Source organism: Carassius auratus, chromosome 25 (genome assembly GCF_003368295.1).
Source record: "Carassius auratus strain Wakin chromosome 25, ASM336829v1, whole genome shotgun sequence".
NCBI classification, from domain to species: domain Eukaryota; kingdom Metazoa; phylum Chordata; class Actinopteri; order Cypriniformes; family Cyprinidae; genus Carassius; species Carassius auratus.
In genome coordinates this window covers 21,613,176-21,752,681 of record NC_039267.1, presented here as the reverse complement: position 1 = coordinate 21,752,681, position 139,506 = coordinate 21,613,176, and the positions used below count along the sequence as shown (strand labels likewise).

The following is a 139,506-nucleotide window of genomic DNA, read 5'->3' as shown; positions in this document are numbered from 1 at the left end:
CGCCTAAACTGTTTGCATCTTTGGTTGCTAACAGTGCTACTGATACATTCTGCTCCACTCTTTACATCTTGTTTAGACACTGTTTGCCCCTTATCTTCCAGGCCAGCCCGTAACACCCCTTCTGCCCCTTGGTTATCTGATGTTCTACGCGAACACCGTTCTAAGCTTAGAGCTTCTGAAAGGGTGTGGCGCAAGTCCGAAAATACTACTGACCTTATTGTGTATCAGTCACTCCTCTGCTAAAATGACATACTACAATAACAAAATTAACAATTCATCTAACTCTCGCATGCTTTTTAAAACATTTTCCTCACTTCTTTGTCCTCCTCCTCACCCTCCTGCTTCATCTCTAATAGCTGACGACTTTGCAACGTTTTTCATTAATAAAATTAAACACATTAGTGCACAATTTTCCACACCACAATCAGTCAAGCTCATATTACCAGCAAACTTACACTCATTTACATCCTTCTCTTCACTCTCTGAGGCAGAAGTCTCAAAACTCATCCTTTCTAATCACCCTACAACTTGCCCGCTTGATCCTATTCCATCTAATCTCCTTCAAGCCATTTCTCCTGAAGTTGTACCTGCACTCACTCACATCATCAACACTTCCCTCCACACTGGTGTTTTTCCCTCATCATTTAGACAGGCACGTATAACTCCACTACTTAAGAAACCCAACCTCAACCCATCTCTTTTAGAGAACTACAAGACCAGTTTCCCTTCTTCCTTTTATTGCAAAAACACTTGAACGAGCTATGTTCAAACAAGTCTCTACATTTCTCAAACACAACAATCTCCTTGACAGCAACCAATCTGGCTTCAGAAGTGGACATTCAACTGAGACGGCCTTGCTCTCAGTTGTTGAAACTCTAAGACTGGCAAGAGCAGAATCCAAATCTTCAGTACTTATCCTGCTTGATCTGTCCGCTGCTTTTGACACGGTTAATCACCAGATCCTCCTATCAATCCTGCTGGCAAATAGCATCTCAGGAACCACACTTCAATGGTTTGAGTCTTACCTATCAGATAGGTCCTTCAAAGTATCTTGGAGAGGTGAGGTGTCCAAGTCTCAACATCTAACTACTGGGGTGCCTCAGGGCTCAGTTCTTGGACCACTTCTCTTCTCTGTCTACATGGCATCATTAGGTTCTGTCATTCAGAAACATAACTTTTCATACCACTGCTATGCTGATGACACTCAACTCTATCTCTCATTCCATCCTGATGATCCGACGGTAGCTATTCGCATCTCAGCTTGTCTAACAGACATTTCTTCCTGGATGATGGACCATCACCTTCAACTCAACCTTGCCAAGACAGAATTGCTTGTGATTCCAGCAAACCCATCTTTCCATCACAATTTCACCATCAAGTTAGGCACATCAACCATAACTCCTTCAAAAACAGCTAGAAGCCTTGGAGTTATGATTGATGATCAGTTGACTTTCTCAGACCACATTGCTAAAGCTGTCAGATCCTGTAGATTTGCTTTTTTCCACATCAAGAAGATCAAGCCCTTTCTTTCGGAACATGCTGCACAACTCCTTGTTCAAGCTCTTGTTCTGTCCAGGCTGGACTATTGCAATGCTCTCTTGGCAGGTCTTCCAGCCATTTCTATCAAACCTTTACAATTAATTCAGAACGCGGCAGCAAGATTAATTTTTAATGAGCCAAAAAGAATACATGTCACACCTCTGTTTATCAATTTGCACTGGCTTCCAATAGCTGCTCGCATAAAATTCAAGGCATTGATGTTTGCCTACAAAACTACCACTGGCTCTGCACCCATTTACCTAAATTTGTTACTTCAAACTTATGTGCCCTCTAGAAGCTTGCGTTCTGCAAGTGAATGTGGCTTGATTGTGCCATCCCAAAGAAGCACAAAGTCACTTTTACAGACTTTTAAATTAAATATTCCCTTCTGGTGGAATGAACTCCCCAACTCAATCCGAGCAGCTGAGTCCTTAGCCATCTTCAAGAATCGGCTTGAAACCCATCTCTTCCATCTTTGTTTGACCCTCTAACTTTAATACTCACTATTCTAATTCTATTCTTTAAAAAAATCTAACTACCTTTCTAATCTTTTTGTATTCTATTTTCTTTTAATTTATTATGCATTTGTATATGCATGTGTGTGTGTGTGTGTAAAGACCTCTAACTAGCTTGCTCTATTCTTTTATTTTTTATTATTTATTCTATCTGTTTTCTTTTTATTTATTATATTATTTAAAATCCCATGCTACATGTACTGTGTTAACCTAACTGAGACTTGTTATAGCACTTATATATCATTGCTCTTTTTTTCGTTTTTGATTGCTTCCACTGTCTTCATCTGTAAGTCGCTTTGGATAAAAGCATCTGCTAAATGGATAAATGTAAATGTAATGTAAATGTATAGGCTCTAACATACATGTTGTTGGTACATTCTTCTTCTTCTATAGTAGAGAATGACTGGAACTGTTCCTCAGCGGGTCTATAGTGCACTGTCTAATCCGATACTTTAGCTGACGGATGAATGGTTACAATTTTATCTCTAGTAACGAATTTAGAAGTAAAGTTCATAAAGTCATTACTGCTGTGATGTTGGAAAATGTCAACACTTGTTGAGGCTTTATTTTTTGTTAATTTAGCCACTGTATTGAATAAATACCTGGGGTTTTGTTTGTTTTCTTCTGAAAGAGAAGAAAAGTAATCGGATCTAGCAGTTTTGAATGCTTTTCTGTAGGATATATTACTTTCCTGGAAAACAATATGAAATACCTCTAGTTTTGGATATGCTAAGGAATTCGGATACATTAGGAAGATAACTTAAAAAGCAGTCTTTTGTGGTAGAAGTGATGGTTCTACGATACTTGTACACTCAAAAAAATGATTTTTCAGTTTTGTTCACTTTACCTGAACAATTCATGTTGAATTAATGCCATTTTGGCTATTTTTCAGTTCAACATGATTGTGTCATGTTAAACTGATTAAAACTGTCACTCGTTGGTTTAACATAAAGTTTTCATTTTGAAAGAACATGTTTCAATCAAGTACCTCAAAATAAGTTTTACACTTCCCATCATGATTTGCACATTGTGGTGAAGTGTGGAGCTTGTGGTTGGGTTGAGGACCTGCCAAGTTAGCTAAAATTATAAAAATAGGGAAGTTGCGGCCCAATGGTTAGAGAGTCGGACTGGCAATCGAAAAGTTGTGAGTTCAAGTCTCGGGCCGGACGGAATTGTGGGTGGGGGGGAGTGCATGTACAGCTCTCTCTCCACCTTCAATACCACGACTTAGGTGCCCTTGAGCAAGGCTTCGAACCCCCAACTGCTCCCCGGGCGCCGCAGCATAAATGGCTGCCCACTGCTCCAGGTGTGTGCTCACAGTGTGTGTGTGTGTGTGTTCACTGCTCTGTGTGTGTGCATTTCGGATGGGTTAAATGCAGAGCACAAATTCTGAGTATGGGTCACCATACTTGGCTGAATGTCATTTCACATAATGTTGGCAATTTTATCTAGTAGGCAGGACAAAAATGTATATTGTTGACATGGCTTTGTTAGATATATGAGACATGACACAATTAAATGTAGTTAACAGGGCATTATTTTTTAGAGTTGGCATGGCAAAATTAGACCTAGTTAACCTGAAAAGATTTTCTCTATTAGGGATGGCAAAACTTTATCTAGTAGGAATAACACATATTTTTTTAGAAGTCTTGACTAAATGAATTCAAGTTCATACAACAAGATTACAACAAATCATATCAAACAAATTAGATCTTGTTGGAACAATGTAATTCAATTTCGTGGAAAACCTTTCCTTAATTTAATTACATTCGTTCAACAATATTTTTTTTTAAGTTTAACAAGAAGTAGAATTTACAATTTTGGCTATGTGAAGTTTGCACAAAACTAAATAATGATCTGAGATATCATCACTTGGCTGCATTATTTCAACACTATCAACATCAATTCCATGTGACAGTATTAAATCTAGAGTATGATTTCGACAATGAGTAGGTCCTGAAACGTGTTGTCTAACCCCAATAGAGTTCAGAATGTCTATAAATGCTGATCCCAATGCATCTTTTTTCATTATCAGCATGGATATTAAAATCACCAACTATTAAAAATTTATCTGCAGCCAGAACTAACTCGGATGTAAAATCACCAAACTCTTTAATAAAGTCTGTATGGTGGCCTGGTGGCCTGTATACAGTAGCCATTACAAACATAACAGGGGATTTATCATTAACATTTGTTTCTCTGGATAATGTTATATGTAGCAACATTACTTCAAACGAGTTATACTTGAAGCCTGCCCTTTGAGAAATCCTTAAAACGTTGTTATTGTCAAGTTCTGTGTGTTTGATGACGGACCACAGCTTTGCCCAAACTTGAAAACGGCTTTATCTCCGATGAACGCAAAGGACAACTCAAAACTGTTCACTTTCTTTTCTTTTATTTTCTTAAAGATGGTTTGATAGATTGGGTTGGAACAGAATAGGTTGATAACCTTTAAGATACACAAACCAAAACCATAAATTAATTACAAATAAATCACAAATAAATCTCAATACCACTTTCTCAAAGTAATAATAAATAGATGTTACTGAATCCTCAAACCAAACCAGACAAAGTAATTTAGATTAACCTAGGATCTCTAATAGTTAATTATTAAAATAGCAATCCCATAATTAAACTTATATAATTTAAACAATACACATGCTTAAAGTAACGTTACTTCTGCCAAGTTCTACATTCACATAATAAAGTCTTCGCTATTTAATTTAAATTGCACATTACAACCAAGCAAAAATCATATAGTCTGAACTCCACACATTCAAACACAATCACATTCTGTCCTACCAGTTGCGTCTTTGGATGATCAAGAGCTGTGGTTAGGGTATCTTTTTCCAGGAACGGGTGAGAGGGCCAACTGAGCTCTTACCAAACATTTCAATGCCATGCACAAATTGAAGCAACTCCTCCCCCTTTGCCTTTTAGACATGGCTCGTGTTTATTACAGTAATCTTGGGGGGTGGACTCATTTAAAATAATGTAATCATCAGGTTTTAGCCAGATTTCTGTCAAACAGAGCACATCTTTATTATGATCAGTGATCATATTATTTACAAAAAGGGTTTTCGTAGAAATGGATATTCAATAAGCCAAGCTTTATCATTGGTTTATCCATATTGCATTTGTTTTTTATTTGTTGAACCTCAATTAAATTGATAACCTTAACTTGGTTTGGACGTTTTTTGTATTTTCTAATTCGGGGAACAGACATAGTCTCTATAGTGTGATATCTAGGTGAAAGAATCTCTATGTACTGAGAATTAACTGACCTCTGTGACGGGAGGCAGCTAGCAGACGCTCGGTTTAGCCAGTCTGTCTGATTCCTGACCTGGGCCCCAGTTAGTCAAGTATAAACGTTAAGACTATTTGCCATATTTCTAGAGAGAAGAGTGGTGCCACCCCAGGAGGGATGAAGACCATCTCTTTTAAACAGGTCAGGTCTGCCCCAAAAGCTCGTCCAATTGTCTATGAAACCTATGTTATTCTGTGGGCACCACTTAGACATCCAGGCATTGAGTGATGACAATCTGCTATGCATCAAATTCAGAAAAAACAGAGGTGTTAATTATAGGACCTAAAAACTCTGCTTGTAATAACCTAGAACACTGTCTAAGACTTGATGGTTGCTCTGTCAATTCTTCGTTATCAGTTAGGAACCTAGGTGTGCTATTTGATGCCAATCTTTCCTTAGAAAGCCACGTTTCTAGCATTTGTAAAACTGCATTTTTCCATCTCAAAAATATATCTAAATTACGGCCTATGCTCTCAATGTCAAATGCAGAAATGTTAATCCATGCATTTATGACTTCAAGGTTAGATTATTGTAATGCTTTATTGGGTGGTTGTTCTGCACGTTTAGTAAACAAACTACAGCTAGTCCAAAATGCAGCAGCAAGAGTTCTTACTAGAACCAGGAAGTATGACCATATTAGCCCTATCAAACATCGTATAGATTTAAAAATATTGCTTATTACTTATAAAGCCCTGAATGATGGTAAATGGTAAATGGACTGCATTTATATAGCGCTTTCAACAGACCACATGGCCATCCAAAGCGCTTTACAATTTGCCTCACATTCACACCGACTGCGGTGTCAGCCATGCAAGGCGCCATCCAGCTCGTCGGGAGCAGCTGGGGTTAGGTGTCTTGCTCAAGGACACCTCGACACTTGGTCAGGTGGAGCCGGGGATTGAACCACCAACCTTCCGGTTTGTAGACAACCTACGTGAACCACTGAGCCACAGCCGCCCCACTACCTCCTTTTACATTATACTCCTCTATGTCTGCTACGTTCTCAAAACTCAGGCAATTTGATAATACCTAGAATATCAAAATCAACTGCGGGTGGCAGATCCTTTTCCTATTTGGCGCCTAAACTCTTGAATAAACTACCTAACATTGTTCGGGAGGCAGACACACTCTTGCAGTTTAAATCTAGATTAAAGACCCATCTCTTTAACCTGGCATTAACCTCCATTCTGTCACCGATGGAGTTTTGGTTCCTTGCCGCTGTCGCCTCTGGCATGCTTAGTTGGGGACACTTCATCTACAGCGATATCATTGACTTGATTGCAAATAAATGCACAGAAACTATTTAAACTGAAAAGAGATGACATAACTGAATTCAATGATGAACTGCCTTTAACTATCATTTTGCATTATTGAGACACTGTTTTCCAAATGAATGTTGTTCAGTGCTTTGACGCAATGTATTTTGTTTAAAGCGCTATATAAAGGTGATAGATTGATTGATGCATCTCATCACCACGGTAAGCAGGGAGGGACCAGAGCATATTACAGTGTCTGACATCGTGCTTGCAAGTTCACAGACCTCTTTAATGTTATTTTTAGTGATCTCCGACTGGCGAAGTCGAACATCATTAGTGCCAGCATGAATAACAATCTTACTGTATTTACGTTTAGCATTTGCCAGCACTTTTAAATTTGCCAAGATGTCAGGCGCTCTGGCTCCCGGTAAACATTTGACTATGGTGACTGGTGTCTCTATATTCACGTTCTGTACAATAGAATCCCCAATAACTAGAGCACTTTCATCAGGTTTCTCAGTGGGTGCATCACTGAGTGGGGAGAACCTGTTTAATGTTTTGATCGGAACAGAAGAGCGGTGTTTTGACCCACGACTACGCTGCCTCACCGTCACCCAGTTGCCCTGCTGCAGGGGCTCTGCTGGAACCAGACAATGTACAGGAATCCCTGAGCTAGACGCATCCAAAGCCGTATCTAGTAGTGGTGGGAGAAAAGCTCGATGCATCGATGCATCGCGATTCGTTATCTAACGATCCAGAATCGATTCTCAAAAATTCAGAATCGATTCTGTGTTCAATTCAAATGCGAGAGCTGTCAAGACTCATGTGACCAAACAAAAAAGACGGTGATGGACGACCGTTCATATGCTGGTGAATTAGCTTCGTTTAAGATAAAATGGACAAACTACGACCTGCACCATCTCATTTAAAATTGGATGTGTGGCAACATTTTGGATTTTCTGAAGACACCGAAGGTGTCGTTGATAAAAGCCATACTGTGTGTTCCACTCAGAGCTGGAGAAACAGCATTCTCTTCCAATCACGAACACTCCCGGTTACATTCAAAGGACCCTGGATCAAGTAGCAAAGCTTCCACCGAATTCTGAAAAGGCAAAACGAATTACCCAATCAGTGGCGGGTTTTATTGCCAAAGATCTGCGCCCGTACTCCGTTGTGGAAAACCAAGGATTTCGCACGACGTTACAGGTACTTGAGCCACGATACACTTTGCCCCTGCCTCGTTATTTTAGTGAGACGGCTGTCCCCGCACTCTACAGTGAGTGTAAAGATCACATCTTAGAATCCCTAATTCTCCCTGTCATACAAATTGAGAACTGTTTATTCTTAATGATTGTTCATTGCAATTGTATGGCTTACCATTCATTCAGAGTTTGTTAATCCTGAAAATAACTGTTAATAAATTAAAAGTATTGAAAAATAAATATTGATAATCATTTTTAATTTGGCAATACTGTCAAACAGATATTCTAACTATATACAAAAAGCATAGTAACTCCAATTTTGGTTAAAATAAAAAGTTTAGAGTATTTTTTGCACAGCAGGATAATTAATTAAGAATCGTTTTGGGAATCGGATCGTTCCTCCCAGAATCGGAATCGGATCGAATCGTTAAGTGCCTTAAGATTCCCACCTCTAGTATCTAGAGCCCCTAACATTCTTACTCTCCTCAATTAAAGTTTGGATGCGTGTATCTAATTCTGAAATCTTCTCTGTCAGCCTAACTATTCCCTGCTTTTTTCACAATCCCTCATCAGCGACAGAGATAGATAAACTGTACATGTGGCAAGAGGTGCAAATAACGATAGCAGGAGAAGCCATTACTCACCATGCTTGATGAAATAGTCTTACTGCAGTTGTTTGATGAACTTGTGAAAAACTGGAGAAAGAGAGAGGAGAGGAGAAAAGAAAACGCTAATGACAAGCTAACGCTTTGCAGGTGTACTGCACTCAGGGAGGAGTTCGGAGACTCGGGCACTGGGAGCGTCCACATCCTGTGCAATGGTGTTGAGCTGGATGGGAAGCTGACCCAACAAAACTCCCTGCTTTATGAGAGCCGGGCGAGGTGGATCAGATCCCGCTGAATCCATAATTGGTCAGACTGTTCTGTCAGGAGAAACGGGGCTGGATTCAGTCGCGGCTTACACTGAGCTTTATTGAAAGCAGATGAGACAAGGCAGATGAGTATCGTTCCACATTTTTAGCTTGTTCGACAGCCGAGACCGGAGGAATGGGAGCTGGAATCTTCTAGGAGTACTGCATTCGTGAGAACAAAAGGCAGAGCAAAACAGCAAAATCAATACACAATACCTATATAAAACACTATTTATTTACACGATTAATACTGAAAGAACTGCTATTACTGCACATTCACTATATAAAATGAAATCAACGGAGGAAAAAGTTGCGTGCGAGCGGCCGTCGTCAGATTTGGAAGTCGCTCAAGAAGTCAAATTCAGTGAGGCGTGGTGGTTTATGGGATGAGTAGTTCCTGCGCTTGAAATGAAAATATGTACACAGTCTTGTACCTTTGACTTTTTTTGGATATTCTCTTAATTTTTTCACTCTAAATTTTATGTTATATGCTTATGAGTTCAGCCGTAGCTGGTTATCCTCGCACATGCTCTAAAACTCTTTAGATACAGATTTTTCCGAAAGTCAATGGGAGAAATGAATTGGAAATTTACTTCCGGCACCAATGCTCTCTCGGGCTGTGGGTGGGACTGTGATGCTCTATTAAGGTTAACAACGGAGAAACAAGGAGGGCAGGAAAATTCAAATCAAACAGGCAGACGCGGTGAGCTGTCAAACCATCCAAACATACACACACAAACACATTCACAACCCCACAAGCCCCGACAACCTGCATTAAGTTTTTTTTCACTTATACCATGTACAGCTGACAGTCCGCTCACTGACTTTTTGATGCACATTACATATAAAACTTGATCTAGTGAGCTCTATCAGTCCAGCTGTTGATACAGTGAGCGCTTTTGAGGAAGAAAAAATTAACTGGATTTTCCAAAGTTTGCCAGGTTCGTTTAACTTTGAAAGAAAATCAGTTTAGTTTAAAACAAGTTACCCAAAAGCCAGATTTTATATTCAAATTTTATGCTGCCATTATCTCTGTGGAGTAAGTACTATTTACATATTATATGAGGAGCAGATGTTGAACAGATTGAGATTCTGATCACAGAGTCATTGTCCAGTTCCCTTTCGATACTTCACTCATACTACGAGCCCCTCTGCATGACGATGACGGCCATGGTGAGTGCATTTTCACCCTCTCCAATGAGAGAGCTTTCCCCTGATCTCTTTTCATGTCCAGAGCAGCGTCCCTCGGCTAAAGCAGGCGACCTCGTCTCTTCCGGCAGATCGGAGGATGAGCCACTTGATGACTCCTTGACTCACGGTGTCTGAAACGGAAGACTGGAAGATTTCACTGCAGCAGAGAAGTCGTCCAGGCCATGTGACACAATGTCCCCTCGGACGAGTGGATGCTCCATCCCCAGACAGTTCTCAAAATCTGGTAGATTTTCAGGAAGGCAGAGGTCGACCTCTTCGCCTCAGAAAGCAACTCTCATTGCCCAAGCTATTTTTCGAAGGACATAGATGCGCTGGCCCACAACTGGCCCACAACTTGGGCCTCTATGCTCAGAAATGGTCAGTCTTTGTTGACTGGTGCTCAGCATGAAACGAAGACCCTGTTGAATGTGACGTATCTCCGATACTGTCATTTCTCCAGGAGCATCTGGACAAGGGTCTTACACCTACCACGCTCAAGGTGTATCTAGCAGCCATCGCAGCATTTCATGCTCCTACCGCTGGCCAATTTGTGGGTCTAAACAGCCTCATTGTGCGAGGTTCTAGGTGGTTAAAGCCCCCGTGTCCTCTAACCATTCCCACTTGGGACCTCCACACGGTCTTTGGAGCACTCAAAAAACCCATCTTTGAGGCGCTGCCGTCAGCTGACCTTCAGCCCCTAACGCTCAAAACCGTTCTGCTACTTGCTCTAGCATCGGTCAAGCGTGTTGGTTACCTGCAGGCCGTCTCGGTAAGCCCTGCTTGCCTTGAGTCCCTAAAGTGCTCTTGACGCCATTCCGAGCACAGGTAATTTCCCTCTCGGCTCTGCCTCCTTTGTCAGGTGAGCGAGAGCAGGATTTACTCTGCCCAGTGAGGGCTTTGAGGATATACATTGAGCAGTCACAGCCATTCAGGCAATCTGACCAGCTTTTTCTCTGCTTTGGGGGCCGCACCAAGACACAAACAGGCATCTAAGATTGGCTTGATTTGAGAAAGGGGTAAAGATTTTAGTTGATTAAAAAAACACTGGGTGGATTTTTATTATTTAAGGGGGGTTTTGTACACACTGCCAACACACATTTCAGTTTAAACAACTTGTAAAAGTGCATGTAGCAACATATGAACCATTTAAATCTAGACTGGGCTTGCTTGTTTGTTTTTAAATGTAAAAACTTATTTTACAAATGAAAAAGTCCTTTCACAACAAATAACTATGAAAAGAATATGCCTCCAGCTGAAGGAAATGTAAATTCACATCTGTACAGTAGAGGGTGCAGCTCAAACAAATCACATGAAGAATATTACGCAGGAGAAGAAAATTCAACACCATTCAGCAATAACAAAAATGTAACAAATGTGTCATCTTTGCTTGTGCATCTTTGTTACATAAGTCAAGTCACCTTTATTTATATATCGCTTTAAACAAAATACACTGCGTCAAAGCATCTGAACAACATTTATCAGGAAAACAGTGTGTCAATAATGCAAAATGACAGTTAAAGGCAGTTCATCATTGAATTCAGTGATGTTATCTCTGTTCAGTTGAAATAGTGTCTGTGCATTCATCTGCAATCAAGTGAACAATATCGCTATAGATGAAGTGACCCCAACTAAGCAAGCCAGAGGCGACAGCGGCAAGGAACTAAAACGCCATCGGTGACAGAATGGAGAAAAAACCTTGGGAGAAACCAGGCTCAGTTGGGGGGCCAGTTCTCCTCTGACCAGATGAAACCAGCAGTTCAATTCCAGGCTGCAGCAAATTCAGATTTTGCAGAAGAATCATCTGTTTCCTGTGGTCTTGTCCTGGTGGTCATCTGAGACAAGGTCTTTATAGGGGATCTGTATCTGGGGCTCTAGTTGTCCTGGTCTCCACTGTCTTTCAGGGCTGTAGAGGTCCTTTCTAGGGGCTGATCCACCATCTGGTCTGGATACGTACTGGATCCGGGTGACTGCAGTGACCCTCTGATCTGGACACAGACTGGATCTGGTGGCTACGGTGACCTCGGAATAAGAGAGAAACTGACAAATATTAGCATAGATGCCATTCTTCTAATGATGTAGCAAGTACATCGGGTGTTATGGGAAGTGTTCCCGGGTTCCTGTTTACCTAATTAATGCAGCCTAAAAATCCTTTAACGGATTTGGATATTAAAAGCATATTAGTGCGTTATGTGTAAACCAGGTTAAAGAGATGGGTCTTTAATCTAGATTTAAACTGCAAGAGTGTGTCTGCCTCCCGAACAATGATAGGTAGGTTATTCCAGAGTTTAGGCGCCAAATAGGAAAAGATCTGCCGCCCACAGTTGATTTTGATATTCTAGGTATTATCAAATTGAGTTTTGAGAACGCAGCGGACATGAAGGATTATAATGTAACAGGAGCTCATTCAGATGCTAAACCATTCAGGGCTTTATACGTAATAAGCAATTTTTTTTTATCTTTACAATGTTTGATAGAGAGATAAGGACAGGAGAGATGTCAGTCAAGTCATTGGAAACAAAGTAACTAGTGTTACTTGTTTGAAAAAGTAACTCAGATATTTCCTTCTAAATAAAACAGTAAAACAGTAAAAAAAGTAATCTGATTATATAACTCGGGTTACTTGTAATGCATTACCCCCAACACTGGTCAGTGGTGTTGATATTTCGCCTCACTTACAAAGGCAATATAGTTTTCAGGATTCTGTTCCTGTTCTGTGTAGTGTTTTGCCCCTGTTTCTGTCCCTGTTTTTCTATATTTGGTCATGTCCTTGTGTAGTTTGTATATGATTCCTGACTTGTATTTAACTTCCTGTTTGTTCAGTCTTCCTTTGTTGGTTTTATTAATTGAATGTTGTGTCCTGTCTTTCCAAGGATTAAAGACTAAAGATTACATAATATGTACTCCACGTCTCTTCGTTCCTTGCTCCTCCCCGGCACAGATTGTGAAAGAAAAATCAATCAAATACAGTTACCATTGTGTATTCTCTCCATTTTTGTCATCTGGCAGCCCCTTTGCTCGCCCCCAGCCCACCATCTATGCTGTGTGAGCTCTGCAGGACTGCTATCCTCCAGTGTTGCTATGGGTGGAGTTTCCCTTGACTCCATTTCAAGCTTCCAGTTTATAAGCCATGAACTCCGCCTCTGCCCGTTGACCCATCGGCTCCACCATGGCTCCTAGCTCCCTCCTCTCCTACGTGTCCCTGCAGTCCACTAGCTCCACCAGGCTTGCTCATCCCTCTGGCTCTGCCTTGGTCTGGCATTGACCATCCTGCACTTCGGGACTCCACTCCTTTGGTTTCGCCTCGTCTCTCCAGCTCTGTCAGGCTTCTTCCTCCCCACGGCTCCACCTCAGTCCTCGGTCACTCTGGCTGCACTGTGGTCTCCCAAATCCACGTCTTTGCGGCGGCCGTCAGCGCCACCTGCTCCACCTAGGACCTCGAGATTCTCATCTGCTCTCTCCATCTTTTTCTCGGGCTCCTCCAACACCTGCTCCGCCACCATTAGTCAGTCCCCCAGAGTCTGAGGCCATTCCTCCTCCATGGCACCTCCCTCCGTTGGTTCCACCGTGGGTCAACATCATGGCTGTGGCCTGGGTACAGCTGGACTCCTCCTGCTCCAAGCCCCTCCTGTTTCCTCCCTGGACTCTGTCTCCCCGCCCCCTCCCGGGTATCCATCCACCTTAGCGGGGCGCGAAATGTCATGATTCTGGACTCTCATGTTTTGCCTCTTTCTGTTCCTGTTTTTCCTTATTTGGTTATGTCCTCTGTAGCAATGTACAAACTTCATGATCGACGGGAATAAGGAGGCGGGAACCGACGGACAATGAAAAAATTTTTAATGACAAAATAAACACAAAACAGCGCAACTCGCTCCTGTTCCCATGGCTCTCGGCCCCACCCCACTCGTCACATACCCCCATCGCCCCTCGCAGGCCGGGGGGTACTCCCAAGACTGCGCTCTACCCTCCCCCCTGTGACTGCTCACAGTGACCTGGGGGTAGGACAGACGAGGCGAGAGAAAAGGAGATGGAAGGAGGAGCAACAGAGACGAGAGAGGGGAGAGAGGAGAAAAAAAAATTCTGGTTCCCAGACGCACTGCCGCTTGGCCCTCCACCAGCTGGGTGATCTCCTCTGCGGTGCCTGGCGATGACACTGGACGGCACTCGGCAGATGGCACGACACTCCGGCAGGTGTCCCCCCCTTCCCTGCTCCTCCCCATTCAGACAGATGGCAGCAGGCTCTGGCACCCTGGTGAATGGCGCCGACTCCTCCACTCCCTCACGGACGGCAGCAGCCCCTCCATATCACGGGCGGCCAGCAGTGAGCTCGCCCATCCCCGGCAACTGACCCCAGCCCACCGCCTTGAGCGTCCATGTCGGCACACATGGCGGGATCTTCAGCAGCGCGTCCCTCCTTCTCCCAGGTTTCGGCACCACTGTAATGATAAAAACTCCATAACTATGGGAAGAATGAGGCGGGAACCGGCGAACAATCAAAATGAAACTTTAATGCTCAAAATAAACATAAAACAGCGCATCAGCCCCTCACGGATGACTGACACGCACAAATAAAACGCAAACACAAACTAAAGCCCAGGCCTGGGTTTTATATCCCTCCATCTCCTCTGTGGGACTTGAGACCGGTGGGTCGAGCAGGTGTCGCTCATCTCCAATCACTCCACCGGCCTCGCTCCTGTTCCCATGTCTCTCGGCCCCGCCCCACTCGTAACATCCTCGTTTAGTTTGATTATGATTCCTGATACCTATGTTTAGTAATTATCCTTGTTTAAGTTCCTGTTTGTTCAGTTTTCCTTTGTCGGTTCTACTTGTTGGATCTAATTCCCCTGTCCAAGGAATTTTATGTACTCCACGTCTCCTAGTTCGGCACTCCTCCCAGTACAGATTGTAACAATAGTGGGTAGCATTTGTCACAATTACTATAGACAACAGTTTCCTTCATTTTTTAAAATGAACGGGAAGTGTTTGACAAAACTTCCCCTATAGTGACCATAAGTGGCCTACATTATTGTAAACAACGATCTGAGTTGTCTTCTTTGTCTTCCTCGCACACAAGAGGAGTTCAGTCATCCAGTGGACAGTCTTGCCTTGACTGTGGATGAAGTTATTATGTTCAGTGGATACTCGTCAAGGCTGAAATGGAGAAATACATGAAGAACAAAGAGCTTTATAACAATCTGAAGAAAGGCAAGATATGAATATCCGTATGGGTCACATGCTCAGTCCAACAAGCCAAAGAAAACAGTGTAAATTTCTGTTTTGTTCATCTTTGTTTTGTAGATATGCTGCTGTTGTCGGGTGAAGTTTCCACTGTTTTCATGGTCTTCCACATGCCTCCTGTTCATTTTCAGAAATATTTCCTGCAGTGAGGAATATTAGCATTGATAGTGATGATCAGATGAGCAAATCGAACAATGTGTTTTTTCCTCTTTTATGTCTGTCTGTAGCTTTTGTAGTGCAAAGGTACTAAATGTTTATTTCATTTAAACTCATGCATAACTTAGCAGTCGATTGTAGTAAGTTTTTTCACACTATAGAACACTGACACTTATCAATGTTCAATATTTGGCTTCATAAAGATACTACTTTACAGCCTCAGCCAGTCAAATATTGCGAGGTAGTTCTCACTACAAAATAGTTTTTAAAATCAACATTTACATTAGTTTATGACCATGAACATAGGTTCAATATATGCTAAATTAATAACATGATATCGTCTTTTCTGTTGAACTACAGTGAGAAAGACACAAACTCCAGAAACAATGCAGTTGTACTATTGCTATACTAAACTGGTATACTTAAAGTCTGCTAAACTAAACAACTAGGTTTGTGCTTAATGCATTTTAATTATGAAGAAATAGTGCCGAATCGCTGAACTTAAGATATACTGAAGTATATTTGATTGTGCTAAAGTGGAACTATAGCAAGTAAACATAAATATCTTGCAAGTAAAGACCTATATTATTCAAAGATCACACAAACAACATCAATAGTGGCATTAAAACACGTTAGGTTTAATATTAAGAAAGAAATGTGCATTGTGCACAAGCAGTACACCAAACAAAGTTTAGTTATAATTTTTATATTAGTCTCAAGAGTGAAGATTACAGATTCAGATTAGGAATACTTCATCTCCAAAACATTTAACAATAGTTTTAAATTACAAAAACACTGGACAATTAAATCTAGCTTCAATGCAGCTGTAAAAACAGAACAAATAACATTTACATTGTCAGTCAGTAACTCATTCACATATCATGACTTATCACACAGCTTTTCCATGTTGGCATCTGCATTTTGCTTCTAGCAAGTAACAGATGGATTTACTCCAAAGTACAGTAGAGCTGGACCGGAATCACAGCCTCACAGACGTCAGTATCAGATGATATGAGAAAACCTACTGTATCACCTCCAAAAGTAAATCCGTTTATTTATTTTGCTATGCATTAATTATATGGTTGGCTGCATTCTTCTATTATTACCCATCTGCTCTCCTACCATCTGAGGACCAGTGCTTAGGGCTTCTTTTTCTAAATAATTTTTATGACACTGCCATTTCAGCAGTAAAAGTAATGTCACAAACTCCAGAAATTATTCTGCTTTATTTTGTCCCTTTAACAGATGAAAATACCATACAAAAAGATGGCACACGTTCCGGTGTACACTGTGGGATTTCACAGCAGTGTGAAGAGTCACAAGAGTGAAGTCTTGTGATTAAATATATGCTGTGTGTCTACAGCCACATTCCACACCAACCTGGCCAGAAATTAGCTTTGGAACTACATTTGTTACAACGTCAAAACTTTGAATTTACCAATAATATTCTTCCAACATCAAAATAAATAAATAAATAAACAGAAGTTGCATCTGACATTATGCTTATTTACACAGAGGTGACATATACATTTACAAGACATTTGCATAATGTACATTGTACTCAAATTGATCTTGTTTCTTTTTTTTGATTAACTTTGCACTGTTATTAAACTGAACTGAATCTTTATAGAGAGGCTTTACAGTAGAATAGTTTTTTTCAATAACTGATGACATTCACACTGTTAATGAACTAAATTAAATCAGCACTGAACTAAATTGAGCTGAATAGAGCCACTGTTGTCTGTTGAGCTGCACAGCTGAAAATGAATTAATTTCATAGTTGAGGAATTTTTCAGCGCAGTTATTTTCTGTAACTGATGAAAATAACCATAATTTTTACCCTTCCGGACAAATTTGGGCTGTGAAACAACATTCACAGCTTTAGCTTTTAGATGCTGGCAAATGAAAAAATATAATTTATTCAAATTATATGTGTGTGTGTGTTTAAAGACATATGGATAAATCAATATCCATAATAAAATTTAAACCAGTAAACCTAGCATTTACAAATTTGGGCTGTGAAACAACATTAACAGCTTTAGCTTTTAGATGCTGTCAAATGAGCAAGGTATAAGCAAGGTGACACATGGCTGTGCATTAAACGTTGGGTGGCTCTTGGCTTAAAATCATTAAAGGCACAGCCAGCCATGCATGCATTATCCCTTACAGTCAACTGGAGTGCTGGATTTTACAAAAGTTAAATGACTTTAGAAAATGCTAAAAGTTTGTTTGTTTGTCTGTAGGACTTTGTGCTCTCTCTCCAGACACTCTGTGCAGGAAGAGTTTCCCCACCCCAGGCTGCAACCTGAGAGATGTGTGCTTGGATTGCACAAAGTTTGTGGCCGTTCCGGTATAAATAAATATAAGATTTTGCTAATTAAATATGTATCTATCTATCTATCTGTCTGTCTGTCCGTCCATCCGTCCGTCCGTCCGTCCGTCGGTCTATCTATCTATCTATCTATCTATCTATCTATCTATCTATCTATCTATCTATCTATCTATCTATCTATCTATCTATCTATCTATCTATCTATCTATCTATCTATCTATCTATCTATCTATCTATCTAATGTTTTCGTTTTTATTGAAAACTAGTGTGTTATCATTCAGTGTGGTGTCCTTTTACAAAAGACATTATATTTGTATCTAATTAATTAACAATGAATGGTGGGGAATAACAATAAAAAAAAAAATATTCTCAGCAAAAGGAAAATGCACAAAATAAATAAAGTCCGTTGCAGTGATTTCACCAGGGTAAAGTTAACTGTAGTGAAATCACAGCACAGGGTGTCTTGTTGGCCTTTTTTCTGTGGGAGGGAAGAAAAATAATTTTAATCCACCGCCCATCTCATGAATAATTAAGTACATACAAGAAGGGTGTTTTTAATTGTATAGTTTTTATTTATTTATTTTTTTATTTTTTAATCGTGCAGTGATCACAGATTCAAGCCGCTTCAGAAATACACCGATGATTTAACTTTTTAACTTTAACTTTAACTTCTTCAACAGACACACAATCGGTTCCTGTTCCTTCCTCGGGGAACTGCGCGTGTGAGTGGGTGTGTCGAGCGAGGGTAAACTTTATGATGAGTTAAAGTTTGATCATGGCCGTGTGGACCCGCGCGGAGAAACAGGGTCATCTGGACCTGCTGCTGAGCGACCGCTGGGTCCGGGTCACCGCGGAGCTCACGCGGGACACACTCACCCTGACGGCGGAGGGCGAACCGGGCGGGCCCGCGGGACACTCCGAGCACGGCTCTCAGATAAGGAACGGCGTGTCTAATGGCAACGAACAGAACCGAGATGTTTATCAGAGCCGCGGGCAACACGACAGTCCGGGTCGGGTCAACGGGTCCGACTCAGAGTCCAGCGGTTATTGTGACCCGGCGGGGCCGGAGGGGGTTCGGAGGGTTCGGATAGTCAAGCAGGAGTCCGGCGGACTGGGGATCAGTATTAAAGGGGGACGGGAGAACCGTATGCCCATCCTCATATCGAAGATCTTCCCCGGTTTAGCTGCGGACCAGAGTCGAGCCCTGCGGGTCGGCGACGCGATCATTTCCGTCAACGGCAGCGACCTCCGCGATGCCACGCACGACGCGGCGGTGCAGGCGCTGAAGAAGGCCGGGAAGGAGGTGACGCTGGAGGGTAAGCCGATCACTCGAGCCGCGGGGATTGTTCAGGCCCGCACGGAGCGCTGAACTTATCACTTAAGTTACACTAAACAGCGTTTTTATTATGGATATTGACACAACGTTCATAACTTTTAGTCTGGCACTACGAAGAGACTGAATATGTTTTCTAATGTGCTTTAATTATTGTTTCGTTAAGACTGCATTCATGTTAGTAAACAGAAGTTCATCCACTGTATTAATACTGTAACGGTTTTGATAATAATAATAATAATAATAATAATAATAATACTAATAAAGTACAATATTTTCTTTACTCAAAACAATCACAAAGAGAGTCTTGATCTGGTACTTGCGCTTACAGCACCATCTCTTCTAGATTTTGACCAGACATTAAATTAGGCATTCAAGATATTAAATGTTTGCAGCATGAATTTAAAAACTAACAAACAACAAAACAAAAAGCACTACTCCTATAAGTGTTTTGAGAGGGAAAACAGTAGGTAGTAGGCTGTATGTCATTTTATTATTAGGCTAAATTGGCCACATTTTATTTGGCTAAAATACTGGTAAATACAGCAAAATGCTTACAAACATTACAAACACAGGCTATTTTAGATCCATTCTTTCCACAACAAATCCTCTAAAGTAGTATTTAGGCTTAATATAAATGTCAAACCAAAACAAATTAATTTAAAAGTGAAACCGAAGCCTACTCTGATCTAATCTGTGGTCATTGAATGGTTTTCCTGAGTCATCACTTCTGAACTTTTTTTGACTGATTGAGTGATTACACGAAACATGATAAATTTCACTGTTATATGACAGCTGTTTCATTCAAACTTTTTTCTGATGTTCATTGATGTTTATTCTCTTTTGCAACTAGTAATAAAGATTGAGCTGATCAGTTCATGTGCTGCTTGAGCTGAGGAGGCTACAGTGATCAGGCCACATTAAATATCACAATCCATCTTTGAAACTATTAGATGGGAGGCGCTGGAAATTATACTATTATTCAGGACAAAATACTTACAGGCCCCATTATATACTGATAGTGTCTGCTGACGGCGGCCCGTGTTGTCAGTGGTGGTGTTCTGCAGCACTGCATCATGATCAGAGATCTGCAGGCTGACAGTCAGATATGTGGAGCAGTGTCCCATGGGATGGGCTCTGCTCAAACATACATTATCCTCTGTGGCACCGGCCTAATTAAAACGAGAGCTGAAGCTGTTTGATGGTCCTGGTGGATCTAATGAGATCATTAAATGGCTCAGAAATAATCCCATGATGTGGCACAATAACAGTACAGCAAATTCTAGACCTGCTCAGAGATGTGCATTATAAACCAGTCAGTTCAGCTTCTGGTGAATGATTATTATCAGATGCATTTTAGATGAGTGTAGCTTCTCAAGGTGTTGTGAGCAGCAGCAATGAGTGATTAAATCAGCCGTGAACGGTGAAGCTGAGATAAGAACAGGATGCTTCTACAGACCACTATTCTTCTGAGAGTGAAATAGAAAGCAATTCGTCCAGCCATAATAATTATCAGCTTGCAGAACAGACATAACATTTATGAGAAGTTCAGTTTCCATGAAGTAAGCTGATGTAAGGTGCCATGCTTTGTGTGTGTGTGTGTGTGTGTATATATATATATATGTATGTATGTATGTATTCCATTCCAAATTCTAATGTAGTCTTATTAAAAATAGTTTAGAACATCCGTATGCTATTTGTCTATAAAGATATAGCCTTATTAGTTAATAAATGACACTAACATTAGGATACTTTTATCCTTACCCTGGAGTTGTTTCACTCTCTTACTATGAAAATATTGAAGTTAATAAATAAACAAGTTAGCTTGATAATATTGTGTATCAGATATCTGACAGGCTGATGTCAGGATGGTGTGACTATGGAGTTTATCACCCAACACCAGTCAGCAGGCTCCAGAGTGATGATGCTCTGTGGTTGTTCTACATTGTCTCCTGTTCGCTTGCATTATATGAGCTCACATGTGTTCAGCTGAAGAAAAAGCAAGAACTCCAACATTCATAAATGTTAGTATTGTAATTTTACTGTTGTTCTGTAAAATTAATGATGCTAGTAATTACAACAGCTTTATTAAAGAGCCAGTAAGATGAAAATTCTAAGCTTCCTATCACTGTTTATAAGTCATGTACATTAGGTTTAAATCAATCCAAGGTTAAAAAACATTGTAATTTTGTCAAAATATCATTTTAAAATTATCTCAATTCTCAGAGATACCCAAACGGTTCGCGCGAAGCTGTTCAAAAGATTCAGTTTCCTTAAACCCCACTTTTCGGTAGCATACTGTGTTCTGATTGGTCAACTGACATAGTCAGGTTTGATTGGTTGTTCCGCACACACCTCCACGGTAAACTATGCGTTAGCATCTGTTTGGGGTGAATTATGTCTTATTCCTCTCATTGCGAAGCAAACAGTAAAATAAACAACTTGAACAGTCTCGCTGCTTTTTCTTCTGTGTGGGTGTATTCAAGCCGCGCGCTTCAGTTTGAATCTGAAAAGCGCGTTCAGCGCGGGGGCGTGGTCACATAAGATATAACGAAGGGAGACATGAAAAAAAGACATCACGTTGTTTTCATATGGATTACTTTAACACAGAATATCTGTTTTCGGCAGCACTTGTTTAGTTTTAAAGTAGACATGTCAAGCTTTCTATAGATATCTCTCTCATGTCTCTTCGTTTATTCACAGAGTTACACTTCATTTTAATGATGTGTTTGTAAATGAAGATCAGCGCAGACAGGCTGCAGACAGCACACATACTGATAAGACGCTCGGGAGAAAACAAACACATAACTTCATAATCATACTTCGCGTTGTGATTCGGAGATGCTCGTTAGTCTAAATAAAGTTTGTAATGAACCCTCTTTTATGGCCAAACACTTTGAAAATCCCGCCTTGTACTCACTGAGATTAGAAAAGCAGTCATCAGTGAAATGTTATGAACACAACAGAAGGGATTTGTTGTACTGCTCTGGTATTGTGGTAAAAATGAATTTTAGCCATTGGTTCTTCTGATTTTCATTCTTTGGCAGTGAAAATAAAACAAACTTGCCTTTAAAATTAAAAACACACTGACTCCTCGACATGATGCTATCACACCAACCAGAGCGTCTGTGTGGGGGGGGTGGGGCAGGTCAGAGTTCCGTTTCTCCCAAGACGGTAGGTGGAGATTATTATGCAAAGTGTTCCTAGTGACGTACATAGAGATGGGCAAAAGATTTGAAATCTATAACTGTCACGATCATTACATGAACTTTTGTAGAGGGCACTCCAATCAGTACAATTCCACACTCACCACCAGATGTCACTCGGACTCTAGCACCTCTTATCTGTTGCACCACACCCTAACTACATTTCCCATGAGTCTCTGCATCACAATCACCCTGCCACACCTGCACATCATTCCTCAGTCAATCTCCTTGCCACACCTGCACCTCATTTACACGCACATATAAGCAGCACACTCACTCTTACTCTCTGCGAAGTCTTGATTTGCTGTGTAAGACCGTATTCGGCCTTCGGTCCAGTGTTTTATTTTGTTCGGCTTCAGCCAAGAGTTTTCACTTCAGTGCATCCCTAGTATCCCTCTTGAATGCAGTTATTTATTTTTGTCTTGTTGGCACCCAAGCAATCACAATTTACATTCATCTGTCCAAACTGAATTCCTCAGCCAAGCCAAGTGTGTTTCTACTCAAGCATGTTATCAGTAAGGAACAGTGTGCCGTTGTTGTTTGTAAGTATGAGGACACACTTGGCTAAATGTTTCAGATGTTCATGACAGTATAAAGGAAACATCTAAATATGGTTTAAGAATTCAAATGTTTTATTTAGGTCCTAGACTTCAAACTGGTTTTGGATCTTCGTGTTCAGTGTTAAGCGGTCCATTGCCTGCAAGCACACACAGTCCTGCGAAACATCATCAAAACATTAGACTGGACCTAAAGCTCAGAGTCTTAGCCTCTTTTGGCCAAACACACACACTGATCCTCATGTGTAATGTTTTGTATTTTTATGTTTCTGATATTGAATACTCAGTTAGGCTGTATGTGTTGTGTGCAGTGAAGTACATCAGGGAGGTGTCTCCGCTCTTTAAGAAGTCCACTGTGAGCGCCGATCTGCCTTGGGATGGGTGTCTTCAGTCCCCAAACCTCAGCAGCAGCGACGAGTCGGCCAAGAGCAGTGTAAGTCGTGACAGGAAGGTCATCCCGCTCAAAATGAGCTTCATCAGCCGAAACCTCACCATGCCTGACCTGGAAAACAGGTGCGTGTGTGTTTGTGTGTGAGATCTCAGAAGTAGCCAGAAACTGTATTTTGCTAATGAGGTTGACTATCTTTCTGCTTTGAAGACAAAAGCAACATTTGGATTTGTATCTCATAGAAACATGTCAAGCTCCCTAAAATCAACACTTGCTGTGAATTATTAATTTAGCATATATTAACTAACATAATGAAATCATGATATTACATGAATGACAGTAGTGATGTCAATCGTATCCAAAATAAAACAATTTTTTTTCCATAATATATGTATGTGTATTATGTATATTTATTATCTAATTATAAATACACTCTTTCATGTATATATGTTTGTAAATATTTACATTTACATTAAATTTAGCTGATGCTTTTATCCAAAGCGACTTACAATTGCTATCTATGTCAGAGGCCGCACACCTCTGGAGCAACTAAGGGTTAAGTGTCTCGCTCAGGAACACATTGGTGTCTCACAGTGGATTCGAACTGTCGTGGCTTAATGGTTAGAGGGTTGCACTCCCAATCGAAGGGTTGTGAGTTCTAGTCTAGGGCCGGACGGAATTGTGGGTGGGGGGAGTGCATGAACCGCTCTCTCTCCACCTTCAATACCATGACTTAGGTGCCCTTGAGCAAGGCATCGAACCCCCAACTGCTCCCCGGGCGCCGAAGCATAAATGGCTGCCCACTGCTCCAAGTGTGTGTTCACTGTGTGTGTTTGTGTGTGGGTGTGTGTTCACTGCTCTGTGTGTGTATATTTTGGATGGTTTAAATGCAGAGCACAAATTCTGAGTATGGGTCACCATACTTGGCTGAATGTCACTTCACTTTCACTTTCACCCAGGTCTCTCACACCAAAGGCATGTGTCTTATCCACTGCGCTAACATCACCCAAATATTTACATGCATGCATTTACATTAATATAATTTAAGAATCTGAATCAGAAAGAGCTTTATTGCATTTGTTTTAGTGACATAAGCTTCCAGTACACAGAGACAACAACACAGAAAAAAAAGAGATTTACAAATTGGCAAATAAATAAGTGTATAAACAATTGTGCTATAAATGATAATGGAATAGGATTGATTGAGATGCAGGAATGTTCTAGGATGGAGGGTTAACAAATAAATATAAGTATATTGCATGTTTATAAGCATAAGTAGGGAACATTTAACTGTTCATGAGGTAGATTGCCTGGGGGAAGAAACTGTTCTTGCGCCTTGCTGTTCTGGTGTTTGCGGCTCTGAGGCGCCGACCAGATGGCAAAAGTTCAAGGATGGGGTGACTTGGATGTGAGGGATCCAGAGTGATTTTCTGAGCCCTTTTCCTCACTCTGGATGTATACAGTTCTTGAAGGGTGGGCAGAGGAGCACCAATAATCCTTTCGGCAGTCCGAACAGTTCTCTGTAGTCTTCTGATGTCTGATTTTGTTGCTGAACCAAACCAGACATTTATTGAAGTACACAGTGCAGACTCAATGAAGGCTGAGTAGAACTGTTTCAGCAGCTCCTGTGGCAGGTTAAACTTCCTGTTTACCAGTTTTTCAAACGACTTCATGACGATAGACGTTAGAGCCACAGGTCTGTATTCGTTAAGTTCTGTTATCTTGGGTTTCTTTGGGATGGGGATTATGGTGGAGTGTTTGAAGCAGGAAGGCACTTCACACAACTCCAGGGATCTGTTGAAGATCTGTGAAAGGATGGGGGCCAGCTGGTCAGCACAGATTTTCAGACAGGCTGGTGTAACACCATCTGGGCCTGGTGCTTTTCTTCTTTTGTTCTTATTGAAGACCTGGCGCACATCATCTTCACAGATTTGAAGAGCAGGAGGTGTGGAGAGGGGGATTGCAGAATGTGTTAATGGTTGTTTAGGGAGATGGTCAGAATGGGTGTTGGGGGTTTCAAATCTGCAATAATCAATCAATCAATGACCTTTATTTATGCACTGCTTTAAACAAAATACATTGCGTCAAAGCACTGAACAACATTCATTTGGAAACATTGTGTCAATAATGCAAAATGATAGTTAAAGGCAGTTCATCATTGAATTCAGTGATGTCATCATCTCTGTTCAGTTGAAATAGTGTCTGTGCATTTATTTGCAATCAAGTAAACGATATCGCTGTAGATGAAGTGACCCCAACTAAGCAAGCCAGAGGCGACAGCGGCAAGGAACCGAAACTCCATCGGTGACCTAATGGAGAAAAAAACCTTGGGAGAAACCAGGCTCAGTTGGGGGGCCAGTTCTCCTCTGACCAGATGAAACCAGTAGTTCAATTCCAGGCTGCAGCAAAGTCAGATTGTGCAGAAGAATCATCTGTTTCCTGTGGTCTTGTCCTGGTGGTCCTCTGAGACAAGGTCTTTACAGGGGATCTGTATCTGGGGCTCTAGTTGTCCTGGTCTCCGCTGTCTTTCAGGGCAGTAGAGGTCCTTTCTAGGTGCTGATCCACCATCTGGTCTGGATACGTACTGGATCCGGGCGACTGCAGTGACCCTCTGATCTGGATACAGACTGGATCTGGTGGCTACGGTGACCTCTGAATAAGAGAGAAACAGACAAATATTAGCGTAGATGCCATTCTTCTAATGATGTAGCAAGTACATCGGGTGTTATGGGAAGTGTTCCCGGTTCCGGTTTACCTAATTAATGCAGCCTAAAAATCCTTTAACGGATTTGGATATTAAAAGCATATTAGTATGTTATGTGTAAGCCAGGTTAAAGAGATGGGTCTTTAACTAGATTTAAACTGCAAGAGTGTGTCTGCCTCCCGAACAATGTTAGGTAGGTTATTCCAGAGTTTAGGCGCCAAATAGGAAAAGGATCTGCCACCCGCAGTTGATTTTGATATTCTAGGTATTATCAAATTGCCTGAGTTTTGAGAATGTAGCGGACGTAGAGGATTATGATGTAAAAGGAGCTCATTCAAATACTGAGGTGCTAAACCATTCAGGGCTTTAGAAGTAATACGCAATATTTTAAAATCTATATGATAAAATAACACTCATTCAGGTCGTTAGCAAGTCGTTGATTAGCCTCAGTGCAAGGGGATGGTGTCTTGTAGTTCGTGATGGCTCTCAGACCTCTCCACACTGAAGTTGAGTCGTTGGAAGTAAACTGGTTTTCCAACTTTTTAGTGTAGGTCTTTTTAGCCGCTCTAATCTCTTTGTTCAGTGTGTTCCTGGCCTGATTGTACAAGACCCTGTCACCATTTCTGTAGGCATCCTCTTTGGCCTGACGAAGATGTCTGAGTTTTACTGTAAACCATGGCTTATCATTGTTGAATGTTAAATAAGTCCTTGTAGGAATGCATATATCCTCACAGAAACTAATATAGGATGTTACAGTCTCTGTGAGTTCATCCAGATCGGTGGCAGCAGCTTCAAAAACACTCCAATCAGTGAGGTCAAAACAAGATTGTAAATCCTGCTCTGCTTCATTAGTACATCTTTTTACTGTCCTTACTACAGGTTTAGCTGATTTTAGTTTCTGTCTGTAGGACGGTATAAGATGAACCAGACAGTGATCAGAACGTCCCAAAGCTGCTCGTGGAACAGAGTGAAATGCATCCTTTATTGTGGTGTAACAGTGATCCAATATATTACTGTCTCTGGTGGGACATGTAACATGCTGTCTGTATTTTGGCAGTACACGGGAGAGATTGGCTTTATTAAAATCCCCAAGAATGATTAAAGCAGAGTCCGGGTGTTGTTGTTCTGTGTCTGTGATCTGATCAGCGAGTTTCTGTAAAGCTGAGCTCACATGCGCTTGCGGAGGGATGTAAACACTGACCAGAATGAACGAGTGAAACTCCCACGGCGAATAGAACGGCTTGCAGTTGACAAACTGCATTTTTAGATCAGGACAGCACATCTTCTTTAACACAGTTATATCTGTACACCAGCGTTCATTGATGTAAAAGCATGTCCCGCCACCGTGCGATTTCCCTGTTGATTCTGATTCGCGATCTGCTCTAAACAGCTGAAAGTCCGGCAGAAGGAGCGCGCTGTCTGGTATGGTGTCATTCAGCCAGGTTTTGGTGAAACACAGAGCAGCAGAGTGAGAGAAATCCTTATTTGTCCGAGAGAGCAGAAGGAGTTCGTCTGTTTTGTTGGGTAGAGAGCGGAGATTTGCCAGATGGATGCTAGGCCGCGCAATCCGCGCTTCCTGAGTCTGACGAGCGCTCCCGCTCGCTTCCCCCGTCTGTGCGTCCTCAAGCGTTTGATCAGCTCCTCCGATAACAATGTTCAGTAAAACGTCTGTATAATAAAAAACCAGAAAAATATCCTGTGGTGTGTTCTGCCGAATGTTCAGCAGTTCATCCCTGGTGAAACTGATCGTGTTTGTTAAACAAAAAACAGGAAAAACTAACAAAAACAGTACAAACACTGGAGAGCCAAGCATTGAAGCAGCCATGTGCGGCGCCATCTTGATAAAAAGGTTTATATATAAATTACATTTTATATATAAACCTAACATTTTTCTTAAAAATATACATGAATGTTTGTATTTATATATACATAATAAATATACACAGTATACCCATATATTATGTAAACAAAAACTTTTATTTTGGATGCGATTTATCGTTTGACGGCACTAAATGAAAGTACCTGCCAATTAAAAAAGAACTTGGACATAAATGAACAGAAATGCTTTACTTTATGCAATTACTTAAAAAGTAGTGCTAGTATTCTGTTTTAAATTAAAGAAGTAACATGTACCTTTCGCAAATTACTTTGAAGAAATACTGATTATGTGGCGTGCTACTTGTAAGATTTAAGTGCAGCGCTGGGATGGGGATGTTTTCATGGATGTTGTGTTTGTTTCAGGCTGCTGGAGCTTCACTCTCCGGACGGACAGCACACTGTGGTGCTGCGGTGTAAAGACGGGGCCTCCGCTCACTCCTGGTTCACAGCCATTCACACAAATATTGCTGCCCTATTGCCACAGATGATGGACCATATCAACTCTTTCTTGAGCAACCCCAGCGGCAACACACACTGCACAGTCAAACACATCGGCTGGTTGGCAGAGCTGGTATCTCTCTCTCTCTCACACACACACACACACACAGACACAGTGATATTTGCACTCTGAGGTCAATCATGACATGTAGTTCTCAAAACATGCATGAAGTAAAAGTGTCATTTTATAAAACAAGTGCCTTTTTGTGACCCTTATTAACACCTGCAGAATAACTGATGTAAACTGTTAAAGGGGTAATATGATGCTTTTTTTTTTTAAAGATCATTATTTGGTGTAACAGTATATGTTGACATGCTCTAATGTTAAAAAAAAACTTTTTCAAATACTGTACATTATTTTAGGCCCTCTATACCTTGCCTCTCTCAAACGTGTCGTTTTCTACAAAGTCCCTCCTGACTCCTGTCCGCTCTGATTGGCCGACTGACCCAGTGCATTGTGATTGGCCAAACACTGCAAGCACTCGTCAGAAATGTAACGCCCCTTTCCATTATTGCGAGCTTCATCTTTCATAATAAATGTAAAGACAAATAATAATGTCCTTAGTTTTACCATCAGTTCAAGACTGAAAGAGGTACTGAGTCGTGTGACAGACACAGTGATGAAGCTCATATGTGTTTGCAGAACATAAGACACGGACGGTTAAGAAAGCTCATTCAATCTTAAACTATCTTAAAGATTGCTAAATGCATCTACTTTCAGAAGGTCAAATGAAGGGCTTTAGCTTTCTTCTAGATAGACACACATCTCCCTGACATGACTGCTTCAACACTTTCTGTGTTACTGAAACCACAACTTCTTTCTTTGTGTGAACATTAGGGCGGCATTACGGAAATATTTCCACGTAGTGACATATAGATGTGGGGGCGTGTTTGAATGAGCTGTTTTGGCGTGGCAGAGTGTTAACTTTGATTAAGATTTTCTCTATCTTTGGATTTGAGACTTTAGTCTTTGCAACTTCACAGATCTTCTGCATTCACCAAGAGCTTGAAACACTCCAGAGAGAAAGGAAAAATTGAAATCACATAAAAAATAAATCAAAACTATATTATAGGCTAATTCAAAGTAAATCATACCAGCATTCAGTCTCTTTATATATTCTTATACTTTCTATTAAATATTCTTTATATTATAAAAGAAATACATGAAATATATTCTGTATATAAACACACATAAAATGCAGTGAAATGCAATATTGTCACTTAACACTAGGGTTGAAAGTGTTGATTTCCCAACTTAAATCAATCTTCATTGTAATGAACTGATAGGAATCAGTCTTTTATTCTATGCTGTGTTTTGTTGATGTGTGAATAAAACTTCAAGTCTTATCTGTAAAGCTTTGCACTTTATGTAAACAAAGTCTCAGCTTTCAGATTTTTTAGTAAATTTTATAATGAAATTTAAATAAATGAAAAAAAAAAAAAAAAAAAACTTTAGTTTGCAGTGTTTCGATAAATGTATGTGCTACAATTATATTTTTTACCTGTTAGTGATGTCTTAATTATTATATTATTCTCACTGTTATATAATGTTAACCTTTTCTATTATTATCCATTCATTTCAATATCTCCCGATACGATAATGTCACAATATGAAGTCCACAATATGTTTATTGCATATTTTAAAAAAAGAGACAAAAGAAGAATTTTTTGCACATTTTAAAGTTAAATTATTTGATGTATTGCACTTTTATAAAGAACTCCAATAATATCCCAATGATGGTAATAGCCATATATTGTAAAATAGTTGCAATGCAAAATAAATGAAAAGGAGTATTTCATAGGTGTTTGATATTTGCTTTACACTACAGTAGGCAAATAGCAATACTTCTTTAATGTCTTTAATGTTTTCAACTGTTAATCATTTTGAAACGTGAAGCAAGACTTTCAAAATCACTCGAATTAAGATCATAATAAAAACATTTTAAAGCACAGCCATCACAGAATCAGACTTTAGCACCGCCTTTTACTTTGAAAACGCTCTGAAGTAAAAAAAAATAAACCATAAGATATAGTTTAAAAGCTATAATACCTTTTTTGAAATCAAATCTTTGCATAGCTATGACCGGAAACACTGGCATCAAACAAAACAATGGGGAAAAAATAAAACAATTGATCTTAAAAAAATAAATAAAGCATGCACATAAACACAAATTGAAATATAAAACAGTTATAGAATAAGTATGTGTCCTATTCTGTGTCCTAAACTCCTGAAACAAAAGTGTCTCATATTTTAAAGCAGTCAATGTTATTTATGAAAGAAACTAATTAAATCTGTGTATGTGTGAAAATATTCAGATGTAACCTTCTTTGTAATTAACATTTTCATGAGCAACTGCAATTTAATTATACATTTTTCTCAGTAACTGTAAAAGATTACAATTGCATTTATTTTAGTTACATGTGACTACCGGTAGTTACTTCATACACTGTTCGCATAGAGCTGTTTTATAATATAGATAGTTTACAGCATTAGTTGAGAGATATTTGTCCTTTGGCATTGTAAGTGTATCGTCTGGCTGCGGTGTCTGTGTGCAGCTGGAGCTGGACGGTGGGCGGCATCAGTACAGACGAGTGGTCATGGCGCTCACAGAGAAAGACCTCCTGCTGTTCCAGTCAGTGCCCTGGACACATGAGAGCTGGACCTCTCCTCTCCTGACGCACCCGCTGCTCGCTACACGGTCAGTCCTTACTCTAGCAAAGCCTCATGTGCTGTCAGAGTCACAGCTGGATGAACTCTGTGTTGGTCTCTGTCTGCAGGCTGGTCCACTCGGGCAGCGTCCGCAGCTCTCCGGCTCTGGGTGGAGATCTGGTGTTCGCCACACGAACAGGCACCGGCCGAGGCATCGAGTCTCATGTGTTTCGTGTGGAGACACACTGGGATCTGTCCACATGGACACGTGTGCTGGTGCAGGGCGGACACCTGGCTGCTGAGCTCATCAAAGAGGTTTCCATAGGTGTGTGTGAATATATGAAGAAAATAATCTACCCTTCGCATTAATACACCTGTCTTAAAAACATTGGCAGACGTGGCCGTAAAGTCAATCTATAGTCCTGTGTGCTTGAGTAGTTTTAAAGTCCTATCTTTTTTCTAAATGCATTTATCTTATTGTGAACAATACATGTTTTTCATGTTTATACCTCGTATTTTTTTTATTTATTTTTTATCTCTGGTCACACATGCAGGACTTCTGCAATAATTTAGTCTGCTTAAATCCGACCCTGCAAGCTTTCAATGAAATACAGAATATATATATATATATATATATATATATATATATATATATATATATATATATATATATATATATATATATATATATATATATATATATATATATATATAATATAAATATAAATGAACGCAAGCTACTCCGAGATGCTATTTCTTAACTTAAAATAGATTTAAAGGAAAATTCTAGGTTCAGTATATGTTAAGCATTTTTATTATATATTTGTGATGCAACCAAGAAAAATATTCTACAGCTTTCCACAGAAATAGTTAATAATTTTTCTTTTTTATGTTAAAAAGCATTTTTTATGCATCGTAGCTACTGTGGAAATAGCTAGACTTTTTATTTTTTCTTTAAAAAAAAGGAGGGACAAGGCAAAATAAATGTTTGTGGCAATCAACATTATGCTCACAAATACTAGTCAAGGCAACGAGTGCACGAGTTCAAGTTGAACTTGTTGAACCTGGAATATTCCTTTAATTACTACTGTGGGTAAACTGTCAAGTCAAGTAACCTTTATTTATATATCGCTTTAAACAAAATACATTGCGTCAAAGCAACTGAACAACATTCATTATGAAAAAAAACAGTGTGTCAATAATGCAAAATGATAGTTAAAGGCAGTTCATCATTGAATTCAGTGATGTCATCTCTGTTCAGTTTAAATAGTGTATGTCCATTTAATTGCAATCAAGTCAACGATATCGCTGTAGATGAAGTGACCCCAACTAAGCAAGCCAGAGGCGACAGCGGCAAGGAACCGAAACTCCATCGCTGACCGAATGGAGAAAAAAACCTTGGGAGAAAGCAGGTTCAGTTGGGGTGCCAGTGCTCCTCTGACCAGACGAAACCAGTAGTTCAATTCCAGGCTGCAGCAAAGACAGATTGTGCAGAAGAATCATCTTTTTCCTGTGGTCTTGTCCTGGTGGTCCTCTGAGACAAGGTCTTTACGGGGGATCTGTATCTGGGGCTTTAGTTGTCCTGGTCTCCGCTGTCTTTCAGGGCAGTAGAGGTCCTTTCCAGGTGCTGATCTACCATCTGGTCTGGATACGTACTGGATCCGGGTGACTGCAGTGACCCTCTGAACTGGTTACAGACTGGATCTGGTTGCTATGGTGACCTCGGAATAAGAGAGAAACAGACTAATATTAGCGTAGATGCCATTCTTCTAATGATGTAGCAAGTACATCGGGTGTTATGGGAAGTGTTCCCGGTTCCGGTTTACCTAATTAATGCAGCCTAAAAATCCTTTAACGGATTTGGATATTAAAAGCATATTAGTATGTTATGTGTAAGCCAGGTTAAAGAGATGGGTCTTTAATCTAGATTTAAACTGCAAGAGTGTGTCTGCCTCCCGAACAATGTTAGGTAGGTTATTCCAGAGTTTAGGCGCCAAATAGGAAAAGTATCTGCCGCCTGCAGTTGATTTTGATATTCTAGGTATTATCAAATTGCCTGAGTTTTAAGAACGTAGCGGACGTAGAGGATTATAATGTAAAAGGAGCTCATTCAAATACTGAGGTGCCAAACCATTCAGGGCTTTAGAAGTAATACGCAAAATTTTAAAATCTGTACAATGTTTGATAGGGAGCCAGTGCAGTGTGGACAGGACCAGGCAAATATGGTTATACTTCCTGGTTCTAGTAAGAACTCTTGCTGCTGCATTTTGGACTAGCTGTAGTTTGTTTACTAAGCGTGCAGAACAACCACCCAATGAAGCATTACAATAATCTTAACCTTGAGGTCATAAATGCATGGATTAACATTTCTGCATTTGACATTGAGAGCATAGGCCGTAATTTAGATATATTTTTGAGATGGAAAAATGCAGTTTTACAAATGCTAGAAATGTGGCTTTCTAAGGAAAGATTGTGATCAAATAGCACACCTAGGTTCCTAACTGATGACGAAGAATTGACAGAGCAACCATGAAGTCTTGTTTTTTCAGAATTTAGCAGTAAGAAATTATTCGTCATTCAGTTTTTTATATTGACTATGCATTTCATTAGTTTTTCAAATTGGTGTGTTTCACCAGGCTGCGAAGAAATATAGAGCTGAGTATCATCAGCATAATAGTGAAAGCTAACACCATGTTTCCTGATGATATCTCCCAAGGGTAACATATAAGCGTGAAGAGTAGCGGCCCTAGTACTGAGCCTTGAGGTACTCCATACTGCACTTGTGTTCGATATGATACATCTTCATTCACCTCTACGAACTGATGGCGATCATATAAGCACAATTTAAACCATGCTAATGCACTTCCATTAATGCCAACAAAGTGTTCTAGTCTATGCAAAAGAATGTGGTGGTCAATTGTGTCAAACGCAGCACTAAAATCCCATAACTAAAGAACTAATAGAGAGATACAACCACGATCAGATGATAAGAGCAGGTCATTTGTAACTAAAGAGAGCAGTCTCAGTACTAAATGATACGGTCTAAATCCTGACTGGAAATCCTCACATATACCATTTTTCTCTAAGAAGGAATATAATTGGATATAATATTGGACAGAAAAGGGAGATTCGAGATTTGTCTACAATTATCTAGTTCTTTGGGGTCAAGTTGTGGTTTTTTGATGAGAGGCTTAATAACAGCCAGTTTGAAGGTTTTATGGACATATCCTAATGACAATGAGGACTTAATAAAAGTCAGAAGAGGATCTATGACTTCTGGAAGCACCTCTTTTAGGAGCTTAGATGGTATAGGGTCTAACATACATGTTGCTGGTACATTCTTCCTCTCCTATAGTAGAGAATGGGTGGAACTGTTCCTCAGGGGGTCTAAAGAGCACTGTCTGATGCAATACTGTAGTTGACAGCTGAATGGTTAAAATTTTATCTCTAATAGTGTCCATTTTAGAAGTAGTTCATAAAGTCATAACTGCTGTGATGTTGGGAAATGTCAACACTTGTTGATGCTTTATTTTTCGTTAATTTAGCCACTGTATTGAATAAATATCTGGTGTTATGTTTGTTTTCTTCTAAAAGAGAAGAAAAGTAATCAGATCTAGCAGTTTTTAATTCTTTTCTGTAGGATAGGTTACTTTCCCGCCAAGCAATAGGAAATACCTGTAGTTTTGTTTTCCTCCAGCTGCGCTCCATTTTTCGGGCTGCTCTCTTTAGTGTGCGCGTATGCTCATTATACCATGGTGTCATACTGGTTTCCTTAACCTTCCTTAAGCGTAAAGACAACTGTATTTAAAGTGCTAGAAAAGAGAGAGTCCATAGTTTTTGTTACATCAAGTTATTCTGAGGTTTTGGATATGCTAAGGATTTGGATACATCAGGAAGATAACTTAAAAAAAAAACAGTCTTTTGTGGAAGTTATGGTTCTTCCATACTTTTAACAAGAAGTAGAATTTAAAATTTTGGCTATATGAAGTTTGCACAAAACCAAATAGTGATCTGAGATATTATCACTTGGCTGCGTAATTTCAACACTATCAATATCAATTCCATGTGACAGTATTAAATCTAGAGTATGATTTTGACAATGAGTAGGTCCTGAAACATGTTGTCTAACCCCAATACAGTCCCTCCAGAAAAACGTGATTATGTGATCACCTGATTTAATGCATAATCAGCCAAAGGCCGCACATTTATGCGGGGATTGCATTTTTTCAAATACGCCACTCTTTTGCAGCATAAATTGCCGATTTCAGAAAGCAAAATATGCGGGGCTAGCCTGATTTCATAATCCCTGTATTTTCATTGCAAAAACTCACATATATATTAGCAGAAAGTTGAAAAATGTTGTTTACTTCACACAAGTAAAAAGCGCCATTTTCCCCCTATTGCCATGGGAACCTTATGAAGTGACGTAATTACGTGACATGAACATCATCTGCAAACCCCGCGGTGAAACTTGAAGCGCGCAAATCATTCTTATTTGTCAACCAAAATATGCGCAAAAGAACGCGCGAAGCAGTTTCCCGATTTGTTACATGACAGTGGAGCCAAATTATATTACGAGGACTTGCGAAAACTGCGGTTTGATGAAATAGAGGAAAAAAGGTGATTCCCCCAACACCCCCTTCTCACTAGGCTACTAACACTGTTGTAGTTTCATTCAGAAGTTGATGCAACTTTACAGTTGTAAGATTGCACTTTTTTGTTACAGAACAGTACCAAAAACTTCTGTAATTATATTAGTAGTATGTAAAATAATTTACATTGCAGTAAGAGATTGCAACTTAAATATTCTGTGATTTAGTATGCTCGCTTATCATAGGAAGTAATAAGAAATTAGTCTTAACATTAAGATAGTAGCCTAGTGAGAAAAAGGTGTTGGGAATCAAATTTTTTTCTCTTTTTCATCAAACCGCAGTTTTTCACATAAAATTGCAAAAATATCCCGCATATTCCATCGCATTTTTAAAGAAAACGTGCGCAAAATCAAGGATTTTTCCCTGCAACAATCACAAAACAAAATCTGCATTTTTCTGGAGGGACTGCCAATAGAGTTCAGAATGTCTATAAATGCTAATAGCAATGCATCTTTTCATTTTCAACATGGATATTAAAGTCACCAACAATTAAAACTTTATCTGCAGCCAGAACTAACTCATATGTAAAATCACCAAACTCTTTAATAAAGTCTGTATGGTGCCCTGGTGGCCTGTATACAGTAGCCAGTAAAAACATAACAGGGGATTTATCATTAACATTTGTTTCTATGGATAATGTTATATGAAGCGCCATTACTTCAAACGAGTTATACTTGAAGCCTGCCCTCTGAGAAATCCTGAAAACGTTGTTATAAATTGAGGCAACACCTCCCCCTTTGCCTTTTAGATGAGGCTCGTGTTTATAACAGTAATCTTGGGGGGTGGACTCATTTAAAATAATGTAATCATAAGGTTTTAGCAAGGTTTCTGTCAAACAGAGCACATCTAGATTATGATCAGTGATCATATTATTTACAAAAAGGGTTTTCGTAGAAAGGGATCTGATATTCAATAAGCCAAGCTTTATCATTTGTTTATCCGTATTGCATCTGTTTTTTATTTGTTGAACCTCAATTAAATTGTTCATCTTAACTTTGTTTGGACATTTTTGAATTTTCTAGTTCGGGGGACAGACATAGCCTCTATAGTGTGATATATAGGTGAAAGAGTCTCTATGTGCTGAGAATTAACTGACCTCTGTGACGGGAGGCAGCTAGCAGACGCTCGATTTAGCCAGTCTGTCTGCTTCCTGACCTGGGCCCCAGTTAGTCAAGTATAATCACTAAGACTATTTGCCATATTTCTAGAGAGAAGAGCGGTGCCACCCCAGGAGGGATGAAGACCATCTCTTCTCAACAGGTCAGGTCTGCCCCAAAAGCTCGTCCAATTGTCTATGAAACCTATGTTATTCTGTGGGCACCACTTAGACATCCAGCCACTGAGTGATGACAATCTGCTATTCATCTCATCACCACGGTAAGCAGGGATGGGACCAGAGCATATTACAGTCTGACATCGTGCTTGCAAGTTCACACACCTCTTTAATGTTATTTCTACTGATCTCCGACTGGCGAAGTCGAACATCATTAGCGCCGGCATGAATAACAATCTTACTGTATTTACGTTTAGCATTAGCCAGTACTTTTAAATTTGCCAAGATGTCAGGCGCTCTGGCTCCGAGTAAACATTTGACTATGGTGGCTGGTGTCTCTATATTCACGTTCCGTACAATAGAATCACCAATAACTAGAGCAATTTCATCAGGTTTCTCAGTGGGTGCATAACTGAGTGGGGAGAACCTGTTTAATATTTTGATCGGAACAGAAGAGCGGTGTTTTGACCCATGACTACGCTGCCTCGCAATGTCAGCCCTCGTACACAAATGAACATGTACAAAACCTATAAGTGGTGATGATTAAATCTTAGTAATGTAACATAATATTTTGCAATGTTTCTTAATAGTTGATGGTAACTAAAGACTGAAAAGCACCATATCAAGCTAACTGCAATAAAATGAGTCTGTTTTATTAAAGGTACCATAGAATGCATTGATACAATATTTTTAATTGTTTTCTGATGTTCCCAGAGTGTGTATGTGAAGTTTTATCTCTAAATACCCCACAGATATTTATGCAAATTTCACCAGGGGTATCCTACTGAAACCGTGTGAAAGAATGTGATTTTTACCAGGGGATCTCCCTCAAACCTTGATTGGGCTAGTTTTGAGTAGTGATTGGGCGGGTTTTGTTGTGAAAATCTGGTAACTCTGGTGGAGCTTCAAGAGCTCACTCTTGTGGGCAACTGGTATTAGTGTTTAACTAGTGGTGACCGTGTTACTGACTTCACATCGCTTCCAAGAGCAATTTTTAACTACCGCACTCCTATTCACAATCACGGTAGCATGCGAATGCAGCATTAGTGAAAACAGGCAGAAACAATGGTAGCTTTAGCAACATTAGCCTTACAGAGAGCCAGGAGGCTCTTTTGGAAGACAAAATAGGATGCGTGATGCTTACTTTGCCTGTAGTCAGGATGTTTGCGCTCAAAGCGTTGGTTTCGATCCCTCTTTCAGAAGCAGTCTTTGCACACTCCAGCACTGAACTGACCCTCGTTTATGAAATTTAAAATGGTAGCACAAATTAATAGGACTTTTTTTTTTTTTTTTGAGACATTTCCTTCAAAAATGAAAGTTAACCACCGTATCCTCAGTGGCCTATTAATGGCCAGTGGTCTATCCAGCAGCTACAGCAAGAGAACAGTAATGATGGACCACTGCTTCTCACTTAGGGCTGTGTATATGCTAATAGAGCAGAGAGCATCACAAATGGGCGGGACTTTCACCGACTATGTCTTCTGAAACCGCTTGTGTGGAGAAACGGTTTATGATTTTTTTTGGTGACACAATAAGTGAGTGGATTTTTACCATTATAGGCTGGTTGTTTTCACACACTGCGGCCACTCCTTATAAAAGTCCATTTTATGGCACCTTTAAATCTCGCTGCTGTGTAATTTGTCAATTTCTGTAAAGGGTTAGTTCATCCAAAAATGAAAATGATGTCATTTAATTGCTCAACCTCATCTCGTTCCAAACCTGTAAGACCTATGTTCATCTTCAGACACAAATTAAGTTATTTCTGATGAAATCTGAGAGCTCTTTGACCCATAGACAGCAGAGATCCTTACATGAACAACGTACCGAAACATAACGAGGAGATCGTTAAAATAATTAATGTGACATTAGTGGTTCAGCCGTAATTTTACGAGAATACTTTTTGTGCACAAAGAAAACTAAAATAACAATTTTATTCAAAAAATAAAAAAGGTTGTCTCCTCCGTGTCACCCTATATCATATTGAACCACTGATGTCACATGGATTATTTTAAGGATCTCCTTGATCTGTTTCTGTGTGTTGATCGTGTAAGGATCCTTGCTCTCTATGGAGTGTCAGAGAGCTCTCATGTCAATTAATGACTGAATTTTCATTTTTGGGTGAACTAACCCTTTAAGATAAGATAAACATCAGCTAGAATGCTTTGTAACATTACACTTTATTCCAGTTCTTGTAAGATTAATATCCATTTAACGCGTTCTCATCCCAAGGCCTCATATACTGACACTTTTGATATTACGTCAACATCCTATGCACATGGCACCCCTCTAGCGTCAATATTAGACGCAGATTATGGGTTAAGGTTGGGGTTAGACCGCTAGGGGCCTTGTGGCCCATATTTATCTATGTCTAATATTGACGCTATAGGGTGCCATGTGCGTAGGATGTTGACGAAATGTTAAAAATGTCAGTATATGACGCCTTGGGATGAGAATGGCCTGTATCCATTACATTTGTAAAGCTTACCATAGGTGCGACTGTGGGGAAAAAAAAGCTGGACTGAAAAATTGATTTTCCCCTGTGTGGAGTGTAACAATAGCTGGCAGTAGGAAATGTTGGAAATATTGAGTGCTTTCCTTCCTGAGTTCCAGCCAGCAAAGAAAACATAAGATGAGTTGAATTCAGCTTCTGTTGGTTGACGTCTGTGTGTCTGCGCTCCTCAGGCTGTGTGTTGAACAGACAGGATGTGCGTCTGATCCTGCACTATGACAGAGGGTTCACTGTGAAGCGGGAATCTGCCGAATCCGTGCTCTTCCACTTCCCATACGAGCGGCTCAAGATGTCTGCAGACGATGGAGTCAGGAACCTCTACCTGGACTTTGGTGCTCCAGAGGGAGAGATGGTATGAGACACGTGATGATGGGATGACCTAAACATACAGTTCTGCAGGCCTCAATGAATGGAAATCTGTTGGTCCTGATGTTATAACACTTTCACTCATTAACGCCTCCATAATTCTGTTATTTTATCATTTTATCATTATTTTATTATCGGTTTATAGCTTCTTTTTTTTTTTGTCCGTGTAGTCTCTAAAAATGTATGTAATCTAGAGTGACTAGAAATGTTATGTAATCACTGGTCAAAATTTGTAGGATCCACCTTTTTCCTACGCCTTATGACACTTATGGGAGTAATTTCCATTTACACTGTAAATGCCCTAGTGAAAAACGAATATACTTCTATTTGAAATACATTTATTTCATGCTACATTTACTACAAATACATTTTCATATGTATGTACTTAATAAAATGCCCTGCAATTGTACTTTTAGTATACTGAACTGTTATTTTTCAAGTCTGCTTTAATAGTGCGGAAGTATTGCTGAAGTCCAATTAAAGACCCATTTCTTAAATAGAAGATTTAGGCTACCCATTTCAACCTGTTTTTAATTTTTAATTGCCATAAGCAGAACACTTGAAACATTTTCTTAAACTCACAACAAACAATTCATCTTACTCAGGAGGATCTTAAGTTACAATGGAGTATATACATAAGAAATTCATTATTCATATTCAGTAAATATTGTATTCTGTAAAATATACGTGTTCACTTTTGAATGACGTGACAAACTTACGCATTTTTATTTATTTTCAGTTCCACCGTTACAAAAACAGAGCTATAAACACAATAAATGCACATGGAACATACTGACATCTTCAACATTCGGCTTAATAAAAATATTATAATAGATCAGCGTGTTCACCTCGGTTAGAAACCCATCTTTTATTATTTTTCTTTTTTATATCTATAACAAATAATGACTTAAACATAATATTCTTAACAATGAGCTAAAATAGAATTAATAATTATAATGCTCCCGGTCTTTAGTTACGAAAACGGACAACGAAGCACAAATTACAACGAAGGACACAAGACAAATACAGACACAAAACAATCGTATAAATCATATTGACTGCTTCCAAGAAAAAGATTAAGATTTACAATATTAGCTAGCATATCCTACTTTTTTATTTAGCTCTACATAAATACATGTTGACATTCTTAGCCTAATGAATAGTTAAAATCCAACTGATAATTCACATTTCTCCAGATCAGTTACAAAAACGGAGCTTAATTACAAGTAATTCACATAAAGCACATTGACAGCCTCTATAGGAAATAGACATGGAGATTATGGACACACACTGAGCTAGAAGTTGGTTAATAGTGCATATCTGGGTAAGCGCCTATGGGTAAAAGTATGTATTATTAAAGTAAAATAACCTATAAACAGCACGTTCTATATTTGTGTGTGAATGAAAAGACATTATAGGAGCAGTTTTTGTTGTTTACCATTTAAACTCGAATCCCCGTTTAAACAAACTTTCAAGACTTCAAAACATCCAAGTTTATAACGGACCAACCTCTAAAAACTAATGTATAGTTGTCTTTGTAAAGAAACCTGTAGTTCTCTTTCAGTACTTCACTCGTACTGCGTCGAAGACGCATATGGGAAAAACTCCTTTTTTCTCCTGAACTGAAGCCTTATTCAATCAACAGCCATTGGATCGTGCAGTGTTATTAAGACAAACCAATGACTTGGCAGCGGTGCTGCACGAACCTATGGCAGCGAAGTCCGCCAAAGCCTGCCGAAATGGGCGGAGAATCTGGCTATATATTGCCCGCTTCGCCACAGGAATTCAGATTTCTTCTCCTCCACGACGACGTCACATCGCTTCGCTGATCTCCGCTGAACTGCTCACTGTTGACACGCCTCTCACTGGAACGTGACTGCCGGTCCCCGCTGCAGATTCATCGCTTCCCTGCAGCCATCCGGCGAGAGCGAGAGATTTAAAAGAGCCTTTCTACGGCGTTGTTGCAAATGCCGTCTCGTCCTTGCAGCTCGTGCAGAGCCCCTCTGCACGCTGATGATGGGCACAGCGAGTGTGTCTTGTACTTGGGGAAACCCCACGGTGACACAGCACTCGCGGGGAATTTATGTTCTCATTGCGAGAACATGAATATCGCCTCTGCGCTCGCGAATCGCTTTCTTTTCAGAGAGCGATCTCGCTCCTCGTGCCCTCCCGTTTTCTTCCTCCCGCAAGCCGGCGAGGAAGAAAAGGCGGGGCAGAGGATTAAAGCAGCAGGATGAGAACAAGCTCACGCCGGCTCAGCCCCCGCATGCCTCGTTTTCTCCGCCCAGAGGGGATTCCCCAGTCCTCTTTGTACAGCCAGACCAGTGTCCCTCAGCTGCCACGAGTGATCTGGTTTTGTTTGGAGGGACTGAGGAGGAACTGCTAGAACTGTCTCGCCACGGCCGGACCACCCCCCAAACTGCCCTGTGTGTTCTACCGTCCATCTCCAGATGTCGACGAAGTTGTTCTTGCTGCAAACAATGGGCCCTTTTCAGTGCCCAGACAGCAAAACGCTGTTATAGTGCAAAAAATAAAAAACACACTCCTTCACAAAAAGAGCAGTTTTCATCACATAACACTCACAGCGGACAAAGACTCGAGTTAATACAACCTCTGTCCATCCGGGCCTCACAATGGCAAGCCATTCCCGGGGTATCAGATTGGGTCATGGGAATAATAAAACACGACTATTCCCTTCAGTTCTCACGACGACCACCACCCTTTCGTGGGATGGTCACCACTTCGGTGCACAACGAGAACGCTCACGTTCTTCGTGCTGAAGTGGAAAATCTGCTGGTGAAGGGAGCTATAGAAATCGTTCCCCCAGCACGCCGCGACTCAGGGTTTTACAGCCGTTACTTCCTAGTTCCCTAAAAGGATGGCGGGCTGTGCCCCATCCTCGATTTAAGACATCTGAACCGTGCCCTCATGAGACGGCACTTCAGAATGATCACGTTGAAACAAATCCTCTCACAAATACGCTCAGGGGATGGGTTCTTTTCGCTGGATCTGAAAGACGCTTACTTTCACATCCAGATAAGCCCCCCCGTCACAGGCCGTTCTTGAGATTTGCCTTAGAGGGCGTGGCTTACCAATACAAGGTCCTCCTCTTTGGGCTGTCTCTGGCGCCTCGCACGTTTACAAAGTGCATGGATGCGGCTCTCTCCCCTCTCAGGCAGAAGGGAATCAGCATTCTCAATTACCTCAACGACTGGCTAGTTCTAGCTCAGTCAGAGGGGGAGGCATTGGGTTACAGAACTGTGCTCCCCAGCCATCTGGAATGCCTGGGGCTCAGGGTGAATTTTGCCAAGAGCTCGCTGTCCCCCAGCCAAGGGATATCGTTTCTGGGAACAGTGTTAGACTCAGTGACTATGAGGGCAACAATGGTGAAGGAGCGCGCTGTGGCTCTACAGCGACTTGCGGCCTCTTTCAAAATAGGTGCTTCATATGGCAGCAGCTTCGCCGGTGCTGGAGCTCGGGCTGCTATGTATGCGCCCCCTCCAATATTGGCTGAAACCGCGTGTTCTACCTCATGCATGGTGTCACGGACGCCTGAATATCAAGGTGAGTCAGGACTGTATTTCGGCCCTGACCCCTTAGAGGAACATGCAATGGTTGGAACGGGGTGCTCCACTTGGTATAGTTTGCAGAAGGAAAGTGATCTCCACAGATGCGTCCAACAAGGGTTTCACAGGCTGGAGCTCCGTCTACACGATGCCTCTATGCCACCAAATGGTCTGTGTTCTCCACATGGTGCTCAGACCATGGTGAAAACCCGACCTCCTGTGACGTATCAGTGATATTGTCATTTTTGAAAGAGCTCTTGGAGAAGGGACGATCCCCCTCCACGCTCAAGGTCTACGTAGCAACTATAGCGGCATCACACGCCCTTATAGCAGGCCAGTCGGTGGGCAGAAACGACTTAGTCGTCCAATTTATGAGAGGTGCCAGAAGGCTTCATCCACCTTGCCCTCCCACCGTCCCTTCATAGGACCTGCCCACGGTACTGAGAGCCCTAAAGGGGGCCCCCTTTGAACCGCTACAGTCTATAGGCCTTCAGGCCCTGTCGCTAAAAACTGCTCTGCTGTTGGCACTAGCGTCTGTTAAGCATGTGGGCGATTTGCATGCAAGCCCTAATTGCTTAGAATTCGGGCCTAACGACTCGAGGGTCGTCCTGAAACCAAGGCATGGCTATGTGCCAAAGGTGCTCTCCACACCTTTTAGAGCACAAGTGGTCACTCTCTCTGCATTACAAAACACAGAGGATGAGCCAGGGCTGAATCTGCTCTGCCCAGTGAGGGCTCTAAAAGTCTACATAGAGCGTTCTGCGCCAATAAGGCGATCAGAGCAGCTCTTCATATGCTTTAGAAACCGCACCAAAGGGTTACTGGTCTCAAAGCAAAGGCTTTCAAGGTGGAGTGGTGTGACTATGGCAGAAATTTGTGCGGCGGCTGGTTGGAACTCGCCGTCCACCTTTGCTAGATTTTATAATCTAGACGTCCCGGCGCTTCATGCTAGGGTACTTCCTGTGTGAAGGTCACCTTTTTTGTTCCTCATTTGCATGCTCTTGGCCATTCTTTGCCCAAGACTCAAACTCTACTCGTATGCACTCGGGATGAACACGGGATGATCAGGCTAGGCCAGACGTAACCTCATTGAGCTTATTCTGCTCCTAGTTGCTATTGTCATATCTTGGTTTCGCAGATCAGGTATGATTGCATTGGTCGTCCTCCCTTCTTAGCATGGCGTGATTGAACTGGGTTCCCATATGCGTCTTCGATTCAGTACGAGTGAAGTATTGAAAGGGAACGTACTCTGTTACTAACGTAACCTCGGTTCCCTGAAAAACGGGAACGAGTACTGCGTTCCTTGCCATGCTAAAAAGGCTGCACAACTCAGTCGTCGCTTCATTCGAAGTAACCTGAATTCCTGTGGCGAAGCGGGCAATATATAGCCAGATTCTCCGCCCATTTCGGCGGGCTTTGGCGGGCTTCGCTGCCATAGGTTCGTGCAGCACCGCTGCCAAGCCATTGGTTTGTTTTAATAACACTGCACGATCCAATGGCTGTCCAGTTTCAATGGGTGATTGAATAAGGCTTCAGTTCATGAGAAAAAAGGAGTTTTTCCCCATATGCGTCTTCGACGCAGTACTCGTTCCCGTATGTCAGGGAACCGAGGTTATGTTAGTAACCTAGTTCGTTTAGGTGGGCAAACGCTCCCAGTGTGAATACTGTGGTGCAGCTGCAGTGAAGCTGTAGTTACGCTCACACACCCCTCACACTCCCAGTGTGAAACCCGCTGTATAGTTATATGTGTCCACATTTTATAACAATTACATTTTTCAGCATCCGTGCGAAAGCAAATTTGGAGAGAGATGTGAGGATTTGGGGAGAGAAATAAAAGATTCTTAGTGCGTTCCCAGCAATTATTCATGGTTTATATCGTAAATTCAATTGGGTGAGCAGAGACCACAAATGCACAGTATGTTGTTTTTTTTTTTTTTTTTTCATTTACTTACATCAGAATACAAAGGACACATGAAAATAATGCAGCGGACTGAAAAGAGCTATTCTATAGATATAGATCATGTCACATTAATATACAAAACATGACTTCTGATAATCTTTTTTAAATTAATGGTTGCAGTCTTTTTGAGTGGAACTTGCCCAAAATCAGAAGTGCCTCCCATAATGTAAAACCCAAAAGGCTCTTTGGTAAAAAGGTGAATAGTTTTGATAATAATGAGTTTTTGTTGGGTCTCTCTTGCAGGTGTTTGAGCTCCACTCGGGGCCGAAGCCTGTGGTCTTTGTGCTCCACTCGTTTCTCTCAGCCAAACTGGCTCGTCTGGGACTGCTCACCTAGAATCAGCAGGAAACCATCGAGGTTCATCTATTTCTTTGATTTATTGACGGCTAGTATTTTACTCAAGCAGTGTTTTCATAGTTTACTTCTCTTCTAGCCAAGACATTAGTTGTGTGATTGTGTGGCTTTCTAAAGCACAAAACTCTCCCAGTTTCCTCTGATCAGGAACACCAGATGTGCCTTCTCATCTAGAGCCAACAAGCTTTTACACTCATTTTCAGGCTTAAGGTCACCGTAAAGCTTTGCAGAGTAACCAAAATGAACTTATTATTCTTGAATTATCTGTGTTGTTTGTTATTCACCTAACTCGCCTGTATTTATGTTTATATATGTATCGCATGGCGAAGACTGTTACATCTGTGTGTTATAATCTGAATTAATATGTCATTTGAATGCATATATATATATATATATATATATGGAGAAAATGAAGCTTTAAATACATTCCCTCACGACTGACCAAAATAACCTCCTTAAAGTTAAAACTCTAGAAGGTGTTGAATAGCTTTGATTCAGTTTAACTAATATTTTGAAAGAGATATAAAGTATAGGAATGTTTTATTAGTTTATCTGTTCTCTACATGTCATAAGAAATACTTCTTCATTATTAATGACCAAACCTGCTCCAGGCCTTGATTTATTTATTTATTCTTTCCCCTTCTGTAGTACATTAATGCTCGTTAGATGAGTGTTTAATCCTCATTACAGGCTTCCCTCTGCCAGAAAAACCTGGAAATATCAGCAGATTTGAAAATGTGAAGGAAATTAATGAAACCTTTCTATTATTAAATAGATCATGGGGAAACGTCTATAGACAATATATATTTTCTAACTCTGTTTAGCTCTGAAGAACTTTGCTTTTGTGAGTACAATCTTTATAAAATGGCTTTTAATAATCCTAATCCAGTTATCAGACAAGACTGGAGAAGTCAGAGATTTATCACGTTTTAAGCACTGATAAATGGTTTGTCATGGTGTGTATGTTTTATGTTTATCAATATAATATCAGTATATATTCTTTATTAATATTTTATCTTTTTATATAATGCATGTAATGCAAACTTGAGTTTGAGCACATGATCTCCTGTATTATTAACCTCTTCAGTCACAGGTGCTGTAGTCTAGGAGCTTTTCAGTACTGAAGACATTCCCTCATAGAGTTATTAGAACAAGCTTAAAGGGATACTCCACCCCAAAATTAAAATGTTGTCATTAATCACTGACCTCCATGTCGTTCCAAACCAGTAAAAGCTTTGTTCGTCTTCAGAACACAACTGAAGATATTTTGGATGAAAACCGGGAGGTGTGTGACTGTCCCATAGACTGAAGTGTAGAAGTTATACTGTCAAGGTCCAGAAAAATATCAAAAACATCGTCAGAACAGTCCATCTGCCATCAGGAGTTCAACTGTAATGTTATGAAGCGACAAGAAGAAAACAAAAAATAACAACTTTATTTAACGATTCCTTTGTTAATCTCCTCTGTGTCTCTCCACATGACTCAAACTGCCCACGCTCTTCTGTGTCAGCCGTGCTCATGGATGAGGTGAAACACTGATGGCAGATTATTCTGATGATATAGTTCTGGACCTCGACCATGTTATTTACTTGGCAGTCCATGGGACAGTCACAAGCCTCCCGGTTGTCATCCAAAATATCTTTAGTTGTGTTCTGAAGACGAACAAAGCTTTTACGGGTTTGGAACAACATGGGGGTAAATGATTAATGATAACATTTTCATTTTGGGGTGGAGTATCCCTTTATCAGAAGCAATATTTTTATAATATGTCTTTATTTTAGTTTGATGCTCACTCCACAAGTGAAACGCAAAAAAACTAATGTATCTGCACAAGGACCACACGTACAACCTCTTTGATGCTTTAAGTGCTCTTAAACTTTTATAGTCTATTGTACATACTAATAACATAAATATTTCAAATCAGAGGAAAACATGTTTTTACTCGTATGGAAGCGTTCCTTGTTTCTTCTGAAGTGTCCATTTAAATGACCGGTGTGTGCTTTCGGCAGTATTTGTTGGTTGTTCTTTGAGAGTTTGGTGATCAGTCATAGTTTTGGATATTATATCCATTTATGTTGTGACATCAGAGCGCTTCTTGAGGACCCACTGCATTATGCATTATGTCTTAACTATGAAACTGTGTCAGTGCTGTCAGACGATTAATCGAGATTAATCACATCCAAAATAAACATTTGTGTTTACATATTACATGTGTGTGTGTGTGTGTGTGTGTACTGTGTATATTTGTAATGTGTATATATAAATAGATACACATGCATGTGTATACATTTCAGGAAAGTGTTATGTTTATATCTTATATTTATATATAAATACATGTAAATATTTTCTAAATATATGCTGTATGTGTGGGTATTTATATTTATATATACATAATATACACAACACACACATATGTCAACACTATTAAACACTTGGCCATGTTTACAGATTGCACAGGTGAGATGTTCGGAGCCTTCAGACTCTGAATGTACTTTATAAACCTCTAGATGCATGCCTCGGTTTCATTATTTGTTCAGCATTTCTAGTTAATAGTTTGTTTGTTTTTTCTTTATTTTAAACAAGAAAATGTTTGAACCAAAGTTCACTTGTGGCAGCTTGCAGCACACAATCAAATGCAAAAAAAAAAATAAAAAAAAAATGCTTGTTTGATTGTACCTGTATTATAACTCTTCAAAGCCTGTAACCTGAAGCTATGCATTGTTGTTTTTATTTTTTTTTTTATGTAAATGTCATATATAAATAAAAACACGTAAACGAGTGTTACTATGGAACTAATGCCTTGAGCTTATGTTTCCGGAGGACAGTATGGGAATGAGGGTGACAACTTCCGTTTCTGGTTCACTCATCTGTCACATTACATCAACCTCCCTTAAATTATTTATTTTGTTGTTCTCGTTATTTAACAGGCAATTTGAGTTTATTATAAAAACTATTAATAGAGCACTGCAGTGAAACTGCTCGAGCGTGAGATGAAATGACAACGTCAACACTGCAGGTGAGTTTACATTAGCTTTAGCGCATTATCCTTATTTAACCATGTTATAACTAGACACTAACTAAACAAATTAACTGTAATGACTCATCGTTCAGAATTCACACTCGTCAAATGCGTTTGTTTATCATTATAAACCTGATAGAAATCGGTAGAGAGGTCTGTCTTTGACAAGCATCCATGTAAACAAACCTCACTTCAGTTTCATGTTCATTTGAGAGAAGATATCAGGACTAAACGACAATTTCTCAGAGACGTCAGTCGAAATGTGTTAAGTATGTCGTGTCATTTTTAAAAAGGCTGCTGTGGATTTATTTGTTACTTTCAGGCCTGTTTATCTGGCAGGCTACAATTTCATGACAGTGAATCAAATGTACACACAGTTGCTGAATAAAAATAAGTTAAATTATATTTATTTGGAATTTACTCAGAAAATGAAATAATATATATCAGTAGCTAAGCTTTTGGCAGGAGTCTGACAGACCGTGACTAAGTTTAATAATAATTTGAATATACAAAGATAATACAATTTAAGTTGAGCCAAATATTTTGGACCTGACACACATTGAGCAGTGTTTACTGAGTAATTCATTCTTTTCTCCAGGGGGTTAAAAATATATTTTTTGACCTGTTTTATTAAACATAAGACCTTCAGCCCCCATTAAACATTTTTTATGATTATTATTATTGTTGTTGTTGTTTTCAAGATGCATTTATTTCCAAGGCAGTAAGTGAAATTCTTAAATCAGTATTTAATTTATAGCATTAAGGATACATGTTCCCGAATGGCAGATGAGCCTGTCTGTGTAGCTACAGAAAAAAAAAAAAAAAAAATTAAATTGCACCATTTTTTTTTTCTGGCATCCAAAGAGGAACATCTGATAAACAAATAATATTTAAACTAGCAATTGATCTTGTTTCCCTGAATCAAAACACCTTTTCATCCTTAAAATGAATACCCTTACATGGGCTTTAGCATCTTTTTGAACTCTAAAAATGTAAGATTTGTACATTTTTGTTCAATGTACATCTCTAATTTCAATAAAATGTGTACTCTACAGGTGTTTCTCAATAAATTCATGTAGAGGAAAAGTTCATTTATTTCAGTAATTCAACTAAAAATTGTGAAACTCGTGTATTAAATAAATTCAGTGCACACAGACTGAAGTAGTAAAAGTTTTGATTCTTTTAATTGTGATGATTTTGGCTCACATTTAACAAAAACCCATCGATTCACTATCTCAACAAATCAGAATATGGTCACACACCAATCAGCTAATTAACTCATAACACCTGCAAAGGTTTCCTGAGCGTTCAAAATGGTCTCTCAGTTTGGTTCAGTAGGCTACACAATCATGGGGAAGACTGATCTGACAGTTGTCCTGAAGACAATCATTGACACCTTCACAAGGAGGGTAAGCCACAAACATTCATTGACAAAGAAGCTGGCTGTTCACAGAGTGCTGTATCCAAGCATGTTAACAGAAAGTTGAGTGGAAGGAAAAAGTGTGGAAGAAAAAGATACACAACCAATCAAGAGAATTGCAGTCTTATGAGGATTGTCAAGCAAAATCAATTCAAGAAATTGAGTGAACTTCACAAGGAATGGACTGAGGCTTGGGTCAAGACATCAAGAGCCACAACACACAGACGTGTCAAGAGATTTACTGAACCACAGACAACGTCACGCTGAATTGAGGCAGTAATTAAAGCAAAAAGAGCCCCTACTAAGTATTGAGTACATGTACAGTAAATAAACATACTCTCCAGAAGGCCAACAATTCACTAAATGTTTTTTTATTTTTTTTTTATTGGTTTATTGGTAATATTCTAATTAGTTGAGATAGTGAATTGGTGGGTTTTTGTTAAATGTGAGCCAAAATCATCACAATTAAAAGTACCAAAGACTTGAACTACTTCAGTCTGTGTGCATTGGATTTATTTAATACACGAGTTTCACAGTTTGAGTTGAGTTACAGACATGAACTCTTCCTCGACATCCTAATTTATTGAGATACACCTGTAGACCATTGTGTTTTTGGAAAAGATCAACACCGATACCATATGGTTTTCAACCAGTTTATATTTAATGACTTATGCCTCTTTACATATCACAACTATTCAGGGCATTCAATAACCAAAAAGATAATATAACAATATATTCAAAAAATGATTGTTTGTTTGTGGGCTGTAGACACAACAATTTTATTTTAATAAACTTACAATATTTCTTTACAGAATGAAGCTGCAACCTTTCCAGAGGTCTTTTTAGATCTTGACTTTTGCTTGAAATATTAGCTGGACAATGTCATTTTGAACACTCTTCATGGAAAATTTGACACATAAAAAAAAATTAAACAATAATAATAGATTTTCTAAATAATATTGATCCACAGACCTCTATGTTGAGTTGACATGGAATGAGCACTTATTAAACCCTATAGTAGTCTGTCAGTTCATAGAGTAACTGTCATGTTCAGAAAGCGATTGAGCTGGTCACTAAAGCCACAGAGGAGGACAAGGCCAAGAACTACGAGGAGGCGCTGAGACTCTACCAGCACGCTGTGGAGTACTTCCTGCACGCCATCAAATGTGAGTGGACTTCCTCTACTGCAAATGAGCTCAAAATGAACCCTGTTTACTTTCTGAAATTCTTATTCCACATCATTGGACAAAAAGTTTGTCTTTTGAATTTTTCAGTTTTTTTTTTCTATTTTTCTTTTTGTTTGGCTGATGTCACCGAGGCCTTGCAGTGTTAAATAGCAAATAATGAGAGATTTGAAAAAAAAAGAGATTTGTTTTTCAGAAGAACTGGCTTTGCATTGAAATCCACTGCAGACTTTATCCAAAAGTCATGAACTATGTGTTTATGGGGATTTATTTGTTTTATGAAAGTTTTTCACCTTTACTTATTTATATAGCGCTTTTAAAAATACTGATTGTGTCAAAGTAGCTTTACAGTATTACATGCAAGTCGTGTAGATGTAAAAAATAAATATTATGACAGATTTGAAGACACACCTTTGATCCTTTGGTTTCTCAGATGAAGCGCACAGTGACAAGGCGAAGGAAAGCATCCGTGGGAAGTGTGTGCAGTATCTGGACAGAGCCGAGAAACTCAAGGACTACTTGAAGAACAAGGACAAACAGGGCAAGAAACCAGTGAAGGAAGCACAGAGCAATGACAAGTACTCTATCAGCTCGTGTCTGTTCTGCTGTGGGGTGTTGATGAATCAAGAGATAAACTGTGTGTGTGTGTGTGTGTGCGTGTGTGCAGGAGTGACAGTGACAGTGAGGGAGAAAATCCTGAAAAAAAGAAGCTCCAGGAGCATCTGATGGGTGAGTCTGTGTCTTCAGTGCTTCACTGTGTTAAAGCGAGGGAATACCCAGCTGCCGTCGGTCGTGCTGAGGAGGTGTTGGTTGCTGATTTCAGGGGCGATTGTGATGGAGAAGCCCAATGTGAGGTGGAGTGATGTGGCCGGACTGGAGGGGGCAAAAGAAGCCCTGAAAGAGGCGGTCATTCTGCCCATCAAATTCCCTCACCTGTTCACAGGTCAGTCTGAGTGCCATTATCACCGTTCATACTCCGTCATCTCACACTTACTAGAGATTAATGTTAGTCAGATATGATTCGTTTTGCTGTCCCCTAGCTTGTGTTATCTGCCAAATATTAATTATATTAGTCATTAGAATCATATTTTTATATATATATATATATATATATATATATATATATATATATATATATATATATATATATATATATATAAGATATTCAGCAACATCCCTAGTTAATCCCTAGTGTTCAAAAGATTGGGGTCAGTAAGTTTTTTTTTTTTTACTTGAAAGAAATTAAAGTTAATTAAGTGGCAGTATTAAAAAAATGTATATACATGCATACATATACACAGATACATAAATAAACACTGTATTTAAGTAAATAAATAAATGCTTTTTTTATTCTATTCATTGACAAATCCTGATGTGATATAATATAATAATTATTACATATATATTAAAATTATTTCTGAAGGATCATGTGACACTGAGTAATGATCCTGAAAATTCAGCTTCGATCACAGCATAAATTGCTTTTAAAGAAGTTATTAAATTACATGAAATTGCTATTTTTAACTCCGTTTGTGATCAAATAAATGTCTTTGTGAGGATAAGACACTTCTTTCCTGTCAGAAACAGAACAAATCTCCTTGACCCCGAGCTTTTGAATGGAAGTGCACGTTCTTATACCAAATGATGACAGAGAGATTTGTAGTAATCTGTTATTTATTAAAAGAATATGTACAAATATCGCCCTTGATGTCCACATGTTTAGCTCTTTATTTTAGTGATATACACTTTGAGAGACTGCAGTGTGTGTTTGTGCTGTGATGCAGGCAAGCGGACTCCATGGAGGGGCATCCTTCTGTTCGGGCCCCCCGGCACAGGAAAGTCTTATCTGGCCAAAGCTGTGGCCACCGAGGCCAATAACTCCACCTTCTTCTCCGTGTCGTCCTCAGACCTGGTGTCGAAGTGGCTGGGCGAGAGTGAGAAGTGAGTGTGTGCTCACTGTGTGGCTGTCAGTCTGCATGAGGTGATGGGTTGTGTTTGAACTGTCCTCAGACTGGTGAAGAATCTGTTCGACCTGGCTCGCCAGCACAAGCCCTCCATCATCTTCATAGACGAGGTGGACTCTCTGTGTGGATCCAGAAACGAGAACGAGAGCGAAGCCGCCCGCAGGATCAAGACCGAGTTCCTGGTGCAGATGCAGGGTGAGAAACACTTTCTGATAAACCACATCCTGCTCAATACATGATGCTTATCTGTCCTTTCACACATGAGCCTTAACTTATTTACATTACAATTCAGTTTGAAGTCAAAACGCTTAGATTAGGGTTGTCTAATGGGAAGAATGTAGAAATGAATTTACTGTAACTTCATAAATACTTTAACACATTTCTTGTTCATTGGCAGTTAATGTTAGTTAACACATTATTGTAAAGTGTTAAAAGAAATTCTCTGCCTAATAAAATATGTCTGAAAACCTAAATTATTATATACATTTAAGGGAAACACTTGATGTCATTAGAAGTCATTCATTCACAACAAGAAAATGGTTAAAAAGACCGAAACATTAACATTTTAAGTACATTTGAAAAGATTAAAAAATTAGGAAACATTATTTTACAGTGTCCTTGCTACACATGCACTTACTGTAGTAATAACAGTAAATTATGCATAATTTAATCAACTCTAAATCAATCACTAACTGTAGGAGTAAGTACATGTACAGTATTGTTCAAAATAATAGCAGTACAATGTGACTAACCAGAATAATCAAGGTTTTTAGTATATTTTTTATTGCTACGTGGCAAACAAGTTCCCAGTAGGTTCAGTAGATTGTCAGAAAACAAACAAGACCCAGCATTCATGATATGCACGCTCTTAAGGCTGTGCAATTGGGCAATTAGTTGAAAGGGGTGTGTTCAAAATAATAGCAGTGTCTACCTTTGACTGTACAAACTCAAAACTATTTTGTACAAACATTTTTTTTTTCTGGGATTTAGCAATCCTGTGAATCACTAAACTAATATTTAGTTGTATGACCACAGTTTTTTAAAACTGCTTGACATCTGTGTGGCATGGAGTCAACCAACTTGTGGCACCTCTCAGCTGTTATTCCACTCCATGATTCTTTAACAACATTCCACAATTCATTCACATTTCTTGGTTTTGCTTCAGTAACAGCATTTTTGATATCACCCCACAAGTTCTCAATTGGATTAAGGTCTGGAGATTGGGCTGGCCACTCCATAACATTAATTTTGTTGGTTTGGAACCAAGACTTTGCCCGTTTACTAGTGTGTTTTGGGTCATTGTCTTGTTGAAACAACCATTTCAAGGGCATGTCCTCTTCAGCATAGGGCAACATGACCTCTTCAAGTATTTTAACATATGCAAACTGATCCGTGATCCCTGGTATGCGATAAATAGGCCCAACACCATAGTAGGAGAAACATGCCCATATCATGATGCTTGCACCTCCATGCTTCACTGTCTTCACTGTGTACTGTGGCTTGAATTCAGAGTTTGGGGGTCGTCTCACAAACTGCCTGTGGCCCTTGGACCCAAAAAGAACAATTTTACTCTCATCAGTCCACAAAATGTTCCTCCATTTCTCTTTAGGCCAGTTGATGTGTTCTTTGGCAAATTGTAACCTCTTCTGCACATGCCTTTTTTTTAACAGAGGGACTTTGCGGGGGATTCTTGAAAATAGATTAGCTTCACACAGACGTCTTCTAACTGTCACAGTACTTACAGGTAACTCCAGACTGTCTTTGATCATCCTGGAGGTGATCATTGGCTGAGCCTTTGCCATTCTGGTTATTCTTCTATCCATTTTGATGGTTGTCTTCCGTTTTCTTCCACGTCTCTCTGGTTTTGCTCTCCATTTTAAGGCATTGGAGATCATTTTAGCTGAACAGCCTATCATTTTTTGCACCTCTTTATAGGTTTTCCCCTCTCTAATCAACTTTTTAATCAAAGTACGCTGTTCTTCTGAACAATGTCTTGAACGACCCATTTTCCTCAGCTTTTCAAATGCATGTTCAACAAGTGTTGGCTTCATCCTTAAATAGGGGCCACCTGATTCACACCTGTTTCTTCACAAAATTGATGACCTCAGTGATTGAATGCCACACTGCTATTTTTTTGAACACACCCCTTTCAACTAATTCAACTAATTGCCCAATTGCACAGCCTTAAGAGCGTGCATATCATGAATGCTGGGTCTCATTTGTTTTCTAAGAATCTACTGAACCTACTGGTAACTTGTTTGCCACGTAGCAATAAAAAAATATACGAAAAACCTTGATTATTCTGGTTAGTCACATTGTACTGCTATTATTTTGAACAATACTGTATTTAATTAATATTACTCAGTTCTTAAATGTATAATTACGCCGTAACAAAGGTTATACTTCATTTTAAGGCGTCCTGGTTACAGTGTAATACATTTAAGATTAATATATGAGTAATATTATTTAACTACATGTACTTCCTATGTGGTCAGTAGTAGTGTTACTTGCATGTAATAAATAATAATTTATTGTTATTATAATAGTAAACACATGTTACGTGTGTAGCACACCTGAAAACGAAGTGTGATCAGAAATGAATGGACCCCCATACAGAGCGATGCAGGGTTTCCTCACAAGCTCTTCTTTCTGATGGTCTGTGGGCGTCTCTCTTCCGCAGGTGTTGGGAATAACAACGATGGGGTATTAGTGCTCGGTGCTACTAACATTCCTTGGGTGCTTGACGCTGCTATTCGCAGAAGGTCAGTCTGATAAACGCTTTCAGAGTAGAGAAGTGCTCATGTTTCAGCTCCAGTCTGTAATCTGTGGAGTCCTCCTGCTGGCCGTGCAGGTTTGAGAAGCGCATCTACATCCCGCTCCCCGAGGAGCCGGCCAGAGCGGCCATGTTTCGCTTACACCTGGGAAACACGCCTCACAGCCTGAGCGAGGCAGACCTGCGTCAGCTGGCCCACAAGACAGACGGATACTCCGGAGCCGATATCAGCATCATCGTGCGAGACGCTCTCATGCAGCCTGTGAGGAAAGTGCAGTCCGCTACACACTTCAAAAAGGTACCGGAGGAAACTGAGCCTTAACATGACTTATGTCTGGATCTACTTTTTACAATAGTTATAGTATAATAGTATAATGCTTAAAATAAGATTATTTGGTGTTTATGTGGTTTAAGGTTTTAAAACCACATTATTTTCCACATACTGTACACTATTGTTTCTTCTCTAAGCTCCGTCTTTCTGAGATGCCTCGATCTTTACAAAGCTCATCTCTCTGAAAAGCGAGGTGTGCTCTGATTGGCCAGCTATCCAGTGCGTTGTGATTGGCCGAATACCTCAAGCGTGTGACTGAAATGTTATGCCCTTTACCATGTTTGGAAACACACAGCGTCTAATAAGCATAAATAATGTTTATTAATATGTCTCAAACATTTAAGCGTTGTTATGCAAATCTTCCCACACAATGACGTTTCAGGAAAGTGTGGACGAGTCTTAACTTTTATAAAGAATATCTGGTTGCACTTTATTTTACAGTACGTGTACTAACATGTACTTATTGTGTACTTACAGTGTATTTATCTAAGAAAGTGCTGGTAATACAAGGTAACTACGTGGGGTAGGGTGAGGTTTAGGGGTAGGTTCAGGGTTAGTACCTAGTTATTACATAGTTATTGTAATTTCTATAATAAAAACATAGTATGTACATGAGGAACAGGACTGTAAAATAAAGTGATACCGAATATCTCTTTGTGTTTGAGACTTTAGTCTTTTTGACTTTACGATCTTATGTAGAGTGGTGCATCAAGTACCTGAAAGTCATACTCAAGTAAAAGTACAGATAACTTGCCAGAAAATGACTTTGGTAGAAGTCGCCGTTTAGAATATTACTTGAGTAAAAGTCTTAAAGTATGTGATATTTATTGTACTTAAGTATGAATTAAAATAAATAAATAATACAAGTACAATTAAATTAAAAACAAAAAGGAGCAAATAAATATAAATTAATAAATAATACATTTATAAACAATAAAATAATAAATAAATGAATAAAAGAAAACAACGCACTTTATCTGTACTTAGTGTCTTTAATTCCAACAAAAGAAAACATGTCTGCATCTGAAGTGATATTTAGATGTATTTGCACACAGTTTAATGTATCTCAGAAGTTACAGATGCATAAATAATGTTTTGCTTTTAACATAAAATATTGAATACTGATATTTGTAATCATTTAAGACATGAAAGAAATAGTCAAAATGTGAAATTAAAACCACCAGTAGGTGGCAACAAGTGCCTGTTAATGAGTGAGTCATTGAGCTTAAACCGAATCATTCAGGAACAAACCATTTGACTGTAACGGCGTGTAACTCTGGGAAGACTTTAAATGGCATCATATGACCCCTTCAGTCATCACAGATCTAGAACAGAGAGTTGAATGTGTGTTGTGCTCTCGGCTGGTCAGGTGCGAGGCCCGTCTCGCAGTAACAGCTATGTGATGGTGGATGACCTCCTGACCCCGTGCTCCCCCGGTGACCCTGAAGCCATAGAGATGACCTGGATGGATGTCCCTGGGGACAAGCTGCTGGAGCCCATCGTGTGCATGGTGAGATCCTGACCGTCTCCCTGTCAGTTTGACTATCACTACACAGTCTGGTCTGCTTGGCATCATCTGCTGGTTACACGTACAGTATATAACCACTGAGAAAATAAAATACCTAGTTCTGCTCATCGATATTCACTTTACTTGCTCTGATTATGAATGTTTTTCAAAAATGAATAAACATGTCTTATTGTTTATTGGCCTGCTGATAAAAACAACCTGACAATATAAATCAGACAGTCAGCGAATGCACTTTTAATTTGTTTACCGCATGATGCCTAGATTAAAATGTTCTCATTAAAATAAAACAACTGTTTTCTATTTAAAAAATATAGAGCTTGGTAATTAGAAATTGTAATCTGTTACTGATTCCAATTAACATGACAGAAATTGTAATTAGTAACATAATCCATTAAATTACACATTGGGTAATATATTCAGGCTACTTTTAGATTACTTTTGTCCTGTCTGGTTCTTCACATTGATTTAAATAGGGTCATCTTGTACCAAATTATTTTGTACCAAAATAAAGAAAATATATTCTGTTTAACATCAAGGTTTCCCAAACTGCAGGGGGTTTGTAAGTTTAAGCTAATAATTGATTCAATCAGAAAGATGTTCAATGAAAACTTTAGGGTTAGGGTATTCTGCTTCTGGAGTTATTTTAAATCGAATTCAAATAAACCACACACAGAATTGTTCTTTATTTGTTAACCTGCATGTCATGTGACCACAACCAACAGAGGACCTTGAATGTGCACATGTGTCTGTTACGACCCTCTTAAGATGGTCTGGGGGTAAAAGGAGAAATCTGTAAAACTGATGGAGGCAGAAAGAGACGATGCACAGAAACTGCCAACAAATGTGATTTATTGTACAAAGTGAAAATAATCCATGTAACTACCAAAATATATTTATAAGAACATAAATCATTAAAGAGACAAGCCATATGTACAAATATTTACAACTCAGAAAAAGTAACTAACAAAAAACCAATACATATCAACCCAAGAGAAAGAAACAAAAGCACTTCTAACTTATTTCAAACCTAACTAAAGAAAAGAAAGAAAGCAGATCTTGAGATGACTCAAATATTATTGAGATCAGATGACAAAAAATGATAATACTAATACAAATGAACATGTTCATCAGTAGCTGATGCAATGTTGAAAAACTTTCCTAAACAGGAAATGATTTTTGTGAACCCAGTGTTTAAATGTTGTGTGTGAATCTGACTCATGACCGATCTCTGTGTGAATCTTTCTGAGTGTTTGTATGCAGTAGGACATTTTAGAAAGGAACATTTAAAAGATGAAGAAGATGAATTAGAACGAATCAATGAAAGACAAATGTTAGAAAACTAACACCTCTTTTTAATTTCAGTTAAATGTTGTGCTATTGAAATTTCTATTTATCAAAGAATCCTGAAATCAAATGCATCATGTCTTCCACAAAAAAAGTGAAGCAGCAAATACTATTTTTTAACACTGACAATAACTGAGCATCAATAATAATAATAATGTATTAGAATGATTTCTGAAGATCATGTGACACTGAAGACTGCAGTAATGATGCTGAAAATACAGCTGCACATCACAGAAATAAATGACATTTATTCATGTATTACATTTGATTATAAATTGCATTTGCGTGTGTGTGTGTGTGTGTGTGTGTGTAAGTCTGACATGCTGCGCTCTCTGGCGACCACACGCCCCACAGTCAACACTGAAGACCTGCTGAAGGTGAAGAAGTTCACAGAGGATTTTGGACAGGAGGGCTAACACACCACGGCAGGACTCTGAGCTCTAAACGAACCTAACCGCCCAACACTACACCCCTCACAGTCAGCAGATGGGACCGAGCATGGAGCTTGCTGTGAAGTGGTGTTTACGTAATCAAGTTTGTTGAAGTATTCATTTTATAAAGATTTTGTCCGTCTGCCCTTTATTCTGAACCGTCTACCAACATTACAGCTCTCGCCGATGGGTATTTATGTTAATTTATTCTGTTTTTGGATGGTTTTGAGTGCCGACCTGTTTGAGCTTCATCAGTATGTTCTGTGTCCAGCTTACTATTACAGCACTTTACTGTCTAAACATTGTCTGGGTGAATCTCTCAAAGACACGGCCGGGTCACGTTAAACCTCACAATTAAACAGAAACCAAGTCTGTTTTACATCTATTCCGACAGTAATGTTTTACAGTGTTTTCAGAGTCCGGGCTGAAATGTGACCTGGCTGTGTATCTGACAGACTCACCATCAGCTGATCAAGCAGAAGTGTGTTACAGCTGTCATTCATCTTGAAGGATAACATTAACCTGATCTGATAAAAAAAAAAAACATGTTTGTGCATTGTTTGTGTGTATTTACTTCAGTCTATCCACGCTGCTTAAAATGGAGAAACCTGCCTTCTGACAGTAGCTCTGTAACATTACAGCAAAGGATCATTTTCTATGAACATGCTGTGTATGTTTCCAGAAAAAAGCAGACTATTCATTTGAGAAGTTGAATGCATAATGCTGTGCAGAAAATGTGCAAGAATTAAACACTATGTACCTATCCAGATATGAATCTTGTGTGCCTCACAATACCAGGGGCCTGTACCATGAAGCTGGATTAGGTGGCTAGCCAGCTATGTTTCAGCTTAGTTTCCGCCAACCCTGGGTTTTAGCTACTATGAAAGTAGCTTGGCTTTAATCGGTGTTCATTGCCATGGTATCTTACGCTGCACGGCTAACCTGCTCCGGGTCAGGTTATGTTCTGGATTCAAGATCTCAGACTGAAGGTGAACCAATCAGATGTGAGAGAAGTGACACATGTCTGACACAAAGTCACTCCAGTTTATCTTGCTCCAAATTAAAGGTCACTTATACTAAAAAATTTCAGTTATAGCCAAAAATTATCTGGCTTTAATGATAATAACTGAGTCATTTTATGATTTATATAATCATTGTGATACATATTATTATTTATCTCTTACACACAAGCAATTTTAGTTTAAAAGTTATTATAAATTATTTTAAATAAATATTAATGTATACAGATCATGTAATATAAATAAGCTGTAGTATCAAAAGATTGAACTATTTTAAAAATTTCAAATCTGAACTTACATGTTCAAGTCTCTATCACTATATATTTTCAAATGTATAAACTAAGTTAACGAGTTCCACTTGTGACTACACTGATGCAGCAAGATCATTTGTTTTATTAGTCCTCCTTCATTTTTCATATGACATTTAAATGTGTCATGTTCTTCAAATCTCTTAACATTTAGCAAAACCTTTAACCTTTAGTCTTGAATCTCGCTGGGTCTCTCACGAGAAGTAAATCAAACTTGCTTTGTGTTGCGTGGCTCGTGATTGGCTGTTCACCAGTGATGTCACACATTTATGTGCACGCGCTCCACAAACTCAGGATCAAAGCCTGAATTGACAAAGAAAGTTGATGAACAGCATCATGGTACCAACAAAGCCGGATTGGAGAGGTTTGGATTTGTCAACTCAAAACTAATCCTGTAACTCTGAATTTGTTCAGCTACCATCATTGTACAGGATCCAGCTCAATATCTTATTGACATTGTTTCTTTAGCTGAATGTTTTTGGAGGGGTCTGAAGGCAGTCATCAGCTGTTCCCTGCCGAGGAAAACTCATTCACTCATTTCTCATTCAGAGGAGGACTACTTTAATCTGAGAATAGAGTCCGGAGAGCAGACAGCTTTTCAAGCTCATTCCTATGAAGACCCTTTAACCCACAAATAACACAGAAATGTTACGAGCCTCATATTTTCCTGACGTCCTTGAATACCACATTTATCATATCTGTAAATATCAAATCTATAACCGGAGGAGCTTAACTTCTGATTACCTTCTCTGTTGGACAAAGACAGAAAACAACTGCCAACAGCTCATTAATATTTCAAGTAATCTGGCTGATTCACAGATCAACAAGAATACGAAGCAGATCAAGCCCACAATCAACTCCTCAAAGGTGACATGTTTTATATAAATGACTCTTTTTTTTTATTTTTATATATTTGTACAAAACAAGCAGCAGCATCTGCTCATAGCTCCGCTGACTAGGATTTGTTTGTATTATTTACACTGTATCTCATCTCTGCCAGACTGAACTTTAATTTGTACAATATCTTACGAGTATAAGAATGGAGAATAACAGGCAGCAGGACATTTGGTTTTCTGTCCCAGAAGCTCCTGGTTTGTTTCTGTGGTGAGGAAACATGGGCGTCAGCTCTGGTTCACAAGCTGCAGAGTGAATCATGGGAGTCACAGTCAGAAACTCGGCCTGAGACAGCATCTGATATAGAGAAATGTGTAAAACTAGGAAGCACTTACGCAAGGGTTTCTCCCTGAAGTAGGAGCTATCTAAACAATCTTTCGCTGTGGCTCTGTTAGACACACGTTATCATTAATGGCCAGATGCTTTCATTCGGTGTTCCCAACAGCTGGACCATCATATCCACCTGCTGGATCTCTGAGGCTCCAGGCAGAAGAGGTTTATGGGCAAGAAGCGCAGCAAAGATGCAGCCAACAGCCCTGCATGAGGAGAACAGACATGTTCATGAAGAACTCAACACACCACTGGACTCTGCTACAGTTGTTTCTGTGATATCAATGTCTCTCTAAACTGATGCGTAACAAAAGACAGACAACATTACAGAAGGATCTACAACTTCAGACTTTAAACCAACAGACAATCGATTCTTTATAGTTCAACCTCTGCTAACTTTAATATGTCACTCATCCATAAAGTATTCACAGCACTTCACATTTTGTTACGTTGCAGCCTTATTCCAAAAGGAATTTACATTCATTATTTTCCTCAAAATTCTACAAACAATATCCAATAATGACAACGTTAAATGTTTTTGTTTGAAATCTTTACAAATGTATACTTTGTTGATACACCTTTGACACCAATTACAGCCTCAAGCTTTTTGGTATGATGCGACACGCTTTGATCATCATCATTTAACAATTATCTGTCATTCTTCGCCTCTCAAGCTCTGTCAGGGTTGATGGGGGTAGACGCACATTTTCAGGTTTCTCCAGAAACATTTGACTGTTCAATCCCAGGCTCTCAAGGACATTCACAGAGTGGTCTATAAGCCCTTTTGACCACTAGTTAGGGTCACTGTCCTGATGGAAGGTGAACCAGTCTCAGCTTCTGAATGATCTTAATGCTTTTCATTACGGCTATCTGAATATTTGGGTGCATTGAGCTTTTCTTGTACTCTGACGAGTCCCTCAGTCCCTGCCGCTGAAAAACAGCCCCTTGTCTCCCGAGGCCACAAGAGGACACATAGAGCAAATTAGTAATGCACGTTTCTGCCAAGAAATACAATAACAAACTTTGAAAAAAGTGCATAGTGTTTAAAATAATGTTTTATAAACCATATATAATTCAGTTGCTTAAATAATTAGAAACAAAACAGCATCGTGTACACATAGTGTAATACAAATGACCGAAAACCAATCACAAAGAGTATTTTTTTCCATTTAAAAACATGATATGCATTGGGATGGGGAAAACCACCATAAAGTCTCAAGGCAAGAATTTGACATGGCTTTCTGAACATGCCGCTCTCGTGCGATAGATGTCCCTCTAGAAAAAGCGATAAATATGAATTCTGTGTGAACAGCTTGGTTTCAGATTTGATGTAAAAAAGAATAAATAACTTAGCAGCGCTGCATTCAGTGGGTTCAACATGGATAGGTAAAAATAAAAGACTTAAAATGCAATGACACTTGCATCGTCATCGCATCTTGTGTGCCACTGATAAAACTGCTTGATGCACACATCAAATTTGAATGTGGATTTATATTTTAAATTCGATGTATATTCTAAATTTTTTTTTTTTTTACAACCCTAATCAGTGGAGGGTTGCAGTGATGTTTGTCCTTCTGTAGGTTTCTCCCATCTGTATATATGATAATGGAGCTGGTTGTTTCAAACTTCTTCCGTTGAAGGGAACAGGGACTACATGCTTCCGTGAGCCTTCAATGAAGTAATGTTTTTCTGCACTCTTCCCCAGATCAGTGCCTCGATACAATCCTGTCTCGGAGGTCTACAGACAGCTCCTTGGACTTCATGGCGTGGCTTGTGCTCTGACATGGACTGCTAACTGTGGGACCTTATATTTACAGATGTGTGCCTTTCCTAATCATGTCCAATCCACTGAATGTACCACAGGTGGACTCCAGTCATGCTGGAGAAACCGCTCAAGGATGATCAGTGGAAACAAGATGCACACTAGCACAGTTTTGACTGTCATTGCAAAGGATGTGAATACTTATTTACATGTGATTTATTTATGTATTTATTATTATTATTATTATTTTACTTTTAATAAATTTGCAAAGATTTCAAACAAACTTCTTTCACATTGTCAACACTGCACTGGCTGCCTATCAAACAAATTAAAATATAGCTTATCACTTATAAAGCCCCGAATGATTGAGCACCTCAGTATTTGAATGAGCTCCTTTTACATTATAATCCTCTATGTCCACTACGTTCTCAAAACTCAGGCAATTTGATAATACCTAGAATATCAAAATCAACTGTGGGCAGCAGATCCTTTTCCTATTTGTCGCCTAAACTCTGGAATAACCTACCTAACATTGTTCGGGAGGCAGACACACTCTTGCAGTTTAAATCTAGATTAAAGACCCATCTCTTTAACCTGGCTTACACATAACATACTAATATGCTTTTAATATCCAAATCCGTTAAAGGATTTTTAGGCTGCATTAATTAGGTAAACCGGAACCGGAAACACTTCCCATAACACCTGATGTACTTGCTACATCATTAGAAGAATGGCATCTACGCTAATATTAGTCTGTTTCTCTCTTATTCCGAGGTCACCGTAGCCACCAGATCCAGTCTGTGTCCAGATTAGAGGGTCACTGCAGTCACCCGGATCCAGTACGTATCCAGACATGATGGTGGATCAGCACCTAGAAAGGACCTCTACTGCCCTGAAAGACAGCGGAGACCAGGACAACTAGAGCCCCAGATACAGATCCCCTGTAAAGACCTTGTCTCAGAGGAGCACCAGGACAAGACCACAGGAAACAGATGATTCTTCTGCACAATCTGACTTTGCTGCAGCCTGGAATTGAACTACTGGTTTCGTCTGGTCAGAGGAGAACTGGCCCCCCAACTGAGCCTGGTTTCTCCCAAGGTTTTTTTCTCCATTCTGTCACCGATGGAGTTTCGTTTCCTTGCCGCTGTCGCCTCTGGCTTGCTTAGTTGGAACAGAGACAGTTTATAAGAGACATGTCAATTCTCACCTCAATCCTCAATACATATATATAAGGAAAACCCGTAACGGCAAAGATGGCGGTTGTGTGCAAATGTCCTGCCCCTCTCGCTGGAAAGCCAATCATCTGCTTTTAACAGTCATGTCGGGAAACATTTAAGCCTATCGTCTGGTTCCACTGACGTATGCGCACAGTTGAGGAACCCTTGTGCATGTGTAGTAAAGGTATAACCTGTGGGGAAAAAGGCGTTTTAAACCTTATTTTGGGGCAAAGTCATCAAATTTTTTCAGCGATTTTTATCATATTTCACTGCTGTTTCTATACATGCTGTTTTTATGTCCCGGTGACCTGTGAAAGTGTAGTTCTGACTCTCTGCCCATTCATTTAGATAGAAGCTGGTCTTGTTATTCTGAAATAGCTGCCCAGAGGCGTTGCCAAGATGGCGGCCGAGTGGCACGACTTGCCTGAAAGGACTTTGGTTGGGGTCACTTCATCTATAGCGATATCGTTGACTTTATTGCAAATAAATTTACAGACACTATTTAAACTGAACAGAGGTGACATCACTGAATTCAGTGATGAACTGCCTTTAACTATCATTTTGCATTATTGACACACTGTTTTCATAATGAATGTTGTTCAGTTGCTTTGACGTAATGTATTTTGTTTAAAGCGCTAGATAAATAAAGGTGACGTGACTTGACTTGACTTGACTTGACATTGTCATTATGAATTGATTTTCAAATTTTGAGGAACATATTCAATTGAATCCATTTTGGAATAGAGCTGTAACATAAAACGTGGAAAAGTGAAGTGCTGTGAATACTTTCCGGATGTTGTGTGTATATACAGTATGTATACAGTGTCATGAAGAAGTTTTTGCCCCTTCCATATTTATTTTTTTAACAGATTAAGATGAAACTAATTTTAATATTACACAAAGATATTTTTGTTTAATTTATTAAGGTAAAAAAGGCTGTCCAAACCTGCCTGGCACTACGTGAAAAAGTAATTGCCCCATAAATCTAATAACTGGTTGTGCCACCCTTTGCAGAATCAACTACAATCAAGCGTTTGGCAATGAGTCTTTCACATCGCTGTGGAGGAATATTGGCCCACTCTTCTTTGCAGATTTGTTTTAATTTAGACACATTGGAAGGTTTTCCGGCATGAATGGACTATTTAAGGTCATGCCACCACATCTCAATTGGATTTAAGTCGGGACTTTTAGTTTTGTTTTCCAGCCATTCAGAGGTGGACTTGTTGGTGTGTTTGGGATCACTGTCCTGTTGCATAAACCAAGTGCGGTTGAGCTTGAGGTCACAAACTGACAGCTGTCCATTCTTCTTCAGGATGTCCTGATAGAGAGCAGGATTCATGCTTCCATCGGGACAGGTCCAACAGTATTCAGGTCTGCGAGTGGCTAGTGAAATTAAACTCTGCTTTCTAAAATAATGTGGTTAATCACAGCTCTTTAACGATTTAACAGGAGGGGCCAATTCGTTTTTAAAGTAGGTTCAGGTAGGTTTGGAAAGATTTCCTTCCCTTAAGAAATTAAATGATCATTTAAAAACTGCAATTTGTATGCAATTAGTTTGATGAAGTGTGACAAATAATCCATGAAATCACAGGAATAAATTAAATTAGCAGTTATTTAAATAGTAAACATTTCACAATATTACTGATTTTGCTGAACAGAAGAGATTCTTTAAAATAACATTACAAGTTTTACTGTCGTAAATCTTTTGACAGGTAGTGTATGTCTTAGGTCTCTCCCTTCCCTCTCTGTCTTGAGTAACATCTAAAAAGTCAGTCTGATTGCAGACTTTATTCTAGCGCTGTTTGTCCAGTTCTCACCACATGTCCAGGGCAGTGGTCTGCGTCTTGGTCCCTAGGAGGAGCTCTGGAGCTCGATACCTGTGAAGAAAACATTGTCAGTGATGGAAAGAGGGATTTGAAGGATTAGCAGGATGATAGAGAGGCTAATCAGCATGAAGTTCATCTGCTTACCACAGTGTGACTACTGGAGGAGTCATGGGCTGTGGCGGGATACCGTAAACACACCAGACCGAAGTCAGCTGTGGAAAAACCACCAGACAGACGTCCACACACAACAGATTATTGTGTTTCTTATTCAGAACAGGTGGGTGAATCTTAGAAAACGATCAGGGACATGACTAAATCATGTTTTAATCCAAAAATCAAGAAAGAAATATTAGAAAATGAAGCCTAATTTCATAAGACTTAAAAATTTTCACATTGTGCAATTATTTATTAAATCACATTTTCCCTGCAAATACATACTATTTGCATGATTTCATAATAATCACCTATGTTTTAAATTATGAAAGGGTAATTATTGATTTCTTTGATAAATATCAATATGAGAATTAAGAAATCTAATTATCAGAAGTTCAACATTATTTATATTTAATTATTGGTCTCATAAACATGAGAAGGAAAATTAGTTTGGGTCATTCTGTCAAATCTACCACATTAAAAAAATTCCCCTGACTCATATTTTTGATTTTGCTAATACGTTTTCTGAAGAAAGCTAGAAATGTGTGTGACACTTATTCTTCAGACATACCACTTTAAATACAATAAGCATCAGCAGTAAACACAGTAAACAACATTTGCTTTTTTTCAGCCACTGAAAGTATGTAATATTCAACAATCTAGACACAGAGTTTCATTGAGATCCTGGGACTGATGGATGCAGGGCCTTGACAATTATGATTCCAAAAAAAAAGTTTATTAAGGGATAAAACATAAAATCATAATGCAATATATTATATATTTCTAGAATTACAGGTATAACAAAGTATGGACAGAAAACTTGAAAAGTTTCTCTATTTTTGAATGGTCACCACTGGCACATATTGCAAAAACAAAAAAATACAAAATTTCTATACAGACCTACTAATTAATATCTGAGTAAAAGTAACATAATCATTAATGTTTTTTTGAACCCACTCTAAAAAATTGTGGATTACACCGTAAATATACATCCGTCGTATTTCACATTTTAGATTTCATCACTATACAGGTCTATCTTTCTTCTGTAAAAACATTTGTCAAATCTAAAATTTGAGCCTGGGACCCTTTGGTTGAGTTGACAAGGAATGACCCTTTTGTGCAAGTTGAAGACATGGAAATGTTTTAATGAAGAAAACAAGCCTGAAAGAACACACTCAAACCTGTTAAGAATGAAGTTGTGATGTAAATATTCCAGACCTTTAAGCAGCTGAAGAACTATACACTTCACCTGTGGAAAAACACAGAAAAAAAGAAAAGAATAATATTAAAACACAAATAATAGTAATATATCATTGACATTTAATTAAATGCATTATATATAAACAGTTTAACCTATCAAAATGTTTTTACAAAAATTGTCTGAAGATAGTCAAACCACAATTTGTTGTTGATCTGAAAAATTATGTAGGGGGAGTTCAAGTATATTTTCAATGAAATGACGGACAGGAAATGAGGCAGTACTGATCTCACTTTAAATGCATGATGCAGGTGCTGATGACACATACCAAAGTGTTGGAAAAATACTGAATTTTACAGCAGAACTAAAACACAGCATGTTCTTTTCTTTTTTTTCTTTTTTTTCCCTTTTTTTTCTCAGTGTCTTTACCAACCAATAACAGAATAACAATCTATTCTGATTTATGACATAAGAGAATGGCGACTGCGTGTCTCAATCTGAGCAATAAGTTAATTTCCCTCAGACTGCTGATTGGTATCACTAAACAGATACACAAAATAAATACCATTCAAGGTTTCTGTTTATACAGATACTCAGTTGGTTATATTATCTGGGATTGTCAAGCTCCAACAAAAACACCATAAAAGAAACCCATATGACTTGTGTGCATTATTCCAAATCATTATAGTTTATATAATATATTTAAAATCTTGCCTTTAATCCTGACTGGCTATGTATTCATTTACACTTGCATATTAAACCCTCTTCTCATTGTTATTAACTAATCACTTTCCAACCCCAAAGAGTTTCCAGTTGGCAGTGAACAAAGCCTTTACCAACAGAGCTTGATCCTGGAGAATATATATAATATCAAATATTCAAATTTAACTGAAAATACTAGGAAAAATAGTGGAGTGACACTTAACTGTTTATCTTTGCAGCAAAACAGTTTCAGTGAAGCCTTTTAGGCAGGATTCAGGCCTTCAGGACAGTGACTGCACTTTTCTGCAAATTACTTGCTCTTATCATCTGACCAAAGCTGCATCTCCCTTTTAGTAGCCTACTGCCTTTAACACATAGACCACAACATTTTGTCTTGAGAATTATGCTGGCACAGAGCCTACCTATCTGATCACTAGCAGCATGTTTTAGCTAACGAAGAAATGTCGACCAAGCACAGGTTAAGTATGGAGTGCCACAAGGATCAGTATTAGGTCCTCAGCTTTTTTATTTTATTTGCTTCTCCCGAGGAAGATTATCAAGAAACTTGGAATCACATGAGGTGCTAAAATATAATGTAATTTTATTTTCTCTTCACTGGCTATCTCTCAGATTGGGTATCAACTTTAAGAAATAACTTAAAAGCCTTGAATGGCCTCTCTTTGCCGTATTTATGCAATCCTCTATCATGAATTAATCCATCATAATCACTACAGCTGCAACATTCCGGCTTGTTGATAGCGCGCTTGGTCAGTTTCACTTCCCTCACTCAATGTTGAGGTCTACAATCACAACCTGTGCCACGTGACTGCTGTAGCTAAATGATTACTTTTCTGCACACCTCTTTTAACCATGTGAAGGTAAACTGATACCATTCCCAAACTCTACCAATGTCTACCTAATCTGTAAACCCAGACAGTTTAATTTTTACAACCTGAACAATATAGTGTATAGTTTTTCATTTCTTGCAACAGTCACCTCTGGCCTGCTCGCTGAGGGATTATAAGACTACTGCAGCTCCCTGATAAAAATACTTAAACCTCTAATCTCATTCCTAGAAATGTGTTATTTTATATTACAGTAATGAGATATATCAAGTAGTAATCCACTCTGTAAAGCTTCTTTGAAGCTGTGTTATTGTCAAAAGCTGCTATACAAATAAACCTGAACTACTTGAGTACATATAAGAACCACTGAAGTTTGTGTGTGTAATGGAGACCAGCTAGTAAGAGCTGTGCTTGTAAACCTCAGTTTCTTCTTTTCCCTATTTAGACAGTCGGATGCAACTTCATTTTTAGCGGACACGAAGAAAGCAAACTTGTCAGTGAATAGCAACTCCCACTGGTGGAAAAGAGCGTCAAAAATTTTCCATTTTAAGATCCAACTGTCCAACTTTCGCACATTCTTCAGGGCAACAATTTAATTTGTCCTTGTATCACGTGCTTGGTCTGTAAATCACAAATCAAGAAATTAATCAAGAAATCCCTGCCAAAAAAACAAAAAACAAAAAAAACAAAACAAAAAAAAAACAATAGAAACCATTGCAGAAATTTTGAATGGTTTCCACTACAAACACCATTACAAAGCATCAACTTTTAACCATTAAAACCATTTAAAAAATGCTTTTCTGTAGTGTGTTTTAGGAAATATTCCATTATGATTCAGTGGCTATAACAAGCTACAAATAACAGGCAACCAATTACCAGTAGTAACCCACAGAGTCAATTGAATGTCAATTTCACTTTCAGAGTCTATTACAGTTTCTATTAAAACCAATACAAGTGCCATTATAACTAGTAAATCCCTTACAAATTCTGTGATGGTGTCAATAGTTTTTTTTTTTTTTTTTTTCAGCGGGTTATCAAAGCAGCACAACTGTTTAATAATAATGGTATTTGTGGATGACAGATTATTGATATAATGACACATAATATCTGAATAAATATGTAATGTATCTGACCATTATCCGTTATTCTATGAGACTCACAAATGATTCCATACGTTCCCTCTCCGATCCAGTTCATCTTCTCAAACTCCTTCACCCTCCTGCATTTCCCTAACTAGTTTTATTTCCTTGTGTCCTTTTATTATTTAAATACTAGATTAATAGTTAAAGAGTATAAAACAGGTGGAGCATAGCAGATGTGTTTTAAATAATTATTTATATTCTTATTTATAATATAAACCCAATTCCAAAAAAGTTGGGACACTTTACAAATTGTGAATAAAAACATAATGCAATGATGTGGAAGTTTCAAATTTCAATATTTTATTCAGAATACCTGTTGTCCTGTCATGTGGTAGTCTACTTGTTATTTTTACATAGCCAGTGATGTAAAAGAAAAAAAAAAGTTTTAAGTTTAACTCTGTAACATTTACCCCCATGACTACATTAATAAAATTTTTATTTCATACCTGTGTAAATCAGGCTGAGCCTGTGACAAAACGGCCCCGACCAACAAACACCGGACCTCCCATGGGCCGCTGCTCTTTATTCGCATCTGCTATCTTCAGACCCGTGGGCATCTCTAAGAGGTTTTCTCGAGACGGAGCTGTTATGATGATCAGCGGCACAGCAGAGTTATTACACGATGAAGGTGGTGTTGATGATGAAGATGAATCAGTGCTAAGAGACGGCTCCACTACTGTTGAAATGTAAAAAAACAACATGTAAATAACAGTATGGCATACATGTAAAATATTTTTATAGCATATAATAATTATACAATAATATTAGTATACATATATTATATTTAATTCTCTCTCTTGCTCTCTCTCCCTATTATTATTATTAATTCTGTCTCTCTCTCTCAATAATATATATATATATATATATATATATATATATATATATATATATATATATATATATATATATATATATATATATAATTGAGAGATAATATGTTGCCAAAAAAGTGTTGCCAAACGATTAATCACATCCAAAATAAAATAAAGAAATTGGTCGCATAATATGTGTATATTTATTATGTATATATAAATGCACACACATACATGTATATATTTAAGAAAAAAATATTTAAGTTGTTATTTTAAATATATTTATATATAATATAAATTATATGAATATAAATATATACATGTAAATATTTTGAAATATATACTGTTTGTATGTGTATGTACTTACATATACATAATAAATGTAAACAGTATACACACATATAGTATGTAAACAAAAACTTTTATTTTGGATACAAAAATATTAATAGTTGGACAGAAATTGTTTTCTCTAATAACACTGAAGTGCACTCTCCTTTCAATTGGATTACAGGGAAGTTTACGTCAGAAGAGAAACATAATAGATTAACCTAATTAATCCGACACAGCACGACAGAGAGACAGTCTGACTACATTTCACAGTAGTCTAGACGAAATTTAGTTCATAGTCATATTTATATTCATATTCATATTAATGGCTTGGAAGTGTTATTGTCCTTGCTGGTACCTCTGGTTTCTTAGAAACATAAAGCCGATAAAGTGAATATAATGTTACCTGGGAGAACCTGCTTTCTCGGAGCAGAGCCCATTCCCCATCACGCACTGAAATGAATCTCTCCTGGACGAATCTTTTGCTCCATGTGAATAATACTCTTCTTCTGAGCTGACTGTGGGTTTACAGTCCTGATCCACTGTCAGTCTCACACACACTGCAGGGATTCCCCATCTAACCACAATAAATCACTTCACCAGGTCTCTCTTTTTTTTTTTTTAATAGGCTTAGGCGCAGAGAACCGGTTCTTATTCTGACTCAGTCATTTGGCTCGGTTAAAAAGGTTATCTAACGTGTATTACTCCCCAAACCTAGGCTAGAGAATACAGTAGTCTACTAAATACACTGAGTCTCCTGCAATACTTGTTCAACTGCTGCACACATTACAGAGTCTGACCAGTGTAGTCCGATTGTATAATTCAATTATAAAAATGTAAATGATTACAAAGGGTGGCTATATCTGAATATTTGTAAACACATGCACATTTGATTGAATTGTTTCCAGTATTTCACTAACTGTTGCATACTTTACACTGTCAGGATACTTTACACTATAACTGTTTTGTTTCCTATTTGGGTTTGTGTATTTGCTTTTTATTTTATTTTTTAAGATTAACTGTTTCTACGGAAGCATTGTAGATGCCAGTGTTTCCTGTTAATAGCTATGCAAAGATTTGATTTCAAAAACAGTATCATTGCTATTAAACTATACCTTGTTATGTTTTTAAATCTGTATTTAACCTCAAAACGGTCTCAAAGTAAAGGCGGTGTTAAAGTCTGATTCTATGTTGGCTATGCTTTAAAATGAAATAATTATACTCTTGATTGAAGTGATGAGTGATTTTGAAAGTCTGACAGTAATTAATGTGGAGATCTACTGTAAGGTTAACCCTGCTGCTTTACATGTTTGAAAAAAAAAAAAAATATTAGAAATGTAGAAAAGTAGGCCTAATCAAAAAGTGATTAAATATAATCAGTTACTTTAGTAAAGTAATTGCAATAGTTACAATATTACATTTTAAATAGGGTAACCTGACCATCTAACTCTAGCACTCTCTATTCTATTTCTATTTTATCTATTTGTTGAGCATTAAATGCGAATGCTGCAGTACACTGCCACCTGCTGCTTTAGAAAGTCATCTCCTCTCACGCAGACACATAAGGACAGTGTGTGCTAGTTGGCCATTGGCTGTGATCTTTTTGTTTGTTCAAATTCCACTTTTTGCCCCAGACTCAGGTGATGTTAAGCAACAACACAGTTGACTTTGGCACTGCTAAGTTCACTGATGTTTGCTTGGTTTCATGGGAGAAACATTTTTTGGTTGCTCCTGAGGTATCCTCAAAGCTTAGTGTCCAAAAGATAGGCACAGAAGCCAATACACAACAGTTAGTATTCATAAGTGGGTAGATTTGGTCCCATCTGAGCCTTTAGCTCCTCATCCTCACCACCAGAAAGCCCCTCCTGTTAAGTATTGACTATTATGTTTCCGGTTTAAAGCAGTCTACTTTTAAAGCAGTCTACTCATTAAAGTACTTAGGTGCTAAACCATTAAGGGCTTTATAAGTAATAAACAAGATTTTAAAATCTATACAGTGTTTAATAGGGAGCCAGTGCAGTGTGGACAGAACAGGTCTGATATGGTCATACTTCCTGGTTCTAGTAAGAACTCTGGCAGCTGGATTTTGGGCAACCTGGAGTTTTTTTTACCAACTGTGCAGAACAACCACCCAATAAAGCATTACAATAATCTAACCTTGAGGTTTTAAATGCATGGATTAACATTTCTGCATTTGACATTGAGAGCATAGGCAGTAATTTAGATATATTTTGAGATGGAAAAAATGCAGTTTTACAAATGCTAGAAACGTGGCTTTCTAAGGAAAGATTTCTATCAAATAGCACACCTAGGTTCATAACAGATGACAAAGAATTGACAGAGCAGGCATCAAGTCTTAGACAGTGTTCTAGGTTATTACATGCAGAGTTTTTAGGTCCTATAATTAACACCTCTGTTTTTTTTCAGAATTTAGCAGTAAGAAAATTACTCATCATCCAGTTTTTTTATATAGACTATGCATTCCATTAGTTTTTCAATTTGGTATGTTTCGCCAGGCCACAAAGAAATATAGAGCTGAGTATCATCAGCATAACAGTAAAAGCTAACACTGTGTTTCCTGATGATATCTCCCAAGGGTAACATGTAAAGTGTGAAGAGTAATGGCCCTAGTACTGAGCCTTGAGGTACTCCATACTGCACTTGTGATCGATATGATACCTCTTCATTCACTACTACGAATTGATGGAGGTCATATAAGTACGATTTAAACCATGCTAATGCACCTCCATTAATGCCAACAAAGTGTTCTAGTCTATGCAAAAGAATGTTGTGGTCAATTGTGTCAAACGCAGCACTAAGATCCAATAAAACTAATAGAGAGATACACCCACGATCAGATGATAAGAGCAGATCATTTGTAACTCTAAGGAGAGCAGTCTCAGTACTATGATACAGTCTAAATCCTGACTGGAAATCCTCACAGATACCATTTTTCTCTAAGAAGGAATATTATTGTGAGGATACCACGTTTTCTAGTATCTTGGACAGGAAAGGGAGATTCGAGATTGGTCTATAATTAACTAGTTCTTTTGGGTCAAGCTGTGGTTTTTTGATGAGAGGCTTAATAACAGCCAGTTTGAAGGTTTTGGGTACATATCCCAATGACAATGAGGAATTAATAATAGGAAGAGGATCTATGACTTCTGGAAGCACCTCTTTTAGAAGCTTAGATGGAATAGGGTCTAACATACATGTTGTCGGTTTAGATGATTTAACAAGTTTATACAATTCTTCCTCTCCTATAGTAGAGAATGAGTGGAACTGTTCCTCAGGGGGTATATAGTGCACTGTCTGATGCAATACTGTAGCTAATGGCTGAATGGTTACAATTTTATCTCTAATATTATCGATTTTAGAAGTAAAGTAGTTCATAAAGTCATTACTGCTGTAATTTTGGGCAATGTCAACACTTGTTGATGCTTTATTTTTCATTAATTTAGCCACTGTAATGAATAAATACCTGGGGTTATGTTTGTTTTCTTCTAAAAGAGACAAAAAGTAATCAGATCTAGCAGTTTTTAATGCTTTTCTGTAGGATAGGTTACTTTCCCACCAAGCAATACGAAATACCTCTAGTCTTGTTTTCCTTCAGCTGCTCTTCATTTTCCGGGCAGCTCTCTTTAGGGTTGCCAGGTTTTCACAACAAATCCTGTCCAGTTGCTTCTCAAAACTAGTCCAAAACTAGCCCAAGTGCGTTTCCAGGAGGTTCCCTGATAAAAATGGCTTCCCCTGGGTTAAAGTATAAGTTTTTTGGAAGAGTTTTCTTGGTTAAATTTGCATTTTAGGCGCTAAATATCGCGTTATTGGTATTGGGGTTGCTTCAAACTGCGGACATGAAAAACAACCCGCAGACTACGGGTTATTTATATATATATATATATATATATATATATATATATATATATATATATATATTTATATAAATATAATATATTTATATATATAATAACGTGATATTTAGCCCCTAAAATGCAAATTTTACCAAGGCAACCCTGCCAAAAAACTTATATTTTAACCCTGTGAAGCAATTTTTATTGAGGAACCTCCTGGAAACACGATTGGACTAGTTTTGAGAAGCAGCCCTTAACAGAGCACATCTAGATTATGATCAGTGATCATATTATTTACAAAAAGTGCTTTTGTAGAAAGGGACCTGATATTTAATAAGCCAAGCTTTATCATTTGTTTATCTGTATTGCATCTGTTTTTTTATTTGTTGAACCTCAATTAAATTGTTACTCTTAAATTGGTTTGGACGTTTTTTGTATTTTCTGGTTCGGGGAACAGACACAGTCTCTATAGTGTGATATCTACGTGAAAGAGTCTCTATGTGCTGAGAATCAACTGACCTCTGTGACGTGAGGTGGCTAGCTGATGGTCGATGTCCGACTGGAGAAGTCAAAAATCATTAGCGTCGGTGTGAATACATGACAATAACAATCTTACTGTATTTACGTTCAGCATTAGTCAGCACTTTTAAATTTGCCAAGATGTCAGGCGCTCTGGCTCCCGGTAAACATTGGGACTGTGGTGGCTGGAGTCTCTATTTTCATGGTCCAGGATAGGTTTGAGTAGCAAAATGGGCAGGTTTTGTTCTGAAAGCCTGGAAACCCTGCAGCCATCACCTGTATAGACCTCATTAACCAGCAGTACATGTCATGCTTCTCTCTCAGGGACTGTTTGATGACTGCAAAGACATAACCAATTCACTGCTGTCACAAATCATCTCATGGCCGAAGAATGAGGACTGCTAATAAATAAATTAATTTATTCTGAGTACCATTATGCCACTCAGGAATCTGCAGCACTGATAAGCTACTTATCAGTCTCATGATTGCTATTATATAAAATGCAGAACAAAACTGCAGTGGTCTAAGCCATTTGCATTTCATTACTTGTTGGCATGACAACTAAACCGCGATGACACATGGGTTGTAGAGAGGCAAGGAGGTCTTTATAAACATGGTTGTTTGCATTTGGAGATTTTTGTGAAGTGTGGACATAATTTACTGAAGCATCCTTCTCATACCATAAGAAATATGAGTTTTAAAAGGAGCGAAACATTGAGTGTGCTTGGTAATGATGCAGCGAGTAAATAGTTTTTTTTTTTTCTGTCATATCCATCACCTGCAGTATGTGTGCTTTTCCGGTCTGTGTTATAATCTCAAACTGTCCTATTTCTACTGTACGTTTCCATTTAGTTGCTTAGCAACAATGGACTGCCAGAGGAAGGTCTGATGATAAGATTTACTGCTTCATTTGAAAAAGGACATTTAATATATAAATTACATATAGAATAATAACCTTCTAAGTCAAATAACTTATGTTTCTGATTTAAAAACTTTTAGATAAATACAAATAAATGCAATCCACAAAGCACCAAAATTGTGGAAAGTTTCCTTATCAAAAACTTTTAATAATTTAAATAAAACAAAAGCAAAAGGAAATAAAAACTTTTTTTTTTTCAATGTTGTGTAATTTAAAATCACAAAATAGCATTTTTTTTCCAGCACCATGATATTGTGTAAATGATGGATTTTTCTTTTGATGTGAGCTGTTCGTGGAAAGCAGTTCATGATATCTTTTGATTTCTGGTGTTTTCCCCATGCATTTCCACATTGGAACAGAAGATCAGTGTCCTGAAGCACATTATATTCCCTTAACACATGAAAATGTATGTGTGGATGTTTTTGTGTGATGTGTTTATGTGTCCCCAGCCCCTTTCTACCCACCCACCAGCCCACACACATCACGATGCTTTACAAGACCTCATCACTAACTCTACAAACTCTACAGAGTCAATGTATAAAAGATGAAACATTATATAAATATGTTACATGGCTCACTGGATTGACTCCTATTGCTCAGCTTTAAAGAAATATATTTTAATAGGGTCTATTTGTTGGCAGAGGCAATTAGTATTAACTCCACCCACCAACGTGTGATTGGACTGGACAACATTACAAAAGATGGCCAGCAATCGATGGCTCCAGTAGCATAGATGATGAAGTGCTTAATGTGTTTCTTATGACGCAATTGACCCGAGTTCGAATCCGCCTATAGGCAAATTTGTTCTTTTCTTTTTTCACATCTCTTATCACATTGAAAATGCATTTATTTTCCTGAAAAATAAGGAAATTATAATAATAATAATAAAAAAAAAAGTATCGAGTAGGATTTGGGTGGATGTAGGGAGGGTTTTATTATCCCAATATGGCAGCATCCATTAATAATATTAATAAAAATTATAAATTTCATGTTATTATTTCATACTGTTTAATGCAATAATACTATTGCAGCTACTACAATACTGAGGTGCAGTTATTTGCCACTATTTATATACGCTTTTATCCAAAGCAACAAATGAGGACAATAGAAGCAATCAGAACTAACTTCTAATGTATACTGTATAAACACACAAGAAGATAGAATGAACAAAATAGAAAGCTAGTTTTTTTTAAATAAAAAATAAAATAAATAAAGTAGAATTAAAATAGAAAAGAAAGCACTAGAGTTAGAGGGTCAAATAAAGATGGAACAGATGTGTTTTTACTCATTAATTGAAGATGGCTAATGACTCAGATTGAGTTGGGCAGGCTATTCCACCAGGAGGAAACTGTATGAAAGTTGTTTAGGTGCGGATCTTATACTAGGTGAAAACCGCTACAGATTGTTCAGGCAGAACAATAAATCACTTGGTCCATGTCCACAATAAAGTTCTTTACTTTTTCTTTTGCTTCATACATCAGTATGGGTGTGGTTCTATAAATGAATAATAACAATAATGAATATACAGTAGATACAATGAGGTAGAAACAATACTGAACAAAATAAAGTAATGCAATAGCATAAAGATAAGGACATATTTATACAAGTCCAGCAGCTGTACATTTACCTCAGGTTTATGCACATATTCACTTCAAATAGACTCACATAATATTACATTACATAATATTCAAGAAGTAACATTTAAAGTCTAATTCAGCACTTTTTATGCTGATATGAATGTGAGATTAAGCTTATGTGGGCATTAATTACCTCAGAGGAATAAACAAAACTTTTAGAATAGCAATATAACATAGCAGCAACTAAATCTACCAATATAAACATGAAAGAGTATATAAGTAATTACTTTTAAGATGTACGCACACAGTATGAACAAAAAGAACTACAAATCGGACCCGATCAGCACGGAGATCTCTACAAAACTGCCGTGAGATTTAGCGCCGATCTAAACCAATGAAATTACAAGAATGATAGTCAGGTGATTCAGAAACAATATGTATATCCTAAAGTGTATCAAATTAAATGTCCAGCAGAGGGCACCAGCGTCATTAAATCTTAGCCTTTTGTACAGCCGCCCCCAAATTTGTTTAACGAATTTGTAAATGAAGAAAAGGCTCATTAAACTTTGTTGGTGTCATCAGGTGGGGCAGTCAGTTTAATCAGACGAGCCACAGGTCTTGTGTAAGTTTTGTCTTTGACATTCACTACAGCTGTGCGAACTCGTCCATCTTGTCCAGGAATGACTTTGACTACTGTACCTATTTGCCACAGGGCTCTTGGTGCTTGTTGATCCACAATCATCACGACTTCACCAGTTTGAAGGTTTTCTGATTCTCCATTTTTGTCTTCGTTGCATGTCTGGGAGGTAATGCCGTATGAAACATTTCCAGAAGTTTTCAATTAGAATCTGGCTGTGACGCCATCTCCTACGACTGAGCATTTCTGATTCCGGATAGACAACTTGTGGTAATGCAGAGGTTGGACGTCCCATAAGGAAGGAATTAGGTGTCATATATATCTGCTATATCTGAGGAAACATATCCCAACGGCCTGGAGTTTAATATGCCCTCCACTTCCACAAGTACAGTGATTAGTACTTCCTCTGGCACGGATTGAGAACCAAGGGAGGTGCGCAGTGCAGTCTTGATAGACCTAACCTCTCTCTCCCATGATCCTCCAAAATGCGGTGCATTTGGTGGGTTTAGACGGAAATGGATCTGCTGAGAAGCCAGATGTTCTTTCAAGGCTGGGTGAAGTCTACTGAAGGCATTCTGGAGTTCTGTGCTACCTCCCTTGAAGTTTGTACCATGGTCAGAAAGCACTTCATATGGTTTCCCTCTGTGAGCTATGAACCTTCTTAACGGCATAAGAAAGGAGTCTGTGTCAATGCTCGATAGAAGTTCAATATGAACAGCTTTGGTAGTAAGGCACTTGTACAGTATTCCCCAACGTTTTTCACATCTGCGTCCGAACTTAACCTGGAATGGACCAAAACAATCAACACCTGTCGAATAGAAAGCTGGACAAAACAGTCTAAGATTAGACTGGGGAAGATCTGCCATCATGGGGATTTCTGGCTTCCCCTCGCCATTTTTTACATTCAAAGCAGCTGCGTTGGTGTTTTTTAACTGCCTCTCTGCCTCTTATGATCCAATATTTCCGTCTCAGTTCTGCGAACACACGCTCGGGTCCTGAATGAGACAGGAGGTTGTCGTAATGTTGTATCAGAAGCTTTACAAGAGGGTGAGCAGGATCTAAGACAATGGGGTGGAGAGTGTTGCATCCAAGTGCTTACATATGCGGAGGCGTCCACCTACTCTGACTAATCTGGCTTTGTGATCATATTCTGGGGCTAGAGTAAGAAGATGACTAGAGTGAGATATAGGTTTACCTAACTGAAATTGGGCTGTTTCTTCTGGGAAGCTTTCACTTTGAGCACGTCTCAGAAGTTCCTGTTCAGCTTGTGTGTAGTCATCAGCAGAGAGTTCACTTTCGTCTGCCGCCCCATGAAGGTAAATAGCAGTAGCCTTAATCAGATCTTGAAGTGAATTGTATTGAGAGATATCTGGAATATCAGTTTGGCTGGAGGATAGCGCTCCACAGAAAGTAGAACTGTGGTGTTCTTGAATATCATCACCTACAGCCTCAAGTGGCTGTTTGGGCCAAATACTAACTGGCTGAGTTAAGAACTGTGGACCTTGATTCCAGCGGCTTTGTGTTGTAAGTTTAGAGAGAGTGAGGCCTCTGGTAATGTCGTCAGCTGGATTCAGCTCTGAATTGATATAGCACCAGGCTTTTGGGTCTGTAAGATCCTGTATCTCAGCCACCCGCGTTCCGACAAACACATTGTAGTTGCATGAGTCCGACTGAAGCCAAGTCAATACAGTTGTGGAGTCAGTCCAGTATAATTCTCGATCAATTTTGATGGTCAGTTCTTTTCTCAGAGTGACAGCCAGCTGAGCGCCAGTCAGGGCAGCACAGAGTTCGAGTCGGGGTATAGATTGTTGTCGTTTTGGTGCTACTCTGGATCTTGCAGCAACAAATGAAACCTGAGTTTCGCCATGTTTATCACTTGTACTGATATATGCAACGGATCCGTAAGCACGTTCAGATGCATCACAGAATACATGAAGAGTGTGACTGCTAACTGACAGATCAGTATTTGGTTTGGTGTAACATCTTGGGAATGTGACGTGTGGTAGTTGTGACAGCTCACTTTGCCAGGTCAACCAGGCCTGAAGTCTTTCTTGTCCCACAAACGTTGAATGATAATTTTGGATCTTGTTGTGAATGGAATGAAAAAGCCTAATGGGTCATATTGGCTTGCAAGGGTTTTGTAGATGTTCCTCAATGTTGGTGGAGAATTTTCCTGTTTTTTGTATCTGTAACCAAGAACATCCAAAGAGCACTGCCAGCGTAGGCCCAGAGTCATTTCCTGTGGGTCTGCTCCACTTTGAGTGAACCAAAGGTGACTGTTTGCAGATTTCAGCTCATCCGGGAAATTAGCGATTACTGATGGAGTGTTGGTTGCATACTGTCTCAATTCAAAGCCACCCTCTGAAAGGAGTTTATGCATCTTGGTTACAAAAGTCTGTGCTTCATCAGCTGATGGAAAACTTTGCAGCCAGTTGTCAACATAAAAGTTGTGCTCTACTGAAGCATGCACATCCTCGTCTGGTTTGCTGTGGTCATACACATGTTTCTGCAAAGCAAATGTTGCACAACAGGGGCTACAGACTGTTCCAAAAGGCAATACCTGCCACTCATAAACAGTGGGCGCTCTTCCCTGTTCCAAGTTTCTCCAAAGGAAACGGAGAAAGGGTTTGTCCTCATTCAGCAGACCCACCTGGTGGAACATTCCTTTTATATCGCTGCTGATAGCGACAGCATTTTCTCTGAAGCGCAGAAGTACTCCTAAGAGGGTTGGTCCTAGTGTAGGGCCAGGCAGGAAGTGGTCATTTAAGCTTGTTCCCTTGTGCCTAAATGAGCAGTTGAAGACAATTCTGTGTTTTTCATTGTGTTGAACAATGTGATGTGGTATGTACCATGTTTGATGGCTTTTCTCTGCCTCCTCTGGTGTCAGTTTCGAGATGTAACCAGCATTTTCAAGTTTTTGCACTTCATTAATGTACACTGATGCAAGATCTGTGTTCTGCAAAAGGCATTTTTCTGTGTTCCTTAAGTGGGCTGTTACTGCTTCTTTAGCTGATTGTAAAGGTGGAACATTTCTTTTCCAGAGGAGGGGTGTTGCATACCTTTGAATGGCTCTGACTGCCAGCCTGATTGTTTTCTCCTCCAGAATTTGCACTGCTTCTGTGTCTTGCCTTGATCTTGTGATCAATTTCTCACTCCTGTACGGAAGTGTGTCCATTTGCCACAATTTCTGTACATTGTTGAACAGTTCAGCTTCTGATGACAAAGTTAATAAAGGTTAATAAACACTGCTGTGGTGAGAGCTGACTGGAAAGGAATTTTGAGGGGCCCTGCAGAGTCAACCCAAGTCTGGTTTTCACAGCGGCAGGACCACCAGGAGGTCCGAGACGTACTGGCTCTGTGGCTGTGATTAAATGTGGGTAATCTGAGCCAATGAGTAAGAGTGGTTGAGCCTGCTGCAGTTGGGGAATAGGCAGACCTCGTAGATGTCTGTATTTCTTTTGCAGCAACTTAACAGGGTAAGTATGTTTTGCAAGGTTCAGTTCTTTGGCTGTGAAAGCTCTTTCAATGGTAAAGGATTTGTTTGGCTGAAATACAGAGGCTACTGAGAATGCAACAGCCGCCCCATGAACGATCCGTATGTCTTGTCACACAGTACGGAGGGCTATATCTTCAGGTAGTCCTTGAAGATCAAGTTGCTGTGCTGCTTCATGCAGTAACATCGTCCTCTCTGAACCGTCATCCAGTATGGCGTATGTGTCAAGTTCCTTCTCACCATTTCTCAAGATCACTCGGCTGACCTTCAAAAGAACTTTACTGTTTGCAGTTGGTCTGTCCAGATACAAAGTCTCTACTTCTGAGTTCACAAGACAACTGTTTTCTGCTGAAGCTTGTGTTTCATGTTTAACTTTGGCATTGAAGTCATGCAGTATTTCTAAATGTCTCTTTCCACATTTTTTGCATTTGGCTTTAAGATTACATTGTGAGATCTGGTGATCACGGCCACACTTAAAGCACTTCTGATTTGACTTCAGCCAGGATTCCACTTGATCTTGATTTAGCAGTTTGAAATTAGCGCACTGGTTGAAGTAATGCTGCACAGTGTTGCAAAAGGGGCAGTACTTCGTTGGTTTCTCCTTCTTGACTGCTGTAGCACTTGCCAGTTTACTCTGCTTGCCACAATGTAAGACAGTAGCAAATCATTGAACTGGTTTGAAGTTCCTTTGCTGGTCTCTTTGTGGCTGAGAGTAGACTCTGCTTACATTATTAGCATACTGTGTCTCATCCTCTTGTATTCTGATCTTGTATTCAAGCCAGTCGCTAAATTCTAGCAGTGTTGGAACTGGGATTTGAATGGGATTAACAAACTTTCTGAAATTTGCTTTAAGATCATGAGGCAGTTTGGCAAGAAGACGTGAAACATGAGACCCACATTTGAGTTCTGTCCATCCTTTAGCTCCAAGTTGGTCCAGCATTCCAACTAATGCACGCACTTTGAGGGCAAACATTTTAAAGGATTTAATGTCGCCACTCCTGATTTTTGGGCATCCATCAATTCTTCAATTCTTTGTACTGCGAGTTGATGTGGTTGACCATAAAGTGCAGTTAGAGACCTCATAGTGTTGGTCTATGGGTACCTGCTGTTGACATATGAGTCTGCAATGAGCAAAGCATTCTCCTGTTTCAGATGATCAACGAGTATTTGGTACTTAAAACGTTCTGTAGCCTCAACAGGTAGCAAATTCTCCAGTCAATTTTGAGTTGTGCAAACTCTCTGGGATCCTCACTGCTAAAATTAGGAATGGTGGGAATGGGACCTCTGTAGGTGGGCTCTACATGAGGATATGTTGGAGAAGGAGGACGCACTGGGTGGTATGAATGATATGTTTCAGACTGAGCATAATCTGCGTACTGTTGTGGGGTCAAGAATCTTGATTTGTCTGCAGGAGTAGCAGCTGATCGACCATAGCAGTCTGAGTGTCTCTCATAGCGTGCATGGTGAGCTAATGTTTCTCTTGACATAAGTCTCTGATCTTGGTAGACTGGACTTGTAACTGAATAACCATGATGAGGTTGCTGATAACCACGTGGTTCGGTGGAAGGGAAATAGCTGACAGGTCTGCTGTTCAGACTATGATCTTTATAAGTCCCATAAGTAGCTGCTGTCTCTTGGCTGTAGTCATGAGGCATAAACTGAACAGCTGAGGGAGATTGGCTGTGCTCTCTTTGGTCAGTGGACAGATAGTTATGGCCTCTGTGGTCTATGTTGTAATAACCACTTTGTCTGTCTACATGCCTAATACCAAGATGAGGATATGTAGCATCTTCCTGATTAGCTAACTTGTGCTGGGCTTGAGCTGGTTCATAAGGAGAGAAAGGATGACTTGAAGTTAGCAGATTTGCAGAGTCTGGTAGCCTCAGTTCTCCTAAGCTGTCAGTGAGATAATCAATCTCTTTGTGACTGACTGAATGAGAATGCAAGGGCTCTCTTCGTGGTTCTACAGGCAGTGCCCTCATGGGCTGAGGAAGATCGTCTTGATCTCTAAACAGAACTGGCCTGTCCTCAGTGGCTGCTGTATATGGACTTGAGGAGAGAACTTTATGATCTGCATCAATTATTCGCCTTGGAGAAGTCCGAGTACGGGCTTTGGCTGTGGCAGTGACTGCGGCAAACCCTGATATGTCTCCACAAATGAGCTTCTTTCATTTGATCCAGTGCTCATACTTTTCGTTGGTTCTGGTCCGCTTTCAGTGCATGGGAACTCTTTAAAGGCAGGCTTTTTACCTGGTTCAGGTCCAGTTGCACCATTTGCAGGCTGTTCATCAGAATGAAGTAGCTGACATGGCATTGTGTAATCAACATAGAAGTCATCCAAGTATCTTGGAGGGATGACTTGTCGACGTGGTCGAACTGCTGGTAAATCTGAGGTAGTCTGTCTTTCTATTCTGGACATGGTGATGCTGTAGTAGCTGCTTAATACGGCTCGAAGGACCAAATTTTGTATGAAAGTTGTTTAGGTGCGGATCTTATACTAGGTGACAACCGCTACAGATTGTTCAGACAGAACAATAAATCACTTGGTCCATGTCCACAATAAAGTTCTTTACTTTTTCTTTTGCTTCATACATCAGTATGGGTGTGGTTCTATAAATGAATAATAATAACAATAATGAATATACAGTAGATACAATGAGGTAGAAACAATACTGAACAAAATAAAGTAATTCAATAGCATAAAGATAAGGACATATTTATACAAGTCCAGCAGCTGTACATTTACCTCAGGTTTATGCACATATTCACTTCAAATAGACTCACATAATATTACATTACATAATATTCAAGAAGTAACATTTAAAGTCTAATTCAGCACTTTTTATGCTGATATGAATGTGCGATCAAGCTTATGTGGGCATTGATTACCTCAGAGGAATAAACAAACTTTTAGAATAGCAATATAGCATAGCAGCAACTAAATCTACCAATATATATGTAACCCCTCTCACCCGGGTCCTCTCTGACGCTCCTCGCACTCGCTCCGAGCGGGGCTCGAACCCGGGTCTTCTGGCATGGGAGGCGGACGTACTAACAAGGAGGCTAAATGGCTACAGCCACTAGCCTCTGTCGCTAGTGCGTCTCTTGAGATCGGGGAGTGAGGTTTACCTGCACAGCACTACTCGCTGGCCTCCGTTACACTCACCCCCCTAAACCTCACTCCCGTACGGGTCACGGCACCAATGTAACCCCTCTCACCCGGGTCCCCTCTGACGCTCCTCGCACTCGCTCCGAGCGGGGCTCGAACCCGGGTCTTCCGGCATGGGAGGCGGACGCACTAACAAGGAGGCTAAATGGCTACAGCCACTAGCGTCTGTCGCTAGTGCGTCTCTTGAGATCGGGGAGTGAGGTTTACCTGCACAGCACTACTCGCTGGCCTCCGTTACACTCACCCCCCTAAACCTCACTCCCATCCGGGTCACGGCACCAATGTAACCCCTCTCACCCGGGTCCTCTCTGACGCTCCTCGCACTCGCTCCGAGCGGGGCTCGAACCCGGGTCTTCTGGCATGGGAGGCGGACGTACTAACAAGGAGGCTAAATGGCTACAGCCACTAGCCTCTGTCGCTAGTGCGTCTCTTGAGATCGGGGAGTGAGGTTTACCTGCACAGCACTACTCGCTGGCCTCCGTTACACTCACATGAAAAAGTATATAAGTACTTACTTTTAAGATGTACACACACAGTATGAACAAAAAGAACTACAAATCGGACCCGATCAGCACGGAGATCTCTACAAAACTGCCGTGAGATTTAGCGCTGATCTAAACCAATGAAATTACAAGAATGATAGTCAGGTGATTCAGAAACAATATGTATATCCTAAAGTTTAACAAATTAAATGTCCAGCAGAGGGCACCAGCGTCATTAAATCTTAGCCTTTTGTACAGAAACATTTAATAAAAAAGTCAATGACAGTGATTTTGTGTGTGCATGTTCCGTAAGAAAGGGCCTGATCTTCCTAACGTATAAAGCAAATTTGCAGGACCGGACAGTTTTAGCAATGTGATTTGAAGGTAATGTCTGTTGACATGCTGATATGCGACCAAGTATCGTTGGATCATCAGGATGGAATTAGAGGTACTGTAGAGAGTTGAGTGTCATCAGCATAGCAGTGATATTAAAAGTAATGTTTCTGAATGACAGAACCTAATGATGTCATGTAGACAGAGAAGAGAAGTGGTCCAAGAACAGAGCCCTGAGGCACCCCAGTAACTAGATGTTGTGACTTAGACACCTCATTTCTCCAATAAGTAACCTCTCCAATACTATTTGCAATAATTAGTATAAATAGCAGAAAATACTGCTATTTGTACATAGTGTAAATAGAAATTATCGCTATTTGTACTTAGTTTAACAACATAGCGTAAATAGAAACTATCGCTGTTTGTACTTAGTTTTACAATGGGGGCAGCTGTGGCCTAATGGTTAGAGAGTTGGACTCTGTAACCCGAAGGTTACAGGTTTGAGTCTTGGTGCAGGCAGGAGTTGTAGATGGGGGAGGCAATGAACAGTCCTCTCTTCTACCCTCAATACCCATGTCTGAAGTACTCTTGAACAAGGCACTGAACCCCCAGTTGCTCCCCGGGTGCTGGATATATAGCTGCCTACTGCTCTGGAAGTGTGTTCACTTCTCACTGCTGTGTGTGTGCACTTGGATGGGTTAAATGCAGAGCACCAATTCTGAGTATGGGTTATCATACTTGGCAAATGTCACAACTTTCACTCCCGGAACATATGTACATTTTCGTGTTTCCAAACAAACATATTAAGTGGCGGAAGTTTCCGCGTTCAGCGCAAATCCTGCCCTGCAGCTGACTCTAAGGCCAGTGACACACTGGCTGCGTGACGTGAGCGTGGCGTTTCTGCTGCGTGTCAGTTGTGTGACGGCTGCTTCGCATTTTCTGTGTCTTAACACACCAGAACTGTGCCTGACGCGGCACTGGCGCGCTGCTGCTACTGTAGGTGACATAGAGGGAGGCTGCCGACAGGATCTTGTCTTCATGACAACAATATCTATACTTCATGTTGAACATAAATAAAAAGCCTACTGATAAAGGACACCGTCAACAGTATTGACGGCAAAATAGACTGTTTGACAGGTGCAATATTCCAGTGTGTCACCGGCCTAAGGTTTTCAAAAGGCATCACACGAGTGTGAACATCACTACAACTAGGAAAAAAAACGATTGTAATTCAAACGCAGCTCCCGTCGGCATTTAAACAGACCATTGCTCTTAATTCTGATTGGTCCAACGCAATAACGAAATCTGAGCAGGTCTAAAAACTGAAACTGTTGATGCTGCACTTTACACTTTGGAAAAGTTATATATATATATTTTAAATATGAGCAGGCCTACAAGCTGTGATTGGTAATGCTGCACTGTAATCGTAGTTATTTCTTTATATTTTTCATTATATTTTATTATATGATATTGGTTTGAGACTGAGAGTATTTTATTTAGTGGAGAACTTTGCAGCAGTATTTTTTTTTCTTTTTATATTTTATATATTTTTTATTAAAAAGTATTTAAAAAAGTGTAAACAAATAACAAATTGTTAAAAAAAAGTTTATAGTAATAAACCTGCAGTTTAATGTCAGCATTTCTTTCCCTTACTGGACCGAAAATGAACCGAACCGTGACTTTAAAACCGAGGTACGTACCGAACCGTGATATTTGCGTACTGTTACACCCTTAATATATATATATATATATATATATATATATATATATATATATATATATATATATATATATATATATATATATATATATATATATATATATATATTGCTATTTAAATCTTTGTGAAAATAGCCACTGCCAATTAATAAACACTGGGACATCATATAGGCTAATATTGACTGATGACCCAGGAAAGTGATTTCTATTTCATGTGTCTTAACTGTATTAAGTAGTCATCACTTGCTTCTCACATAATAAAAAGTTAAACTTTAAAAATTGTAATATATATATATATATATATATATATATATATATATATATATATATATATATATATATATATATATATATATATATATATATATATATATATATAATAAAAGTTAAACATTTATAGTTAAATATTTCATATTCGTTTAATAATTTATTTGAAAAAAAGCAGCATAATAAATGACTCTGCTTGGCTTTGGCGACCTGATCACCCCGTCTGGATTATTTTGTGTGGTTTGACTGGCAGATTCTACCTTACATAATATGTTGGAGAGAGAGAGAGTGAGAGAGAGAGAGAGAGAGAGAGAGAGAGAGAGAGAGAGAGAGAGAGAGAGGCAGGACTGAGTGAATGTTTCTCTTCTCACTCTCCCTGTTCTCTCGTCTGCTGTGGTTATCATGGACAAGCAGTCTTCATATCAGCAGGTAAAAAAATATCTTCCTCTGTGTTGATTAAGCTTGTATTTTAGCTCCTGCTGAATGCTTTGCTCTGTGCATACTGGCTTTATTCAGTCTGCATTCTGTGTTGTGTTGATCAGTAGCTCCGCTAGATGTTTACAATGTCAAATACGTTTCATTAGCAGTTATACAATTATCTATTAAAAGAAGTTCACATGCATTTTAACTAGTCTACTTGCCACATTAAGAGCACATTAAGAGTTGCCTACATTTAGTAGAAGATGTCTACCACAAACATAAAGTAAACAGGTTTGCTTAAAAACACATCTTTTTACTGAAAAAACGAGGTGAAAATATATATTCTTGTTGTCTTGCTAGTATCTTTGTACATGACTGTTTAATTTTATCCAACCAAATGAATTTGCTGGCTCTGGAGCTCAGATGGTCCGGAAGTTTGAAGGAGTGGGGTGTCATTTTGATGGTGCGATTAAAGTTAAACCAAAATTAAAATATGCTCATATTGGATGATAGCAAGGTTTGGACAGCAACATTTATAACAGACCTGATCTATTAAGTAAAGTAGTAACAAAAAGATCATTCAGTTATAGGAGCGCTGCATGATTAAGTAGAAAATGTATTCAAGTGTATTAAATTGAAACCATTAAACTGATAATGGAGCACATTTTCCTTGGTTGATTTGCAACAGAGTAGAATCTTTGGTGAACACAAAGAGCGTATCACAAATAAACCCTTTACTTTAGGGGTGTTTGAAAGGGTTGCTGCATATATTCTCTTTTCTATTAATTAATGTGGCTTCTTTGATCCTCCTCCACATTCACTGCCTCATTTCACCCCTTCAGAGCGTTCTCTCTTTCGCCCACACAGCACATTGTTGTACCTGCCAGTTCGCAGCACCCACACACACTCTCGCCCACTAACACCCAGCCACACTAATGCAGTGGTGCCCCAAGCCCCCCCACACATTAACACTAAACCACAATAACACATAGGAGCAAAGATGCCTTGAGTGTTGATGAACTTTGGCACAAGCATGCATATATTTAAGGGATGTCAAACAGGTTCTGTTGTACTGAATATCAGTGGCCTAGTCCAACTACAGCTGTTATAGCTGGGCTGATATTCTGTATAACAGCACAGTTCCAAGTGTGAGATGTTGTTCAGTTGCTACAGTTGCTCTAGATATGTTGTCAATATTCTTTCAGTGCATAGACAGTTGCTTCTGTCTTTTCCTGACTGACTTTTATTATGGTTAAAGGACTCTTAGTTCAAACAAATACTCACTGGTCTGTTGCAATAATTGCAAAATTATTATGGAATCTTACACACTAAGAATAAAAAAATAAATAATGATAATAAAATAGCTGACAACAAATTTCACAACATCTAATATTGCCATCATGCCATATAAAAGTTTGGGATCACTAAGATATGCAAGTGTTTTTTTTTTTTTTTTTTTTTTTTTAAGAAGTTTCTAATGATCATCAAGGCTGCATTTATTTGATCAAAAACACAGAAAAGTTTTATACTTTGATATACTTTAAAATATAATTTATTTCTGTGATCAAACCAAAATTTTCAGCATCATTTAGTGTCACACGATCCTTCAGAAATCATTCTAATATGCTGATTTATTATGTTGGAACATCTGATACTTTTTCAGGATTCTTTAAATAAAACGTAAACAAGTACAGCATTTATTCAGAATATAAATCTCTTGTAACAATAAACAAACATTTTTTTTCCTTCTTTCTTTCTGCAAAAAAAAAAAAAAAAAAAAAAATATATATATATATATATTTTTAATTTGATAAAAAGTGATAGTAAAGACTAATATTGTTAGAAAACATGTATGTTATAAACAGAAAGTTATATAAGCAGCTATAAGCAGCATAATTGTTGATGAAAAAAAGGCCTCTAAACACGAGCTTGCTCTATTCTTTTTCTATTTTATCTGTTGTCTTTTTTATTATATATTAATAATTTTAAAAACTTGCTACGTAAGCTAACTAAGACTTGTTATAGCACTTGCATATCATTTCTCTTTTGTTGATTTTGATTGCTTTGATTTTTTTAAAGTCGGCTAAATGACTAAATTTAAAAGATGAAATCAGAATTGCGGTAGACCCAGTTCTGAACTGGGGAGCAGTTGCTTTTGTGCTGTAGCTGGGCCTTGAAGCAGTGGTGGACACAGCCCATAGAATAACTACAAGGCTAAGGAAGAGCATCAAGAGCCGTGGAGCAGGAGCCATGAACCAGAACATGAGGAAGTGACAGGGCATGGAGCATGGACAGATTTCACAAGCCTGGGGAAATGGACATACAGTAGAAACATATTCTGGTGACAGGCACATGGACACAGGCTGAGGAATAGCTGACTTAAGGGACTCAGCAAGCTTATGGAGCACAGGGGCCTCTGCGACATGTTGTCGGAAGTAGTGTGTGTGAATATGGGCATCAATCTACTATTGGCACTTTTTACATAACACTCGCATTCAGTGTAGAGCGAATGTAATATTCCACATCCCCGAACAGCATAACTTCTGCAGGCTATGGAAGTGATATGGCAAAGTTTGTGAGGAGGTGTTGTTGTGGAGGCGGTGAGATGCAAATGTGATGTCACGCTGTGGAGAAAGAAGACAATTAGTTGATTCGGCTGCTTGCTTTCTTTTTCTGCAGTAAGATATTGGTGAATTCGAAATCTCAAATTTGTCAAATGTCAAAAAATCTAGCAAATTTGGTTTTCTCATGTCACGACTCCTTTAAAGGATCCTTTAAGAAACATTAATGACTGGTTTGTACAATGCAACATAAGGTAGGCAAAGTATTCATTTCCACAAACAAATGTATTGTCATGAATTACAGAATTTAAATTGAACAAAAACTAAGACACACTTAGAAGTGTAATAGGATACTGCACACAGGATACTGTGGATCTTTGTGTAACACAGACCCGAACTGAATTTACACAATTTGAGCTGTTATTCAGTGGAAAACCAATAGAGCTGCTGCTACTGTATATCACATGAAGCTCATGAGGAGGTGGCTGTAACTAAACCCAACACTTGCACCTAAGACACTAGTAGAGCCGTTACGAGTAAACCTGCTTATGTTGACTAAGGAAGGGCTGTTTTCAGATGTACTCCCCAGAAGAACTAATATCATACAGCATGATACATATCAAACTTACAGCAACTCTACAATGTGCCAGAGAATAAAACGACAGGAAAGTCCCTGATCCAAAACCATTGTGATCATCCTTAAGCTGGACCGCTATAATCGGTCCCTTAACAAAAGTGTTACCATAGCCACATAACTATAGGTACTGTAAATGTTTATTTGATTTCTAACTTCTCCTCAACAGCTTGTCTCCTAACAGACGTAACAAAGAAGTGACTCAGGACTACAGAGTGGTGTTTACTGGGCATCTGAACACACCTGCATGCCTCATACTTTCAACAGACCCGTCACCCTTCAGACAGACGCATCACAAACTGGACGTGGAGCTGTTCTTTTTCAGACAATACGAGGTAAGGAACTACTACCTGTGATTTTCATGAGCCATAAGCTGTCTCCTGCAGTAATACTGTAGCAATTGAGGGTGAGCATTGACGTCAGTTTCCCGCCGGGACATGCCCCCTCAACAGGACTGAGCGGCAAAAGAGCAGGGAGAACAGGGAAACTGCACAAACACTACTAAAAGTTTAAACTAAAGGTTGTCCATGATATTGGTATTCAGACAGGAAAAGTGTTTTCTGACATTTATATGTGTCAGATTTTGATGCCCGGGGAATTACATAAAACCAATTTGCCTCTAAACGCTTTATTTAAATCTAAAATCTAAATCCGGGTGATCACTTTCATCAATGTTATATATATCGTCATATTGTCCAGCCCAAAAACTTATATAGTTTTTGTCAGTGTTTATTTAAAAACAGCTAGTTATGCAGAATTAAGTTGGTAAGTATTTAACTGATGAGTTATATACAATATATAATAATACAAGTCAAGTCAAATCAAGTCACCCTTATTTATGCAGCGCTTTAAACAAAAAAGATTGCGTCAAAGCAACTGAACAACATTCATTAGGAAAACAGTGTGTCAGTAATGCAAAATGATAGTTAAAGGCAGTTAATCTGTGCAATCTTTTGCAATCAAGTCAAGGATATCGCTGTAGATGAAGTGATCCCAACTAAGCAAGCCAGAGGTGACAGCGGCAAGGAACCGAAACTCCATCGGTGACAGAATGGAGAAAAAACCTTGGGAGAAACCAGGCTCAGTTGGGGGCCAGTTCTCCTCTAAACAAATTGCCTGAGTTTTAAGAACGTAGCGGACGTAGAGGATTATAATGTAAAAGGAGCTCATTCAAATACTGAGGTGCTAAACCATTCAGGGCATTATAAGTAATAAGCAATATTTTAAAATCTATACAATGTTTGATAGGGAGCCAGTGCAGTGTTGACAGAACCGGGCTAATATGGTCATACTTCCTGGTTCTAGTGAGAACTCAGTTTTACAAATGCTAGTAACGTGGCTTTCTAAAGAAAGATTGCTATCAAATATTGCTACAATATATATTATAGTGTATTTTACTACAAAATTCAATGTAACGTAACTAGTAAAGTAACACATTATTTTTTAATTTACAAGAAAATATATTTTTGAAATTCTTGCTGGCACTGAGACCCAAACCTGCAAACTTCGGGGTAAAAGTCTGACTATCTAACCATAAAGCCATGACTGCCATAAAAGATGCGCTTTACGACGAGGATGGGGTATCCTAATATATTATATATAATATGCATTAAATCACATTTTATTTACCAATGACAATCAATCAATCAATCAATCCAGAATGGCAGCACAGCTGAAAGGTTTGTTTGAGCTGTGCTCTCTACTGTACAGACATAAATTTACAGGGGTTTTACATTTACCAGAAATATAACTTTTTAATATTTAAATCAAACAAGCAAGCTCAGCCCAGATGAGGAAAACATAGGAAAAAAGTAACGTAATGCATTAATTTCCATTAAAAATTACTAGGTAACACAATTAGTTACTTTTTAAGGAGTAACTCAATATAGTAATGCATCACTTTTAAAAGTATCATTCCCCAACACTGCTGAGAGATGAAAATTGTTCAGTCTATACTCTAGAATGACTGATCTAGACTGATCTATACTATATAAGCCGCTGCTTGCTTATAGTTCTTCCTGTGTCCTCACTAATCTCACTCTTCGGATGAAAACTTGTGCGGCAGATATCGCCTCTTACATAAAGCCATCCCAAATTAGTTTGAGTCTCCTCTTTGAGCAGCAAAGCAAAGAGCTCCCTCTTTTGTGAAAGCATGCAAGATTTAATGTAATATTTGAGCCAGATATGATTTGTAGGTTTTTTTTTTTTTTTTTTGGTAATTTGATGGTGTTGTATACTTGAATCTTAAATGGTCTTTAAATGCTGTTAATGTATTTTATGTTTTCTTTTTTCACTCTGAATGAGTTGTGTCTGCTTTCATCATGCTCTTGTTCTCTGCTTGGCTGCTCAAAGGGTTTTTGATGTGCTGCTGTGAACATAAGGAGCCACTTCAAAGAATCACAGAGGGATTGCGCAGATTATTCATAGATGCATACACCTCTACACATATACAACACATCAACAAACAGTGGATACACACATTTATTGTTGTTGATGTATTTTTAGAATAAAAAAAGCATTTGCTTGATTTCATTAAGTAAACGCTTCATAATTTTGCAGTTTGTCAGATTTCGCTACTGTACCTTTTGTAGACTGTTTTTTCCCCAAACCATAACCAGGCACATACGCAAAACATGCACACGTTTGCTAAAGTAATACTAAGGTCAGGAACATAAAAAGATAGATCTGCTCTTTCATAAATTTAACCCAGTTTAACATAGAAAAAAAATATAAAATAAATAAAATTATATATATATATATATATATATATATATATATATATATATATATATATATATATATATATATATATATATATATATATATATATATATATATATATATATATATATTATTATTATTATTATCATGCTTCCCATTTGCACTTCAAACTGATTTTTTTTTTTTTTTTTTTTTTTTATTAAATGGAGCTGGATGTGAGTATAGAGTACTGTGATAAGTTTAATAAAGCCGAAATACTATAGAAAATCTTTGCACACTGTGTATCATGGATAAGTCGTAACACTGCGCTTCCTTTGATGTAACACTTCATTTCCTAGTCACAAGCTGATTCTATCAAACTTTAATGAAACATCCTCATCCCTGCGACAGATGAATCCCTTTACATCTGAGAATATTCCCACACTGACGTCACATCTATAGAGATGTTTGACTGGATGTGATCCTAATTACAGCTCAGCATGCTGAAACCAAGTGAGCAGAAGGTGCTGCTTAATAATTGAAATATATTAATTTTGTTAATGACTTTAATTCATTTAAAAGTCACAATATACATAATTAATTCAAGAGTTAGGCATAATTCAAACAAGAGTTGCATTAAAGCAATGCATTAATACATTTTGGTATTTTGTTAACAGGAAAAACTTTTCTGGGATTTTTTTTTAACATAAAAAACTCCAACAACAAAAGTACAAAGAGAGATAAAAAAGAAAGAATCTTGTATTCTCTAAAGCACTATGGGGAACATACATGTCTAAAACATACATTGAAAAAAAACAACGAGTTGGGTGGTGACATCCTCTGATGTAACTACTGGCATCTTTAAAGGGATACGGCTAAGAACCCAGTATTTTATACTAAGTCTTTCCTGTCATACAGGGGCTACCGCTTAGTCTTGCATAAGCTTTGCTGAAGGAGCTGTCTCAACAGATCCCTTGTAGCAACACCCTGTTTAGATAGGTATCCAAGGATACATAAGTGGAGTGGCACCCAAGATGAACTGGGCTTTTACCAACTCAAGAAAGGCCATGAAGCAACCGTGCTAAGCCCTCATCCTGTAGGATTTTAGAAAGAACGCAGAGCACTAGCGTGCGAACTTACCACAATGTGGATTTCAGAAAGTGCACAAAGACTTCATGTGCACACTTATCATAACATGGATTTTAAATACTGTTCTAGAGAGGGGCTCTTGTGGCACTCTGAAAGAGCAGCTTCACAGATGGAATGGTGCATTTCAAAACAATATGTCTGAGAGTCATCAACTCGATCTGTGGAAATAATGCTGGAGCGCTCTGGCAAGAACAAGATGGCGCCGCCGAGTCCGGTTGCCATCCAGGTCGCTCCGCTTAGATTATGTTTTTATTTACTTTTTTACCTACTTTTGCTTTCTCTTTTTACACACATTACATCTGCACTGATCATATGCGAAAAGGAAACACTTTTGGACACTGGACACCGCTTCACTGACCTGTTTCAGGACACTTTATCCTCCAACCCATTGTGGCCATCTGAGATTCTCCGGAACGCCGAGATGAACAATGGCCACCTGAATAACCACCCGAGGCGATTGATCAAGAAACACCGCGGGAAACATGCTGGGATTCGCAACGGACTAAGGAAAAGAGCACACAGCCCTCCTTTACCGAGCATTCTGCTTGCCAATGTCCAGTCTCTGGAGAATAAGATGGACGATCTTAGAGCCAGGATAAGTTTCCAACGGGACATTAGGGACTGTAACATCCTTTGTTTGTCTGAAACGTTGCTCACACCCTTGGTCCCAGACGCTGCTGTAACGCCGTCTGAAAACTTCTCTGTTTTATGGATTGGACAGGACAGCCGAGGCCGGCAAATCCAAAGGCAGAGGAGTTTGTTTCATGATTAACAAGAAATGGAGTGTCCCCAGGAATATCTCCACTCTGTCGCGCTCCTGCTCGCCTCATCTGGAACATTTATCCATTATTAGCTGCCCATTCTATCTGCCTCGGGAGTTTTCATCGCTCATCATAACTGCTGTTTACATCCCTCCACAAGCAGACACTGGCTTGGCTTTGTCTGAGCTTCACGATGCGCTCAGCGGCAACATCAACAAACATCCTGACGCTGCTATTATCATTGCTATGGGACTTTAACAAAGCCAAACTCAGGCAAGTAATGCCTAATTTATATCAACATGTATCCTGTCCAACCAGAGGACCGAATACACTGGATCATTGCTACACTCAGTTTAAGAATGCCTACAAAGCTCGCTCACTACCGGCTTTCGGCAAATCGGACCATGCCGCCATTTTTCTCTCACCGGAATATAAACAGCGGCTCGTTCAAGATCCTCCGGTGCAGAGGGTGGTGACGCGATGGTCCGCCCAATCAGAAGCAATGTTACAGGCTGCTCTTGATGATGTAGACTGGGACATGTTTCGCGCAAGTTCAGCTGACGTCAGCGAGTTTACGGATGTAGCGTTAAGCTTTGTAAACACCCTAGCTGAACAAGCTACGGATACAATAACTATAAAGACTTTCTCAAATCAGAAACCGTTGGTGGACAGATCAATCCGTGCAGCATTACACAAACGCACTGCTGCTTACAACGCCGGTCTTCTGTTGGGAAACATGAGCGAGTACACAGCATTGTGCTATGCTCTCCGGCGCGCAGTAAGATCCGCCAAACACAGATACAGGGAACACAGAGAGTCACATTTCCAGCTAAATGACTCCCAACGCTGGTGGCAAGGACTAAAGGACCATCTGTGACTTTGGAAATAAATCCTATGCAGAGGTGAGAGCAGATCCGTCACTGGATGATGAGCTAAACTCTTTCTACGGCCGCTTTGAAAGCAATCTAAGCAGTGTGAGTCTGCCGATCAGCACGTCAGGAAGCAGCAGTCAGAGCAGCGATCATCATGCGATCATCGTGTCGGAGAAAGTGGTTCGGAGGGCACTAAAGCGAGTGAATGTAAGGAAAGCAGCTGGACCTGATGGGATTTCTGGCCGTATTCTGCGGTCCTGCGCTGATCAGCTCGCTGGTTTGTTTACATCCATTTTTAATGAGTCTCTTGGTACATCGGTGGTTCCCACTTCATTCAAAAAATCGGTCATCATCCCTGTGCCTAAGAACAATAAACCCTCTTGTCTGAATGAATTTCGTCCAGTTGCCCTCACATCAATAGTCATGAAGGTCTTTGAGGGACTGGTTAAAAACGTCATCTGCTCCTCCATACCGCATACTTTGGACCCTCTTCAGTTTGCCTATAACAGGAACTATGTAAGGCTGCTATTTATTGACTATAGCTCAGCTTTTAATACTATAGTCCCCATAAAGCTAGCTTCTAAACTCATAGACCTCGACCTGAATTCTTCACTCTGCAACTGGATTCTTGATTTCCTCACTGGCAGACCTCAAGTGGTGAAATTAGGCCAGTACACCTCCAGCTCCATCACCCTGAATGTAGGAGCCCCACAGGGCTGTGCCCTGAGTCCCCTGCTCTACTCTCTCTACACACATGACTGCGTGTCTTCGCACAGCTCCAGTAAAATGCATATATGCAAATTGTACATCCCTGTACATCTTAATATTTAAGACTGCAGTTTACTTTCATGCACATTATTTTGCATTCCATATTTAATTCTACAATATACATCTTTTTTATATTTGATTCTTATATTTTTATTGTTTACGTTTATTTCATTCTTACATAGCTATATTTATGTATATTTTCATCTGTGTTGTTTTCTTTAATAATTGCAGTGTCCATGGAGCGGACCTGACTCACATTTCACTGCTGGTTATATATGCTATATATAATTTTGTATGTGACGAATAAAAATCTTGAATCTTTAATCTGGGCAAAGAACAGAAAACTCAGTCTCACATGAATGGAGAACTCTGAATTCCGAAAGAGTGTACCGCACATAGGCGACCCTTCTTGGAAAAGGGGAGCGCTGCTAAACTACCATGAGAACTGCCCAAATAGCCCCTCATGTTGAGGGAAGTGATGCTTAAAGTGTATAAACAAATTCACACTGACTGAGTGGAGCCCAAGGAACAAAAGGCCTAACCATATCAAGAAAGGGAACGAAGCTGAGCGCGTAACCCTTACCATACAGGATTTCAGAAAGTGTGCAGAGCCATGTGTTCATGTGCACCCTCACCACCATGTGGTTTTTAGAAAGTACACAGAGCTTAGCGTGTGGTACAGTTCCTGAGCATTGCAGAGGCGCTGAACCGCATGGGAGAGGCAAGCTCAAATTTACAGGCAGTATTTACAAGAAGACTTCAGTAACTGCCACCTCCACTTCCCACTGGATGAGAGAGCAACAACTAAGCAGCCATGAGGCCCCTCAGGGTGACCTGGCTGGATATCCATGGAATTCCTTGCAGTGCTGTGCCAGGCCCGATGATCAAGGAGGCTCCTGCAGAAACCTGTGATCTCGGCCACCTAATACCGGAACATGAAGCCAGAATCAGGGCTATCATATCGCCTGGACAAAATTGCTGATGAGTGTTTAGTAAACACTGTAACTGAGCATTGCAAAGGAAACTCACAAAGGTTATCAGTAGACACATAACCACCAGAAATGTTATACAAATATACAGAATATACAGAAAGGCACCCACCCTGATTCCTGCGTTGGAGCCCCACTCAATGGGTGCCTCCTTTTAGTCTGGACCACCAGTAAGTTGGTTGCTATGAACATAGAACCAACCAAAAACATCATAGGTATAGCATAGGAGACTTATGCAAGAAGTTTCCACCTAACCAAGATCAGGTGGAGAGCTGGTGGTTACAGGGGAATTAGGAAGGGGAGGATAAGAGCAGAAGTATAAACCCACAAAGGGAACGAGTAGATACCTAAGTATTGCTCGGATTAGGACGAGAACGCTGCCTCATCTGGATCACATCCCTTAGGTCCTGTCTAACCTCCTCGTGACCCACGATTCCTCTTACCCCTCCCCGCAAGTGGGGGAGGAGCGCGAGCCGCGACACTAGCCTTCTGTGCCAGTCTTTGATACTTAGATCGAGATGTTGTTCAAGCTTGGACCTGGACCTTCGTGGAATGAAGGATTTGAAGGCAACTGAGGGCGCCTTCATCTCCCTGTACTTCTTGACTACCCTTTCGATGGAGGTACCGAAAAGTTCGGAAGGCAAAACCTGAGCATCGAGAAGAAAGCCCCTTTCTTTCTTCCTGATGTCTGCCAGGTTCACCCACAGATGTCTCTCCATTACCATTATGGTACATCATAGACCTTCCCATGGCTGAGGCGCCTGCTTGGTAGCACGGAGAGAGAGATCTGTGGTGCGGCGCAGCTCTACTACCTGGTCAGCTGAAAAAGGCCCTCGTCTTTATCCAGGTCCTTCAGCAGATCATCCTGATAAGCCTGAAGCACTGCCATCATGTGCAACGAAGCCACAGCCTGAACTTCTGCTCCGTATGCCTTGCCATTTAAGCGGGATGTATCCTGGATGGGCTTAGATGGTTCAACTTTGCGATGGCATGATCCATAACCTCCAACAGCTCCCCATACGCAGGGCAGGAGGATTGAGAAGGCTCAGCCTCATCTTCTTCGCCACCCTGAGACATCCTCTGCTCTTCCTGGGTAGAACCCAGCAAAATGTGAGCACTAACTTCAGTATCAGAAAGTGTTAATGATAAAACATCGTCCACCTGAAGTTCACTCTTGTCTGCCGCCGATGAGCGCGAAAGGGAAAGTCCCTCTCTTAACTCCTCAGCGAAATCCACCTGTGATCCCCATGAGCTCACTCTCCTCCGTGCCTCAGCAGCGGCGAGTCCTGAACCGCGGGAAACAGATGACTGTCCCTCTTTCCTCGAAAAGAGAGACAGGGGAGAGCGGAGCTTTTTCACACAGAAAAACGCTCGCAATGCACGCAGATTGCCCCCTAAAGGACATCGCCATGCATGCTCTTCGCCCAAACAAATGATGCAAAGATTGTGTGTGTCATCGGGTGTCAAATAACGTTGACACAGATGTACACACCGTCTAAATGCCTTGCTAGTGGATCCCATGATAAACAGAGAAAGATTGCTCTCACAGTTTTTTTCGTTCAGATGAAAGCTTCAAACAAAACAGTCAATGAAGATGAAGAAGAGAATGACGTGTATTCCTGGCACCTATTTATCCATAGTCGCACCGGTAGTGACGTCAGGGGCTATCGCCGGCAAACTTGTTGATGTTTTTTCAATGTATGCTTCAGACACGGGTCACGACGAGGTGTTCCCCATAGCGACCCCTAGAGGTCGCAGTTCAAAGTGCCCTTGAAAGGGAACAACACAGCTCCAGATCCTGATGGATGAATTTGCTTGACCTTTACCCCCTCATGTTCAGTGTTGGGGAGTAACTAGTTATATGTAATGGAGTTATGTAATTTACAGTAACTGAGTGAGTTTTTCTTGTGTGAGAAAAAAATTTGCAATTAAAATACAGTTGAAACTTATGAAAATGTTAGCGATTACAAAGGGGGTTACATTTGAACATTTTCACATTTTCAGTTTTACAGAAAACTACTGGCAGTTTATGTTTCATAAAACACAGTTTTGTATAATTATCACTTTAAAGTGTGTCAGTATATGTAAATTTTAGTTAAATTATCTCATAATATCTAATTTAGTATATATGAAAATAAAATGTTTTTCAATAATTCATTTTTTTTTTTGCATGGCCCTCTTCGCCACAAGATGGAGCAATTAATCAGATTTTTATGCTAAAACAGTTACTGTATATTTATTTCATACTCAAAAGTCTGAAAACTAATATTTTAAGCCATAAGTTTCAACAGCTGTAATTATATACTTTTATTTGATATGAAATAAAAAATCTGAAATGTAGGTTGTTTAGATGCATTTTGCTATATGATTATTTGATTTAAAGAATGTAAGTGACTTTTAAGTAAGGGGAAAATCTGATTGGATGAGCTGATTGAATTTTACATACACAGGCACACCAGGGAGCGCACATTCTTTGAATTGTTTTTTATTTTATTTTAGAAATAAATGTACAAACCTGATTCCAAAAAAGTTGGAACACTGTACAAATTGTGAATAAAAACAGAATGCAATGATGTGGAAGTTTCAAATTTCAATATTTTATTCAGAATCTTAGATGACATATCAAATGTTTAAACTGAGAAAATGTATAATTTTTAGGGAAAAATAAGTTGATTTTAAATTTCATGGCATCAACACATCTCAAAAAGGTTGGGACAAGGTCATGTTTACCACTGTGTGGCATCCCCTCTTCTTTATAACAGTCTGCAGACCTCAGAGGACTGAGGAGACAAGTTGCTCAAGTTTAGGAATAGGGATGTTGTCCCATTCTTGTCTAATACAGGCTTATAGTTGCTCAACTGTCTTAGGTCTTCTTTGTCACATCTTCCTCTTCATGATGCGCAAAATGTTTTCTATGGGTGAAAGATCAGGGCTGCGTTCAGCCCCGACAAAACGTTGCACAACGTTTTTTAAACAGAAACGGTGATGTGTTGAACGCACTGTTCTGATGACGCAAGAGTTGCAACTATGGCAGCTGAGAAGGCCGTTATTTGTGTTCTTTGTGTTTCTTACCTAATTCAGACTAAAACATCTATTTAGCCTCACATACTGACTTTATTTGTAGTTCATACGGTTTTAATACCCTGTATTTTCTTTTTCATTTTTAGGAAAAGTACTTAATTACCATTGTTTATTTCTATACCAAATGTCATAAACTTGCAATGAAGCTAAAAATATAAACAACTACATCATTATGTTGATATCCTATATTTTTACAATAAAACTTACGACAAACATGTCTTCTAATATCCTCAGTTGTTGTGTATACCTAGCTGCAACGAACACATTTGTACATTATTTTCCTTGAAGCCATTGTGCGAGTTCACTTTAATACCGCGTGCTTTATATACATGTTGCTGCTGATTGGACTGCAGTTCTGACACACCCACCAAACAAGAGAAAACGCATCTCAAACCCCGTTGCACACCGGTGCACGCCGTTTCCAGGAAACATGACGTTCAACACGGAAACCGTAGCAAAACGTTGCACACCGTTTTGAACTTGAACATGCCCCTGGACTGCAGTATGGCTATTTCAGTACCCGGATCCTTCTTCTACGCAGCCATGATGTTGTAATTGATGCAGTATGTGGTCTGGCATTGTCATGTTGGAAAATGGAAGGTCTTTGTCACAGTGTCTGGATTGTGTTCCCTGGGTTTATACTATTCCTCCTTTCCCACGGTGTCTGTCACCTTATCACTTCCTGTTCCCTTATTTGGTCACCTTCCTCCTTGTTTTAGTTAAGTGATTGTTCCCCACCTGTCTCCAGTTCCCTCTTTATCCTTCATGTTTTTATGTTTATTGTATTTTCTGATTTTGACCCTGCATGTTTACCCTTTTGGATTGCCCCTCAATAAACCTTTTACCTGCATTTGGATCTCTCCCGTGTTTCTGGTATGACCAACGTGACAGAAGGACTCCGTCACGCAGTTGGTTAACACTTCTTCCCCAGCCACCGAGCGGGAGAGAAGCGATCGGTTTGAGGGAACCCACCTGGTCGTGTTTCGCGGGACCAGGGGAGGTCGCCGAGGAGGAGGTGGGCGAGAGGAAGCTCAGCATCGCTCTCCACCATTGCCCCCCTTCAACTCGGGGCTCAGATGGGAGGGACAAGAGCCGCTGTCTCACCAGGGCAGAAGAAGAAAGCCAGCGACACTGCCCATGATGGCCGCAGGTCCAGCGCCACAGCACAAGATGGCCGCCAACCCAGCACCGCTGCGGTGCATGGCCACCAACCCCGCACCACGAGGCAAGATGGAAGCCAGCCTCACACCACAGTGCAAGATGGCTGCCAGCTCAGCACCAACGCCCAAGATGGGCGCTAAAACTTTTCTCGATTACTTCGAGATGTTATCTAAGATCCTAGAGATTCCCAAGACGGTTCACGTCATGGCTGCTGAGCCAGCGCCTCAGCACAAAATGGCCGCCAGCCCAGCGCCACAGCACAAGATGGCCGCCAGCTCAGAGCCACAGCACAAGATGGCCGCCAGCCCAGCGCCACAGCACAAGATGGCCACCAGCTTAGAGCCACTGCACAAGATGGCTGCCAGCCCAGCGCCACAGCACAAGATGGCCGACTCAAAACCTGAGTCTCCAGACAAGGTGCCACCGACTCGCCATCATAGAGGGCGGAGGAGGAGGAGACAGGTGTCTACCGTTCCTCAAAGCCCGGAGAACGTTCCCGAGCGGGCCGCTGCCGTCCAGGAGGACATTCCCGAGCGGGCCACTGCCGTCCAGGAGGACATTTCCGAGGCGGTGCCCGATGCTGTTCCGGAGGCCGAGGCGGTGCCCGATGCTGTTCCGGAGGCCAAGGCTTGCACGAGGCTGTTCCGGAGGCCGAGGGTGGTGCCCAATGCAGAGGCAGTGTCCGTTGCAGTTCTGGAGGCCGAGGCGGTGCCCGATGCTGTTCCGGAGGCCAAGGCGGTGCCCGAGGCCGTTCCCGATACGGTGCCCGAGGCCGCTCCCGAGGCCATTACCGAGGCGGTGCCCGAGGCCGTTCCAGAGGCGGTGCCTGAAGCCGAGGTGTCTCACGTCTCCACAGGCAGTCCAAAGTCAAGTCAGGTTCCAGTTGACCCTCCAGAGTCGACTCAGGTCCCAGTGAACCCTCCAGAGCCAAGTCAGGTCCCAGTGAACTCTCCAGAGTCGAGTCAGGTCCCAGTGAACTCTCCAGAGTCGAGTCAGGTTCCAGTGAACTCTCCAGAGTTGAGTCAGGTGTTCGTGGACCCTTCAGAGTCAGGGCTAGTCACCGCTGACCTTCCAGAGTCAGGGCTAGTCACCGCTGACCTTCCAGAGTCAGGGCTAGTCACCGCTGACCTTCCAGAGTCAGGGCTAGGTACCATGGACTTTCCAGAGACAAGGCTAGTCACCACTGCCCTTCCAGAGTCAGGGCTAGGTATCATGGACTTTCCAGAGACAAGGCTGGTCACCGTTGACCTTTTAGAGTCAGGTCAAGTCACTGGTGATCTTCAAGGACTGTGTCAGGTCACCAATGATCTTCGCGAACAGAGTCAGGCCAGCACCGATCTTCTGGAGTCCATTAAGGACACTAGAGGATTACCAGAGCCTCGTCGTTCTGCTGGTCTGGCCGCACGGAGGTCTGATCCGCCCTGGAGGGTTTCCCCCTTGACCACACGGCAGTGGTGGTCTTCTGCTCCACGCTGGGGGACTCCGACGTCGACCACAAGGATGTGGTGGTCTTCCGCTCCGCCCTGGGGGACTCTGGCATCGACCACAGGGACGTGGTGGTCATCTGCTCCGCCCTGGAGGACTCCAACGTCGACCACAACGATGTGGTGGTCTTCCGCTCTGCCCTGGGGGGGCTTCATGTTATTGTTTGTTTTCTGTTTCATGTCTTCACTCCTGTCCCTGTTCCCCTCTGTTAGTCTGGCCCTCCATTCCTCCCCCTGAGCCTCCACCTGTCCTCCTCCCTCCTGGTCTTCCTGTGTTTTGTTTTCATTCTGGTACTTGTTCCCCATGTTTTTCTTTTCTGGCCCTCCGTCCCTCCCCCTGAGCCTCCACCTGTCCGCCTCCCTCCTGGTCTCGGTTTTGTCTATCGTGGAGCGTCTGGGAGCCGCTCCGTAGAGGGAGGGGGGGGGGGTTGGTTCTGTCACAGTGCCTGGATTGTGTTCCCTGGGTTTCCACTAGGTGTCCTCCGTTCCCACGGTGTCTGTCACCTTATAACTTCCTGTTCCCTTATTTGGTCACCTTCCTCCTTGTTTTAGTTAAGTGATTGTTCCCCACCTGTCTCCAGTTCCCTCATTATCCTTCTGTGTATTTATACCCAGTCTGTATGAGTCTGTGTCACAAAGTCCTTGTCTTATGTGTGATACCTTCCAGAGTCTGCTCTTCCCATGTGTTCTTGTTTTGTTTTTATGTTTATTGGATTTTATGGTTTTGACCCTGTCTGGACTGTTTACCCTTTTGGATTGCCCCTCAATAAACCTTTTACCTGCATTTGGATCTCTTCCGTGTTTCTGGTATCACTGAACGTGACAGTCTTCCCTGAAAGTGACGACGTCTGGATGGGAGCATATGTTGTTCTAGAACTTTTATATACCTTTAAGCATTGATGGTGCCTTTCCACATATGTAAGCTGCCCATGCCACATGCACTCATGCAACCCGTGCCATCAGAGATGCAGGCTTCTGAACTGAGCGCTGATAACATTTTGGCCCTTTTTATACCCAATCATGTTGCTAATTGATCTCATAAGTTGCATATTGGTCCTCCAGCTGTTCCTTATATGTACATTTAACTTTTTCCTTACTACTACCCGTCCCAACTTTTTTGGAATGTGTAGCTGTCATACAATCCAAAATGAGCAATTTCAAAATGTCTCACTTTCAAAATTTGATATGTTATCTATATTCTATTATGAATAAAATATAAGTGTATGAGATTTGTAAATTATTCCATTCCTTTTTTACTCACAAATTGTACATTGTCACCACTTTTTTTTTATTGGATTTGTAATTATTTAATCAGTTCAGCTGGTCATTCTTATTAAATGTTGTTACTGTTGTTGTTTTCGGTGACAGAGTGAAGTGACATCAGGAAAGCGCCATGAGCACAGAAAAAGAGCGCAGTGTCCTGGATGATGCTGAAGAGGAGAAGGAGGTGAAGGAGGAGCAGGAGCTGGAGGAGCTGAGGGCTCAGGTGCTGCAGCTGCTGCTTGAGCTGGAAGAAGCTGGAGACACGGCTCAGAAACATGAGGAGAGCTTTCTGGAGCTGCAAGGTGAGGCTCCCTCAGCAACACACCAGTGACCTGACACTTACAGAGCTCATGTCATGCTTTCTTATTTTGATTTTCCCCTGCAGGTCCACCTGTCATTTTATTTAGCTAACACTTAATTTAACAGTGTCCTCGTTACACACGACATGTACTAATTATTATAATAACAATAAATTATGCATAATTACATGCAAGTAACCCTAACCCTAACCATGTAGTAAATACATATAGTTAATTAACATTACTCAGCACTTAATTGTAGAATTACCCAATAACAAGGACACCCAAAAATAAAGTTGAAAGTATTTTATTTATTTATTTATTCAACAACGCCCTCTGATCATATGAAACGTACACGAATTTGTGCCTTTTTTTTTTTTTTTTTTTTTGAGTTATGGCATTTACAAATGTTTGAATAATACAATTAATTATTAACTACAGTATATATTATATAAACATGTATATTTAGTTCATGATATACATTGTTTTATTTATAGTTATATCATATGATCTGAAACCATTCTAAGATGTTAAAATAGCTGAATACAGAGTCTGTGTATTAATATCTATGTTAAATTTGCATTAGATAATAGTGAGTGCTAAATGACTAACACTTATAGGAACCCTGTTGCACGATGTCATTAAAAAAGATGTTACAGAGCGTTATTTGTCAGAGTCAGAGATATAGCTGAATGTGCTCTGTCCTTGTGTTTCACTCGTTTTACTCAATGACAGGCCCAGTAAAATAGTTTCTATATATAGCATTGATAGCCCTTTAATGAGTCACCTGCTGTTTCTGACAGACTCCTGGGACTCTGTAATGATCTGGCTGTGCTGTGACCGTGGGCTGTGTGTGTGTAACATGACAGGCATGTGAGAGGACAGCTGCACGGAGGGAAGCTTCCAGACGGGCTGTCCTGACGCCTTTATCCAAACTGGATCATCTCCAGAGAGCCGCTCGGCTTTTCCCGCTCACTTCTGATCGCAGACAAAGCATTAGATCAGTCTCACCCGCTTGAGTGCCCATCATTTCAAACTGAAGAGCTTTCAAGTATTTTGAGTTGTGCACTACGTGACTGAATTATCAGGTCTGAAACAGAAGATACAGTATAACTCCAAGAAACAGCACTCGAAATGTGGGAGGAGGAGTTTATAAAATCAGCCTATGAAATCCAAAGATGAGTTTTGGGTTGCTGAAGTATTTAGTTTTTCCACTTCAATGTAAATGTCATTCATCTGGAGCACATCCCAGCTTCTTGGGTTGCAGACGGGATATAAATGCTATGGAGACTAAGTTATGACATCACTCTCTCTTTAGGTTAATTTAGTATTTTTTTTTTTTCAGTAAGTAGTATATTTATATTTTAATTTTTTTTAAATACAAGATATTCTGGTAACACTTTACACAAATTTTCCACTTGTCATCCATGTTTGGTAACACTTTATTTTAAGGTCTCTTAACTAGTTGCTTTTTTTGCATGCATATTAGTAGAATATTAGCCATTTATTAGTAGTAATTAAGCACATATTAATGCCTTATTCTACATCACCCTATTCTACATCCCTAATCCTACCAAATACCTAAACTTAACAACTACCTTTCTAAATAATAAGCTGCAAATTAGGAATTTATTGAAGGAAAAGTCATAGTTAATATTGAAGTGTTCCCCAATCTAAAGTGTGTTCCCATGTTTAATATTTGATGCATTTACTAACAATGACAGTATTTACTATCTTTGTTAACGTTAGTAGATAAAAGTACAGCATTGTTATACCATGTTAGCTCAGATCCTTTAAAAGCATTAGAAGTTTTGTTCAATGTTATTTTGTTAACTAACAAAGATTTTATAAGTTGGGGCTCATTATCTGCCTCTGATGAGGAGGGGTTTCTAGTGCACAGTTGTGTAAAATACCTGCCCGTATTTCCAGTTCTATGGACACAAAAATTTTCAATATATAGAGTAATGCTGAGAACTGGCCTATTTCAAGCCCTGCCCTGAATTTACATATTTCTCTGGAATACAGCCATACAACAATTGTTCTGGTCGTCTACTTTCATTGGTCAAGAAGTCAAGTCAAGTCACCTTTATTTATATAGCGCTTTAAACAAAAAACATTGTGTCAAATCAACTGAACAGCATTCATTAGGATAACAGTGTGTCAATAATGCAAAATGATAGTTAAAGGCTGTTCATCATTGAATTCAGTGATGTCATCTCTGTTCAGTTAAATAGTGTCTGTGCATTTATTTGCAATCAAGTCAATGATATCGCTGTAGATGAAGTGACCCCAACTAAGTCAAGTCAAGTCAAGTCACCGTAGAGGATTATAATATAAAAGGAGCTCATTCAAATACTGAGGTGGTAAACCATTCAGGGCTTTATAAGTAATAAGCAATATTTTAAAATCTATACGATGTTTGATAGGGAGCCAGTGCAGTGTTGACAGGACCGGGCAAATATGGTCATACTTCCTGGTTCTAGTAAGAACTCTTGCTGCTGCATTTTGGACTAGCTGTAGTTTGTTTACTAAGCATGCAGAACAACCACCTAATAAAGCATTACAATAATCTAACCTTGAGGTCATAAATGCATGTATTAACATTCCTGCATTTGACATTGAGAGCATAGTGTCATGCTGTCTGGTCTCTGTTTCCCTGAGTCTCCACTAGTGGTCTCACTTCCCCATAGGCACCTCACCGTAGGCACTACAATTCCCACAAAGCCTTGTCCCTTCATCACAGTAATTCCACTCCTGTTAATTGCACTCAGGTGTCTTCACTTGTTAGTCATTATCCTCCCTATATTAACCAGTCTTTTCCTGTTTGTCTTCATGGAGTCCTTCCTTTCTCTTCCGAGTACCTCGTCTTCCGAGTTCCGGTTCCCGTTCCTGTTCTTTTCCTGCTTGTTTGCTTTCTCTTTGGATTACCCATTAAAACCATACTGCTATTGGATCTCTCGTCTCCTCCGTTTCACTGGGTCCCCGATCGTCACACATAGGCCATAATTTAGATATATTTTTGAGATGGAAAAGTACGTAAGCCAAGGGCGACAGCGGCAAGGAACCTAAACTCCATCGGTGACAGAATGGAGAAAAAAACCTTGGGAGAAACCAGGCCTAGTTGGGGGGCCAGTTCTCCTCTGACCAGACGAAACCAGTCGTTCAATTCCAGGCTGCAGTAAAGTCAAAGTCATGGTATTGAAGGTGGAGAGAGAACTGTACATGCTCTCCCCCGACCTCCATTTCCTGGCGGCCCGAGACTCGAACTCACAACCTTTCAATTGCAAGTCCGACTCTCTAACCATTAAGCCACAACTTCCCCTAGAAAAGGAACTAACCAGGCCCAAACCTGCTTAGCTTCCGAGATCAGACTAGACCAGGCATAGGCTTACGGCCAAACAAACCTGGTCTTTACAGGGGATCTGTATCTGGGGCTCTAGTTGTCCTGGTCTCCACTGTCTCAAGAAGTGTCCCAAGAGTGCAGTTTAACTATCACTGTATGTCACTGCAACACTTCATTTAGCAACATGTGAAGTGCGGATCTGATTTAGTCATTGTCAGAACAGAAATAAATTATATCATAAGCCCACTTTTGATTGTTTATCTGTGATGATATTAGATAAAACAAAACTTATACATAATTGTGTTGTTAACATGTTAAATATTTCAGCTATTTCAAATGTTTTTCTCAATCTCTATCCAGGTCTTCTTGAGGAGGAGCGTTTAGCTAGTGCTCATCAGGCCGAGGCCTTCACGAGACAGATCCAGCGTCTTCAAGGTAACAGTGACTATAAATACTCAAACCCAAGATGATGTGATGATTATCATTAGATTCGATGACAGAATAACAAAGCATATGCTGTCTGTTTGTGAGGAGTAAATTATTATTTCAAAATACTGGGAAGGAGGGAAGTGAACTTTCCAAGCTTCTCATTCAATTTCATGCATATCTTATGGGGTGTAACGGTACACAAACATTAGTGCCAGTATTTTGCATGTCACAGTTGTGGGGTTCATACAGCATCTGGGAAAAATTGCTCTTTCTTTAAATAAATGTACTTATAATTAACATTTTCTTGTTGATAAAAATCTCTAAAAAACTAACACTCAAATAAAAAAATTGCATGCAAAGATTTTTATTGTTTTTATTAATTTTGTTTTATAAAATGTTTTCTTAAAAACATACATTACATAATTAACACATCACTAACTGGTAAAGTATAATGAGTATATAGTCGGTTACACTTTATTTTGATAGTCCACTATCATTCTAATAACTATAAGTAACTTTGTAACTAAATGTCAACTACATGCCAACTAATTCTCATTAATTTGCAACTACATGTCTACTAACTCTCAGAGTAGACTGTTTGGGGTAGGTTGAGGGTTACCGTTAGGGGTAGGTTCAGGGCTAGTATACAGTAAGTTGACAAAGAAAGTGTTAGAAGATATTAAGCAGTTACAAAGTTACTTACTTGTTAGTAGAATGTCTAAAGTGGACTATCAAAATAAAGTGTTACCATATAATCTAATATTTCACAAAATTATTTTCACTAGACTTAATTCTTATTTTCTCTGGTGAACTGACGAGCTGTATACACCTGATATTTAATATATTTTATGACTGAGGTAAATTAAATTACAAGCTGTTTTAAGGATGTCTTTCCACGGTTGACAAACTGACTGAGTGTTTACATGAGGCATGAGATGTTCATTCATGTTCATTTTGTGCTATAACTCATAGTAAAGAGGAAGGGATGATCGCACTCACTCCCACAGCTGTTTGATCTGAGAAGTTATAATACAGCGATATATATCTATATCTAGAGTTTTTGTCAAAGGGCGTGTCCTTGGTGCCATGACAAAGTTCAAAGTCTCGCCATGGGAATAAAAGTGGTTGTAACTCAGGTATAAAATGTACAATCTTGCCCAAATTTCACAGGTTTGATAAGAGTCCTGGCCTGAACATCTTAATGCCAATATTCCACCGGGTGTGGCAAAATGGCTCAATAGCACCACCTATAAACATTTCATGTAGTGCGCCTCGAGCTACATTTTATTTACATGTACAAAAATTGGTACACAGATGTAACACATTACCTACAAAAAAGTCTCTTGGTACGAAATTCAAATCCCAACAAGAAGTCAGTTATTTAGAATTTTCTCTGCAAAATTGGTGTTGTTTTTGCCCTTTTCAGTGGTTGCACTTTAACGAACTCCTCCTAGAGATTTATTCAGATCAACACCAAACTTAGTGAGTGTAATGTACTCAGTATCATAGTACCGAGACTGCTCTCCTTAGAGTTACAAATGACATGCTCTTATCATCTGAATGTGGGTGTATCTCTCTATTAGTTTTATTGGATCTTAGTGCTGCGTTTGACACAATTGACCACAACATTATTTTGCATAGACTAGAACACTTTGTTGGCATTAATGGAAGTGCATTAGCATGGTTTAAATCTTACTTATATGACCGCCATCAATTCATAGTAGTGAATGAAGAGGTATAATATCAATCACAAGTGCAGTATGGAGTACCTCAAGGCTCAGTACTAGGGCTGTTACTCTTCACGCTCTATATGTTACCCTTGGGAGATATCATCAGGAAACATGGTGCTAGCTTTCACTGTTATGCTGATGATACTCAGCTCTATATTTCTTTGCGGCCCGGGGAAACACACCAATTTGAAAATCTAATGAAATGCATAGTCGATATAAAAAACTGGATGACGTGTAATTTTGTACTGCTAAATTCTGAAAAAAACAGAGGTGTTAATTATAGGACCTAAAAACTCTGCATGTAATAGCCTAGAACACTAAGACTTGATGTCTGCTCTCATCATACATCAAAGAGTGTCCAAACGGCATTTATTGTCTGAATTTCCTGAAAAAAGGGAACCATCTATTTGGTACACATGTGCACTGAACTGAAAGACCCATACCGGACATTTTCAGTACAAGTATGTGTACCATTACACCCCTAATTTCTTATGATCTTCCGCTTCCTGTAGCACAGCTTCGCTCTGTCCAGGAGGAGATGGACAGTCTGGAGGAGGAGAAGGAGAGCGAGCTCCTGGAGGCGCAAGAGGAGCTGCGGGTGGCGCAGGAGGAGGTGCTGCTGCAACAGCAGGCGGCGGAGGACGCCGCAGCCGAAAGAGAGAACGACATCGCCAGTCTGCAGGAGGAGCTCTGTCGCCTACGGGCCGAAATCTCACGACTGGAGAACACGGGACAGGAGTACGAGCTGGAGATCGTCACGCTCCGAGCGGAAATAGAGATGAAGAGCCAGAGCCGTCTACAGCAGAAGAAGGAGGGTGAGAACAGAAACACACTGAAAGAGCTCTGAGACTGAGTACTGCATTTACTTTGATATCTAGTGCTAACATAATCAACTGTGAACATTATCAACATTATTACAGTATAAATGATTAAACATGAGGAATTATACCTAAAACCATATTTAGTTTTACAACTGAACTGATCTAAGGTTACTAAAACAATTATTACTAATTAATGTGTATTGAAATGTAATTATTCACTTTAAAATAAATGCAAGAACAGAACATGCAAAATATAAAGGTTTTGTATTCAATATTCACTTAAAATCTTTAACAATCCCCAGTGTAAAACTAGATATCCCACTTACCCAGTTTGTTGCACTTTAGTTTGGGGACCAACTCTCATATTAACTAACTCTTAAATACGACTTTTGCCTCAGTAAACTACTATTTTGCTGCTTATTTATAGTTGGTAAGATAGTTTAGGTATAGAGTCAGGATCTAAGGGATTTAAGATATGGTGATACAGAATAAGACATTAATATGTGCTTTATAAGTACTTATAAACAGCTAATATGCTAGTACTATGCATGCTAATAAGCAACTAGTTAATAGTTATAATTGGTCCTTACCGCTATGTTTAAATAATAATATTATATTTTATTACTTAAAGCAATAATTTTCTGCTCTCGTCCAGTTTATGAAACCTCACAGGGCAATAATTAATTTCAATTTATGTGGAATTCACACTCTCCATATATCATATATATATATATATATATATATATATATATATATATATATATATATATATATATATATATATATATATATATATATATATATATATATATATATATATATTTAAAAACCTGATCTCAACAGCTAAAATAGTCGATTTATGGATACAATGTTATTTTCTAATATGAAATTCTGATCATAATATGAGTGTAAATTCAACTAACTGTAAATTGTTTGTCAGATATGTAGATGTTTTTATTTAGACTATGTCTGAAACATCCACTGATGTACATGTTGACATCATTTTAAAATCAGTGTATGATGGATTCGCTCAATTTGTAAAGCTGGTTAGCGTCCTGCAGTTATGACCATAAATCACACTAGTTTTAATAAAGGGTGGAGCCCTGAAACATTTCGGAAAAGTTTTCAGCACACAGTGTCCAGTGGGAAGAGCTCCTGGAGAATAGCTGATGGTGTGGGTAATCGTCAATGTTATGTGAAGATGCATTAAACTTTTGAGAGCATACATCCCACTGGTTATAATGATCATTCCTGTCAATGACAGGCCAAGAAAGGGTTGAGGAATGGTACAATATAAATCTTGAGAGATGGCTGTGCACAGGGAACATTTTTTAAACAAAAGCAACATATTTATTTCGGGATTTGTACAATTTATTGTAAGTTGCTTTAATCAGAAGTGTCTTGTACAGACATACACTTAAATATGGTTAATATTCATGTAAATGTCAGAGCTTTCTAATTTCTTGCATTACTTGATTAGGTGAAGTGGGTCTGTTGATGGATGAATGTAACAATCTGAAGGAACAATGTCATGCGTTACAAGATGAAAACACAAGACTGAATCACAGACTGCAGATGCTACAGAAGAGGAGGTGAGCATTTTCTGACATCTGAAATCATAAAATTACTCATAAAATGAAAGCCTTTTCATATTTCTAAAACAACAACAAAAACACAAGTTATGTCTGTTAAATTATCAAAAAATGTTATAATCAGATTTCAAAATCTCATCATTCCAAAATTAGCTACAGATTATAAAACACTAGTCATTATACTTGCCAACTTTGTTACAGAGGAACAGGGCATCATGCACTAAACAGCTGAGGATCAAACACTAACGCAAGCATTTCAAGTCATTCAGAAAACAAACTCACACAGAAACATGTGCCTTGATCCCAGGAGATGCATGATGGAAACGATATGTGTTCTTAAACTGGGTCAAAATATCAAACTTGTTTGGATATCCCTTACGAAAAATAACCATGGTTTTATTATGGTAAAACTGTAGTAACCCATGGTTTTTTGGCGTATTGACTGTCATTTGTAAAACCACAGATTTACTACAAATACCATGGTTAAACTATGGTTAATATAGCAAAACCATGGTTAATTTGTGGTTACCATGGTTTAACTACAAAAAACATGGTTTTTTGGTTTTATTTGTAGTAAAACCATGGTTAATTTTCGTAAGGGATTCCCCTGGACTGGATTGAACTAGTCTTTAAAAAAATTGTCTAAAAAATCTATCTGTGCCATTCATACATTGTAATTTTCTTTATGAAATCTGTCTATTCTGATTGAAGTTGCAGACTGGCCCCGACACGTTGATTCACCCGGACTGCAAAATGGGCAAAAATCTCTGCATTATACGCTGTAAAATATAATTATAATAGTTAACATTTGAAGCGGATCATCAAAAGTTCATCAAAGTTGTCCTAAGAGAAAAATGGGTTTTGTTTTGGTTTTAGGACAACTTTGATGAAAGGTTTTGATCGACTTCAAATGTTGACTACGGTAGTTAGTCTTACTTAAAACAAACAAACAAACAAACAAAATATGGAATAGTATGTACTCGATCGTTTACTTTAGGTTTACTCTGGACTTAGTATTTAGCTACTAAGCATTGAACGACTTTAGATTTTTAAGAAGTCGATATTTATGTGATGAAAGTCGAGGTGACGTTGACTAGTCACTGATGATGTCATTAATGAACAATGAAGCATGAACCTGGAGCTGAACAGCCATTGATTTACCTGTACAATAAGCTGTTTAAAACATGCATTCTCTGTTCAATTTCGAGCATCCAGTAATATAATCACACATGTCTTGTGGAGCGCTTTCAGAGTATGCATTTATTTGTCATTTTAACTGTTTGGAAATGGAGCATAAATGTGAAAGTCCTTCAAATATTTCTTATCCTGTTGCGTCCCCTATAGGACCAGCAACTATTAAACATCAAGCTTAAAGCGTTGTGGCAGAGCATTGAAGTCGACTAGTAAATTAGTGGTGCAAAGAATTACTGACTCCAAGAGTGCACTGCAACATGAATAAATTACACAATTGCTTTGTTGAACTAATTATTATTATTATTATTTTTTAAAAAACTTAAATTCAATGCACACAATGCACACAGACTGAAGTAGTTCAAGTCTCTGGTACTTTTAATTGTGATGATTTTGGCTATGTCTATTTAAGTAACACAATAGCGTATAGTCACCATCGAAGCTGAAAGACATGTTTTTAAGACATGTTTATTTTGGGTGTGATGTAACAGTTCAGGCAGTACCTGCATCACTGTCCAAGAAGAGCAGGACGAGACAGAAGAGGGAAAACACACACAGTGTGGCATAGAGACAGAAACGGCAAGCTCTTCTATGAGCTCCAACTGCAGGCTGGTGGACGCTGGGATCCAGAAGAACATTTCGTTTGATGGTAAACCTGTGACCCCCACCAGCTGGACAGGAGGTTTCTCAGAGATCCTTTCACTGAGAGATCAACTCAAGCAGACAGAAGAGAAGGCCACACATGTGCAGCGAGAGGTACACCACCCTGACATCCATTATTCACACATGAGTTTTCATAAGGAAATGCATTCTAAACTTTGCTTAATAATATCTGTTAGTGCGATGGACTAAGGAATGAAGTAGAAAATCTGCGGGAAATGTATGAAAGCAGTCAGAAGGAGCGAGCCGAGCTGGAGCTGGAGTTACTGCGCTGCAGGGAAGAGATGGAGAGAGCTGCTGATGTCAAAGAGGTACACTGATCAGATAAAAGATTCTTTCTTTTCTTTTACTTTCTTTTTCTTTTCTTTAAAGAAGACTCTTCCATTTATTTGATCAAAAAATAAAAATAAAAATAATAAAATAAAGGAAACTGGCACCATTGTGAAATATAGTCACAATTTAAAATAATGTTTTTCTATTTTAACATCCTGTAAAATGTAATTTATTCCTGTAATTTCAGCATCATTACTCCAGTCTTCAGTATGACACGATCCTTCAGGAATATTTCTAATATACTGATTTATTATAACTGTTGGACACAGTTTATACATATATATTAAAGCTTAGGATATATTTTTCAGGATTCTTTGATAAATAAAAGTAAAAAAGAACATTATTTAAAATGTAAATTTTTCAAACTAATTATGTCTTTAATATCACATTTTATTAATTTAACACATCCTTGCTGAAAAAAGTATTAATTTCTTTATTAACACTTTATTTTAAGGTGTCCTGCATGTTCTTATTATTATAATAACAATAAATTATGCATAATTTCATGACCCTCAGCCAAGCCCTAACCCTAACCATACAGTACATGGTTAATTAGTATTCCTCAGTACTTAAATGTATATTTACACTTTAACAAAGGCACCTTAAAACAAAGATTAACCAAAAAATATACTGACACCAAACTTTTGAATTATAGTGAATTTTGTTATATAAAATATTTATATTTTGCATAAATGCTATTCTTTTCATAGGTCAAAGAATCCTTAAAAACTGATACTGATAATAAATCAGCTTATTAAAATGATTTCTGAAGATCATGTGACACTGAAGTGATGGTGCTGAAAATTCAGCTTGACATCACAAGAATAAATATTGTTTAAAAGTATATTAAAATAAAAAACAATTATATTAAGGTGCAATAATATTACACAATATTGATGTTTTTTTAATTAAACAAAAAACTTTAACTTTATTTAATCAAATAAAGGCAGCGTTGATAAGCATAAGAAACATATATATATATATAAAAAAAAAAACATTTAAAAATGTAACTGTTTCCAAACTTTTGAACAGCAGTGTGCATTTTGGGGGTCACATGATGCGATTTCAAGTTTTCCTTTCTCTTTGAAGTGTTACAAGCTCTTGGTGCATACAGAAAGTCTAAGGTTGTAAAGACTAAAGTCTCAAATCCAAAGAGATCTTTTTTTCTAAAAGTTGAACTGAAAGTGTGTGACGCTGTTTTGTTGAGAAAGCAAAACGACTTTGTTTGGCCTTCCAAAAGAGGACACAACTAGAAATCATGTTTATATCACATTTATAATGGTTTTTATGTTTATGTCTCGTTGCTCAGGCCGGACAGGGCTTCACAATATGTTAAAGGGCGTAACATTTCTGTCACATGCTTCAGGGATTCGGCCAATCACAACGCGAGAGATAGCTGGCCAATCAGAGCACACCTCGCTTTTCAGAGCAATGAGCTTTGTAAAAAATTATGTTTCAGAAAGTGGAGCATAGATGAGAAACAATAATGTACAGTATGTAGAAAATAATGTGTTTTTTTAACCTTAAACCGCATAAACACATTTCATTACACCAAATACACAGAATAATGTTCTTTTTATTAACATAATATGATCCCTTTAATTAAACGTGAATATACACATAAATCATCATTTTGTTTTATATTTTGTATACGTTTCAAATGCCCGGATATGTAGTTTTGTATTATGTAAATATGCAATTACGATCGGGTCTTTTACTGCCAGACAAATTTCCTATTAATTTCCATAATGAATAACATATTCATTTAAACAGAACACATCCCTTATGCAGTAAATCAATGTCTCATTCCTCTGCTTAGACAGCAGGAAATCATTAGCAATGTATCAGCAAGTGATGATTTCGGTGAAACGTTAGCGGCGGGATGTGACAGGTGCAAAGCACACAGACCATCAGGGCATGTTCCTTTAGACTTGATTGTGTGCCCACTACTAATCACTCATCAATACGTTTATGATTTCACCTGTTCCCCCTCAAGGGAACTTCGAACTGCGTCCTCTGAAGGGACACTATGGGGAACACCTTGTCGTGACCCGTGTCTGAAGCATACTTTGAAAAAACGCCAACTCGTTGGCCGGCGACAGCGTCTGACGTCACTACCGGCGCGACTATAAATAAGCGACCGGAGAGCACGTCATTTATCTTCTTCGTCTTCATTTGACTGTTTTGTTTGAAGTGTGCGTCTGAGAAACGACCACGGTAAGAGCGATCTTTACTTTTGTTATCATGGCTTCCACTAGCAAGGCGTTTAGACAGTGCGTGCATCCGTGTCAGCGTTATTTGACACCGGATGACACACACAGTCTTTGCGTTTTTTGTTTGGGGCGAAGAGCACGCGCGCGATGTCCTTGAGGGGGCGATCTGCGTGCACTGTGAGCGTTTTTCCATGAAAAAGCTCCGCTCTCGTTTGTCTCTCTTTTCGAGGAAAGAGGGACAGCCATCTGTCTCCCGCGGCTCAGGACCTGCCGCTGTTGAGGCATGGAGGAGAATGAGCTCGTGGGGATCACAGGTGGACCTCGTTGAAGAGTTTAGAGAGGGACTTTCCCTTTCTCGCTCTTCGGCGGCGGACGAGAATGAACTTCAGGAGGAAGATGTGTTATCATTAACCCTTTCTGATACTGAAGTTAGTGCTCTGCTGGGTTCTACCCAGGAAGAGCAGGAGATGTCTGAGGTTGGCGAAGAAGCTGAGGCTGAGCCTTCTCAATCCTCCTGCCCTGCGTATGAGGAGCTGTTAGAGGTTATGGATCGTGCCACAGCAAAGTTAAACTTGCCATGGAAACGTACCAGCAAAATAATGCCGCGAGGTCGCCTTGATGAGCGTTATTTATCTGACCATAGCCCTCCAGCCCAGGTGAGCCTTCTATTCTTGCCTGATTTACATGCGGAAATCAAGAAAGAATGGAAGAGGCCATTTTCTTCTCGCATCCATCGGTTTCAGCATATGAGTTATGCTAACATCGAGGGCATGCGCGAAAATGGCTATGAGAAGATGCCCCCTGTAGAAGAGACGCTGGCTAGCTATCTCTCTGTGGGGGAAACATCCTCTCTTAAATCTCCATCTTTGCTATCTAAGCCCCTCCAGGATACATCCCGCTTAAATGGCAAAGCATACGCAGCAGCAGGTCAGGCTGTGGCTTCATTGCACACTATGGTGGTGCTTCAGGCCTATCAGGCTGACCTGCTGAGGGACCTGGATAAAGGCGAGGGCCTTTCAGCAGATCAGGTGGCCGAGCTGCGCCGCATCACAGACCTCTCTCTCCGTGCTACCAAGCAGGCCGCCTCCGCCATGGGTAGGTCTATGGCTGCCATGGTAGTAACGGAGAGACATCTGTGGGTGAACCTGGCAGACATCGGGAAGAAAGAAAGGGGCTTTCTTCTCGATGCTCCGGTCTTGCCTTCTGAGCTTTTCGGTACCTCCGTCGAGATGGTGGTCGAAAAATTCAGGGAGGCAAGGGCGCGCTCAGCTGCTTTTAAAACCTTCATTCCACGAAGGTCCAGGTCCGAGCCCGAACAACATAGGGGTCCTGGCCCGTCTCGTTCTGAGGATCAAAGACGGGCGCAAAAGGCTAGTGTCGCGGCTCGCGCTCCTCCCCCGCCTATGGGCAGGGGCAAGAGGAATCGTGGGTCGCGAGGAGGTAAGCAGGACCTGAGGGATGTGATTCAGACGAGGCAGCGTTCTCGTCCGAATCAGAGCGATACCTAGAGAAAATGCTTTTTATGTTTAACTTCTGCTCTTTTCCTCCCTTGCCTGAATTCCCCTGCGACCACCAGCTCTCCACCTGATCGAGGTTAGGTGGGGGAGAATTTCTCTCATAACAGTCTCATATGCTGGACCTGTGATGTTTTTGGTTGGTTCTATATTCATAGTAACCACCTTACTGATGGTCCGGACTATAAGGAGGCGCCCTGTGAGCAGGGTTCCACTACAGGAGGATGGGTGAGTATGTAACCCTTTTTCTGTATATACTTATGAGTTGAATTGCTGGTGGTCATATGTCTACTAACTTTCTAAGTGAGTCTCTTTTACAGTGCTCAGTTATGGCATCTACTAACACCCGTCAGCACCGTCCTTCCGGCCTCGTGCTCTGGTATTAGGCGGCCGAGATCACGGGCTTCTGTGGGAGCCTCGCTGATCATCAGAACTGGCACGGCACTGCAGGAGATTTCATGAATGTTGGCCAGGTCACCCTGAGGGGCCTCCTGACCGCTTATATGCACTGTCACATCCAGTGGGAAGGGAGGAGGTGGTAGTTACAGAATTCTTCCTGTTTTTTACTGCCTCAGGTGATGCTCCCCTCGTCCAAAGAGGTTTGTAAGTTTGGAGCTTGCCTCTCCCGTGTGGCTCAGAATCTCTGTGATGCTTAGGAACCTGTAGGTACGCACGCTACATTCTGTGTACTTCTTAAAGTGGTAAGTGTGCACGCAAGTCTCTGCACATTTTTCTGAAATCCTGTATGGTAAGGGTTACGCGCTCAGCTTCGTTCCCTTTTTCGAGATGTTTAGACTTTGGTTCCTTTGGCTCCTTTCAGCCGGAGTGCATTTGTTTACACTCAAGCATTGCTTCCCTCATCAAGGGATATTTGGGCGGTTCTCGCAGTAGTTTTAACAACGGGCCCCTTTTTCCCAGAAAAGGGTCACGTGTTAGTACGCTACTCTGAATTCAGAGTTCCTCTCATTTGACGGTGTCCTCTGTTTTTTCCCCTCCAGAGTGCCACGAGAACCCCTCCCTAGAACAGTATTTTAAAATCCATACTATGGTAAGTGTGCACGTGTATTCTTTGCGCACTTTCTGAAATCCACTCTGTGGTAAGTTCGCACGCTAAGGCTCTGCGTTCTTTCTAAAAATCCTTTATGGTAAGGGCTTTGCGCGGTTGCTTCGTGCCCTTTATTGAGTTGGTGTAAAGCCCCGTTCATCTTGGGCGCCACTCCATTCAGGTATCCTTGAATACCTATCTAGCAGGGTTTTGCTACCAGGGTTCTGTTGAGACATCTCCTTCGGAAAATTTTTGCAAGAGCAAACGGTAGCCCCTGTGTGACAGGCAAGACCTTGTATAAAACTGGTTTCTTAGCCGTATCCCTTTAAAGGAATCCTTCCTATTCCAAGCCTTTAAGCTCTACCCCGGGTCGAGGCCCTGATCAATTAAATTGGGTGTGTAGCTTAGGCCTTTGGCCGTAAGGGATAGTGTCACAGACAGCTGTCTAAACGTCCTAGGGGCAACTCCCATAGAAATGGTAGAGTTGGTACTTAGTGTTCGCCATGGTCTGGCCTGCGCTCCCCTCAGCATGGCGGCGTGGGTATACTGTTCCCCATAGTGTCCCTTCAGAGGACGCAGTTCGAAGTTCCCTTGAGGGGGAACGTCTCAGATTACGAATGTAACCATGGTTCCCTGAGAGGGAACGAGACACTGCGTCCTCTAGATCCCTTGCCATGCTTCGGACGCAAGCTTCACGAAGAAGATAAATGACGTGCTCTCCGGTCGCTTATTTATAGTCGCGCCGGTAGTGACGTCAGACGCTGTCGCTGGCCAACGAGTTGGCGTTTTTTCAAAGTATGCTTCAGACACGGGTCACGACGAGGTGTTCCCCATAGTGTCCCTTCAGAGGACGCAGTGTCTCGTTCCCTCTCAGGGAACCATGGTTACATTCGTAACCTGAGACGTTTTCTATGCTGTTCTGGATTTCATTTCACAAACATTAAGCATTAAGGTTAAGGACACCTCTGGCCTTTGGCTTCCATGTTTAGTACGTCCTTTTTTTGCTGTAATGACAGCAGCATTCATGCTGGGATACGATCATATCACAGCATGGTCTGATTATGTTCAAGTGGACGAACAGATCCTTTTAAGTTCATATGGTCAGAGCTACAGATTTGATTATTGACTTAGACATAGTGCAGAATCATAAATACTGAGTTTTAGCACGGCTGAAGACCTATATTAACTATTGCAAATAATGAATAAATACATCTTCACTATTAAATATATTTTAATATAGTGCACCATTGATTTAGTCATTACATTTGATCTATGTTTCCATGCCATTTCTTTCCAAAATCATGCAGTCATCACATTCTCTTTCTTTTTCACTTTCTAGGAATGATGCTAATAAAAACATTGATTTGCTGCCGGTGGTCTGAACTACAGTATATTGTGGAGAGCGAAAGGTACCGCTGAAACACTGTAATAAATGTTTTGGTTTTTATGATGTTCTTTGTCATCTGATGTAAAAACTAATAAGAAATGTGATGCTTTTTAATCACACGACTAAACTCTACAATGTCATGTGGTTATTTATTTATTTTGTGGACAATACATTGCTATGACTGCCAGAAATACATTGTTATAACTAGTCAGACTTATTGCCTTTTTCTTAGCTGTGTTCTCACCTGATGAAGCCACACGCTCCGATCAACACGCATCACAGCCTCTACAGTAACATATGGAGTTTAATGCTGTCTGTGTTTGTCTTTTCTGCAACAATAACTACCTTCTGAGACAAAAAGGTCCTGCTTATATTTTTCCTATAATATTTCACATATACTTCACATTAGTTTAGAAAATGTTATTGAATTATTCACTATTTACCTACTGATTGTTTTGTGCTGGTTTATTGTCAATATTATTAATTATTATGAGATTAAGTATTAAAAATGTATTAATTGCAACAGGCCAAAAAATACAGTAAAGGAGGTTCAAATTAAAAAGAGTTGGAATTAAGAATCAAATTAAATATTTAAAATATTTATTTTATACCTTATAAATTGTTTTGTGAATTTACGCAATGATATCGGTTTGCAATAACTGCTTTAATCTAGTCTTTTTTAAATATTTTTATGCATGTTTTGGCATGAGGGAACACTATATTGTCATACAGAGGATTGTATATATTTATGCACTGATGAGAATAATCAATGTGTCCATACAGTTCTGGAAAGAAATCTTGTGTACCCATGAACATAATTTGTCAACAACATCATTTTGTTAACATTTAGTGCATAAACTCTTGAGGTCACTGAAGTAAATGTAAATTCATAATTCTTAACTAATTCAACGACATAGAAATAATGATTAAAAGTAATTTTGTAGCTCTTAAACTTTAACAAATCTTCTCTAAAGTCATCTGAAATTTCTCTTCATGCATTGGAACAGAATGAAAAAAAAACTGCTTTAAACTCTTTATTAAACAGCTTTTTATCAAGAAAGTAATAATTTTACTTTCCCCAATTGTTTGGTTATAAAATGTTAGAATTTAGATTTGGTTATAAAATAGTAGAATTCATATATAATGTGTGTAAAAACTAAATATCTAAGTCAGACTTCTGTTTATTATGTATAATGACTAAGCTGATAAACTGATGTGATCTCTTATAGTTCATTTATTTTTAAATGTATTTAATTTATTTATTTCATTAACTTCTGAGTCAGCAAAGATTAGATGAGCTGATTAAAGCCTAGGAATAAAAGAGTTATTATTATGATTAATTATTATTATTTTTATTCTGTTGTAACAGTAGTAGCAAAAACTGTAGGCCTATTTCAATTTGTACAAATTTCTAGAATATTTGTATATTTTGAAGCGTAATATAGATGAACCATGAGGTTTAATGGTGTTTAATGTACTGCAATGAACTGAAACCCACTGTAGCCCTACATCTGATAAAGTCGAACCAACCTCCGAAACATTTGTGAGTGTTTCTTTAATGGCCACTTTCTGCCCTGCAGATACTTAAAAAAAAAAAAAAAAAAAAGCACGTGCTTCTTGTTTGCATAACCTAATTTGTCCATTATCAAATTTTCCTGTTATATTTTTATAAATAATACAAAATGTTTAGATTAAATCTGTGTGTTGTGTGTGTCTGAATATATATATATATATATAACACACACACAGCCTATATGCTGTCCGTTGTTAATAAATTCCTGGGATTGTTTAAGTTATTTTTGTTCCACCTGCACTCCACCTTAAGAGCTTCAGTCTGTTGCACAACGGTGCAGGGCTTTTCTCCTGAACTGTCTTTAAATAGCCGTCTGGAAGATCTGGAAGTCAGCTGTCAAACCCTGAAATAAAAAATGACATTGGTCGAAGAAAACCTTCACAATGAGCCTGCGATGTCTCATGAACTCTAAATGCTGTGATCATTGCTTCACATTCAAGAATATACCAACTGGGTAACACTATTTGAACACTAGAGAACAATATGTAAAATATTTTACAGTCAGGATTTTCCAGCAGCTAATAAAGATCTCTATCCTAGTAACATTTCGTAGACAACATTTCATAAAGCAAACTTCTACTTCCTAAAAACACCTCATTTGAGTATTAAATGTGCCATGCTGAAGAATATCAAATGTACCTTTTCTTAGATGTATTGGTTATTCAGCAGTATAACACCACAATTGTTAGAAAGTGAGGGATCACATTAAAAAAATGTGTTCAAGGTTCAAGAGGAATATGAGTAAGACTTCCTGGAAGAAACTGCACACTTCACTATACTGATCTGTCTCAGAATTCAGTGTCATCAATTGTCATACTGAAATAAAGCCAAACATTCATGCTGCTAGGTATGACTCAGGCTCTCCTTTTACACTTCTGCTAGTATCAAGTGGAACATTAGGTCATGAAGAAGAGCACTCACTGTGGAGATCAACCTCATCAAGTTGGAAAACCATCCTAAATGTTGCTCAGACCAGCAACAAGTTGTTAAAGTTATCTTTATTTATTTTTATTTTTTATTTCAGCAAGGAAGAGCTACTTATACTATCTTTAATAACACAGTGTGACTACAAAGAGTGGTACTTCTCAGAATGTTACTGAAGACATTCAGTGATGATTGACAAGAGAGGCTGGAAATCAGTGAACTCGCCAAAAGATTACAGAAATCAGTTAACCCTAAAAAGGTCAAGACCATAAAGAGAAATCAGATAAATAATTTATTGCTATTTTTTTTTTTTTTCATTTTTTTAAGGGCACACATAATACAATTTCATGCCTTTTTTTTTTTTAAATTACTTTTATTTTGGATTTTAATGTTGCCACTCTAGGGATATAATTTAACTGAAAAATAATGCTTGTTTGGCAATTCATGTTTCAAAGTTTTAGCCCAAAAAAAACAAACAATAACAAAACGTAATAATAATAATGACAAATAAATAAATAATTTTCTCTTAAATTAAACTTAACATTATTTGTAAAATTCTGTTGAACAATAATGCTTATTTATGAAAATAGCATGTATCATATTTAATATGTACATTTCAAGGGCCTATAAATTATTAGTATGACCAAAACTTTGCTGAAAAACCTGTTGTACACAACCTACTTCATGCCTTGTCCTTGTCATTGATACTTGCATTTAAGCATTTAGCAGACGCTTTTATCCAAAGTGACCTACAGAGCATTCATGCTATACATTTTTTTTTCTACCAGTATGTGTGTTCCTTGGGATTTGAACCCACAACCTTTTGTGCTGCTCACAGTCACAGGAACACATACTTTTTATTTGCTTGGAAACCTCGATTTTTAAAATGTAAATGTATACTGAACAAAATTATAAATGCAACACTTTTGTTTTTGCCCCCATTTTTCTTTGGTTGAACTCAAAGATTTAAGACTTTTTCTATGTACACAAAAGGCCCATTTCTCTCAAATATTGTTAACAAATCTGTCTAAATCTGTATTAGTGAGCACTTCTCCTTTGGCGATATAATCCATCCACCTCACAGGTGTGGCATATCAAGATCCTGATTAGACAGCATGATTATTGCACAGGTGTGCTTAGGCTGGCCACAATAAAAGGCCCCTCTAAAATATACAGTTTTATCACACAGCACAATGCCACAGATGTCGCAAGTTTTGAGGGAGCTTGCAATTGGCAAGCTGACTGCAGGAATGTCCAAAAGAGCTATTGCCCATGAAGTGAATGCTCATTTCTCTGCAATAAGCCGTCTCCAAAGGTGTTTCAGAGAATTTAGCAGTACATCCACCGGCCTCACAACCTCAGACCACCTGTAACCACACCAGCCCAGGACCTCCACATCCAGCATCTTCACCTCCAAGATCGTCTGAGACCAGCCACCCAGACAGCTGCTGCAACAATTGGTTTGCATAACCAAAGCATTTTTGCACAAACTGTCAGAAACCGTCTCAGGGAAGCTTATCAATCAATCAATCACCTTTATTTATATAGTGCTTTAAACAAAATACAGTGCGTCAAAGCACTGAACAACATTCATTATGAAAACAGTGTGTCAATAATGCAAAATGATAGTTAAAGGCAGTTCATCATTGAATTCAGTGATGTCATCCCTGTTCAGTTTAAATAGTGTCTGTGCATTTATTTGCAATCAAGTCAATGATATCGCTGTAGATGAAGTGTCCCCAACTAAGCAAGCCAGAGGTGACAGCGGCAAGGAACCGAAACTCCATCAGTGACAGAACAGAGAAAAAAACCTTGGGAGAAACCAGGCTCAGTTGGGGGCCAGTTCTCCTCTGACCAGACGAAACCAGTAGTTCAATTCCAGGCTGCAGCAAAGTCAGATTGTGCAGAAGAATCATCTGTTTCCTGTGGTCTTGTCCTGGTGCTCCTCTGAGACAAGGTCTTTACAGGGGATCTGTATCTGGGGCTCTAGTTGTCCTGGTCTCCGCTGTCTTTCAGGGCAGTAGAGGTCCTTTCTAGGTGCTGATCCACCATCTGGTCTGGATACGTACTGGATCCGGGTGACTGCAGTGACCCTCTGATCTGGATACAGACTGGATCTGGTGGCCACGGTGACCTCGGAATAAGAGAGAAACAGACAAATATTAGCGTAGATGCCATTCTTCTAATGATGTAGCAAGTACATAGGGTGTTATTGGAAGTGTTCTCGGTTCCGGTTTACCTAATTAATGCAGCCTAAAAATCCTTTAACGAATTTGGATATTAAAAGCATATTAGTATGTTATGTGTAAACCAGGTTAAAGAGATGGGTCTTTAATCTAGATTTAAACTGCAAGAGTGTGTCTGCCTCCCGAACGATGTTAGGTAGGTTATTCCAGAGTTTAGGCGCCAAATAGGAAAAGGATCTGCCGCCCGCAGTTGATTTTGATATTCTAGGTATTATCAAATTGCCTGAGTTTTGAGAATGTAGCGGACGTAGAGGAGTATAATATAAAAGGAGCTCATTCAAATACTGAGGTGCTAAACCGTTCAGGGCTTTATAAGTAATAAGCAATATTTTAAAATCTATACAATGTTTGAAAGGGAGCCAGTGCAGTGTTGACAGGACCGGGCTAATATGGTCATACTTCCTGGTTCTAGTAAGAACTCTTGCTGCTGCATTTTGGACGAGCTGTAGTTTGTTTACTAAGCGTGAAGAACAACCCCCTAATAAAGCATTACAATAATCTAACCTTGAGGTCATAAATGCATGGATTAACATTTCTGCATTTGACAGTGAGAGCATAGGCCGCAATTTAGATATATTTTTGAGATGAAAAAATGCAGCTTTACAAATGCTAGAAACGTGGCTTTCTAAGGAAAGATTGCAATCAAATTGCACACCTAGGTTCCTAACTGATGACAAAGAATTGACAGAGCAACCATCAAGTCTTAGACAGTGTTCTAGGTTATTATAAGCAGAGATTTTAGGTCCTATAATTAACACCTCTGTTTTTTCAGAATCTAGCAGTAAGGAATTAAGGTGCGGTCACACTAGCCTTTGAACGTGCGAAATTATTTCGGACGCCGCTGCGAATATGGGCGGGAGCAAGATATATAACGGTTTCCCCTTATCACAGCATGGGTTAATCTGTGCTTTTACTTTGTCTTTGGCGACGTCGTCGAAAGCGTCTTATTATATTGTACTCTGTCTCTCTCTCTCTATAAATATACACACTAAACAATAAAAAAAAATATAGAACGTGTCCTCATTCAAATGTGCCATCTGTTCCTGTTTCCATTGACACTGCGAACCATGCAGCTTCTTTTTTTATTATCTTTTAAATATGTATTATATAAAATAGGATGCTGCGCTACGGCTAAAATTAGCACTTCATTTTTTTATTTCTGTACAGAGAGGTCATGCAGTGACGTATCGATCATCTACTGGTCACACGACTTCAGGTGATGTGAATTCGCAGGTCAGAGTTCACCAAACTTCAACTTTCGAACGCAGCGAAATGCGAAAATTTTCGCATGAGCCTGCGTTTCCGGTCTGACGTATTCGCATGCGTATGAATGGAAGTCAATGGAACGAAAAGTGCAGTGTGACCGCCCCTTTACTCGTTATCCAGTTTTTATATCGACATTAGTTTTTCAAAGTGGTGTGTTTCACCGGGCCGCGAAGAAATATAGAGCTGAGTATCATCAGCATAGCAGTGAAAGCTAACACCATGTTCCCTGATGAGATCTCCCAAGGATAACATATGAAGCGTGAAGAGTAGCGGCCCCAGTACTGAGCCTTGAGGTACTCCATACTGCACTTGTGATCGATATGATACTTCTTCATTCATTGCTACGAACTGATGGCGGTCATATAAGTATGATAAAACCATGCTAATGCACTTCCATTAATGCCAACAAAGTGTTCAAGTCTATGCAAAGGAATGTTGTGGTCAATTGTGTCAAACACAGCACGAAGATCCAATAAAACTAATACAGATAGAGATACACCCACAATCAGATTATAAGAGCAGATCATTTGTAACTCTAAGGAGAGCAGTCTCAGTACTATGATACGGTCTACATCCTGACTGGAAATCCTCACTTATACCATTTTTCTCTAAGAAGGAATAAAATTGTGAGGGTACCACCTTTTCTAGTATCTTGGACAGAAAAGGGAGATTTGAGATTGGTCTATAATTAACTAGTTCTTTGGGGTCAAGTTGTGTTTTTTTGATGAGAGGCTTAATAACAGCCATTTTGAAGGTATTGGGGACATATTCTAATGACAATGAGGAATTTATAATAGTCAGAAGAGGATTTATGACTTCTGGAAGCACCTCTTTTAGGAGCTTAGATGGTATAGGGTCTAACATACATGTTGTTGGTTTAGATGATTTAACAAGCTTATACAATTCTTCCTCTCCTATAGTAGAGAATTAGTGGAACTGTTCCTCAGGGGAATTATAGTGCACTGTCTGATGCAATACTGTAGCTGACGGCTGAATGGTTGCAATTTTATCTCTAATAGTATCGATTTTAGAAGTAAAGTAAGGTAAAGGATTTTATTGTCATTCCAAAGCATGTACATGAGCTGGAACGAAATTAGACACTGAGGCCCGGTTAAAACCATTCACAATAAATAACTAACTACCCATCAATAAATACAATAGATAAAATAACAAATAATACAAGCCCAAATTAATATATTGGTACAGTCTCTCCACACACTAAAAACCCTTAAAGATTAGCAGCATAGTAATAAAGTTAGTGCAATCTAATTTAGTATAGCAAGTTCAGTTTATCAATTCTGTAGTTGTCAATGTTAAAAAGTCTGACGGCTTCTGGATAGAAACTGTTTTTTAACCTTGATGTCCTAGCTCTGATGTTGCGCAGCCTCCTGCCTGAAGGAAGAGGGTCAAACAGTCTATTGGCAGGGTGAGAGAAGTCTTTCATGATACTTGCAGCCATAGTCTTGCATCTGTTGATGTATATATCTTCAATTGCAGGGAGACTACAACCGATGACTTTCTCTGCCGTCTTAACCACACGCTGTAGGGCCTTCCTCTCTGTTACAGAGCAGTTTCCATACCACACTGTTATACAAGATGTTAGGATGCTCTCCTCCACACACCTATAAAAAGATGTGAGAACTGTAGTTCCCAAGCCAGCCTTTTTAAGCCTCCTCAGAAAATACAGCCTTTGATGAGCCTTTTTTACCAGATTATTACAGTTAGATATCCACTTTAAGTCATCGTTGATATGTACTCCTAGATATTTGTAGCTGGAGACAACTTTCACCTCAGCTCCCTCAATACAAATGGGAGGGGGGTGCCTCCTATTGGTTTTTCTAAAGTCCACAATAATTTTTTTAGTCTTTTCCACGTTAATGCATAGGTTGCTATCCTTGCACCAGGCCACCATTTGTTCCACCTCTGATCTATAGGCTGACTCGTCATTCTGAGATATGAGTCCCATCACCACAGTATCATCTGCAAACTTGACAACATGATTACTCGGGTGTCTGGCTGAACAATCATATGTCAGCAGTGTGTACAACATTGGGCTCAGGACACTGTGGTGAGCCGGTGTTAAGAACAATGGTGAAAGAAAAATTATTATGGATTTTTACAGACTAGTTCATAAACTAAGTAGTTCATAAAGTCATTACTGCTGTGGTGTTGGGAAATGTCAACACTTGTTGAGGCTTTATTTTTCGTTAATTTAGCCACTGTATTGAATAAATACCTGGGGTTGTTTATTTTCTTCTAAAAGAGAAGAAAAGTAATCGGATCTAGCAGTTTTTAATGCTTTTCTGTAGGATAGATTACTTTCCCGCCAAGCAATACGAAATACCTCTAGTTTTGATTTCCTCCAGCTGCGCTCCATTTTTCGGGCTGCTCTCTTTAGGGTGTGAGTATGCTCATTATACCATGGTGTCAAACTGTTTTCCTTAACCTTCATTAAGCGTAAAGGAGCAACTGTATTTAAAGTGCTAGAAAAGAGAGAGTCCATAGTTTTTGTTACATCATCAAGTTATTCTGAGGTTTTGGATATGCTAAGGAATATGGATACATCAGGAAGATAACTTCTAACAAGAAGTAGAATTTACAATTTTGGCTATATGAAGTTTGCACAAAACTTAATAATGATCTGAGATATCATCACCTGGCTGCATAATTTGAACACTGTCAACATTAATTCCATGTGACAGTATTAAATCTAGAGTATGATTTTGACAATAAGTAGGTCCTGAAATGTGTTGTCTAACCCCAATAGAGTTCAGAATGTCTATAAATGCTGATCCCAATGCATATTTTTCATTATCAACATGGATATTAAAATCACCAACTATTTAAACTTTATCTGCAGCCAGAACTAACTCGGATGTAAAATCACCAAACTCTTTAATAAAGTCAGTATGGTGCACTGTTGGCCTGTATACAGTAGCCAGTACAAACATAACAGGGGATTTATCATTACAATTTGTTTCTCTGGATAATGTTATATGAAGCACCATTACTTCAAACGAGTTATACTTGAACCCTGCCCTCTGAGAAATCCTGAAAACGTTGTTATAAATTGAAGCAACACCTCCCCCTTTGCCTTTTAGATGCGGCTCATGTTTATAACAGTAATCTTGGGGGGTGGACTCATTTTAAATAATGTAATCATCAGGTTTTAGCCAGGTTTCTGTCAAACAGAGCACATCTATATTATGATCAGTGATCATATTATTTACAAAAAGTGTTTTAGTAGAAAGGGATCTGACATTGAATAAGCCAAGCTTTATCTAGGTGAAAGAGTCTCTATGTGCTGAGAATTAGCTGACCTCTGTGACATGAGGCAGCTAGCAGACAGTCGGCTTAGCCAGTCTGTCTGCTTCCTGAGCTGGGCCCCAGTTAGTCAAGTATAAACACTATGATTATTTGCCATATTTCTAGAGAGAAGAGTGGCGCCACCCCAGGAGGGATGAAGACCATCTGTTAGTTAGGTATTCTAGCAGGGCTAGTTCATCAAGGGTTTTAGCCAGTAAACAGGATGGTATATCGATCAGGACACAGGAATGAAGACGAGGAGATGTAATTTCTTCAATGAACTGTATTGAGATCCAGCAGTATTCATCAGATCATTCCAATATCCAGCATTGTCAATATAGTTTTTTGTCATGAACTCAACACATAAATATTGGAAGCTGGATCATTCAGAACAGATAAAGGAAACTACATGACACAGGTATGTAGGCTGAACTATGCTGCTGAACTTGAACACTTTCCCGAACTCACTATAACCACACTAACTACACACTTCCTCCCCATAATCACCGAAGAAGAGTCTTAAAGCGGCAGGCACCCAGAAACGTCAGAGCCTTTTATACAGCCGCCCCCAAATGTGCAAGCACATTTGCTTCCATTAAAGGCTCATCAGTCAGGCTGAGGGGGGCTCACCGAGGCATCATCCTCCCCCAATGGGAGAGCTGGCAACATCTCCAACCGAGCTACCGGTCGTGTGTACACATGTCCTCTGATGTCCACATCAGCAGATCTAATGCATCCATCATCGCTTCGGTGGACCTTAATTACATGTCCAATGGGCCACAGGGCTCAAGGTAGCTGTGGGTCCACCAGCATGACAACAGCCTTATCCAGTAGTTCAGGAGAAGTGGAGTGCCATTTCTGTCTGGTCTGCAGCCCAGGGAGATATTCTCTGATGAATCTGGACCAGAATTGGTCAGCAAGAACCTGTGAACGAGCAACGGGAAGGTCCGCCATTCGTAGAATGGAAGGCTGAGCTCTCCAGCGCTGACATTCAGCACAAGAACGCTGATGTCTGTGAATCCCCTCCCTTCCATGGATTATCCAGAACGACCGCCGCATCTCTGCAAAGACCCGCTCTGGACCAGGATGGAGCAGGTTGCTATCAAACTTTTGGATAAGCAAGCATGTAACTGGGTGTGAGGCATCCAGAACTACAGGGTACAATGTCAAGTCATCTTGACCTTCCAAACGTCGTAACCGATCTCCTACTCGTATGAGGTCCGTGGATTTATCTAACTCCGGAGCCAAGGTGAGTAATCGACTCCCAGGTGAGACAGGTTTCCCGGCTGCAAGGAGTTTGTAGTCCTCTGGAAATGACTGTTGTTGGGCTCTCTGGAGAACAATCATCTCTGCCTGTTGGTACTCTTCAGCATTAGGTGGTGAACTTGAAGGGTTTGGTCCTAGGATTTCTAGAGCAGTGGCATCTATGAGCTCCTGCCAGGTTTGGTACACCTTGTCATCCCTGCTGATTGATATTGGTGAGGTAATCGTTACTCCACAGAAGGTGGTCTTCCGGAGTTCCACATTGTCCTCAAATGGCTCAGTGCTGTGTCTTTCTGGCCAGGTGGCTGGGTTCTGGAGAAGGAAGGGAGGTCCTTCAGACCATCGGTTGGGATCTATTAGGGCCTCCAGGGTCTTCCCTCTCGTCAGATCATCAGCAGGATTATTCACTGAGTCCACATAGCGCCAAGTGCACTTTTCTGTTAACTCCTGTATCTCAACTATTCTGGCGCCTACGAAGACCTTGTAGCGGCAAGACTGGGAGGGTAGCCAGATTAGGACTGTAATGGAGTCTGACCACAACATAGTTTGAGCCACTGTCAAGCTTAGTTCCCTCTCAAGGACATGAGCCAGCTGTGCTGCAACCAGAGCTCCACAAAGCTCCAGGCGTGGGATAGAATGCAGGCATCTCGGAGCTACTCGTGAAGGAGCAAGGATGAAAGACAGGTGGATCTGGCCTTCCCTGTCCTCAGTTTTCATGTAGGCTACAGCTCCATAAGCCTGCTCAGACACATCTGCAAAGATCTGCACCTCACGGGTAGCACCCTCAAGGTTGGCGTCCGCTGGAACATATGCACGTGGAAATGTGAGGAGAGGTAAGGACTCCAGTTCAGCCTCCCAGCTGGACCATGCTTGCAGGGGTTTAGCAGGTAAGTTAGAGTCATCCCAACCTCGCTTCTTATCCCACAGCTGCCTGATGATGAGCTTCACTCGGTTTGAGAAAGGTAACATGTATCACAAGGGATCATATTGAGTAGCTAGAACTGTAAATGTTCCTCAGAGTTGGTACCCCATAGGACACAGGCCTATGTTTGTAGCCCAATTAGTCGGTTGCCCAATTCCAGCTGAGACCGAGTGTTGAGTCCAGAGGATTGGACTTATCCTGTGCCAGCCACAGGTCAAGGCTTTCAGATCTGGCCTCTTGAGGCAAATGACTCAGGACATCTGGATTGTTGCAAGCCCATTGACGCAACTCAAAACCTGCAGAAATCAGAAGATCCCTGAGGCGATCCACCAGCAGTTTAGCTTCACCTGGCGTACTCACGCTCTGCAGGCAGTTATCTACGTAAAAGCAGTTCTCAACCGAGAATCTCAGGTCATCGTCCGGCTGGCAGTGGTCAACAACATGGCACTGCAGGGCGTATGTCGCACAGCATGGGCTACAGGTTGTGCCGAAAGGCAAAACTTGCCACTCAAATGTTCTTGGGGTTTCTTCCACCTTCAGGTCCCGCCACAGGAACCTTAGAAGGTGGCGATCTTCAGGGATGAGGCGGACTTGATGAAACATCCCCTTGATGTCTCCACTAACAGCTATGGGATGTTCACGAAATCTCAATAAGACTCCCAGCAAGGGGGCACCAAGGGTGGGGCCAGGTAGCAGGTACTGGTTCAGGGTCTGCCCGAGGTACTGGTGAGAGCAGTTAAAGACCAGGGCGGTTCTTTCCGTTGTGGCTGACGAGATGATGTGAGATGTACCATCCTTCTTTGGTAGAGGTCTCCTTAGTGACTTCCTTCACAGCACCGGTTTCTATGAGCTTCTGCATTTCCATCTTGTACGCATCTGCTAGTTTAGGGTCCTTTAAGAGTAGCCTCTCAGTACTTCATAACATGGGCATAACTGACTCCTCTGGCGAGTGCAAAGATGGCATGCTTGGATGGCACAGCATTGGTGTGGCGTACCTAAGAATTCCATCTACATTAGTACGGACCGTCTTGGCTTCAAGCAATGCTACAGCCTGCTGATCCAGCTTTGACCGAGTCACTACTCTTTCTTGTCGGTAATGTATAGTGTTTACTTGCCAGAGCCTCTCAACATGCTTGTAAAGCTCATCCATTGGTGGCGCAGATGAAGTAAACAGACACTGTGCAGGTTGGATTGGCCGCCCCCTGAATGGGGTAGGGCCTTGAAGAGTCCACCCGAGCCTGGTACAGACTGCGGCTGGGCCACCTGGTGGACCAAGCCTGACTGGTTCTACAGGTGTTATCAGCTCAGGGTTGTCGGAGCCTACAAGGAGTGTAGGCTGAGCATCTCTTAAGGCAGGTAGGGGAATGCCACTTAGGTATTTGTATTTCCTCTTCAGACGGTCAATGGGGTAAGTGTGCTGTGCTAGGCTGAGGCGGCCAGCCGTGAAGGCACCATTGATCTTATAGCTGGTGTGAGGGTTTGCAGCTGGTGAGACATGGAAAGACACCGTGTGGCCATGGAGGATCTGGATGTCCTGTCAGACGGTACGCAAAGGAAGTGCTTCAGGAGTGCCCTTTATTCCAAGAAACTTAGCTGCTGCTGGCAACAACATGGTCCTCTCTGACCCATCATCGAGGATCGCAAAGGTATCAAGTGTCCAGTCCTCATAATGTACAAGCACAGGGACGACCTTTAACATGACTCGATTCCCGGCTCCAGGTCTGTCCAGGTAGAGCGAGTCAGCCGCAGAGCTGGTTAAGCAGCTCTCTTCTTTAACAGCTACATCTTTATTGCTCCTCTCTGCTCTTGTATTTATCTCGTGAAGAGCCAGTAGGTGTTTTCCCTGACAGATGTTGCAAGGTTTCTTCAATGTGCACTGAGCAGCTTGGTGAGTTCGTGCACAGTGCCAGCACCGCTTGTTAACTCGTATCCACTCTCTGAGTTGGTCTTTGGATAGTTTGGTGACCGCACTGCATTGACTAAGATAATGCTCAGTACTCTCACAGTAGGCACAGTAAGCTTTACTCTTGGCCCCTCTGTTGGTTGAACTCTCTTTTTGGTACAAAGATGCTGTCTCTCTTGACTCACCAGCTCCATGTAGGACGGTCACTGTTTGTCTTCCAGGACAACCATCAGTCTTCACATTCTGCCTTTCCTTTATGCTGCGTCCAGTAGCCTGACTGTCGAAGCCCTGACACCATGATTCATAGCGGAGCCATTCTGCCAAATCATGTAGAGTGTGGGTCGTGGTGTGTGAGTCTAAGTTTAGCTTCTTCCAGCTTTAAATGATCCACAAGTATTTGATACTTGAAGAGTTCTGTAGCATTAGATGGGAGTAGGTTTTCTAGAGCTATGCAAAGCCATGCAAATTCACTGGGATCCGGGTGAATGAACTTTGGGATTGTGGGTTGGGGCCCTCGATACACTTGTTCATTCCCTGGCGGCTGCATAAACTGATTAGGTGGTGGCATGCCATGTACCGCTCCAGTGGCTGCTAAAGGATGGTAGGTTCGGGCAGGCACTGATTACATCACAGGCGCATGATCTGGGGCAGGGTGTGTGAGCAACTGAGAGGGTCGTGTAGAGAGGTATGGTGATATCCCTTTATCGGAAGTAGGAGCGGGATACTGAGGAGGCAGTCGAGGCTTACAAGGCCTACATACTCTAGCTTCAGGGGAAAGGTTGTGATGTCTATCGTCTACCCCTTGTTCCTCAACCCTGAGATTGCACATCCCTCTTGACAAGTTCTCATCAGGTTCAGGCCAGGGTGGAGGATCAGGCCAGTCCTCCTGCTCCATTTCCTTTGAGTGTGCTGTAACAGCAAAACTCATTGAGGCTACAGCATCAGCTTGTGGAGATGTAGGATTACTATAGTTTGAGGTTGGGCGATTAACTTGGGCCAGGTCTGCTCTCAGTGAGCGGGCTACCTCCAGTAGCTCTTTCATCTCACGCCGTGCTTCATTGAGTTCCTTTATGCCCGTTTGAAAGGCCTGTTGTGTTTGGAGCAGTTAGTATTCTCCTCTCGAATAGCTCTGATTTCCTCAGAGAAACGAGAATCCAAATATGGGCTCTGATGAGATGAGGGTGTCCGCACAGGCTGGCTAAGCCCATCCAAATCCCTCCTCTGGCTGTGGTCTGGGGCTAGCTGAGGAATCTCAGGGTGAGCAGCATTCCCGGGGAAGCCACTAGAGTGAGGGTGGGCTGTCTGGAAAGGGATCATCTGATCTGGACCCTCCCGAGTGCGAAACGGCCTCCTATCCAAACCAGGGGATGAGAGACCCCATTGGTGCTGATCTCGTTGACTATATCCCATATAGTCCACTTCAAAGTCCTGAAGTCTGACAGGTCGATGTATTTGACGTTTAGGTCTCACATCAGGATACATCTCTTCATCTGACTCCATCCTGAATAATGCTATCCGGCTCGAATGACCAATGTTAGTGAGGTATTCTAGCAGGGCTAGTTCATCAAGGGTTTTAGCCAGTAAACAGGATGGTGTATCGATCAGGACACAGGAATGAAGACGAGGAGATGTAATTTCTTCAATTAACTGTATTGAGATCCAGTAGTATTCATCAGAGCATTCCAATATCCAGCATTGTCAATATAGTTTTTTGTCATGAACTCAACACATAAATATTGGAAGCTGGATCTTTCAGAACAGATAAAAGGAAACTACACAACACAGGTATGTAGGCTGAACTATATGCTGCTGAACTTGAACACTTTCCCGAACTCACTATAACCACACTAACTACACACTTCCTCCCCGTAATCACCAAAGAAGAGTCTTAAAGTGGCAGGCACCCAGAAACGTCAGAGCCTTTTATACACCATCTCTTTTCAACAGGTCAGGTCTGCCCCAATAGCTCGTCCAATTGTCTATGAAACCTATGTTATTCTGTGGGCACCATTTAGACATCCAGCCATTGAGTGATGACAATCTGCTATGCATCTCGTCACCACGGTAAGCAGACTATGGTGGCTGGTGTCTCTATATTCACGTTCCGTACAATAGAATCACCAATAACTAGAGCACTTTCACCAGGTTTCTCAGTGGGTGCATCACTGAGTGGGGAGAACCTGTTTAATGTTTTGATCGGAATGGAAGAGCGGTGTTTTGACCCACGACTACGCTGCCTCACTGTCACCCAGTAGCCCTGCTGCAGGGGCTCTGTTGCCGGAACTGGACAATGTACAGGAATCCCTGAGCTAGTCGCATCCAAAGCCGTATTTAGAGCCCCAACATTCTTACTGTCCTCAATTAAAGTTTGGATGCGTGTCTCTAATTCTGAAATCTTCTGTCAGCCTAACTATTTCCCTGCATTTATCACATGTGAATCCCTCATCTGTGACAGAGATAGATAAACTGTACATGTGGCAAGAGGTGCAAATAACAATAGCAGGAGAAGCCATTACTCACCGTGCTTGATGAAATATTCTTACTGCGGTTGTTTGATGAACTTGTGAAAAACTGGAGCGAGAGAGAGGAGAAAAGAGAGTTTTCTTAATTATTCATACACCATTTTTTTTGTTGATAAAAACTTTTTACATTTTTATTTTCATCCCACAGG

General features: G+C 39.8%; 3 protein-coding genes and 1 pseudogene across 3 annotated transcripts; 3 read left to right on the top strand and 1 right to left on the bottom strand.

Moving 5' to 3' along the window:
* The first annotated feature begins 18,272 nt into the window (after positions 1-18,272).
* LOC113043650 (beta-2-syntrophin-like) lies at positions 18,273-46,778 on the top strand. The gene is made up of 7 exons (XM_026203156.1): positions 18,273-18,959; positions 23,051-23,252; positions 28,073-28,280; positions 30,764-30,906; positions 30,986-31,182; positions 39,465-39,643; positions 45,427-46,778. The coding sequence occupies exons 1-7, from the start codon at positions 18,419-18,421 to the stop codon at positions 45,517-45,519; spliced, it is 1,563 nt and encodes a 520-aa protein (XP_026058941.1). The 5' UTR covers positions 18,273-18,418; the 3' UTR covers positions 45,520-46,778.
* A 1,572-nt stretch (positions 46,779-48,350) lies between these two features.
* LOC113043649 (vacuolar protein sorting-associated protein 4A-like) lies at positions 48,351-60,300 on the top strand. The gene is made up of 11 exons (XM_026203155.1): positions 48,351-48,553; positions 51,031-51,142; positions 51,594-51,738; positions 51,828-51,889; positions 51,984-52,103; positions 52,945-53,101; positions 53,171-53,319; positions 55,805-55,886; positions 55,976-56,195; positions 57,598-57,738; positions 59,415-60,300. Exons 1-11 carry the CDS (start codon positions 48,533-48,535, stop codon positions 59,514-59,516), a joined length of 1,311 nt encoding a protein of 436 aa, XP_026058940.1. The 5' UTR covers positions 48,351-48,532; the 3' UTR covers positions 59,517-60,300.
* A 918-nt stretch (positions 60,301-61,218) lies between these two features.
* On the bottom strand, positions 61,219-76,919 carry LOC113043682 (cyclin-dependent kinase 10-like; annotated as a pseudogene).
* A 12,455-nt stretch (positions 76,920-89,374) lies between these two features.
* LOC113043647 (coiled-coil domain-containing protein 136-like) lies at positions 89,375-125,851 on the top strand. The gene is made up of 10 exons (XM_026203154.1): positions 89,375-89,461; positions 92,817-92,982; positions 106,981-107,177; positions 110,878-110,952; positions 113,189-113,491; positions 114,978-115,089; positions 116,772-117,036; positions 117,120-117,251; positions 123,385-123,454; positions 123,665-125,851. The coding sequence occupies exons 3-9, from the start codon at positions 107,006-107,008 to the stop codon at positions 123,388-123,390; spliced, it is 1,065 nt and encodes a 354-aa protein (XP_026058939.1). The 5' UTR covers positions 89,375-89,461; positions 92,817-92,982; positions 106,981-107,005; the 3' UTR covers positions 123,391-123,454; positions 123,665-125,851.
* Positions 125,852-139,506: the final 13,655 nt, after the last annotated feature.

What these genes read in the sequence shown, in the direction of transcription:
- LOC113043650 (XM_026203156.1), top strand. Translation starts at nt 18,419, where the DNA reads ATGGCCGTGTGGACCCGCGCGGAGAAACAGGGTCATCTGGACCTGCTG. An exon ending in TCGGCTGGTTGGCAGAGCTG is followed by an intron (nt 28,281 to 30,763) that starts GTATCTCTCTCT and finishes GTCTGTGTGCAG; the next exon opens with CTGGAGCTGGACGGTGGGCG. An exon ending in GTGCTCCAGAGGGAGAGATG is followed by an intron (nt 39,644 to 45,426) that starts GTATGAGACACG and finishes TCTCTCTTGCAG; the next exon opens with GTGTTTGAGCTCCACTCGGG.
- LOC113043649 (XM_026203155.1), top strand. Translation starts at nt 48,533, where the DNA reads ATGACAACGTCAACACTGCAG. An exon ending in GCTCCAGGAGCATCTGATGG is followed by an intron (nt 51,890 to 51,983) that starts GTGAGTCTGTGT and finishes TGCTGATTTCAG; the next exon opens with GGGCGATTGTGATGGAGAAG. An exon ending in GACGCTGCTATTCGCAGAAG is followed by an intron (nt 55,887 to 55,975) that starts GTCAGTCTGATA and finishes CTGGCCGTGCAG; the next exon opens with GTTTGAGAAGCGCATCTACA.
- LOC113043647 (XM_026203154.1), top strand. Translation starts at nt 107,006, where the DNA reads ATGAGCACAGAAAAAGAGCGCAGTGTCCTGGATGATGCTGAAGAGGAG. An exon ending in GAGCTTTCTGGAGCTGCAAG is followed by an intron (nt 107,178 to 110,877) that starts GTGAGGCTCCCT and finishes ATCTCTATCCAG; the next exon opens with GTCTTCTTGAGGAGGAGCGT. An exon ending in CAGATGCTACAGAAGAGGAG is followed by an intron (nt 115,090 to 116,771) that starts GTGAGCATTTTC and finishes GTGATGTAACAG; the next exon opens with TTCAGGCAGTACCTGCATCA.